Source organism: Artemia franciscana, chromosome 21, assembly GCF_032884065.1.
Source record: "Artemia franciscana chromosome 21, ASM3288406v1, whole genome shotgun sequence".
Taxonomy (NCBI): Eukaryota; Metazoa; Arthropoda; class Branchiopoda; order Anostraca; family Artemiidae; genus Artemia; species Artemia franciscana.
This window is the reverse complement of record NC_088883.1, coordinates 10,037,451-10,144,894: the sequence shown is the minus strand read 5'-3', so window position 1 is coordinate 10,144,894 and position 107,444 is coordinate 10,037,451. Positions and strand designations below refer to the sequence as shown.

Genomic DNA, 107,444 nt, shown 5'->3' with positions numbered 1-107,444 from the left:
CAACTATACGAGCGATAAAACATATATACCACAACCATAACTACTGCTAAGAGATAACACAACTATAAAGCGAAAACAGGTGAAAACTAACGGGAAAATAAACGAACTAAGAGGTGGAAGGGGCCCAGAGAAAAACTATAATCCTTTTTCAATTTTGAGCCTAACTTCCGCAAAGGAGTAATAATGTCAGAAGCCCCGAAATACCGAATTATTTTCTTTTCAAACAGTTCGTGGTAAGGAACTGTAGTAAGGGGCGACCCGGCTCAATAGTAAACGAAACTCTAAAAAACGGAATTTTGATGCTAAAAGATACATCAAAAGATTCGAATTTTTACGCTGATTCTAAATATTAAGTTTCAATTAATTTAGTCTTTGTCATCAAAAGTTACGAGCCTGAGAAAATTTGCCCTATTTTGGAAAAAAGGGGGAAACATCCATTAAAAGTCATAGAATCTTAACGAAAATCACACTATCGGATTCGGTATATCAGAGAACTCTATAGCAAAAATTTCAAGCTCCTATCTAAAAAATGTGGAATTTTGTATTTTTTGCCAGAAGACAAATCACGGGTGCGTGTTTATTTATTTGTTTTTTTTTTTTTTGTTTTTTTCCCAGGGGTCATCTTATCGACCAAGTGGTCCTAGGATGTCGCGAGAGGGCTCATTCTAACGGAAATGAAAAGTTCTAGTGCCCTTTTTAAGTGACCAAAAAATTGGAGGGCAAATAGGCCCCCTCCCATGCTCATTTTTTTCCAAAAGTCAACATATTAAAATTTTAAGATAGCCATTTTGTTCAACATAGTCGAAAACCATAATAACTATGTCTTTGGGAATGACTTACTCCCCCACAATCCCTGAGGGAGGGGCTGCAAGTTACAAACTTTGACCAGTGTTTACATATAGTAATGGTTATTGGGAAGTGTACAGACGTTTTCATGGGGATTTTTTGGTTTGGGGGGTGGGGTTGATGGGAGAGGGCTTTGTGGGAGGATCTTTCCTTTGAGGAATATGTCACGGGGGAAGAAAAATTCAATGAAAAGGGCGCAGGATTTTCTAGCATTACTATAAAAAAAAAACAATGAAAAAATAAACATGAAAACGTTTTTTCAAATGAAAGTAAGGAACAGCATTGAAATTTAAAACGAACAGAGATTATTACGCATATGAAGGGCTCTAAAAATACTTTAGCATAAAGAGCGAGGTATTTAGGAGGAGATAGATACCTCGCTCTTGATGCTAAAATATTTTTAGTGATTTCAACTATTTATTCTACGGCCTTTTTGATTCAGGGGTCATTCTTAAAGAATTGGGACAAAACTTACGATTTAGTGTAAAGAGCGAGGTATTAACGAGGGTACAAACCCCCTCGTACACATAATAAAAATATAAGAATATAAAAGTTTGTTACGTAAGTTAATTCTTAAGTTACGTATATTTTTTACTAATAAAAACGTTCGTTGAATATTAAAAGTTCTAGTAGCCTTTTTAAGTAACCGAAAAATTGGAGGGCAGCAAAGCCTCCTTCCCCACCCCTTATTTCTCAAAATCGTCTGATCAAAACTAAGAGAAAGCCATTTAGCCAAAAAAAAATTAATATACTAATTTCATTTCAATAATTTATGTGCGGAGAGCCAAAATCAAACATGCATTAATTCAAAAACGTTCAGAAATTAAATAAAAAAAATAGTTTTTTTAACTGAAAGTAAGGAGCGACATTAAAACTTAAAACGAACAGAAATTACTCCGTATATGAAATGGGTTGTCCCCTCCGCAGTCCCACGCTCTTTACGCTAAAGTTTTTCATTGTTTTAAAAAGTAGAATTGTGGCAAAGAGTCAAACTTTAGCGTAAAGAGCGAGGGACTGCGGAAGGGACAACCCATTTCATATACGGAGTAATTTCTGTTCGTTTTAAGTTTTAATGTCGCTCCTTACTTTCAGTTAAAAAAACTAGTTTTTTTTATTTAATCAAAATCCCAAACCCAATCATCATCGCTATCATTTTCAGTTTTGATATGTTTTGACTCTCGCCGTCCAGGTGGATCTTCATCTAACTGCGCGGTTTTGCGTTCTTTAGCCTCAAGCCTGTTTCCTTGCTGTTCTTTTAATTCCTCGGCACGCTTTCTTTTCTGACTTTCTCTATCAGCAGCAAGTTTTTTGGCATAGACTCTTTGAGCATCTTCATCGGCTTTTGCCATTGTAAGTTCATCAGTCATTTTAAACTTAAACATTAATAGATTTCTACGTGAACATATATGTCTTTAATATCTTTAATGACGTCACCGTCATAGCAAAAATGACGATAACTAACTTCATGACGTCAGTCGACACAGAAACATGACGTCACCTGACAGACAGACAGACACACAGACAGACAACTTATTTTTATATATATAGATATATATATATATATATATATATATATATATATATATATATATATATATATATATATATATATATATATATATATATATATATATAATAAAAACTATAGAACACAAACTAAATGGACTTAATATACAAAAATCAATTAAGTATATATTATATTGAATAGACTCCGATAAAATAATAAAAAAGGAAAAATAAATAAATAATTGGATAAAAAGGCTTCTGGGAAGCCATAGAATTTTTAACAATTTGTGAACAAACTGAATGAATGACATCTTCGAGCTTATTTAGACAACTTATTCTATACAATATGACTCGCCATTAAAGGATTAAGATCTGACCTTACACAAGGAGTAAAAGGAACTTGAATATACTTATTTGTATTACGAAGATTATAATTATTCTGATCTGAGTTAAAAGACGGTGGAACACTTAGGGGCTGAGAGAGTTCACCATGAAGCTGAGCAAAAGTAAATCATGCGCACAGAAAAATATGCAGTGATTCGAGACCGAGTAAAGGAATATTTCCTGAACGACTAGTTTCCTGAATGAAGTTTCTAGCTTTATTGTAAACCCTAGAAAGTGGTTTTAATAGAAAAATAAAGGTTAACATCCATACTTATTGGACTAAGATCCATACATCCATTCTTATTGGACTAAGAAACGTGAGATTGGATCAAGCAGTAATAAATAATTCTAAAAAAAATTGAGAAAAAGTATTTTCAAGCTTCCTTAAAATACCAAGACAATTACAAATCTTCATTTTAATCAAATCAATGTGACGCTTGAAAGACAGGTTTTCATCAACAACAAAGCCCAAAAAACAAACATATCGATCTTTACATATATGAATTATCTCATATGGATGGTGAATTTCAGATAACCGGGGATAAACCTGAGAAGCACGCGGAAAAAAACTGGACTTAGCAAAATTAGGGTAAGACTTTAACCATCAAGACATAAAATTCCTCTCTCAAATAAATTTTCCAGCTTTAATGGAATCTATGATTCGCGATTCCTCGAAGGGCCAAGTTAGCAATGCAACCGAGGACATCAGAAGAAGGCGGCCCCAGGAATGGTCCTGCAACATTTCCAGCCAATCGGACCTCCAAGAAAAAACCTACCCCCCTCCTCTTACCTCACTTCATGAATCGCCAGTATAAATTATACTTCTAACTAAATCCTTTTTCATGTCAAGTCTTTGCCTGTGTGTTATTGCGTAAGTGAGTGCCGAGATACTGAACTCGGACTGCAATGAACTTTTATTTGATTCATCTGGTTAGTTGCAATTTGTCTGTTTAAGAATATAGAAGGGATTTTTTCGTATTTGGATACTTTATTGGAATAGGGAGAAATTAGTGCCAACAAATTGGTGTCAGAAGTGGGATACTAAAACACGTTGCATTTGTGACAAGGTAAATTTTTATTCGAGATTGATGAACTTTACCGTGTGAAAAAGTTAAAATAAGTGAAAATTCAGTTAGTTTATTTATGGTTTTTTCTTAACACTCAATGTGAATTTCTATTGAAATTGGATTAATGAAAAGATTAATTACTTTATTTTAATAATAATAAAATATCAATGTGCGATAATTATATTCAATGGTCACGAAATGTAAAAAATGGAAAAATACAAAAAGCAGTATTACTACAACATTGAACTTGAGTTAAAAGTAATATTAGAAAATGAAATCAAAGAAAAGAATAAAATTATTTCTGATTTAAAACTTCAATTTAAAAGTGTACAAATAAAGATTTTACTGAACTTAATTTTTTTTTTAAATCAACAGATATTAAGTGCTGGAAATTACAATCAAGTGAAGAATAAAGTAAAAAGTTATTTTAATAGTCATATAGAAATAAATAAAAAGGATGTTACTTAAAATTGACAATTCATTCGAGAGGTAGGGGTTTCCTGAGGAGAACTTCCGCGGGTAAATTTCAACTGGGGATATTTGACAGAATTCCTATGCGAAATTCTTTATTTTTCATACTTTCTCATTGCCTACTCAGTTTTGCATGTGGAAAAGTTCCGAGAGAATTAGCCAGATAAATTTTTCAAAATGTTTGGACTTCCTGACTTTAAGAATTTTTCAAATAAAAGTATGCCAAGAAGAATTATTCACACCGAAGCTTCTGCAAAAAAAAATTGCGGAAGGGAGAGGGAATTTTCAGCGAGGAAGAATTACCCGGAAGGTATTTTACGGGGAGCTACATTTTACATGGGAGATATGTTTTACATTATTTTTATTATTATTTTTTTTACATATTTTACATTTTAAATATTACATTTTTTTACTATATTTTACATTATTTTCAGCTGAAAAAACTTGTTTTCTTATTCAAGTTAGGGGAAAGTCCATTCACAACTTTCCATGACGGAGTTTTTGTAAGCGGAAGCAATGTTTCATGGAGGATGAGTCAGATTTACCAACATTATTTAAAAAACAACCAGAAATTAAATTAAAAAATAAAATTTCAACTAAAAGTGAGGAGTAGCATTAAAACTCAAAATGAACCAATTTTTTTCCGTATATGAAGGGGCTGCCTCCCTCCTCAATACCTTGCTTTTTGCACTAACATTTGAGTGTTTGTCCGATTAAGATGGACTCCTGAAACACGAAGACGTTTAATTAGACTAGGAAGCTTTTATTTAAGTGCCAAGAAGGTTACCGCGAAGAGCAGGGTATTGACAGGTGGGGGAGCCCCTTCATACACGAAATTATTTCTGTTCATTTCGAGTTTTGATGCTGCTTCTTATTTTCAGCTGAAAAAACTTGTTTTCTTATTCAATTTAGGGGAAAGTCCATTCACAACCATTATTAACAACTTTGAAAGACACAATACGACTTTAAACAGCAAACCTGATCCTCGACACGTTCGATAAGTTTGAGCTCGAATAGTTCGAGCTTTCCAACACCCAAGCCGGTATAAAGCAATGAGGAACTTTATTATACTACCCGACAATTGGGCCCGTTTTCCCCTTATATCTTAGGGTTCTTTTATTTTCCACATCATTTTCTATGTGTTTAATACAATTAGTCTGTGTTTTTTTTTTACCCCTTTCACTCCAAGAACTTTATTTCCAACTATTAAAGAGATGTTTATCTAGATATCTTTATCTCCAAAATGCGTTCAAAGAATATGGGAAGAGGGAAAGGGTGTACCTTCAGATCCCTTTGACTTTGTGGATTTTTTGGAGGTATGAATGTATTTTTACAGGTTTTTCAAGAAATTGAGAAAAAAAATTTTAATCATGTTTCACCGGCAAACCAATTGCAACTAAAAACAAAATGATATATTACATAATATATTACTGTAATACACACAATCACTCTCTTTTATTCGGAAAGCAAACGTGATTTCTGTTGAGTACTCGAATACTCTCCAAAATGAATATTCAGGCTTGTCAGAGTTCGGCTCCAGCCTCTTTCATCTTATTTACCACTAATCTTAAGGAAAACATAAGAAATTGAAAATACCATAAAATGAAATATTTTATAACATAAGAATAAATTGACACATGACTAATAAAATGCAAATTTGATACACACGCCTATTAAAGGGGAAAGTCAATGCTCCTTTTTTAAGTCCTCGCTACTGGAATGTACACTCATTGATTCGTTGATGATACCTTTTTCTTGGGGTTCATTAATATTTCTTATTTCACTGTCTTCTTCCGGAATTTTATTCCAGGGCTGTTCGGTGGCCGACCCGAAGAATAAGAAGAAAATTGCGTCAGCTCCCAACACTACAGCAGCCATTAAAAACACTAAACGCCATGCTTCGATTGTTTGCTACAAAAAAAAAAATAAAGATTATTGTACGAAAATACTTAGTTTCTATTTCAAATTATATGATTGATGCCAAAGTTTGTTGTTTCCAACTCACTTAGGAAGCGAAATTCTGACTTAGCTTCTGAATTTTACAAAAATTGTCATATGATATTTTCTAAGTGTAATCATAAGCTTGAGAAAACTAGAAAAACAGCTTTTTGGCATTATTAAAACTTTTATATTCAACCTTTTCCTCTTTGCCAAAAACCTTTACAATGGTGGAGATTTAAAATGGTGGGTTTTAGGCAATTGCCAAGTACCTATGTAGAGGTTTGCTGTCTCTCTTGTCCTAAATGCTACAAACTGTAGTTTTTCAGGTTTTTCTTTTGTATCCAAGTTTCGTCCTCAACTATGTGAAATTTATTTGTCCAAAGGTTTTATTAGTAGACCACAGGATCGCCATATTTGTTTTTAGGCATGCAATCCGATGAAAAATTTTCTTTTTAGCATTGTATTCATTTTCAAAGCAATACGAATAGCATTGCTTACAGTAAAGAGCCATAAGACTTCAAAGTATTTTTTTTCGTTCAAGTACCCTTCATATGGAAGGGGTTGTCGTATAAACTTAGGAAGCAGTTTAGTTCAAAATAGTCCAAGGGTTAAATATTTAAGCCCCTAGGGTTGACGGCCCTTACAACCACGAGAAAAGGGCTGTAAGTTATACTAAATGGCCATTGTCGATATTTAAGGATTTATATTTGAAAAAGAGGGCATATTTGATCCTAGGTTTGTAGAAAAGTTTATTGTAGTAAGGTGAAATTTTAAGAAAAAGTTGAGAGGAATGCCGAAAACAATAAAGTCACAAAATGTTCTTACTGGTTGTCAAAATTGAATAACAACAATATCTAAAGACTAAATCAGGCTGTTAATATGAAACTTCGGAAAAAGTTAAGGGGTATGTAAAATTAAATCAATATGTACTATATAACCTTTGTTTATCAAAAGGGGGGATGTACTATGTCTGAAGAACGTTTGAGGTGTATTAAATGGAACTTTCCAGAACATATTGAGAAGGAAGTTTAAAAGTGGTTGGAGAGACCTCAGCTCCCTCCCCATGTCCTTTTTAGTAATATTCACCAAAGAAGATTCAATCAAATTTTTGAAATAGCCATCTTGTTTAAAATAATCTGAAAGTCAAAGTGCTATGCCTATGGAAATGACATAACCACCCAAAGCTTTTGAGGGGGGTTCTAAACACAATCAAAATACACTACATAGGCTACTTATTGGTTGTCAAAATGAAATAACATCAGTATCTAAGTAACAGCTGACGGTATTAAGTTGAAACTTTCAAAGTAGGTTGAGGAAACCTTGAAGACGGATTTGAGGGGAGCCACCTCCCCTACCCCTTGTTTTTTCCCAGGTGCTCCCTCTGCTTAATACTGATCGAAATTAAAAAAAAAAATTTGATTCAAACTAGTCAAAAAGTCTAATAGCTATGTCTGCAGGGATACCACGACCACCTCAGTCCCAGGGAAAAGATTTTAAAGCATTGAGCTTGCCCATTGTTATAAATGCAGAAATTATCATTTAAGAAAGGGGAAATATTTGATTCCGTTTTCATCCAAAAAGGATAAAGTTATTAAGGTGAAATTTTGGAGAATGTTCAGGGGTGTGCTAAACTAAAAGACACTATGTGTGTCCAATTTAGCAAAAAGGAGGATCTGTAATATCTTAATAACAGCCGTGGGTGTTAAGTTGAAAATTTCAGGACATGCTGAGGGGGTGTTGAAAAGTGGGTGAAGGGCCACCTTCAATGCCCTTTGTAGCTGCGATTTCTCTAAAAACATTTGGTGAAAATCCTAAAACAGCCAGACCGTTGAAAACAGACTAAAGGTCTAGTATATATGCCTATACATAATCAAAACCCACGGTATGTATGCATGTTGTCAAAACGGCTTATCAACAATCTCTAAGAGACACCTGAGGGGACTGTTCGATCGGAAACTGGAAGTTCTAGTCGTCCATTTAAGGGTTAAAATTATCAGAGGGAAACTAGCCCCCTTGTTCTCTTTTTCCCCTAAATGCAGACTGCCAAAATTTTAGGATAGCCATTTTGCTCAAAAATGGTCCAAAGTCAGAATAACAATGTCTCTGGGATTGAAACCCCCCACAAACAAAAACACAGGCCCTGGAGCAGTGGCTGGTATAACCTGCCCATTGTTAATGCATCAGGTTTTATGCGGAATGGAGGGATGTTTGATCCTGGGTTTCCAAAAAAAGTTTGGATATTAAGGTGAACCTTGGGAACTGTTGAGAGGGATGCCAAACACAATCAAAACACACTGTGTGCTTACTGGTTCTCAAAAGGGATTATCAGCAATATCTAAGGAACGGCTGAGGATATTAAGTTAAAATTTTAAGGTATGTTGGATGGATATTGAAAAGTAGCTGGAGGGTAAAGATAAAAAAGACTGTTTATGTCAAAAGGGCGTGTCAGTATTATCGGAAGAACGTTTGAGGGTGTCTGTCGATTGGAAATAAGAGGTTCTAGTGCTCTTTTAGATTCAAGGTCATTGAAGGGAACCTAGTCCCCCTTTTATCATTTCCCCCAAAAACATATCCCATCAAAATTTAAGGTTACCATTTTCTTTAAAATGGTCCCAAGGTCCAGTAGCTGTGTCTCCACATTTGACAAAAACCTCTAGGCCCCAGGGCAAGTTTTGTAAGTTTTGCAAGCTCCCCAGTGTTAAAATATCAATGTTTGATCTTGGATCTCCCAAAGAACTCTGGATATTAAGGTAAGACCTCAAAGAAGCGTTGACAGGGATGCAAAATGCAACCAGAACACACTATGTGCTTGCGAGATCTCAAAAAGGAACATCAGTAATATCTAAGGAATGTCTGAGGGCAATAAGTTGAACTTTCAAGGTACCCTGATGAAATATTGAAGAGTGATTAAGGAGTACCACGTCCCCGTCATTCTCCTTTTTAAGTCACCCCTCTCCTCAACACTGATTAAAAATCCCAAATTTTCATTTTGTTCAAACTAGTCAAAAGGTCATCTAAAGGATTCCATCCCCCTACAACTCTAGGGCAAGGACTGTATATTATAAAAGTTTTTCATTGTTCACATGCAGAAGTTATCATTAGATAAACGGGAAATTTTTTGTAGGAAAAGGATTGGCAATTTTGTACATATGATGACAGATGCCAAATGAATGCCACGTGGGTGGGGGGGGGGGAGCCGCATAATGTCATGGTGGCTTGAAGTGTGTTTTGGGCACCATGAAGGGGTGTGCTTACCAAAACCACGAGCTAACGAAGTTAAAGCATAATTTATTATTAAGAAAATATGTAAAAATAGTTTAGAAATGATTAAGGGTGCAAGAGGGTGCAGTATTTCAGCCATTCAGTGTTATAGCTGGGAATTGGCATGGAACGTCGCAATATGAACAATGAAATGACTTTATTTTTCAAATAAAGACAATAGTCATTTTTAGTTTGTAAATTTATTTTTCTGAGGAAAAGGTTGAAAAAAAATAAGGTGTAATAATATGCTCCAAGTGGGTGTCATAGGGGCTGGTATATTATGCCACGCTGGCCTGAATTGTTAGGAGTCACCAGAAGAAACACTAATGAGGATTTTTGGATTAAGTTTAAACGATTGATTCTAAGAGAAACGAATATTTGTGAGGAAAAATGCCCAAGAAATACCATATTTGTGATAATACCTGCTAGAGGGTGCCACATGTTGGCCATTAAGTGTCAAAGGCTGGGGATTGTCAAGGATCATCACAACCTAAGAATGAAATGGCAGGTTTCCTCTGTTCAAATAAAAACAATGGTCATTTTTTAGTTTATGAATTTGAAAGAACATGTTAAAAAACCCTCAGGTGTGATAATGTGCCCCCCGAGGGTTTCATCGAGGCTGGTACATTATGCTGCACTGGCAATTAATAAAATTATTTATTTTAAAAAATCTTCACTCTTCATGAGCTTAAAGTTAAGACGTTAATGTTTGAACATCAATGAAAATATGCAATCAATGTTTCAAACTGCGGTTTTGTTTGTTCAAGATCAGCCTCTAATATAACTGTTAAATTCTGTGTAGTGAAGAGGAACAGAAAAACTTTTGATCATGTATGAAGGTTTACCATATTCTAACCATAACGGTACTCTCAATTTTATTTTATTTCTGATACCACATTCAGGTTTCAATAGAGTAAGAGACTCTATTACTAAAAAATGCGCTATAAAGCATTAGATAGCACTCTATAAAGCATTACTTAACAAACAGGTGAATATGAAATTTAAACGATTTCTAGAAATCGATTTTCGCCTCTGCATGTCAATTATTGCAGGCATATGGGAACACACAATTCATTTAATCATTCTAGAATTCGCAGACAGAAAATTCTCCTGTAGTGCAATAACTTATTTTGTGGAATAGATTAGCCGAATCAAAATTTTATAAAGAATTTCATGGTCCTACTGGTTAGCACCCTATTCCATTGAGGGGGAATCCTAACTTTGACACAAAATCTTTGGAATATAAAGGTTCCCGCAGAAAAATGCCGTGAAATTAAATGAAACCTCAAAAAAGAAAAAAAATTTCGTGTAAGAGATTTAAATCAATCAAAGTATTGTTTAATGTCCCACAGGTGTATCCTCCTCATTTACAAGTGGGGATTCCCCACCGGTCCTGAAGAGACAAGTCCCATTAGAATGCGCCATCCTTAACACTAGTAACCATTCCCTATTACGTAACAACCAAAAATAAACAAACCCTGTTAACAAGCACCAGTGTTTTGAAGAAGTTAAAAAAAAAACTGTCTGAATCTGGAAGGTATAGGCTCCTTGTTAAACTCATTATGCTGTCACTACTGTTACTCAATACTAAAACCGGCTAATTTTAAAACAGCATTAAACCACAGCCAAAAGAGAACTCGTTAGACTGACTTTATTAAAACAGTATGTTTTACCAAAAATGTGGTTTTGATCCTGCATTTTAGTGCTACAAAGAAACAAAATCTGGCTTGACCATGTTCTACGCATGACATCACAAAGATTGTAAGTTATTCTATGCGGGGTAAAAATAAGCAATAAGAAAGGATCCAAACGTGGTTAAAACATCATGGAAGAGGTGAAAAAATAAGCTTTAAATATATTGAAGTGAATGAGGAATACCCAAAGCTGTCTTTTCCTCTGGTGACTCGGTGCTGCAGTAATTTGCTAGGAGTAGTGGTAGCAGTAATAGTAGTAGTAAGAGCACCATTGTACCAAATTTGTTTATTTAACAGTTATCTACTATTTTAGAGTAATAAATAGGCATATTAGCTCTCTTGGTGCAATCCAGTAACTGTGACCTCTTGGAAAAATATTGAATAAAATACTACCTGTCTTGGGTGTTTGCATGGGTGGATAAATTCGATTAACAGCTTTATAGAGCAAAAATTAATGTGGCTAATAAAAAATCATATTCAATGAGAAACAGAAACACAGACACAGAATACGGAAACAAGTCTGAAGGGCATTTAGTCAAAAGTTTCAGTCAGTCAAGCAAGATAAATGTTGCAAAAAAATCTTTATGTTGCAACACTTTTTGATTTTTTAAAAACTAAATAAAAACTAACTATTGATTTTCAACTTGAACATTCTTATTAATCTAAAGGAAAGTCTAACCTTTATAAGGGCCCAAATCCTTGAACTAGGCGTAGAGGAAAATTTTCTTCATTCTGATGTTCAGTTTTAAATTATAGGAGCAAGTTGTTTTCTTTGGATTAGACTATTGGAAAGAATACTGAAGTGGGGTGGGGAGGGTCCTTCGTACTCCCCCTACTATAAGATACGATTACAGGTGATACTTCTGTTAATGTTGCACCCCTTCTAACATTTTCAAAAAATTAAATAAAGCTACAATTTCCATCGGGAGCCTTCTTATTAACTTATAGGAAAGTTTAACCTTTCTAGGGGCCGGAATCCTCAAATTAGGAGTAGAGGTAAATTTGCTTCAATTTGATTCAGATGTTAAGTTTAGAATTACATGGTCACGTTAGTTTCTTTGGATTAGACTATTGGGACGAATACTAGGGGGGCTCCGTGGTATTCCCCTTAGTGTAAGAAACGATGAGAGTTGATACTTACATTATCTTGAACTATTACTCCAACCAGAGGGGGTCCAAACCATGAGGGTATTATTCCCAATCCATTTGTTATTCCAAAGAGTAATCCTAGAAGATGTTTTTTCATATATGAAAAAGTAGAAAAACAATGATCAGTCAATTAAATGTGTATTTAACAAGAGAGATTTCATAATTTTCTATCTAATTATATTAATTGTGTTCGAAAGTTGGTTTAAGTAAAACTATGTCATTGTCACAAATTAAAGTAGGCTTTTGGCTTGGTTATAAAGACAGCTGTTTTGTTTTGGTTTAAAAGGTTTAAAAAGAGATAAAAAAAGAAAGTATTTATTTGAATTTAAATTAGTATTGGGACCAATGGTTACATAGCTAGTATATAAAGGTGAATTTGCTTGTATTTTTATTTTTGAAGTGTTTAGATTTCTTCAGTAAGCAGGATGCGCAGATTTTTCCAGAAGCAAGTATAAGCGAAATACTTATACTAGCTTAATCTGCTTGGCAATGAGAAGCACCCGGAACGATTCCTGCTGCAGCAAGGTTGGGGGGGCAAGCTTGCTACTTGTCCCTGTAAAAAAAACACCCAGCTACTGAAACGTTGATTCGACGCCCTTTGTGCTAGCAATGGCTCAGGAGGGTCTTTATCCTTATTCTTTAGTATAAGTAAAACTCCCTCAATATTACATATTAAAGTTAGTCGTTTACTTGGTAATTAGCGTCGAAGATCGATTAGAGCATAAACAAACGATTCATTCAGTTCTCTTCGGTAGGACAAAAAGAAATAGAAAAGAAGAAAAGAGGTATAGAGAGCATTAGCATGCGCATAAGTATAACACTTTATTCAGTTTTCTTTTGAAGGACAAAAAGAAATAGAAAAGAAGAAAAGAGATATAGAGAGCATTAGCATGCGCATAAGTATAACACTTTATTCAGTTTTCTTTTGAAGGACAAAAAGAAAAAAAAGAAGAAAAGCTATATAGAGAGCTGAGAGAGAATTAGCATACACATAAGCAAGATCTATACAAACCATGAGCGTAATTCTTTACTCAATTTTCTTTTGTAGGACAAAAAGAATTATGAGGTTCCGATAAAGATATACCTGTTAGGCAAAAAATTTTAAAACAGAAAATAATTGATAATATAAATAATAATTAAATAATAATTAAAAATAATTAATAAAAAAAAAGTAAAACAAAAAACAAAAAATATTTCTTGTAAAACGAAAATATATCCTCAGATTTCACAAATTCTAAATACAAAACAATTATAATTCTTACAAAACAAAAAATAATTCTAACAAATCAAAAATACATCCTAAATAATTCTCTTTTTTATATTTTGAAGGTTTTATGTTTTTTTTTATTATTTTCCTTCTATTCAAAAGCTGAGGCATGTAAAACTACCTAACTAACAATCATTCAACTTTTGGTCTAGTGATTAGCTTTTGGATTATGTGGAGACCATACACAGAACTATTCAATTTTTTTTGTTAAAAAGGAATTGAGAAAAAAAAAGAAAAGTTCCAACATGTATGTATGCTTGTTTCTTTTTTCAGATTTGGAATTTCGAAAATTCTTGCTGAAAAGGCCCTCAGAGCTAAAATTATATTATTATTGCACCTTAGTGAACATTCTGGCTTATTATGTTGCATCATGACTAGAAATAAAGTTGGAACAAAAATTGAGCTCGATCTTTTTGTGGAACTTTGGAATAGAGAGAGAGAAAGAAAGAGAGAGAGAGAGAGAGAGAGAGAGAGAGAGAGGGAGAAAGAAAACAAACCTAGGGAATGAGGACGGGAGTTTGGGAAGAAAAATTGCTCTCGTACTGATCCTTTTCATGAGGAGTTTTTATCTACATAATTTATTTTTCTTAAACTAAATGATTAATACAGAAGACTAACACAAAAATAAAATGCATTTATGGAAACCGTCACATAGAGCAATTCCCAACCTCTTGGAAATGAGAATGTAGTAAAAACAGCATCAAAAGAGTAAGTTGATAGAAACTCCCAAGTCAATCCTGGTAAGACAAAACTACTCCTGGCCTTACTTCCTGGCCCCCTAGGACACTCCCTGGCGGGGCTTTTCATGGCATATAGTTCTTATACCCCAATTATAAAATTCCACTATGCTGAGAGTTTCCTATTTAGGTATATCTTGTTAAGCTTTCTGAGTTGCCAGGCTTTACTGGCTACGAACAACTAACGCACAACTGAATATAATTGACAATCAAAGGTATAAAACTTGACTTGAACTTTTGTTACCATCTGCAATCGAACTCTGCACAAGATGACTGTGAACAAATTAATGTGAGTGATACAATGACGTGTCAACGTAATATTCTTTTTCTTAAGATTCTCATTTTCCGTGTTAAGGTAAAGTTGATAAGGCAGACATTTGAAAGACACGTCGCCGGTGCGAGACCGTGCGATCGGCTATAGTTATTCAGAGTCACCAAGATACGAGCCGAAGCCCGATTGGTGTTGATCTAATAAAAGCACCCCTTCTGTGACGATGAAGATGACTGTGAACAAATTAATGTGAGTGATACAATGACGTGTCAACGTAATATTCTTTTTCTTAAGATTCTCATTTTCCGTGTTAAGGTAAAGTTGATAAGGCAGACATTTGAAAGACAAGTCGCCGGTGCGAGACCGTGCGATCGGCTATAGTTATTCAGAGTCACCAAGATACGAGCCGAATCCCGATTGGTGTTGATCTAATAAAAGCACCCCTTCTGTGACGATGAAGATGACTGTGAACAAATTAATGTGAGTGATACAATGACGTGTCAACGTAATATTCTTTTTCTTAAGATTCTCATTTTCCGTGTTAAGGTAAAGTTGATAAGGCAGACATTTGAAAGACAAGTCGCCGGTGCGAGACCGTGCGATCGGCTATAGTTATTCAGAGTCACCAAGATACGAGGCGAATCCCGATTGGTGTTGATCTAATAAAAGCACCCCTTCTGTGACGATGAAGATGACTGTGAACAAATTAATGTGAGTGATACAATGACGTGTCAACGTAATATTCTTTTTCTTAAGATTCTCATTTTCCGTGTTAAGGTACTGGTATTTTTTGAAAGAATAGAAATAAATAAATAACGACGAAGACCACACTGCCTTTCCATCACAAACACCACAAACAAGAAGAACAATAGGGAATATCTCAAGACATTGGGAAACAAATTAGAATGAATATTTCGGCCCTGTGTCCAAGGGCCGTCCTCAGCAATGCAAAAATATATAAGAAGACAAAACTTACAACAGGATAAAATCAATAAAACTAAAATGACACTTAAATACCCAAAAAGAAAAGGGATTTGCTCATACATTACAATTAAAAACATTAATACAAATTATTAAAGACAAAAAACAAAAAGGATACATTATTTCCTCTGAAAGAAAATATCTAGAAAGGCTTTAATTTGAAAATTTGTTTTTGCTGATTTTAACCATGTTGCTAGATTGGAAAGAATAGTCATGACTTCCGCTTATCAAGGGAACGATATATTAAAAAACTGGAAAACCTACGAAATGAATCTTCAATCAATAACCCTATTTATGCTCCAAGATTCACTCTTGGACCGGCTTGAACCATTGAGATTTCAAACTCTCGGAAAAGGTCCAAAATTCTCCTTTCTTCCAAAACAAATTCCTGGGGCGGATTTGATGTCCTCTCTAGAGTCTTCTATGCACAAATTTTGTTCATCTATTTCCGACCCGGACAAAGTTAGGGTTAGTCTTATTGTTACCCTTTATAATAATAAAAAAGGCTAATTCTTTCGCCAATATAAAACCAGATATTTTGTATGACCTAAGAATTCTATCTAGACTCCGCAAAGACCCATCCTTGTAACTAAAGCAGATAAAAGCAATTCTTTGGTTGTCATGGATAAGACAGATTACGACAAAAAAAAAATTCATGCACATCTAAATGACAAAACTACATATAAAACTATGACCCAGGATCATACTGATCAGTTTGCTAAAAAAAATTATAAATGAATTAAAAGATCTAAAACAAAATGGTATAATTACTCCACAGTTATATAATAAATTTTTCCCCCAGGTCAGCTTTTGTCCAAAATTTTATGGTCTACCAAAAATTATATCTGCAAGGCATTCCTTTAAGGCCCATTGTAGCTTGTATGAAAGCCCCCGCATCCAATATTGGAAAATGGTTATGCACAGCCTTCAAACCTTTGCTTTTTCCTCAAAAGTCTTATATATGTAATTCGGTTGATTTACTTGAAAAACTCAAAAACGTAAATATCTCAGAAAATACAATTATCAGTAGCTTTGACATCGTGTCTATGTATACAAATATCGATGCAACAGTATCTGAGCAATTATTAGAAAATAAAATCAAAGAAAATTATGACTCAATAGGATTTTCAACAGGATTAGATTGAGACGTTTTAATGATCTTGGCTAAACTTTGTAGCAATTACTCAATGTATTTGTAATTCCTTAATTCTTTCTACCAACAAACAAATGGTTTACCCATGTGTGCGCCTCTCTTTGGGTTACTGGCGAATATTCATGTAGAGCATATCGAAAATTGAGCATTAAATTCGTATTTTTTTAAACATATCTTTTCGGGATGTTAGAAGGATGACGTAATCTCACTTTGGAACTATGGGTAAAATGAACCTAGGGGGTTTTTAGATCACCTTAATACGTAAGATAGGAATTTACAGTTTACCATAGAAATTGAAATTGCAAATAAAATCTCATTTCTAAATATGCTAATTATTCATAGCTTAGATAAACTCAATTATACTTTTTACAGAAAACCAAAACAAAACAATAGATATCAAACAGTTCGTGGTAACGAACTGTAGTAAAGAGCGACCCGGCTCAATAGTAATCGAAACTCTAAAAACGGAATTTTGATGCTAAAATATACATCAAAAGAATCAGATTTTCATGCTGATTTTAAATATATAAGTTTCATCAAATTTAGTCATTATTATCAAAAGTTACGAGCCTGAAAAAATTTGCCTTATTTTAGAAAATAGGAGAAAACACCCCCTAAAAGTCACATAATCTTAACGAAAATCACACCATCGCATTCGGCGTATCAGAGAACCCTATAGCAAAGTTTTCAAGCTCCTATCTACAAAAATGTGGAATTTGTATTTTTTGCCAGAAGACAAATCACGGGTGCGTGTTTATTTGTTTGTTTGTTTTTTGTTTTTTTTTTCTTTTCCCCAGGGGTCATCGTATCGACCAAGTGGTCCTAGAATATCGCAAGAGGGCTCATTTTAACGGAAATGAAAAGTTCTAGTGCCCTTTTTAATTGACCAAAAAAATTGGAGGGCATCTAGGCCCCCTCCCACGCTCATTTTTCTCCAAAGTCAACAGATTAAAATTTTGAGATAGCCGTTTTGTTCCACATAGTCGAAAACCATAATAACTATGTCTTTGGGAATGATTTACTCCCCCACAGTCCCTGGGGGAGGGGCTGCAAGTTACAAACTTCGACCAGTGTTTACATATAATAATGGTTATTGGGAAGTGTACAGTCGTTTTTAGGGGATTGTTTTGGTTGTGGGGGTGGGTTTGAGGGGAGGGGGCTATGTGGGAGGATCTTTCCTTGGAGAAATGTGTCATGGAGGAACAGAAATTCAATGAAAAGGGCGCAAGATATTCTAAAATTACTATAAAAAATACAATGAAAAAATAAAGATGGAAAAGTTTTTTCAATTGAAAGTAAAGAGTAGCATTGAAACTTAAACGAACAGAGATTATTACGCATATGAGGGGTTCTAAAAATATTTTAGCATAAAGAGCGAGGTATTTAGGAGGAGATAAATACCTCGCTCTTTATGCTATAGTATTTTTAGTAATTTCAACTATTTATTCTACGGCCTTTCTGATTCAGGGGTCATTCTTAAAGAATTAGGACAAAACTTACGATTTAGTGTAAAGAACGAGGTATTAACGAGGGTACAAACCCCCTCATATACATAATAAAAATTAATGAATATAAAAGTTTGTTACGTAAGTTAATTCTTAAGTTATGTATATTTTTTACTAATAAAAAAATTCGTTAAAAATTAAAATTTATAGTTGCCTTTTTATGTAACCGAAAAATTGTATGGCAACTAGGCCTCCTTCCCCATCCCTTATTTCTCAAAAACGTCTGATCAAAACTAAGAGGAAGCCATTTAGCCAAAAAAGGAATATATATGCAAATTTCATTTTAATAATTCATGTGTGGAGAGCCAAAATCAAACATGCATTAATTCAAAAACGCTCAGAAATTACATAAAAAAAAACTAGTTTTTTTAACTGAAAGTAAGGAGCGACATTAAAACTTAAAACGAACAGAAATTACTCCATATATGAAATGGGTTGTCCCCTCCGCAATCTCTCGCTCTTTACGCTAAAGTATGACTCTTTGCCACAATTCTGCTTTTTAAAACAATTAAAAGCTTTAGTGTAAAGAGCGAGGGATTGCGGAGGGGACAACCCATTTCATATATAGAGTAATTTCTGTTCGTTTTAAGTTTTAATGTCGCTCCTTACTTTCAGTTAAAAAAAACTAGTTTTTTTATGTAATTTACATTTTAAATCGAACCACCCCCACAAGTTAAAAGAGCTGTCGTAATATCTCGTCGACGTTCTCTAGACATTTGTTCTGATTCCTACATCACAGTAGAACTAGTCTTTATCAGGGACTTACTTTTTGGAAATGGGTAACCTCTTTTACTTATTAATAATAGAATTAACCGTAGACTGAAAAGACACTCCCGTAATATCGACGATAATTTACCATTTGATAATCCCGATAAGCCCCAAAACGTAATTTACGTCCCTTATATCCCAAAAATCGCTAGGAATCTTAAAAAATTTGCACACAAAATAATGTGTATGCTGTATTTACCAATAATTTGAAAATCATAAATCTCCTAAATTGTGGTACAGGTAAAACTCCAGTTACTCACCAAAGAGGTGTCTATCAAATACCATGCGACTGTGACAAACTTTATGTAGGGAGAACTCACCAGAACTTAGAGAAACACCTCAACAGCATAAAGATGATATCACCAAAGATCTAAATTGTAATATTGCTTCTGTTTCTTTTGTTTCTGCTTTAAGCAGAATCAATTCTAGCCACAAAATACTTTTGAAGAATCCGCCCTTATTAGCAATGACCTAGGCATAAAGCAAGTAGTTCGAGAAGCAATTGAAATCAGACTTAAAATTAATAATAATATTTCCTTAAATAGAGACTTGGGAGAATATTCACTAAATGCTTCAAACACAAATTTGATTAAAAATGACCTTACAAAATATTATAAGAAACCAATAGATATTATCACAGAGCCTGTCACCAATAGATCTATGAGATCAGCAGCCAAAAAACACAAGATTGGCATTAAGAAAGTGTTTTTAAATCATTCTCTTTCATTTCAATGAATTACCTCGTTTCATCACAATTCATTTGTCAGTCGTGGTTGAATTTCGCTGAGGTAAGGACGCTGGGAATGATTGATTTTTTTTTTTTTTAGTTTTATTGATTTTATTCTGATGTAAGTTTTTTCTTCTTATATATTTTGGTATTGCTGAGGACGGCCCTTGGACACAGGGCTGAAATATTCATTTTAATTTGTTTCCCACTGTCTTGAGAAATTCTCTATTTTTCTTCTTGTTTTTGGTGTTTAAGAAATAAATAGTGTTAGAAAAAGAGTGAAAAAAAGTATTTAAGTTATTTATTCTGCCCATATAGCACGTGCATAGGAATTATTTTGAATTATGATGTTTGGAGGGGAGAGGGAGAATGTAACTTCAAAACAATAGCTTCAATGGACGAACTATGCACTTAACACACTTTAGCGCACCACAGCTAAAGGAACATTTTCGAAAACTCGTAAAAAGACTTTGACTTCCTGGAGAACGGTTTACTTTGTAAGAGTACCCAAAGTATTTTTGCAAATTATAATATAAATTTGAAATTTTCACAAACGCTACGATTAGCTTCACTATACCTTATAATTTTTCTTATAGACAATGAAGCCTAAGTGGAAGGGGAACAGTAGGAAAATTATATTATCATTGTCAAAGTAGTCTATTACATGAAATGAAATGAAAAAGCTTCTAACTTCTGACATAAACGAACACAAAATATGAGAACAGTACCTGAGTAGTTGGGAGCAAGATCAATATGGTTGATAAACCATCCACCATAAACTGCTGCTTGTAAAGATTGTCCCAGTGCCAACATTGCAATGACCAATGCTAAGTTACAACCAGAGAATGCAACAACCACAAGGGTAAGAGCTGGTCCAAAGTGCCCTGAAAAAGGATAGATGTAAATTACGTAACAAATGAAGCAAAGATTTTAACTATGACGTGCAAAAATTTGAACTTAGAACCGAGGTAGGTCAAGCAGCTCTTTAGATTTTATCGATAAATAAGCTTTTAAAACAGTTTCAATTTTTTGTAACATGGTTCAGTTTGGACTTTAAACCACTAGAAAATATTAGCTCGATGCTCAGGATTCGAAGCTCATTTCTAAAGGATAGTTAGGCATAATTGGGGTAAAAGTTCTGGGCAGCTTGTGCCTGAAAAGTTTGGTTCTCATCAACATCTAAAGTTTTATGTCCAGGCCACATTATAGCCAAACATGTCGGTGAAATCAAAATTACGCATGATTACAGTGCCAATTATGTTCTCGAATAGAACATTTTTCAATTTTCAAGCATAAAATTATTGACCGAATCAGAAACTTGATTTGAATCTTGATTAAATCATTGAATCAGAGTTGAGTTTTAAGACATAATCATTAAAACTGAAAAGATGGGAACAGTGGTATTTTATCTTTGATAATAAAATAACAAATGTTAAGAAAATATAGTATTAGTAGAAAGAAGTAGGGAACAAACGAGCGTGCAAACTCTGTAAATTAATTTCCTGCAATTTTAATTTTCCATTTCTGAAATACAAGTGTAGCACTAAAATCAAGAAAAATGCCATGGCATAAGTAAAATTTGGCTTTTTTTAATCGACAGATGTGACTATGATATGGATTGGGCATCAGTCTAAGTTTAATTAATTAATTTAAAAAAAAAAAATCGGAAAAATATTTCAAGCAAAAGTAAAAACCTACATTAAGCCAAACATGAGTAGATCATTTAAGTAGATCAGTATTTAAGTAGATCAGATATATAAGTAGATCAGTATTTAAGTAGATCAGATATATAAGTAGATCAGTAGCATCATTTTACAAGGATAGAACTACCTACCATAAATGACAATCATAAGCAAATGGAATGCAAAAGGAAAGGAATTATATACTCAAACGTCAGACTCAAAATGAGCAGACACCACCACAAAGAAGAGCAGGGCCCGTGACCCTATTCTACAGGCCAGAAAATAATTTGTCCTTTACTGAAATCAAAAGTCGAAAAAAAAATCGTGGAATAAGTTTTAAAAATTTATTTCTGCTTGTTTTTAATTAATATTGTATTTTTAATTGGCTATGTAAATAATATTTCAATTTTTTTTGGCTTATCATTAGCAGCGCAATAGCGCTGCCTGAGTAAAGAATGATGTGGGTACAATGCTTTTTTCTTGTTTTTCTTTTGGTTTTGGACCAGGGCACTTCGTATCGAACTATTCGTCGTAGAAACAAAAGAGCTCATTCGATTTAAATTTGCAAGGGCTAGTGCCCTTTTTAATAGTTGAAAGTGATTTGAGGCCAACTAACACCTCTCCCACGCCCACCATTTCCCCAAACACATCCATTCAAAATTTTGAAATAGTAATTTTGTTCAACGTAGTTGAAAAATCTAGAAATTATGTATTTGAGGATGAGAACTCCCCTACAGCCTTTAGGGCATCTAAAGTTCAATATAGAAAATGTGATCGTATTCACTTCGAAAGGTGCTCACAGGATTGATCATCAGAAGTTTTAGTGCCTTTATTAAGATTCAGAGTGATGAGAGGTGCCCCCCACAGCTTGTACTTTCCCGAAATGTGTAAAATAGAAATTTTGAGGTGGCCTTTTTGAGGTGGATTTTGTTGTCGTAAAAACTTCGAACAGGGCTCATTCGACTAGAAATTGAAAGGACTAGTGCCCTTTTTAATAGTGGAAAGTGACTGGAGGGCAGCCAGCTCCTCTTCCAAGCCCACTATTTTCTCAAACACATTAAAAAACATTGAGATAGCCATCTTGTTAAACTTAAATGAAAGGTTCGGAAATTATGTCTTTGAGACCCCCCTCGAGCCCTCTGGGCAAGGGTTGAAAGCTACGCTCTGGCATATAAGGTATACATATATATGTATACATATATATTTGTATATATATATATATATATATATATATATATATATATATATATATATATATATATATATATATATATATATATATATATATATATATATATATATATATATATATATATATATATATATATATATATATATATATATATATATATATATATATATGGAAAGGGCGATCGTATAAACTTCGGAGAGGGCTTGGTGGATTAGTAATAAGAAGTTCTAGTGCCCTTTTTAAGATCTAGAAAGGCAGAGAGGGCAGATACCTTTTATTTTTTCCAAAATGCATCTGATAGGTTTGCTGTCTTAAAGACTTCGAAAAAAGCATCTGATAAAGACTTCGAAATACATCTGATAAATTTCTTTTAGAAGGCCTTTGGTGCCGTAGATACTTCAAAAAAACTAATTCGATTGGAAACTGGGGACAACCAACACCTCCCTCACACCCCCTCCTTTCCTGAAATAAATCCCATCAAAATTTGGAGATAGTCATTTGTTCAACGTAGTTGAAAGGTTTGGAAATTGTGTCATTGAGTATGACAACCACCCCAAAGCCATCAGAAAAAGGGTCGTAGGCTATGCCCTGGAGACATGCAAAGTATATACAGAAAGGGTGATCGTCTAAACTTTGGAAAGGGCCCATTGGACTAATAATGTCACCGTCCGTTTCCCCGAACACATCCAATCAAAATTTTGAAATGGCCTTATTCCCCAACTCAATTGAAAGATCCTGATATTATGTCTTTAAGGATGACAATCCCATCACAGGCGTCATGCTAAGGGTCGTAAGTTACGCTCTGGGGGCATATAAGGTTTTTATAGAAAGGGTTGTCATATAAACTTTGGTGGGGGATCATTCGATTGGAAATCGGAAGGACTAATGCCCTTTTTATTGGTCAAAAGTAATTGACCCCCCCCCCCCTATATCACATCAACTTCCAAAACACACCTAATAAAAAATTTTGAGATAGTAATTTTGTTCAGCGAAGTTGGGAAGTCTGGAAATTATGTCTTTGAAGATGACAGCCACCCCATAGCCTTCAACGCAAGGATGATTGTAGGTTATGCCCTGAGGGCATATTTGTTTTTATGGAAAGGGTGGTGGTAAAAACTCTAGAATGGACTCATTTGATTGGAAATCAGATGTTCAAGTGTCATTTTAATGAGTCAAAGTTATCACAGGGCAGTCATTCTCCCATGACGTATTTTCCACAAATGCATCCAATAGAAATTTTGAGATTATCATTTGTTCCAAAATAATCCGAAAATCACATAAAAAGTTTTTTGGGGTTGACAAGACCTCCAAGAGTCTTGGGGTAAGGGTTGTAAGTTAAGCTTTGGGGTATATAAAGTTTTTATGAAAGAGAGGGGGTTCGTTTGAACTTTAGAATAGGCTCATTTGATGGATGTGTGTAGTTCTAGTTGTCTTGCAAGAATCTAAAGTCATTGAGGACAACTAGCTCCTCCCTGACATCCTTTTTCCTGAAACGTATTCAGTTGAAATTGAAAGATAGTCATTTTGTTACCAATAGTCTAAAATTATGCAACTATGTCTTTAGGGTGGACACAATCCCTAGACCCCATGGGCAAGGGGTCTAAGTTATATTCTGGGGGATATAAGACTTTTACGGAACGGTTGGTTGTATAAGGTTTTGATCGGATGGAGCTCATTTGATTGGAAGTCAGAACTTTCAGTGCCCCTTTTAAAATTCAAAATGAATGGAGGGCCATCCGTCCCCCCTCCCAAGCCTACCATTCTCCAAAATATATCCAACTGAAGTTTTAACAGGTCTATTTTGTTCAGCCTTGTTGAAAGGTCCAGTGATTCTTTGGGGACGTCAACCTTCCTAAAGTCCTCAGGACAAGGGCTGTAAGCTAGGTAAAACGTTCATTGTTTACATATGGTATATTTAAAAAGGTATAACTTTAATTTCCAAGAAGTCAAAGAGTATTGAAGTGAGCCTTTCAGAGAGTGTTGATGGGAGTTTTGAACTAAGTCAAAACACGTTATGTGTAGGCTATAAGGATTGTCACAAGTGTGTAACACAAAAATAACTGAGTATATTTAATTTGGAAATTTTAGGAAATGATAAGGCATGTAATCAAAAAGACAATATTTGCATGCTACTGATGATACTACAACTACCGCCACTACTATTACAAGACAGTCTTTTAATTACTGTATTGAAGGTAAATTCAAACTAAATCAAAAGACACTATGTGCAATTGTCAAAATAGCGCATCTCAAGAATTGAGTTGGGTATTAAATTGGAACTTACATAGAATGCTTAAAGAGAAACTTCGTCTCACCAAAAGGCAATAATTGCACACTACTGGTAATATTACTGTTACTGCTATATATACTACAACTGCTACTACTCCTTGTATTGCAACTACTTGTAAGGTTAAGAGCATTGAGACAAAAATTTCAAGAAGTATACGAAGATCAGGTTACCAAAATGACATACCAGCAATGTCATAGCGATGGCTATTTCTAATAGATTGAGACTTCAAGGACTGAATGTGAGGGATGTTCTACAGACCAAAAGACAATAAACTCCTAATGCTAGTAGTACTACCGTTATTCAATAATTTTACTAGTAAAATCAATACTACTACTGTGACTACTATTACGATTATACCTAAGCTTATGAAGGTGAAATTTTCAAGGAATTTTGAGGGGGAACGTAAACTGAATCACAACATGCCATCTGTGCCCTTAGTTTACTTGCCTAAGTGCGCCCTAGCCTGCGCAGTTGCAATAGTTATAGCAGTATTAGTAGCAGTATACGCAACACTGGTTTCTTCAACATCCCCATCAATACACGCTGAAAGTTTCATCTAAATCTATCAACCGTTCCTGAAGCATTTTTGATGCGTCTGCTCGACAACTTGTGTGGGCATAGTGTGTCTTGATTTAGTTCCCAAACTTTTTGCCTTAATATCCTTAGTTTTAAGAGCAGTAGTAGCAGTAATAGCTGTAGCATTAATTGCAGTAGCCTCAGCTTTAGTGGCAGTAATAGCAATGAAAGTAGTAGTATTATGATGCAAATATTTTCTTTTGTTTAGTTCAACATCTCTCACAATAAACTCCAATTTTTTAAATTCACGCAGCAGACTGATCCTAAGATATTGCTGTTACATCCTTTTGGCATCCTGCATACAGACGACATGTTGTGATTCAGTTCACCTTCACCCCCAAAATTCCTTGGAAATTTAACCTTCATACCCTTAGGCACAGTTTTAACAGTAGTCACAGTGGTAGTATTGATGTTACTAGTATAGTTACTGAACTGCGGCAGAACTACTAGCATTGCTAGTATTAAATTATTGCCTTTTGGTCAGTAAAACATCCCTCTCATTCAGTCCTTGAAGTTTCAACTTAATAGAACTAGCCATTACTATGGCATTGCTGGTATGTCCTTTTGATAACCTGTATTTTCGTATAATTCTTGAAATTTTTGTCTCAGTGCTCTTAAACTTACAAGTAGTTGCAATACCAGTAGCAGTAGCAGTTTTAGTAAATATTGTAGTAACAATAGTATTAACAGATGTGTGCAATTATTGCCTTTTGGTGAGACGATCTTCCCCTTTCAGCATTCTTTGTAAGTTCCAATTTAATACTCAAATCAATTCTTGAGATACGCTATTTTGAAAATTGCAAATGCATATCTTTCTAAATAACATGCCATGCCATACCATGTGTAAACAGTGAACGAATTGCCTAGCTTACAGCCCTAGTCCTGATGACTGTGGGGAGGTTGACATCCCCAAAGATATAATTACTGGACTTTTCAACAAAGCCGAGCAAAATACATCTCTTAAAATTTTAATTGGATATATTTTTGGAGAATGATAGGCTTGGGAGGGGGTGCTGATGGTCCTGAATTCATTTTCGACTATAAAAAGGGCACTAAAGCTTCCGCATTCCAATCAAATGAGATCCATCCGATCCAAAGCTTATGCAACCAACCGTTCGGTAAAACTCTTATGCCCTGAGGAATAACTTACAACCCTTGCCCATGCGGTCTGGGGGATTGTGTCCAACCTAAAGATATAGTTGCATAATTTTTGACTATTGGTAACAAATTGACTATCTTTCAATTTCAACTGAATGCGTTTCGGGAAGAGAGTATGTCAAGGGGGGCTAGTTGCTCTCAATCACTTTAAACTCTTGAAAAACAACTAGAACTATACATTTCCAGTCAAATAAGCCTCTTCTAAAGTTCAAACGACCTCTCTCTCTTCCATAGAAACCTTATATGCCCCTGGGGCATAACTTACAACCCTTACCCCCAGACTCTGGGGGGTCTTGTCAACCCCAAGAACTTTTTATGTGACCTTTGGAGTAGGTTGTAATAAATGATCATATCAAAACTTTTATTGGATGCATTTGTGGAAAATACGACACTGGGGGAGCAACTACCCTCTGATCAGTTTGACTCATAAAAAGGACACTAGAACATCTAATTTTCAATCAAACAAGTCAATCCTGGAGTTTTCACCACCACCCTTTCCATTAAAATATATATGCCCTCGGGGCATAACTTACAGCCCTTGTGTTGAAGGCTGGAGGGGAGGGAGAGGGCTGTCATCATCAAAGACATAATTTCCAGACTTCCCAACTTCGCTGAACAAAATGGATATCTCAAGATTTTTGATTATATATATTTGGGAGTTGATGTGCGTGGGGGGGACTCGTTACCTTCCCATCCTTTTGACTAATAAAAGGGGCACTAGCCCTTCCAATCTCTAATCGAATGAGTCCCCACTAAATTTTATTTCATCACCCTTTCTATATAAACCTTATATGCCCCCAGGGCGTAACTTACAACCCTTATCCTGACGTCTGTGGTGGATTTGTCATCCTTAAAGACAAAATTCCCTGACCTATCAGTTATGTTGAAGAAAATGGCCATCTCAAAATTCTTATAGGATATGTATTGGGAAATGGGTGGCTAGATCACCAATCCAATGGGCCCTCTCCGAAGTTTATACGATCACCCTTTCTGTATATACCTTACATGTCCCAAATGCATAATAAAAACCCTTTTCCACAAAACATATTTTCAATGAAAAGTAAAGAGCCCTATCTAGCAAAAACGAGCAGAAATAAAGTTAAATAATCTACAAAGCGTAAAACTACCATAAACCACTGTCAATAAATAAATAAAACTCAAAACAAACAAGAACTTTAATGAATGGCCGAGTCAAACTAAAAAATAGCAGAATTTAACATGAGTAGGGCTGTTAGCCCCAACGCCTTCTCATGACCAGAACATGATTTGCATTTTGCTAAAAACAAAATGCATTTTAATTGTTTTCACTTTTTTTACTTTCATAAATAAAAATTTTTCAAACTTTTAAGGAACAAATATCTGTATATGTCAATTAAACTGTCAATCCATGGTTATTTGTTCTTTTGTTTTTCAGTAAAGTGTAAATTATAATCTTTTCTTGAGAAGGCATGAGGATTATCAGCGCTAGTCATGTTAATTTCTGCTCATTTTGAGTTTAACTCGGCTATTTATTTTAATAATAGTATTATTAAATATGATTGTTTAATAATATTTTAATCATATTTTAATTTAATTTTAATAAATTAGTAGAAGTTGTGGACTAACAATAGAAGTAGTAGCAGTTCAACACTCCCGCTTATGAATGGAAGAAAAAAAAATTAAATTCTCTAGAACATATAAAGAAAAAGAAAAATAGAAAAAAGCAGCACAAAGAAAAATCCAAAGAATTCAGAGCATCTTAATATTGTCCAATATGTCATGTTCGGCAAATCATTACTTTGCTTTTATGCGACATATCCCTATAACACTGTCTCGAGTAAACTGGCTCGTAATATCTTCTTACATTTGAGGACTTCAAAAAAACTAGTTTCTGGAAAACCATTCTTGAAAACTAAACTTTCTTTAGTTGTTTTAGAGAATCAAAATCGTGTGTAAAATTTATTGATTTCATGGCCGTTAAAATTGTATTGAGAACTTTAACAACTATTTTCTAAGTTTTTACTAACTTTTTCTGTCTATAATCTTCTATTGTTACATATATTTTGTACTTCGAGTTAAGGACTAGTTTTCCAGAATTCTTCGAATATAGGGAATTATCACATGCCACTTTGTTCGAAAACGAATTTTAAAAATATATTGCATAAATGTTTTGTTCATTTTAAGTTTCACCTTTGCTCTTTACTTTCATTGGAAAAATGTCTTTCTTTAAAAATTTATATGTGTATAAACTAAAATGGATATCGATGGGACGGATGCAAAAAAAAGAAGAAATGAGTGTAGATAAAGGCGCCGTCCCTTAAAATTTCTTATCAAAGTTTCTTTGCTTAAATGAAATAAAATTGTAGTTTTTAAAACTTTGACACAAACTAAGACAAAGATAGTTTAGACAAAGATGCATCATTCCTTGTATCTTTTTATTTTTTATCCCAGCCTCGTCACATCGAATGGATGATGGAGAAAATCTTGGAGAACTCTTGGAGTGGAGGAATCGGGATGAAGCTTGGTGGGTAGAATAAGCAAATGTCCTTGATACGTGATTGACATAACCATACTGGATTCACTCTCTTTGGGGGAGTTGGGGGGAGGGGTTCAGTGATTTGGTGATTTTGCTTCTGGACGTGCTAGGACGATGAAAATTGGTAGGCGTGTCAGGGAGCTGCACAAATTGACTTGATAAAGTCGTTTTCCCAGATTTAACCATCTGGGGAGCGAAAGGGAGAGGAAAAATTAGAAAAAAATAGGTATTTAAAACTTACGAGTGGTTGATCGGATCTTAATGAATTTTGATATTTAGAAGGACATCTTGACTCAGAGCTCTTATTTTAAATCCTGACCGGCATTAAACCTCTGATTTTTCTTTTAAATCAATCTTTTGATTCTTAGAATTTTGTTAGAGCTCATACCATATGAGCTCTTGGCTCTTAGCTCTTCTTGCCTCGTCACAAGTGCCATATGAGCTCTTAGCTCTTGTTCTATATAGATGTTTGTTTTTGTTTGAAATAATTAATATAAATGGAAATTATAGGAATTTTCAGCTTTTTTGCCACAGCCACCTCACATAGAACAATTGATCGCAGCAGGTTAAGTAGTAACTCATTCTATAGAAAAAGTGCCCTTTTTAAACCAAATTGATAAGAGTGTACCCTTAATTTTGTTTTCAGCCACTCTGTTTCCCAGCATTGATTTCGGTCAATATATCAAGATAGTTGCCTTAACCAAAACGGTCAAATTGCATTGAAAAATACATAAAAGGGAACATGAAGCGTGCAGTTCCGGGAGTAAGGGCATCAAATTACACATATAGCTAATTTAAAATAGGCTCTACTGTCGCTATTCCATTCAGTTCCATTTACAAGACTACTCCCACCAAAACTTTTTACTACAACTGCTCCTTTTAAGGACAGGTAGATATGTCACCCCTAGCTGAAATCAGAACCATGAAATCGGTTTTAGTCTGTATAAACAGTGGACCAAAGATGGCCTGTTTTGACTCAAGTGGAGCCCTAATATTTTTGGTGATGTCTGTAATAATTAGTTTTAATTTCATCAGTCATTTTGAGCTCTTTTCGTTTGAGGTTTGAAAAATTTATGCTTGTAAGAATGCAAGTTGACCATATATAATTTAAATTGTAAAAGTTTTCAGGTTTGAATTTTTGTGTGATTTAACTGGTGCTCATTTTGAGTCTTAATATAGCTCTTTACTTTTCTTTGAAGAATGTAGTTCTATATCTTGAAACGAGGGAACAGTAAAATAGCGCCTAGTTAAAATGTGCTTGGTGTCTTTGGTTAATCACTTCAATATTTCTATGTGAGACATGATTTCTTGATTTTAGCCATCATTTTTTGAAAACGTTTTCGTCTTTCGCTGACAAAACTTTGGTATCTGCTCATCAACAGATACTTCTAAAATAACAATAAATCATACGTAGTTTATAAAATATCTTTTGACTGAAAAAAAATCCAGAAATATCAGCAAAAACAAAAAGAACTTGTACATACCAAACATAGTGAAGACTTTACGCACCCAAATAGTTTTCATCCATCCTTTTCGCTTGCAAAGGTCGGCCAGTGGACTTGCAGCCAAACTTGCAAACCATGATAATAGATAAGGGAATGAAGTAATCAAAGAATTCTGAAATAAAACAGATTAAAATTTATGGTTATCACTAAAATTAGGTCTTTGGTAGTTGATCCAGTGCTTTTTTGAATGCTTTTTGGAATATAAATTTACCGAAATTTATACCGCATAATACCAACAAATAAAAGTGAGCATTATATTATCAGGCTGAATATAAGAGGTAAAGGAGCTCTTTGTGATATTTGGTAATTTCAGCAATTAAATCACTTCTTAGCCATAAAAAGTTCCTAGTTTGGGTCCAAAAAGAGACTCCTAGGAATTTTTTTTTTCTGTGTATCTCTTGGTTATAACAGCCATGGATATTTTATGTAAAGATAAATATAGTTTTGATTCTTATGATTTCAAGTATTTGGTTCCCAGTCAACTCGGGTTGAGGTTATAGATGATAAAAGATTTGTTTTCAGATTTATGCTATTAAATAATTAATGGCTTAAGTCTTCCTATCCTAACCATTTTAGAAAGTAATAACCCCACTGGTGCCCTCTCTGATGTGCTAACATGCAATCATCGGTCTGTATTTTCCCCCTAACACTGGAATCAGAAACGAACAACCCCGATTTCAGATACTAAGCACATCTTCTCTGTCTTTCTAAATGCAGCTATCTCCCCATTTCTTTCTAGCTATATCTTTCCCTCTTTTTTATTAAGTCATAGCAAATTTATTCTGCATCTCCATTCAAAAGTACAGTAATTGCCGCATTCAAAATTATGGAAGTGCAAACTGGAAATATGCAATTATGGAAAAATCATGGAAACAGGCAAACTGGACATTTTGATGGAATAAAAGTTCACAAAAAGAACATCAGTGACTTGCTAAAATACCTGCTGAACAAATCCAAAAACCGTCCCATTCTGTGATAGTGAACCAAATAAACTAACTAAAATGGAATTAAGGAAAATTTTCAAGATCAAGTGCGGTAGTGCCAGCTGAAGAACTGTTGATTTGGAGGGTACCCAAAGTAACCGAAAAATAATTACTGTTTCCAAACCTGACACTTCTGCAACCGAGAATGCGCTTAGTAGCTGTAACAGCTCCATCTCCACTAAAGTTAATAGTCGCGCTCATTTTGTAATCAATGAACGTATTCCAAATGGTAGGGTGTCTGATGATGTCAAAGGTCTTGTGCCAAACTGCAGCAAAATATAACAAATTGGCAAAATCAAATCTTACCGACTGAAAATTGAAACATGAATTTTTACTGGGAATGAGTCTCTAAAAGTAATTTAAAGGTAAAGGTAAAGGATACGGCATTAGACTTTACAGTCCGTACCGGCGGTGCTGATCTCCGTTTCTTGTCCTTCAGCCAAGAAGTGCAATGGGGGGTTGGGGGCCAGCCAACCTCTGCTTTTGCACACCCATCCTGTTTAACTTCCCCAGATTTTTCCAGGTACCCATTTAGAGCTGGGTCGACTCTGACTAAGCTTACAGAGTCACGCCACTGACCCCTGTCCCAAACCGAAAAATTGGGTACACCGGGATTCGAACCCGCGTCCTCTCAGACAAGGGGTCCCGAATCCAGCGCAAAGTAATTTAACCAATAAAAAAAAACTTTTTTTTAACTAAAAGTAAGGAGCAACATCAAAAACCAAAACGAAAAGAAATTATTCTCTATACACAAAGATTGACTCTTTCCTCAATACCTTTCTCTTTACGCTAGGACTTTTAGAACTTTCACAAAACCTTTATATTCTAATTAAATGACCCCTATGTTTCAAGAGTCGTTTCTAAAAAACTGGCACAAACAGTCAAACTTAGTGTAAAGAGCAAGGCATTGACGAGCGGGACAACCGCTTCACATATAGAATAATTTCTGGTATTTTTGAGATTTAATGTTGCTCCTTACTTTCACTTCAAAAACTTGTATTTTTAAATTTAGGTTCTGGCCGTTTCTTATAAAATCAGGCTTATCCTCCATGAAAAATCTCCCTCCTTACGGGAAACTCCCCCGTGGATATTTCCTCTCACGTAAAATACAACCAACTGTCTAAAATTCCTTCCTGGAAGTTCTATCGTTGCTGGAAATCCCTTCCCCCTCCCCCTTCAATTTCTTGCCAACGATTTAGCCTGAAAAAAATTTCTTGGCCTGCTTTCGCTTGAAGAATACTTTTATTCTTAATCATTTTCTTGGTCACTCCGGAAACCCTGCATTCGCCGGAAATCGCATCACGATAAAATTGCTATGAAAAAAAAAATGTATACTGATTGGTGGTAAAGTCTGACTTCTTCAGTTTTCTTGCTTAAGAATTAGTATTTACGATTTTAGTTATGATTTAGGACAAAATTAGAACATATAGTCAAAAGTAGAATTGCTTAATGAGTTTTTAATAATATTTCTACAACAGAATTTGGATGGACGAAAGGGGTATCATTATTTATATGGATGGAAATTCTGCTTGACTTTTTACCTTATTTGCGGAAGTGAGTCTTTTCTTGATGTCATGGCGTCCAAGTGGACCTTAAATTAGAAGTAGTGCCTTTGTAAAATTACGTTTTTTTCATTGGACCTTTAACTTTTTCCACCTCTGTTTCCTTTAATTGTTCAGGTGATGGGACTAAACATTCTCTTTCTTCAAACGATTTATCTAGTACAGGTTTTTATTTTTTAAAGATGGGGTAGGCATTGATAACCACCTTTGTTTAGTTTAATTGTTTAGGTGCTGGGAGAAAAACTTCTTTTTCTTCCAACGACTTATCTAGTCTAGGTGCAAACTGTTCAAATAGGTTCAATGTTCAAAGGTATGAATACAAATTGCCGGGCTTAGGTTTTCTCTAATAAAGGTATGGTATACATTGATGATCTTATCCATGTCAAAATACCAAACCAAATCCTCATCAAAACATGAAGGACATGTTTTGATTGCAGATGTCCAGGTTGAATGTCACTTACTCGTTCACATGTTCGGTCTTGCATGTGTACTAATCACGTGTGTCTTTGCTCTTCATTTTTCATTTTTACATGCTGCCACTGTTCTTCTAATTGCGTGTGTATTTGCTCTTTATTTACATTTTTGACTCGATCACATAATCGGTGTCGCATGTCTTCTAACCACGAGTATCTTTGCTCTTCATTTTTCATTTTGACACGTTTATAAATATATATATATATATATATATATATATATATATATATATATATATATGAAAAGAGAAATCACCAATGCTACAGCACAAACACACACACACAAAAAAAAAAAAAAAAAAAAAAAAAAAAAAAAAAAAAAAAAAAAAAAAAAAAAAAGAGACAGAAGGAGAAAAGGAAGACTGTTTTCCTAAATTAGTGATTAATATAGACCAGCACTTGAATGAGGCCTTAACCCTACTCATCCATACAATCACATAGGTCATTTTTTTAATTTAATTACATATTAGCTCAAGTGTCATTATATATATCAAAGTAAAAACTTTCATTAGTGCTTACTTAGGTCAATAGCTTTACCATAGAGAAGGTTCAACTTGTATCCTTCTTCTTAAATGGAGAGTCTTATAACCGCTACACTGTGATTTCTGAAGGAGGGTATCCTAGCTATCGTTATGATACTTAAAAACATTTCTTTGTGACAAACGCATATTGAACACATATCGTATTATGAATTACATATTCGAAACTTCTCTCTTATCCTTAGCATAGCGTGGTCTGAATCTTTCTTATTAAAATGAGACTGTCATCGCTGTTGTGCCGTAAGACCTAAAAGTTTTGCTTTGTAAATAGCGATCCTCACTGCAGAGAAGACAACACTCAATCGTCTGTTTCTAAAGAAGAGTACCATTACCACCGTACTGCGATAGCTAATAAGCAGCCATAGTAATGAGGCACAGATGTTTTAACTACACCAACCTAGACTTAAAGGTTAAACCTTGTTAGTAGAAGGCAATCAGTGGAACCCCACAGTAGCTGAAGATTGATCGAGGCAGTCTTGGGCCTCTGTTCAGGGACCTCTGGAACTTCGGCCCTCATAAACAAGGGCCGAACCTTTACAAGGTCAATGCTCAAGCCTTGGACCCGTGAATGCCTGTTATCATAGCATAACTTCAATTTTTTTTTGGTTTTAGTTTTTTTTAAGCATATATATATATATATATATATATATATATATATATATATATATATATATATATATATATATATATATATATATATATATATATATATATATATATATATATATATATATATATATATATATATAGTTGGATATTGAAATTTTCAACTTTCAAGTTCAACAAATTATAAATTTCTTCAATTCAAATGATTGCATAGACACGCAAACAAAAATTCAAAACCTGACAGACAATCCCAGCCCTGAAAAATTTACAGGGCTTATAAAGTGTGACGGTCTCTTTCAATCGTAACTCTAGTAATTTTCGTTTCGTGGAGTAAAAATAATACGAATTTCTGATCCAAGACAAATTTGAAGTATTGATTTGGATTTTCCTTCGAATTTCTTAGAAAAAAATCTTGAAAGTATTAACCAAATACTTACACTCTTGATGTCAAATCCAAAAATATTTTTCATGTAAATGGGGAGCTCAGTAAGCAGGATCAGAAATCCCCAATTATGACCAATATTGCAAAACAGAATAGCATAAAATGGTAGCGAAGTAAATATTGACTTCCATGGCACAGATGCAGACTATAAGAAAGTAAATATTTATAAAACAAAAATATAAGATAATCCGACTCTATATACAAGTATCTAAATAAAAAAAAATTAACTGGACAAAAATTAAAATAATATTTTCGTTATTAAAGGTTATATAAATGCCAAGTCTATACTTCATAATCATATTAACAGAAATATAAATCTACGACATGAGAGGCTGACAGTTAAGCTACTATAAAGGAAAACATATGAACACAGATAAAGTGATAATAAAACAGAGCAGTGATAATTTTCAAACTGACGGTCTTTCTCTATAATAGAAAGACAAAACCTTACGTATCTCTTCAGCGAAGTATTGATTTGGATTTGCCTTGGTATTTTCTGGTGGATTGTCGTGTCAAACAAGCGGCTATAGATGTCAGTATTGTACTAGTTTGAGTGTAAATTTAAGGCCGCGATTAAGTGAACTGATGGAACTGGAACTGATGTCAAATCCAAAAATATTTTTCATGTAAATGGGGAGCTCAGTAAGCAGGATCAGAAATCCCCAATTATGACCAATATTGCAAAACAGAATAGCATAAAATGGTAGCGAAGTAAATATTGACTTCCATGGCACAGATGCAGACTATAAGAAAGTAAATATTTATAAAACAAAAATATAAGATAATCCGACTCTATATACAAGTATCTAAATAAAAAAAAATTAACTGGACAAAAATTAAAATAATATTTTCGTTATTAAAGGTTATATAAATGCCAAGTCTATACTTCATAATCATATTAACAGAAATATAAATCTACGACATGAGAGGCTGACAGTTAAGCTACTATAAAGGAAAACATATGAACACAGATAAAGTGATAATAAAACAGAGCAGTGATAATTTTATACTTCAGCGAAGTATTGATTTGGATTTGCCTTGGTATTTTCTGGTGGATTGTCGTGTCAAACAAGCGGCTATAGATGTCAGTATTGTACTAGTTTGAGTGTAAATTTAAGGCCGCGATTAAGTGAACTGATGGAACTGGAAAATCACATGTTAAAATTGAAAATTTATATTTAAAAAGTACTAAAGTATTCATAGGCAGAAGATACGCTTTTAATATCAGGCCGTAGCTTCTTGAAAATGCTAAAAAATGTTTGCTAGGATTTTGCTCTATTTCCTCTAATTGCTTAGAAATCTTAGAAAATGTCTAGCTCTTTTTCACTAGTGTACTCTATGAAGGATATTGATTTTAGAACAAAATCGGTACTATCATGAGCAGAAGACAATAACCTGTAAGATGATTGCAACCATTTTTCGATGTATTTTCCTGTTTTCGAACAGTCCCATAGAATATTTTCAGCTACCTGAAATTTTTACAAGTTTCTTTGCCGGAAAGAATCGTTTCAGATCGCCCTAGAGACCAGATTGACAAGCTGATATAATTAACCTGCTATTTCCGCCAATGAATAAGTGTTATTTGAAGGGTTTTTGACAATCTACGGTCTCTAGAGAATCGAGAGACAGAAGGCTATCCTAGCTTCAATTTTGAAGCTCGATATTTTCAGGTTCATTTAATCACGGCCTTAAAGTTCTGACTTTAGAACAGGTAAGGAAGAAGATTATGCATTTGACAACTGATGTTGTTTTGGGTTTGATTGGGGTCATAGTAATAGGCCTACTAAGGTTTAAGCTCCACTCCTAATGTGAAATAGAACCTATACAAACTATCTCTTGCACGCTAACTCCTTATAATCTCCAGAAAATCAGTCCTTGAGAAATGCATTTGAAATCCCCCTAAAGGGTTATTTATCAGTCGCCCCCTCAAGTTACCAAGCTCCAATCTTGGCTTGGGGAGAGGTGTCACACAGGTGCAACCGAACGGATATATCTTATTAGTGCTCCAAAGAAAACAGGCTTAGTTGCTGGAGAAGATATCCTGGATAACTTCCCTTGAGTGATGTCCCAACAATAACACAGGAAAAGTGACCCCCCCAAGCAAAAAATTATTGCAGCGAAATTTTTAACACTTAAGCCTAGGCCGAAAAAAAACATACATGCGCAGTAAACAGAAAAAACAAACTTGTACCAGATGTAAGGAAATTTGTTTCACCGAAACAGCGCACCAAGAAAAAATGTAGCTTTTTAGTGGAGAACGTTCCTTTGACATTTTAAGCAATTCCTACAATTCAGGGAAGGTCATAACCGTAATGGTAAAGGTCAGACAAAGGTCATAACAATGAAAGATTAGTTAGCAAAAAATGCCTAAGGACCAAACAACACTGTCTGGCCTGCTTTTTGGACTGCTGAACGACTATTAGTCTAGCTGAAATTTCTACCTTAACTTAAAGCAAAATTACTTTTGAGAAAAGAACATATATCTGATAAGTAGGTCCAATAGCCCAATATCTCCCACATAACATAAATGGCCGCTACTGTGCCCCATTAGTCAGAATCTCGAAGGGCAAATAAACTCAATATAAGAAACATAAACAGAAAACAATAAAACAGCAGCTTCAAAATTCCTGAAAAAAACCTCCAATCTTCCATCTCAGACCAATGTCTATCTCGGGCAACAAATCAGCTTTGCTTAGAACTCACTGTCATCCATCCTTTTTGTACAACAATTAAAATATTGGCTGTATAGGGCTACAGATAGATTTTGGATTTTGAGGAAGGGAATCTATCAAATTACAAGAAAATAATCGAGCTAATTTAGTGAGGAAATTGTCGGGTTTGGCCTGAAGGAATGCATTGATGTAATCAGCAGTCCATCAGCAAAATTGAAAACCCAAAAAGAAGTCAAATTTTAAAGGCTCTGGGACATCACTTATGGGACACCCTTTCGTTAAAAGAAACGAAGAAGGAGGATTTGTTACATGGGACGATGCCAGGCGTTATGTGGGGTTGACTGCGATAGCCTCGAATGGTGGAAACCCAGTCACATCTGAATCAGCCCAAAACTCGGCACATGGTTTAGTTTAAAATTGCCAATGGTAAAAGATATTAATTATGGTGCATATGATTTCAGTATAGGAGCACGGGGGACAAATCTCAAGGAAAAAAATAATTGACTCTTCAGGATCTGAACAAACGGGAGGTAATAATTAACAAATGTCAATGCCAACTGAGAGTAAAAATGGCATATAAAAAAGTTTGGAGCTGAGAATAGGCACTAACTAGTAATGAGAAAGAGTACCTCCTCGGTAACATAGTTTGGAAAGGCTAGGCCTTGGCAAGATAATCACAACTGGACAAAGAGTTGTTGGCTAAAGGAACTGACTTATCATCTCTAGCCTCCCGATGGGACACCTTCTTCCATCAATTTGGGACCAAGTACCTAAGAAAGTAGATAGAAAGACCTCAGACGCAATCCTAGGCTTTATTCATCCAGAATAATCTCGGAACTGGTAGATCATTCTTAACAGACATGTTCTCCCGCTTCTTTCATAATTCACAGCAAACTCTCAATAATTTACCAAAATTAATTTTGTAGCTGCATTCTATGAAGAATAGTCGGTCCATTTCACGTATTTCAACTGAGGGAGCAGTTTTCTTCAAAACATATTGCTTTTTATGTCTCCTTTCAATTCTGTAGCATTGACCAGACGTGTGACTCTGCTTTTAGTATTAAAACAAAAATTCTTTCAGCATTCAAAGCACATTTTTTGACGGATATTCACTCACTTTCCTGGGGCATAGGATCCATATAGGTTATACGTATAAGCATTTCTATCTAGAAGGAAGATAATTTATACTGAAAATAAGAAATAACAAGAAATGAAAATTATTCTTATAATTAGAGCCATGAACCCCACCAGAAAGCATTTTCTGTTACACAACAGTAGTGGCCAAAATAGGCCCATCAGTTTAGAGTTATCAAAAATCTATTTGTGATGCACAACCCCTTCATTTCAGATGTTGCACGGCTGCATGATGGTGCGTTATATCTTAAAAAACAGAATTAATAGCCATTAGTTCATCGGAAGCAAAAAAACACATATAGGCTTCACGAAGTAAACGACCATTATAGAGGATCTATTTCTAACATTAACGGTAACAAATTATTGTGCAGTCATACATTAGCTATCAAGAAATAGATCTGTGTCGTTATCAAGAGGAGGGCACTGAACCTTTTATTTTATTTAGATAAAAACACATCTGGGCCATTTATATATATATATATATATATATATATATATATATATATATATATATATATATATATATATATATATATATATATATATATAACTTTTCAAGGACTCGCATTACAAAACGCTTAGAAAGATTGGAGACAAATTCACTCCTTCTTCTGTTCCTTTTTTTTAAATAAAAAAAGAGGGTCCAATTAGCCCCTCCAACAATCTTTAAAATTTAAACTTGATCCTTTAAAATATTTGACTATCTAAAGAACTCAATTATCTAAAGTAGTTAACTTCTCGGAAAATGCTATTTAACAAATAAACCAAACAGTGAAGAAAAGTTAGCATAACGCTTATATTTAGTAGGAATGAAAAAAGACAATATTATATACTATCTGAGACAATAGCATCTGAATGGCAGTAGTTTAGACTCTTTTCTAAAGTAGCTTTGTAAACTGATAATTTGTGGCTTTTAATGATCATAAACAGACATGTTAATCCTTGACTAATCTTCCTTGAATAAACATTTGTCAGATTTTACTCAATCGTTTCTATGTAGAGATTCTAGTTCACTCTTATAGATGAAAAAAGAAAATGATAATACTGTCTATTTTCTAGTCAAAAAGATTGTTTATCCTTGGTGTCACCTTTACTGTGATAAAAGTATTAAAACGCCACTCAAACATTTGATAAGGATTCGAATTTTTGACAGCTACCTGACCTGATGTTTGAAAATTTGTCACTATTATATTCCTCGTTATTAGAAACTAAAATTTTCTTTTATAAAAATTAATGATTGAGATTAGCAAATTAAAGTAGTGACTAAAAATTAATAGGGCTATAGCGGTAAAGTGACGAGCATACTTTTTCTATGGGTATCTACAGAAATTGACCTATTCTCTCTCTAAGAAAAAAGTGAAACACAGGGTAAGGTAACAGCTACTCCCAAAACTAAGATAAAAAATATAATAGCCCAATGTTTGAACTGATTGTAAAATTTAAGCCTTCACTCTAGCGTGCTTAAGAACATAAGCTTTTTTCAAAAGGTTTCCATGAAACATAATTAATGTTTTTTAATTATCATGAAATTAAAAAACATATATTTGCTAATATTTCAATAAATAGAGACACAGGGAATTTAGATATTGACCCAATTTGAAAAATGAACCAATAGTCGATGGGGGAATTAAAATTTTACACAGTCACCAGGGGACGAGATTACCCACTAGACCAAAAAGAGTTGCTTCAATATTAGCTTACAAGAGGATTATTTCACAACAGAATAATTAACCAAGTTTCAATTTTCATAACTTTTCCTCAGTTGCTCTTTGTTTCTCATTGAAGTAACTCAAATAGCTGCTTTTCCCTACGTGGATATGTAGCGACAATTGTATTTATTATTATTGGTGGTGGTTTTTATTTGTTTTTAGTTTAGTTTTCTTTTAATTTTCTATCTTGTGCTGAAGACGCCTTGTTTGAATACAGGCGAAATATCCGCGTTGTTTTAGTCTTTCAATTCGTCTCGTTTGAAGTTTTCTTTTTGAAGAGTTTTATCCCTCTTGGTTGTTTAGTGAAATCAGGCATTGTCTTGCCGTGCGAAATCAAAACCAATTTTCTGCAACAATCAATTTATGAGGAATTAGCTGTTTGAAGTTACATGGTTGCATGGGAAATGGTGGTAAATTGCCCTTTTCAGACAAGAAAACACAAAAAAGGACAAGCAGTTCGGCATTAAGAAGACACCAACAATCGTTAAAGTAGCCTGCCCTCCAAATAAAGTGCATCACAACGAAAATAAGTTGTTTGGTAGTGATATGTCTTAGCTTAAAATATCGATTTTACTACTAGGCCAATTTTGAACTTGATTCTTAGCTCTATAGCCCCCTAAACTTAGCAGATGATCAAATGTGTCCATCGAAAGATACATGCTGCTTCAATTAGCCACAAAGAAAAAATATCGTCGGGGTCCAATCTCATGAAGTCAGATGTAAGCAGATATTAAAGATTTTCTTAAATTTATAGGCTTTTGAAAAAATTTACATTAACTATTTGCTATAAATAGGCGTATTTTATTGAGGTTTTAGTATCATTTGATTGATTGAAATTTTGCTGAAGTAGTGCACTACTGTCTATAATCCGATGATCCGATGATCAATCCGATGATATAATCCAAGGATCAGGCGTCTTTGTTATTTTATTTTATTTAAATTTCAAAACCAGGGTTCATATAACTGTCCCATATTACAAATTCTTAGTAATGTGCAGATTTAGAAAATAGTTCGTTTCTTTAAAATAACCCTTCGAATTTCAAAAGTAAAATGCTACCATGCTTATCTGTTTTTTATTTTTAAGGACGAATATATTCCCTCATACTACAGCCTTGTTTATTTCCGCTTGACACATTTTTAGTTTAATCTAAAGAATACGAATCATGCATTACAATTTGGATTTAAGAATGGCAATTTTTATGGAGAAACTTGAGTTCCAACGACTATCTAGATAAACGAACGACGGTTCAAGCAAATATCAAGGTTGAACTTTGACCATTCCAATTGTATTTTCTAAACTAATATATTTGTTTTATGACGGAAGATCCATAAGATTAAACCTTTTCCTTTCGTAAACCAATGGTCAAACCAGGGTTCATATAACCAAAAAAGGGTTCGTAAACCAAATTTCAAAACCAGGGTTCATATAACTGTCCCATATTACAAATTCTTAGTAATGTGCAGATTTACAAAATAGTTCGTTTCTTTAAAATAACCCTTCGAATTTCAAAAGTAAAATGCTACCATGCTTATCTGTTTTTTTATTTTTAAAGATGAATATATTCCCTCATACTACAACCTTATTTATTTCCGCTTGACACATTTTCAGTTTAATCTAAAGAATAAGAATCATGCATTACAATTTGGATTTAAGAATGGCAATTTTTATGGAGAAACTTGAGTTCCAACGACTATCTAGATAAACGAACGACGGTTCAAGCAATATTATCAAGGTTGAACTTTGACCATTCCAATTGTATTTTCTAAACTAATATATTTGTTTTATGACGGAAGATCCATAAGATTAAACCTTTTCCTTTCGTAAACCAATGGTCAAACCCTTCTCAAAAGCCTGGGTATTCACCGGAAAAACCCTTATGCATTTTGAAGTTGCTATTCCAGCTATGTAAGCTTGCTTCTAGTTAGTAAAATAACTCATTCTGCCATCTTTGAGATCTTGACCTGAAAGGGCTTTCAACTAACCCCTATTTTGCAATATTATAAATGAAATTTCTTGTTTTTTTTGAGTAGTTCAATACGAGGAAGGAATATGTTGTAATGGGAACTGATTTGAATTAGTCATACCTTCTTTGATATTTGTGCTTCTTTTGCAATGGATTTATTGATGAAGTCTCTTTCCTTTTCACTTATCCTTGGATGTTGGTCCGGGCTATCATATACCAACATTAGCCACAAGGCTGCCCACACGAAACCAACGCAACCCTCTATGTAAAATACTGCTTCCCATCCTAAGCTATCAACAATCAGTCCGCTTAATATGAGACTGAGCACAGTACCAGGTTGAGATCCTAAAAAAAAGAGAAAAAAAAAGAAAAAAAAGAAAAAAAGAATAAAAATGGAAAATAAAAACTTTTATGTTTCTTAAGTTAGGAATTGGATTGGCCTATCCTAGCACCAGCACAAGAGATTAAATTCTAGTATTAGTAGTTTTACATACTTCTCATCCTACCTCGCCAATTTTTCTCTTTTCTTCGAAGAACGTAGCAAACTAAGGTGGAAACAATTGCACCGAACATTCAGTCAATTTTTTTTACGAAAAGGCCTTTGAGACAGGCTGCTAAACAAGCAAGATTAGCTTTAAGAAATTGCATCTAATCATTTTATTCTCTTCAGTTTGAATGAGCTTATATTCTCATTTCATTCTTTTCGCCAGTCCTGGTTGAACTTCGTTGAAGTAAGGATGTTAGGACTATTTTTAAAAAAAGTTTTAAAAAGTGTTTTTAATTATTCAGTTTTTAATCCTCACAATTTGATGTAAGTTCTTTTATACATATGTATAGTTTCTCTCTTATTCTTGTATTGTGCTGAAGACGGCCCTTGGACCGAAATATCTACAGAAATAATTTCCACTGTCTTGAAATTTTCCCTATTGGCTCTACGTTGTATTTGTTTGTTATGGAAAGGCAGTATGGTCTTCGTCGCTTTTTTTGTCTAGCTTATGGGGAGCAGTTGACCTATGATATCTTTTATTTTATTAGTCTAGGTAAAAAACATGCTAATATTATCAATCAACAAAATTTTTTAGAATCCTGTAGAAATGAAAACCTTATTCCCAAGTCTTTAAGATATAAATTACATTTAAATATCCGGAAAGAAGCGCAATTTGCCCATACACTACAGTTAAAAACCCTAGTCCATATTATTAAGGACAAAAAACAGAAACGACATATTATTTCTTCAGAGAGAAAATCGTTGGAAACTTTTTTGCTGGAAAACCTGTCCACCGTTGATTTTGCTCAAGTTGTTAGATTAGAAAGGAATTTGTTTAGCCGCGATTTTCGCTTGTCCAAGGAACGCCTCTATAAAAAATTGGAAGGCTTACGAAATGAATCTTCGATGAGAAACCGTATTTATTCTCCAAGATTCACTCCTGGACCTGCTATCGTTTACCTCTCTTCTAAAACATTGGAACCCCAGGAAATCGAAACACTAGAAAAAGGTCCAAAATTTTCCTTTCTACCGAAACAGGTTCCTGTGGCAGATATAGTTCCCTCTCTAGAGTCCGCTTTGCATAAACACTATCCTTCTGTCTCTAACCCGGATGAAGTTAGGTCTGGTCTTATAAATATCCTCTATAACAGCCAAAAAAAGTTTAACCCTCCTACCAATTCCACACCGGAAAATTTGCATGACATAAAAATACTATCTAATCTCCGAAAAGATCCTTCTATTATAATAACTAAAGCAGACAAAAGCAATTCACTTGTTGTCATGAATACGACAGACTATAACAACAAAATTCTTTCGCATTTAAATGACACAATTACATATCAAACAATAACTCATGATCCTACTGATCAGTTCACTAATAATATTATAAATGAATTAAAGCAGCTAAAACAAAATGGTAAAATCACCCCACAACTATACAATAAATTTTTTCCCCGTGGTAGTTTCTGTCCTAAACTCTACGGTTTACCAAAAATACATAAACAGGGTATTCCCTTAAGACCTATCGTAGCTTGTACTAAAGCCCCCGCTGCCAATATTGGAAAATGGCTTTGTACAGCTTTCAAACCTTTATTGTATTCTCAAAATTCCTATATTCGTAACTCTGCAGATTTGGTTAAAAAACTTAGCAACACAAGTATTTCAGAAAACACAATAGTTAGTAGTTTCGACATTGTTTCAATGTTTACAAATATAGATGTAACTATTTCAGAGGAATTATTAAAAAACAAAATAGAAAAAAATTACCACGTGATCGAGACTTCAGCGACAGGAATTGATTGTGAAGTTTTAATGACTCTTGTTAAAATTTGTAATAAGTTTTCTATGTATTTTCAATTTCGCGATTCTTTTTATCAGCAAAAAAATGGGTTACCCATGGGAGCACCTTTATCCGGGCTACTAGCAAATATTTACGTCGAGAATCTTGAGAATTGGGCATTGAATTCTTATTTTTTAAAACACGTCTATTGGGGTCGTTACATGGATGACTTAATTTCACTTTGGAATTATGGGGAAGCTGAGCTTCGGGGCTTCTTAGATCATCTTAACACTTATGACCGAAATTTGCAGTTCACCCTAGAAGTTGAAATTGAAAATAAACTTCCGTTTTTAGATGTATTAATAATTCGCAATGCTGATCAACTGGATTTTACTATATATCGAAAGCCAACACAAAACAATAGATATCTTCACTTTAATTCAAATCACCCCCCACAAGTTAAAAGAGCAGTTGTAACTTCCCTCATTGATCGTGCCCTGAATATTTGCTCCAATTCATATATAAATAAAGAAATAAACTTTATCAGAGATATTCTTTTTGGTAATGGATACCCCATTCCTTTTGTCAATAAAATAATTAACCGTAGAATAAAAAGACATTCTTGTAAAATCGAAGAAGATACTTCACAATGTGAGGCTACTGATAAGCCCTCAAATATTGTCTATCTTCCGTATATCCCAAAGATCACAACAAAATTAAAAAATATTTGCACAAAAAATAATCTGTACGTAGTTTTTACTAATAATTTTAAAATCATCAATTTCTTAAATTCGGGTAAAGATAAGACCCCAGTTACTTGCCAAAGAGGGGTCTATCAAATACCATGTGATTGCGGAAAATACTATGTCGGCAGGACCCATCAGAATCTAGACAAACGGTTACAACAGCATAAAAATGACATAGACAAGGCCTTAATTTCAAATAGTTCCAACAACTCCTTTGATTCTGCTTTAGGTTGGCATATATTTAATAATCCGTCCCACATGATACATTTTGAAAACTCTTCACTCATTAGTAATGATTTGGGAATAAAACAGGTGGTTCGAGAATCAATCGAAATTAATCTCAAAATAAATAATAATATTTCTTTGAACAGGGACTTGGGAGAATACTCACTAAATTCTTTATACTCAAATTTAATTAAAAATGATCTAACAAAATATTTTACTAAACCGATTTATAATAGTACTGAACCAACTACGAAAAGGCCTTTGAGACAGGCTGCTAAACAAGCAAGATTAGCTTTAAGAAATTGCATCTAATCATTTTATTCTCTTCAGTTTGAATGAGCTTATATTCTCATTTCATTCTTTTCGCCAGTCCTGGTTGAACTTCGTTGAAGTAAGGATGCTAGGGCTATTTTTAAAAAAAGTTTTAAAAAGTGTTTTTAATTATTCAGTTTTTCATCCTCACAATTTGATGTAAGTTCTTTTATATATATGTATAGTTTCTCTCTTATTCTTGTATTGTGCTGAAGACGGCCCTTGGACATAGGGCCGAAATATCTACAGAAATAATTTCCACTGTCTTGAAATTTTCCCTATTGTCTCTACGTTGTATTTGTTTGTAAGGAGCGACATTATTCCATATATGAAAGGGGCTGTCCCCTCCTTAACGCCCTGTTCCTTACGCGAAAATTTCTTATTGTTTTAAAAAGTAGACTTGCAAGAAAGAGTCAAACATTAGCGTAAAGAATGGGGTGTAGAGGAGGGGACACCTCTTTTCATATGAGGAATAATTTCTGTTCGTATTAAGTTTTAATTCTGGTTCTTACATTCAGTTAAAAAAACTTGTTTTTTTATTTAATTTTTGTACGTTTTTCAACTAATACAGGCTCAAATTTATGTCCCCTATATGAAAAATTAAAACAAAATTTGCCTATAAATTTTGGTAGATTTATTCTGAATACCTAATGTCTACTGTGAATACCTATTGTGAATAATGTAATGTCGCTCCTTACTTTCAGTTAAAAAAACTTCGTTTTTTGTTGATTTTCAGAAAGTTTTTCAACTAATGCAGATTCAATTTTGGCTTACATGAAATACAGGAAAATCATGCATGAAAAAATTAAAACAAAATTTGCGTGTTAATTTTGGCAGGTTTATTCCGAATTTGAGGGTTGGCCCGCTCCTCAATACCTTGCTCTTTACGCACAAGCTTTTAGCCCTTTTAAAAATGCTTCCTAATCTACTTAAACGTTCCCCGTGTTTCAATTATAGTAAACAGTCAAACTTTAGCGTAAAAATTAAGGTACTTAGGAGGGGAGAACCCTTCATATATACCATAATCTCTGTTCATTTTTCAAATAATGCCGGTAAATTTGGCTCACTCTCTATGAAATATACCCCTCCCCCTCATGGGAAACTCCTCTGTGAAAATTTTATCCAAGGTAAAGTGCTCCCCCCCTCAAGTTTCCTCCAGACACTTCCATTCTCTCTGAGAATCTCCCTCCCTGCAAAATTATCTTGTGGATGATTCACCCTGAAAATTCTCCTTAGAATTCTTTCATTTGAATAAGACTTTAATCTCTAATCGGTTTCTTGGTCACTCCAGAAATACCCCCTTCCGTTGAAATTATTTCCCAGAAAACAAAACACTCGAAGAAAAAGCCCCTGGATAACTCCTCGGAACATCTCCACATAAAAAATTTGGCAAAGAGGATGTAAGACAATTAAATGGAGTGTCGTATAGCAATTCTGTCAAAACCCTCACTGTAATATTTCCCCTGGAATATTCACTTCCCAGAAATTTTCCTCCCTAAGAAACATTATCACAATAGAAATCCACCCAAAGCCCCCCCACCCCGAAGAAACGGCTGTATAATTTCCAATGACAAATAGTACATCTAAACAATGGGTAAAGTTCACAACTTGCAGCCCTTCCCTGGGGGACTGTGGGGGGTCATTTTACACCTAAAGACATAATTATTAGATTTTTTGACTTTGAGCAAAACGGCTATCTTAAAATTTTCATCGGGTGACTTTGGGAAAAATGAGCATGGAAGGTGGCCTATTTGCCCTCCAATTTTTTGGTCACTAAACAGGGCACTGGAACATTTAATTTCTGTTATAATGAGCTCTCTTTCGATATTCTAGGACCAGTGGGTCAATATAATCACCCTGGGAAGAAAAAAAAATAAATAAGCATCCGTGATCTTTCTTGTGGAAAAATAGACTGTCAGTTAATGCGTCTAAATGCGAGTTTATTTGTTTTAATAGTTCTTATGCGGTCGCTCCACTCGTTGCTGGGACTGCAGTTCTACCATGTTCTTCTTTAGTTAGTTGGCTTGGTCTGTGTTTCGGCCCAGCACTTTCCACTACCTGTTCATCGCTAGTGAATCAAGTCGTGAAAAACCTACGTGTCGCTTACGGGAAAACATCTCCAAATAAAAGCCGTTACCATCGCAACGGTGTGTGCATGATTTATAACACTTATTGCGCCCCTGTGCTTTTGTTTTTATAAGGCATGACTCATCTGTTTCGTAAGAAAGATGGCCAGAATCTACGTGCGGCTTATTTCAGATATTGCGAATTCCTCCTCCGGCTTCCTAGATGATACCGAAACAGAAAAATCATTGCTCACTTGGTTTATTTAACGTGCCTTCTCGGATTCGGTCTCCCAGTGATGATTTATGGAAAAGATTATCAGCTTTATTCACGTTTACGAACCTCTGCAGCCTTTTTCGGTATTGCTACTAGTTAATTAGTTCATGTTGTCTTTGTTAGTTTGAATTTTTTTTCGCTGCTTATCGTTTTTGTTTTTGTTTATTTATAGTACTCCGTACTTTGTGTTTTTAAAATTTTTACGGTTAATAAAGTTCATTCATTCATTCATTCATATTAGATAAAGCCCGACTATGATGAATGTAACTGTAATTAAGGTCTTTATCCAAGATTTGATAATTATTTGGGAGGGAATCTAAGACTAGGTCAGTACGCGTGTACTAGTTCAGCACATCACAGTTGAAATCACCAGTAAAAAGACACTTTCAGCTACGCTTTTCTATGTATTTGACAATATTCTTCACAGAGGAGCACGCGCTGGAAAATCGAGTGACGAAAGCAATGCGTTTTCGGTCACATGGCAGGTAAACATTGATGAGCACACAATCTCTGATTTTTATACAATGAAATTGTCGTTAGATTTATAGAGGGACGGTGAAAGATCCGACAAACTTTGCCTAATGATGCAAGCTAGACTAGCAGAGAGTCTCCCTCTGGTGCGCCGGCCATTGTTAGTGAACAAAAAATGCGCACTGCTCCTTAGCAGAAAATTGTCACTGACAGCAGGAAGAACTTGCTCTCGGAGAAATAAAATGCCGTAGTCTGACATTTTCTGGTTACTTGTGTGATCCTTATCTTTGGTCCCATTAATATTAAAGGAGCATAAACTGAAGTCTCTGGATTCAATAATTTAGGGATGTTATTCTTCTTAGACAGGTCTTCACGAAGGATACGGCATTTGAGACTAAAGGGCACTTGGGGGCTACTGCAGTTAGCACATTTCGGATTCACTGCTTGACAAGGGGAAGAACTGGAGGATTCGGGCTGCCCAGCACATTGAGAACAGCGGACAGACCTATAACAGTTGGACATAATGTGATTAGGAGACTGGCATTTGTAGCGACAACGTGGTGGTCTCACAAACATATAAGCTTGCAACACTTCATATCCCACTTTTATGCCGAGCCGCAGAGCATTTGAGAGTGTGATTCCATCTGTTGTAGTTATATCAATCTGCTTATAACCAAAAAAGTATTTTTTCATTAAATGACCCATAAGTTAACATGGTATTCACGTAATGGTAAGACAGCTAACCTTTTTTGTTTTTGTTATATGTTAGTACAATCAAAGATGAAAATTTGAGAGAAACTTTCCAGGAACAGTGAAATACTAAACTAGAGAGTTGAAAATTGACAGCAGAAATGTTGGACTGAAATTAGAGAAGTTGGATGGAAATCTTAGATAAGAAAGTTACACATGCAGCTAGGAATAGCAATGAAAATGCTTTATGTTTGAAAGAGAGGAGGAGGAGCCTGTATAAGAATTGTTTGAGTGACAGATCATATGAAAATAAGAAGAATGTAAAGAAATTTTAGAAAGCATTTGCAGCCAGATGCCATAATGGTAAAATATTATACGGGCATATTAATAAATTGAAAGAAAATCACCAAACCGCACTCCCAGCTAAAAATTGGAAGGCCGCAATTAGTACGAAGGAAAAAGTTAAACAGAAATGGGAAGGACATTTTGAGAATGTGCAAAGCCGTTATACAGTTTAAGGAAAAAATATAGAAAGAAATTGGAGAAGTTTGTAACACTTTGGGTGTGAAGAAAGATGTATCTTTGATGCTGGATTAGTGGCGGAACTAAAAGTTTCAAAAATTAATAAGGCCCAGGTGCCAATAATGTGGTGAACTTTTTGAAGTGTGGTCATTGTGAGGTTACTGATTAGAGATAAGCTATTGAAGATTAGGAATATAGTTTTTGAAAAAGAGAAACCATCTAGCGATTTCAGGAAAAGTCTAACTACCTAACACCCCCCCCCCCTTAATAAGGAGTTGGAGGTAGAAAGACGTCTTCCTTTCTTAGATATCCTGGTTCACCGAAATGATACATGCTTCGAGTTTGTAGTCTATAGAAAGCCCATGCATAGTGACCGTTACTTAAATTATTCCTCTAATAATTCTCCAGCTGTGAAAAGAGGAGTGGTCACTTCTCTAGTTGATAGAGCTTTGCAAGTTTGTTCTCCTCGTTTCCTAGATTCAGAGCTTGACCACCTTAGAGATATTTTATTTGGGAATGGTTATCCAATTAGTTTAATAGATTCTGTAATTAAAAAACGTACTAGAAAATTATCAGATAGTGAAACAGTAACCGCAAATTGAAGGGAAAATATTGTTTATCTTTGTCTCCCGTACGTCAAAGATATTTCAGACCATATTTCCAAAAATCTAAGGAAAAATCGTATTTTCACTCACTATAGACCCAGAAAAATTATCAGTTCCCAAATCTACCAAGGTAAAGACCCAATCCCGATAGGTGAAAACTCCGGTGTCAACAGAGCTCCTTGCTCTTGTGGTATAACTATGTCTTTGGAGACGATTTACTCCCCCACAGTCCCCGTGGGAAAAGCTGCAAGTTACAAACTTTGACCAGTATTTGCATATAGTTATGGTTATTGGGAAGTGTACAGGCCCTTTCAGGGGGATGTTTTGGTTGGGAGGAGGGGTTGAGAAGAGGGGGTTATGTGGGGGAGATTTTCCAAGGAGGAATTTGTCATGGGGGAAGAAGATTTCCATGAAGGGGGCGCAGCATTTTCTAGCATTATTTAAAAAAACAATGAAAAAATAAATATGAAAATTTTTTCAACTGAAAGTAAGGAGTAGCAATAAAACTTAAAACGAACAGAAAATATTACGCATATAAGGGGTTCACCTCCTCCTAATACCTCACTCTTTACGCTAAAGTATTTTTAGCAATTTCAACTATTTATTCTACGGCCTTTGTGATTCAGGGGACAAAGTTTAAGCTTTATTGTAAAGAGTGAGGTATTGACGAGTTGGCGAATCCTCTCATATACGTAATAAAACATACGAATATAGAAGTTTGTTACTCAAGCTAATTCGTAAGTTACGTATGTCTTTTACTAATGAAAACGTTCGTAAAAAACTAAAAGTTCTTGTTACCTAATTAAGTACACAAAAAATTGGAGGGCAACTGGGCCTCCTCCCCCCTTTTTTCCCATAATCATTTGATCAAAGCTATGGGAAAGCCATTTAGCCAAATAAATAAATATGCAAATCTCGCTTTGATTATTCATCTGCGGAGAGCCTAAATCAAAACATGGATTAACAAAAAAACGTTCAGAAGTTAAATAAAAAAAAACAACTTTTTTTTAAACTGGAAGTAAGAAGCAACATTAAAACTTAAAACGAATAGAAAATACCCGTATATGAAAGAGGCTGTTCCCTTTTCACCACCCTGCTCTTTACACTAAAGCTTTCACTGTTTTCAAACAGTTCGTGGTAGCGACCTGTAGTAAGGAGCGCAATAGTAAAAACCCGGCTCAATAGTAAACAAAACTCTAGAAAATGGAAATTTGATACCAAGAGCTACATCAAAAGAATCGCATTTTAATGCTGATTCTAAATTCACCATCAGATCAATAATAATAATAATAATAATTTATTTATAACCCACAAAGTACATTAAACTGTGGAGTAAACACACAAAAAAAGAAAAAACAAGACAAAAAACATAATAACATAAATAACATAGCAGCATAACGACATACAACATAAATAAATTACCTCCAATCAAAAAATGGCCAAAGAGGGTCAAAAACACCGACCATTTGCCGAGTTTTAAAACATATTTCTTTAGATAAATGTTTCAGTCGCGAGGGCGCATCAACGATGTCAAATTTAGAGTCGACTGTATGATTCCGATACCACCGAGGCAGACGCAGCAAATACTTGCAATACTTAAAATATCCAGAGCGTATTTTCTTTGTATCCTTCTTGCGAAGGAGGAAAGCAAAACCAGAAAGATAAAAAACAGCAGGGGCACAAAAACTAGAATAAAGACGGCATAGTCCATTTCGGTTATACCGACCACGATTTGGTGAAATTTTCGCGTATCCAACCCGCATGCTTTTCAGCACGCTGGACGTAATAGCGGAGCAAGTAGACGAAAGTGACGTGGAAAAAGAGAGACCCAACCATTTAATACTTGCTGAACATGGTATAGTTGAAGAACCCAAGCAAAGAGGTGATGCTGGTGGAGGACTCCCAAAACACAAAAACTCACATTTGGAGGCATTAACTGAAAGGCCTACTGTGGATAGTGCGGCTGAAATCCGGTAGAAGTTGGTAATTAGGCTATTTTTGTCCGGCTAAGAAGCAGAACATCATCAGCATATGCAACGTGACTAATGCCTAAATTATCATTGTAAAAAATTGACGGTTGAAGACGTTGGAGACACGAAGCTAAAACACATTTAAAAATGCTCGGGGATAACACGGCACCTTGCCTAACGCCTTTTTTAACAGGAATATACTCCCCTACCGTACCATTCCACTTCACCCTAACTGAAGAATTAGCATACCAATACTTAAGCACGGAAACAATAGAAAGGTTAGCACCTGAGGCTGCTAGAGAAAACAAAGCATTTGAATGAATTAAATTATCAAAAGCACTAGATATGTCAACAGTCAGGGGACAATACAGGGGACTTTTTTGAGCAACAGCTTGTTTCATTAGCCGACCCACAATATGGTGAGCTTGAAAACAGCCCATACCTTTTCTAAAACCAAGCTGGAAGGGTGTAAAATTGCACTTGGAGTTAATGGCCGGTAGCAATACATATTCAAATAGCTTACTAACAAAACAAGACACAGTGATAGGACGATAATTAGAGCAAGCACTGGGGTCCTTACACCTCTTGACTATGGGAGATATACAACCGGACAAAAAACTATCTGGCACAACTGACTGTGCCAAACACATCTGAAACAATAATTGCAAATGCTTCAGCAGTTCAGGACAATCATAAGCAAAAAACTTGAAGCAAAGACAATCACTATCGAGAGACTCAGACTTATTCACTTGCATAAGAGCTCGGAGTATAACACCAGATTCCACCGACAACACTTGAGATTGGTTGATACGAATTGGGAGGATTGAGTTTACAAGCTTTGTAAAATGATTTTGGAGATTAATATTAAACGAAAGCAAAATATTTTTATAATGAGAAACGAAGTCACATAGCCGAAGAGATGAATTAATTGGAGGTGAACACTTAACACTGTTTATAACACGATCCCAGGATTTCTTGTCACAAGGACCATCCCAGGCATTCATTCTCGCTCTACGCAGGGAATATTTGTACTCTCGTTTGGTTTTCTGTTTTATTTGATGTACTGAACCAGAAGAAGGACGATTACAGGCTATCCACATACGGAGCCAGAACTTAGCTTTTTGTTTAGCTATCTTCACTTTAGGATCAACTTTCCAAAAGGGATTGCTAGTACCCGTTCGCACGCACTCGGAGGGTACAGCTGTTTTAGTGGCAGACTTTAGACAGAACACTATTTGCTGATAATACGAGTTGATATCTATCCGCGTTGAAGTTGTAGATACAGATGTTTGCAATAAGTGGAAAGGCACTTTAATAGATGATAATAACTGGGACAATGTCAATACATAAAGTGGAACATTGGTATTTTCCTAATTTAACTTTGAGAACCACTTGGGAGAGTTACGTTGCACAGAGGTTGTCATGGAGCAAGATAGTTGGCACGTGATTGGTAAATGATCGTCGTCGATTTTAGAGTCTTCCACATGAACTATTGATGAAAGTAGAGTTGAATCTGACACAATTACATGATCCAGGTTGGAAGTAAGACCACCACGATTGTGAATATAAGTAAGTAGAAGATCTTTATCAGCAAGATGGAATCCTCCAGGTAGTGAATCGAGAAAGATTTCAGATCGGTCGGAATTAGATAATAAGTCAGTGTTCATGTCACCGGCGAGAACCCATTTGGTATTTTTTTTTGAAAGGTCGCTAAGTAGTGTTCGTAGGCGATTACATGCTTGTGAAAAACTAGACAATGACTGCACAGTCTTTTTATTACAGGGGAAATAAATGTTTACAAATGCGGTATCACCACATTTTATCGCTAAGATGTTAGCGTCGCTTTCCAATAATATCGGCTGAGTCTTGTGTCTGAAATAGATGGCCAGACCTCCTGATGGTCTTCCACGGGTTTTTTGGGCGGCTCTCAAGAAGGTATAATGGGTCCGAGAACGCTTTAGGCTATCAACATTCACTTTAGAGAGAAGGTGCTCCTGTAGAAACACGATATCATTTTCAAGTAGCTCACTTATCAGTAGATCCTTATCTTTTGTACCATTAATATTAAGGGAAACAAAGCTAAACGGAGACTGAGCATTCATTTATTAGCATTGTTGAGAGCCGATCGGAGAACTTTGCATTTCAGGCTAAAACTTACGTGTTCCATAGTGCAATTTGTACATTTTGGTGAGGCTTGGCAAGGGTTTTCCTTGGAATTCACATGAGGGCCAGAACATCTGGAACACTTGGGATGTGCTTGTGAGCTGGGACAAGCTCCAATCAGGTGATCAGTACTTTGACAGCGAAAGCATCGACGCGGAATGGATTGAAAGGGCTTAGCGCAAAAAATTTCATATCCGATACGGATTCCCGACTCCAGAACCGCATTCAGAGCGGTTTTGTCGACAAACTCGAGGCGAAAAGTACGAGAGTCGCCGATTTGACTAGCACTAATAAGTCCTGCCACTGAGGCCTCCAAATCAGCTCTTGAATAATTATGGGGTATATCCCGGACCACAGCTAAAGGCTTTTTATCAATCACTCTGGCTCCAACGTTAGGGATGGAGCTAGTAACAGCTTCAGCAAGCGAGTCGGCTGAGCGCTTATCGCGTACCATCACAACCCAGCTTTTGCTATGTGGCTTAGATTTTAGACTTATGATTCCGTCGTGACCATCCAACGTTTCGAGCTTCTTCATGTGAAGGATAGGGTTGCTGAGCTCCGGGGGTGGGTTTCTTACAACGACAGCGTAGGATGGTTTTTTCGTATTTTGAGTAGGGGCTACAAGCTTAGACTGTCCCTCTGTAACCTTGGACGCAATATCACGCAGCTGTTCAAGGCAAGAATTCACCTTGGCACTGAGGGTACTGAAGGCATCGACAGGGATCATTGGCACTTCGCTGGGACATTTGATAACAAAGTCCGGAAGCTTTATGTTCTGGGAATCGCACTTTACAAGCGAAGATATAATGTCCGAAGCACAGTTTAATGCAGCATTGGCTCCTGCGCGCTTCGATGGGACTTCATTCGGAAAAAGATTTAAAAAAAGCAATTTACGGGTCTCACCAAGAGAAGAAGACTCGAAGAAATCGGCCAAGTACTCTTTTATCGTATCGGGCGAAACTCCTTTTGCAAGATTTTTCTGTACAAAGCACAGGATAGGATTGTAGAAAAGTTCATTTTCGCACCAATTGCCAATTCCCATTTTCTCTAGATTGAAGGTTCACTTGCGAGAGAAGTAAGGGAAGCGTTGGAGGCTGCCTACCTTGTCCCCGCAATTTAAGGGACAAGCCCGGCGGGTACCACGGCTCTTGCAAACAGCTCTCCCCCACCCTTCTGCTTACTTTTCTCCTCTCACCTTTGTCGTAACGCAATCGTCTATAATATCGGAAATTATAATTATTTTTGCAACTGCTTAATCCTGACCTATATCATATATAGTTCATGAAAAAATCGATAAGAGAAATCACTGTTCCCAAGGGAATTTTCACTCAAGTCTGAAAATAATCCGCTTATTTATAATTCTTTGGACACTGAATTAATTATTATGAAAAAATTGACTATATGTCAGGTAGAGACGATAATCCTGTACCAAATATTAGTGATAGGTTCAATCCAAATATAGGTCCTCACACCTTGAACTCTGAATCAATACATCAATTCAGCGTATCAGAAAACCTCGCTGTAGAAGTTTCAAGCTCCCATCTACAAAATGTGGAATTTTGTTTTTTTTTTGCCAGAAGGCAGATCACGGATGCTTGTTTAGTTGTTTGTTTGTTTTATTGTTAATTTTTTTCCAGGGGTGATCGTATCGACCCAGTGGTCCTAGAATTTTGTGAGAGGGCTCATTCTAACGGAAATGAAAAGTTCTAGTGCCCTTTTTAAGTCACCTAAAAAATTGGAAGGCACCTAGGCCCCCTCCCACACTCATTTTTTCCCAAAAGTCAGACATAATTATGCCTTTGAGGACGACTTTCTCCCCCACAGTCCCCGTGGGAGGGGCTACAAGTTACAAACTTTGACCAGTGCTTACATATAGTTATGGTTATTGGGATGTGTACAGACGCTTTCAGGGGGATGTCTTGGTTGGGGAAGGGGTTGAGCAGAGGGGATATGTTGGGGGAACTTTCCATGGAGGATTTTGTCATAGGGGAAGAAAATTTCTAGGAACGAAGATCAGGATTTTCTAGCATTACTTTAAAAAAAAATGAAAAATAAGTATGAAAAAGTTTTTCAGCTGGAAGTAAGGAGCAGCATTGAAGCTTAAAACAAACAGAAATTATTACGCACATGAGGTTCTCACCTCCTCCTAATACATCGCTCTTTACGCTAAAGTATTTTTAGTAATTTCAATTATTTATTCTACGGCTTTTGTGATCCAGGGGTCATTCTTATTGAATTGGGACAAAATTGAAGCTTTAGCGTAGAAAGCGAGGTACTGACGAAGGGATGAACCCCATCATATACATAATAAAAACATGAGAATACAAAATTTTGCTGCGTAAGCTAATTAGTAAGTTAGGTATATCTATAAAAAATTAAAAGTTCTAGTTGCCTTTTTAAGTAGCCAAAAAATCTAAGGGCAACTAGGCTTCCTCCCCCGTTGATTTTTTTCTCAAAATCATTCAATCAAAACTATGAGAAAGCCATTTATCAAAAAAACAATATTTATATTATAAAGTTAAATATAAAAACAAGTTTTTTTAACTGGAAGTAAGGAGCGACATTAAAACTTCAAACGAACAGAAATTACTTCGTATATGAAAGGGGCTGCTTCCTCATCAACGTCCCGCTCTTTACGCTAAAGTTTTTTACTGTTTTAAAAAGTAGAGTTGAGAGAAAGAGTCAAACTTTAGCGTGAAGAGCGGGGCGTTGATGAGAAAGCAGCCCCTTTCATTTACGAAGTTATTTCTGTTCGTTTTAAGTTTTAATGTCGCTCCTTACTTTCAGTTAAAAAAAATTGTTTTTTTATTTTTATAAAAAGTAGAGTTTAGAGAAAGAGTCATACTTTAGCGCAAAGAGTGAGGCGTTGAAGAGGGAACAGTCTCTTTCATATTCGGGGTAATTTCTGTTCTTTTTAAGGCTTAATCTCGCTTCTTACTTCCAGTTAAAAAACCTTTTCTTTTATTTAAGTTTAATAATCTACTGTTTTATTTAACCAAGCTAGCCTAATTTCGCATGACAAAAGGTATTGTGCAGCACTACAGAGAATGACCCCTTAATCACAAATTCCCTTTAATTAGAATAAATATCTCTTTAGAAAGTACTAAAAAAAATTTAGCTTAAACAGTAAAGTATTGATGAAGGGGTGAACACCCTCTTATCCGTAATAGTTTCTGTTCGTTTTAAGTTTTAATGCTGCTTTTTTTTAATAAGTTTTAAATTTGTTTTTTATTTAATTTCTGACAGTTTTTAAAAAACGCAGGGATATCCGGTGCCCCCTTCATGGAAAATTCCCTTCCCCACGAGAAATTCCTCCATGAAAATATCCTCCCATATAAATTTTTTGCTTCTAGCAAAAAGATACAAAATTCTACATTTTGTCAGATAGAACATTGAAAACTCTACAATAAGGCCCTCTAATACGCTGAATCTGATGGTGCGATTTTCATTAAGATTCTATGACTTTTAGGGGTTGTTTTCCCCTTTTCTTAGAAAATAACGCAAATTTTCTCAGGCTTGTAACGTTTGCTGGGTAAAATTAAACTTGATGAAACTTACGAATTTTAAAACAGCATAAAAAATTAATTCTGTTAATGCATCTATTGGTATCAAAATTCTGTTTTTTTTAGTTTCGGTTACTATCGAGCCGAGGGGCTCCTTACTCACAGTTTGTTACCATGAACTGTTTGAAATATTGTTTTTTATCTGCTTGTTATTTTAGCCAATAAGACACTGAAATAAATTTTCAGAGCCAAGAGAACCTCAGCTGGGAGCCAATCTGGTTTCATTGCTTTTTGACGTCCATCTTCATGTTTATTAAAAAAAAATTAAGTTGTTTTTAATCGTTGAGCTCAAATGTATATATTTAAAAAGAAAGGAATTTAAAACAAATTATAACTAAATAAGATTTTTATATGAAATGATAGATCAATATTTGTCTGTGTTCAAGGTTACAACACGATAGGGGTTAGAATGACTTCAGGCGTATAGAATATCAACCGGCTGTTCTATTTATTAAAATCAAATAAGAATTTCCATACCCATCCACCCCAATTTTTACTCTGGAACTATTATTGAAATTTGTTGCCAATTTTGTCAAAAAAGAAATGAATAGCCAGCCAAACTGTTAATTCTTAAGCTGAAACCGAAGAAAAAATTTACAAATATTTCTTGTTACTCACTCACTAATAAAAAAAAATACGAATTAAGTTAATGTCAAATATAGTAAAAAAGAATTCCAAAAAAGGATGTTTGTCAAATAAAGCTTTTTAAAACAAATGCAGGAAACTTCATACAAAGTTAGAGCTATCAAGGAGGCACACTCGTGCCTCTATAAAGAGGCGACACACGACAATGTTAAGCGATCTTCGGTTCCAGTGGTCGCAGAGGGATGGGGAGGGATGCATTTCGTAGCCCGAGCACCAATTAAGAAACCTGCAAAATTTCATCCCCCTCCAACTTTTCCTTCATGGGGAAAATCTGGCCGAAAGTTTCGACCCGTCAACCCCAGCCCCCCTTTAACGTTGTCCGATCGGGCTGAAATTCACAAGTTAAGGTCCCCTAGGGTCCCCTAGGGCCCAGGAGCTTATCCGCGAAATTTCAGCTTGATCCGATAACTCCTTCCCTGTTTTCCAGAAACCACGCATAGCCACTTAAAATTCATTTACTTTTTTTTCCTAGACACCTACAGGTCACTTCCGACATCGGATCTGGGTGTACGAAGACTCATTCGATGCGGAATTCTCCGAGTAATTTTCCTGGAAAGTTTCGTAGGAAAATGTTAACCCCCCGAAAGTTTCGACCCTCCAACCCCCCCCCCCTTTAGCGTTGTCCGATCGGGCTGAAATTCACAAGTTAAGGTCCCCTACGGCCCAGGAGCTTATCCGCGAAATTTCAGCTCAATCCGATAACTCCTTCCCAGAAACCGTGGTTTTCCAGAAACCACGCATTTGCTATTTAATTAACGGATTTCTCTCCATAAGAGCCCATGTTAATTTGAAATTTTTAAAAGTTATTGAGAAGTTATATTTACACACATGTAAGTTATTAGCTCAGATGGTAGAGCGTGAGACTTTTAATCCTCGGGTCAAGGGTTCAAGTCCCTTACGGGCGGTTTTTTTTCACAACATCAAAAAAATTTTGATAACACCTGGACAGCTTATCATTTGAGAGATAACAGAATATTAGCTTCTTATGAGCAAAAGAAACATTTCGGTCATTCTATCTATTTTTTTTCTATTTTATACAATTATTTAAAAGCGGGGGGGAGCGGGGGTTCCTCTCCTAATTCTTGTACGAGGAGTACTCCTGTACGAGGAGTACAGGAACTATTAAATTACATCCACCATGGATTGTAGAAAAACGTACAGAATTAATATGAAAAAAAATTAAACCTGTACAAAATAGTCTTTAAAAGCGGGGGGTTTGCCTCTCCTAATAGTCTTCTTATAGTCCTATTTTTTTCTATTTTATACAATGATTTAAAAGCGGGGGGGGGGCGGCAGCCACCCAAGTTCCTCTCCTAATTCCTGTACGAGGAGTACAGGAATTATTAAATTACATCCACCATGGATTGTAGAAAAACGTACAGAAATAATATGAAAAAAACTTCGTTTTCTTAAAGAGTTAAAGAGGCTGCGTCCCAAAGTCGAACCTTAAAACGTACAGGAATTAGAAGAGGCAGTTGGGGGGCTGCCGCCCCCCAAACCCCCAGCTTTTAAAGACTCTTTTGTACAGGTTTTTTTTTGTGGGGGGACTTCATTGTTACTATTTACTAGTTTCGGCGCAATGGTTCTCCTGTCCTCTTGTGTTTAACATTTTTCGAAGTTATTCCATTATTCATTCATTTCAATTTTTTGTTAATTAAAAGAGGGCCTTTCCGAAGCCAAGAGCGGGGGGTTAGCAAAAAAACAAAAAACCTGTACAAAAGAGTCTTTAAAAGCTGGGGGTTTGGGGGGCGGCAGCCCCCCAACTGCCTCTTCTAATTCCTGTACGTTTTAAGGTTCGACTTTGGGACGCAGCCTCTTTAACTCTTTAAGAAAACGAAGTTTTTTTCATATTATATAAACAAAAGACGAGCAAAAATAAAGTCAAATATTAGTTCAATTTAAAATGAACATAAACAATTACCAATGAATGAATGAAACCCCAAACAAAGAGAAAACTGCACTGAATAATAAAGTCACACTTTAAAAAAAATTACCTTGATCGAGAGTAGAGCTAATACCCCCCTAAGCCATCTCCAGGCTAGAGTATTATTTAAGCTTTACTAAAAACGAATTAAATTTCAAACACTATTTCTTCTGTAACGTTAATAAATCAAAAATTGTTGAGATTGGAAAAAATGAATAGTGTTATATCTTAAACAGTCAGTCCTACTTTCATTAGCTATTTTCAGTAATTTTAGCTATGACGGTAATTTTTTTTTGTCGATCTTCTGACAAATAATAAGCACCGCTGCAAAAAAAACTTTTCATTAAAACCCAAATGACGATCTGGGCTTTAGAAGGCTTAGGGAGTATGAGCTCTACTCCTGCTTGTTGTAATCTCTTTTTGTTTCAAGTTCGGATTGATCATTTATTGTAATTTCTTTTTTTTTTCCTTTTAGGTTTTACTTACTATTTTATTATTTGAATTTATTTCTGGTTGTCATTAGTTTTGAAAAATGTGTTTTTTTCCCACTTTTTTTAATGAATACTGTAAAATAGAGACATGAATGGAGAAGTTTTGATTTATTTTATGCAAGATGTCTGAAAGGCTTACGAAGGTCTGAGCATCAGTTTTAAAAATCACAATTTGCAAATACCTGCATAGATAATGGCTGACAGTGTACTTCTTTCCTCGGGGGGAGCCCATTTTGCAAGTAGTGGATGCATGCAAGGCAGAGATGGGCCCTGGAATAGAAATCGGTATTTACTTTTAGTAAATAGTTCAGGAAATACTTGCAACCTAGCAAAGAGTGAGCCACAGCCCATAGTAACCAAAGTTTAAACGGCTGTTTTGGAAAAAAATGGCTTGCAAAAAAAATTTTTTGATTTAAAAAGCAATTTTTAATTAATGAGGCGGACTAAATTGAGAAGCGTAAGATTGGAATCACCAACGTTCAAAACCCTAAGCCGATTATTTATTACCGATTATAAACCGATTCTACGTTAAACAACAAGTAAAATTGCCTTCTTGCTTGGGTGGCACCGATGTGTCCTTCTTTTCCTTTCCAGGGGTGATTGTATCAAGCCTGTGGTCATAGAATATTCACTAGTGTTAATTTTCAAGGCTAATCATCTTAATTTGCGTCCAATGCTATTTTTACCATGATAGAAAATCATGAATAACTTCTGCGATTTATTTGCGCATTCATCTTAATTTCTTCCCCAATGTAGATTTTTGAGGATAATGGATACCCTGAGACTTTATGGCTTGAAAAAAAAGATCTACATAGGACACAAGTTTGAGAAATTTAGCTTAGAGCTATAATTTTGGAAACAAATTTTTCATGTAAGTGACGTCTCGGGGACGACCCGAAAAAAATCCATAATTGCTAAAAATGAACAACCAAGACTATCAAACGGTACAAGACCGATCCGAACAGCCAAATCAAAGGGCATGGGAAAAATGTTTTAGGTAATAATGAACGAAAACAAAACAGGGAAAACAAGCATAAGTTAGAATCACAGAGAACGAAAAATCGAAATTAATAAAAATGAAACAAAAAAAATCAATGAAACACATGCGGTTAAAGGACAAGTAAAAGCAAGAATCAAAACGAAGCAAAAACAGAGATGAAGCATAAAGATATTTTCGATTAGAGGACATTGACACCAGTGATCACAAAGACCCAGAACGAAAATGAAAGACGAAAGAATCTTCAACTAGATGACAAATGAAAGTGACGATTGCAACAAATAGAAAATGAAGCACAATAAATCTGTAGTTAGAAGAAAAGCAAAAGCAAGAATTACAATGACTCGAAAACAAAACCCAAGGAATACCCGGTTCGAAGATTAAAGCCATCCCAATGTCCGACGGCAACAGGCTATGGCACAAAACCCAGTACTAGCCTTACAAAAATGCCATAAACTGCGCAAGTGTTGATTTCAAATCATTGGGGCCCTTCAACGTTGTACGTATTGACTGACGAGTCCTTTATTTCCCCGAAAAAAGAATAGCAAATAGAGGTGATTCATTGGGAATTTCAGCTTGCATGGTTAAATTGTATTACCACCTCAATTGTCTCCAAATCAATTTATATGGCTTTTTTTTTTACGACGTTACACAGTTTCTAATGAGTTCCACAAAAGAATCTGAAACTTAAACCAAGGTTTCGCTCTAACTTCAGCAATCAAGTAATCTTCGAACCATCAATAATCGTAACGTTTGTAGCTTCAATCTATACGGAAAAATTTATCCCAAAATTAATTAATTGATTAATTAATTACTTAAAATAATTAATTAATTAATTAATTAATTAATAATAATTTATAATTAATTAACAAAAATTAATTTGGAGACACCCAGATAATTTTGTCAAAAAACACTTGCACATCTTTTAAAGTATAGGGTTTTTCGCATATTAATAAATCTGTTGGAAAAATTATGCGAGAAGTACGTCTATTTACTCTCTTCACCAAGGAATAAAATTGTGTATTTATTTGTGTATTTTCTTTTTATTTGTGGCACTTTTTTCTTGAAAACAACTGCATAATTTTTTTTAATTAGTCCAAAGAGGTTTTCCAGCCTGAAAAAAAAAACTAGATAAATAAGTGAGGACTTTGGGAAAACTCGTTTAGAAGCTGAATTTTAAGAAAAACATTTTTCATTTAAGTGGTGTCTAACCCATACGTATTTAAAGGGCTAATTATATAATTTTCCCCAGGTATTGTCATATCGTTTTAGGTATCTAAGATGAGTTTGAAACTACACAAAATGACACAGGTCTCCGAACAGCTAGAGGAAAAGATATGGAGGAAGCGACAAAGAGAATTATTTTGAATTTAAAACGAAAACGTTGCCAAACAAAATCTGCGGATAAAAGACAAATCAAAATTATAATTAAATGAAAAAATACGTTATTTTAGCATCTATGAAGGATAAACATGAAGGAAGAATTGAATTCGCACAAGAATTCTTTAACTTAATTTAAAATCCTGATTTGAAAAGAATCAGTGGGGAGCAAGGATATATTTTCCAGGGTATATTTTTCAAAGGGGGTGCTTTCTGGGGGGTATTTTCTATGGGGAGGGATAGACACTTAGAACCCTAAGAATCGAAACTAACACTAAGGTCAGCAGAGTGGTGCTGGCTTCTGCTAAATCGAAAAAATAAAAACTAAATGTGATGGAATGAAAGAACGTGTAATTTTAGAGTATGTAAAGGATATACAGAAAGGATACCCCATAATGTCTTAATTCAACTTAAATTATTGATTTGCCACCCTGTGAGTTAAAACTTAAGAATAAAACGAAAATTTTGCTAATTCATAATTTAGATATCTCAAAGGATATATGCAATTGAACATGCCTGGTTGTTAATTAATAATTACTGGTGGCTGCAACGTAGTTAAAGGGCAAAGTAGGCAGCATGGGTTTTGAAAGTATATTGGCCTCCTAATTTGAAAGTCATAGGCTAATTAGAAAACTTAATTTTTTTTTTTAATTCTCTAAATGAGCCTCCTTTTTCAAGGTGCTATTATGCAAACCTAAAACAATCAAGTTTTGATGCGCTTAGTAAAGATTTTCCTTTTAACCAAACCCAGAACAAAAATTACCCCCCCCCCCTCCAAACAAAGATCTTGGATTTGTCCTTTCCAAACTCTGAATATGAAGTATTTTGTAATTCTGCCGGCTGATGCAAATGTAGAAACGGTGCTTTAATCTGTTGGGTTTTATTGTTTGCGTCACCATTAAAGACAGATGTGTCGTTTTTACGACCGAGATTACAACCTTTTGCACATATAAAAAGTTCAATCTTGAGTGATTGTTTTTGGAAATAAATACTTTAAAGACCATTTTTTATGAGACCTGGAATGTCAAAGACATTACGGAAAAACCACTATGACGTACTCGATATTGTTCAGGGAAAGGCTGTCGACCCCATAGGAAAGTTAAATGGAGAAATGGACTTGGAAATGTCAAATTTCGAAAATGACATAAAATCTCGAATCTTTTTTGAAAGTTTTGTAATCCGAAACGGGACCTTCTAGGTGACGAGAAACTTTTTTAACATTATGTGGAACATTTAATATATCTTTACTGAAATATGGCAAGTTATAGGGAATACACTTACTGAAATATATTCCAGTTACCTCCTCGCTTGAAATTCACTACCCAGAATAAAAGCTGTTTGCTTTTGGTGGTTTATGTTAGAGAACCAATTTTGTCCAATTGATAGTTTTTACAGTTTGTGTGATTTTACAGACTTTAGTGAGAGCAATGTAAACACTGGCCTAAAGTGATTTCTTATCTTTCGGACGGCTTCTCCAGAGCAAACGTACGTTATTTTTAAGAAACTAGCGCTTTCTCTAGAGGAAATTTTGTCAATTTCAAATTATAGTTAATGTAGCAATAAAACTAATTTGTAATACTTCATATTAGGCTATTAAATACTATTCCCTAAATGACCATGGAAATGTCATTAATAAAAAAAAAGTGCAGGTGTAAATTAAGGGGAGGATGAGGCTTAACGTCCCAGAGCACACTTTGACCTTCCATTCAAATAAGCTAAAGCTGTTCGTAGGATTTGGGTTTCGATGAGACGTGACATACCTTCATTTCAACGAAAAAAGCTGCATATGAGTAGGAAGCTTCCGTTTTAAAACCGACTATTTGCCTACTTTGTAGGCAAATAGTGCTGTATTTATACTAAATACAGTATAAAATACAATATCTTATACTGCTGTATAAATACTACTGACTAGTGTTTTTTGCCTTGGAACTGTTTAAATCAGGGAAGGCCATCGCTAGATTTTTTTTGTTGAAATAGCTATTTTGAAATAATTATCCAGTTCCATGTAGTCAAAAAGGCAAATTGGTGTCCTGTTATCTACCCCACTGCTTAAAACTGCCACTCGATATTGGGGTAGTAAATACAGAGTTATAGGCTAGGCTGCAAAACTCCGTGTTTAGGCTGATATATACAAACTATACATGGGTGTTGTTTCAAATCCAAATGAAGAAAGGAACTTTTTTCTAGTTTTCTTTCATTCTTAGAATCATATTTGGACTAAATACACAGTATGACTGCTTGGATTTGGCAAATATTACTCCAAAATTGACTGTTTATACAGAAACAACCGTTTTAAAAGCTCAGAGCATCACAATGCAAAATACAAACTTTGGCATGAAGATTGATGCGGAAAAGTGCTAACATTGTGGCATGGACGGGAAGAAATGTTCAAGTTAATGATGTACTTGCCACCCAAATTTGTACTGACTTGAACTGAAATTGTGAAAATTGTGACTCTGCTATTTGCTTTAATTTAGGCTTGTTTTAATGCACAGGAAAACAAATTACTATGAAAACCTCTAAACCCAGTATGAAATAGCTAAAATCATAAAGATGACTGCAGGCAGTGAGACCTGACAAGATACAATTAAAAACTACTTCGCTCCAATGCGCTCAATAAGTTAGTAATCCATGAAAATGGAGTTTGAAGTAGCTTATGATTCCTGACTTACCAATTCCTAAGGAAAAGGTGTGTCATTGAACATCCTATCCGATGTTAATAGAAAGCTCTACGACCAATTTGCATCTACGACAAATTTTCTACAATTCATTTCATCGAAGACTAATTTTCAGACACTGATTCGACCAGTGACCAATTTTTCAACGGCTAATTTCATCTACGACTAGTTTTCAACAATTAATTCGACCAACACCTATTTTTCAACGACTAATTTCATCTACGGTTAATTTTCAACGCACTATATAAGGACAGAGCGTGATATGGCATATCTTTCTTACTTACCGACTTTAATCATGACTTTTAAATTCTCACTTCTTACCTGACAGAAACCCATAAGAACACGAATCACTATGACTACTTCCCATCCCCCATATGCAGCAACTGGAATCAACAAGGTGAGTATTGACACTAAGACCTGACAGGCAGCAAACAAATATTTTGTGCCAATAACATCTGCCAGGCGGCCACCAGGGATGTTTGTTAGCACGTATCCCCATAGAAAACTTGTGCTTATTAAGGCTTGAATGGGCTCCGTCCATGCAAATGGTCCGTCTTCGTCGTTTGTTGCTGGAAAAGTTCAAGTTTAGGTGGCAGAAGTGTCTTTAGTGGGGTTTCAAATACTTTTAAAAAATGATTAAATTTTGTCTTTCCAAAATAAAAATAAAAAAACTACAAGAGCGGATACTGTAATATTTGCACAAGACTAATTTCTTTAAGCACAAGCTAGTAACTTAGTCAGAAAAACAGTGAAAAAAGATGATACCAGAGCTTCTAAATGTTCTATGCTTGCATTGATTTATTCAATATAAATCTAAAAAAAGGTTACGACAAAAAAAATGTATAGCTGAATAAGATCAATTTCCAACAAAATGAAGCGGTCAATACGTTAAAGTTTACTTAATATTGGCATTAAGGTTTCAAATTAAAAATGAACCGATGGTTTATTAACACTAATGTTATACCTTAAGGCTACTTAGGACCATTGAAAAAAGAGACAAAAGAGATATAATTTCAGAATTTTATATTCAAAAGTTTAGCTTATTTTAATCCAAAGATTCATGTATAAAAATATTTTTTTTTCGACGGGATATGCTCTACCCCGTCGGACAAAAGAGGCTCCAGAATGTCATAAAGTGTAGGGTTTGCTTGATTCATTGCATTTAAGTTTTGGGAGTCTATAGAGATATGATGACTGTAACGCTAATATTTTATCCTCTATATCACGATCCTCGATGCCATAGATATGCTAGCTCCCCGCATCAAAGTTTTCAGCATCGGAACGAGAAATTAAAATTCAATCTAAACAAGATTTGCCTTATAATTCCCAATAGTACAAGTGAAACGGCTCACTTGATGGACCAATAATAGTTGATGCACCACAAATGGTAATCCAATTTCTTGTACCCTATATAAATATTACATTTTTGATCGGAATTTTCATATTTACCTCTGGGAAAATAAATAAATAAATAATAATACATTGAATCCTAATCACTATTTACTATAGGCACCACTAGAGCCTTGTCAACTGATTAGTAAAGGGGGTTACAAAAAACTTTGTAAACGAACCAAAAGTTTGTTAATAGGCATTTTAACTATGTTTTCACGAGTAAGGCAAACATTTCGAGGAGAGGGGGGGTCAAAAATCCTATCAAAAGCCCCCTTGGATACTGCCTTGGTTCTGAGAATTAAAACTCTGATTAAATCCTTCCATCAATTATAAAGAATGGAGATAGAATAATGTAAAATATGATTTAAAAGCTGCTGTACAACACCCAAAAGATTTAAAAGAAAACATTTGGTATGAACTCACTCATTTTTTTCGTGATAACCCTAATTGATAGTTATTGTCGTACCAGAAAATTGATTGAAAATCCCCTAAAAGGAGCTTAAGGATGGAATTCTGAATATTTTATTTACAAAGATATTATTTTCTATGACGATTGATTTTAACTGACAAAGAGTTTTTCTAATTGAAATTAGATTTTATGAAATAAAAAATTGAGAACGAAGCCATATTCTTGTTCTTCACTTTGGCATGCGATTCAAGAAAGAATATATTAAGCCTTTTTGGGGTTAATTCTTTAATCTAACCTTAACTTATATAATGTTATCAAAGTTAAAGGCTATGAAATTTAAAAAAAGAAATGAAAGAGTTAAGGGCTATATACATATACAAAGTTAAGGGCTATGAAATTTAAAAAAAGAAATGAAAGAGCCAATAAAGTAGAGCTTGAGCAGAGGCGAGATAACGACCTCTCGGTTTTGAGAGATTGAAACCAAAGAAAGCGGAGAAATCTCTTTTAAATAGGAAAAAGAGTAAAAATATAGACCTACCAGTCGAGTTCGGTGATTGTGATCCACACTGACCTTCTCCAGGATTTGATGAATTTGCTAGACCACCACCATCACCCCGAATAGCTGTATAATTTACCATAGCAACAATAGCTAGATTTATGTTATTCCTTACCAGGAAGACGTTGATATAGCCAAGAAAGGCCATGAAGGCCATAACATACCTTGCCGGTACTAAATCTGTAACATAGAAATATACATATTGATATAGGGGTATCTTAGATATTGAATAATAGCTAAATTCTTACTTTTCATTTTAAAACAGCAGAAGAGTAGAAAAGTAAAATACCAAAAGTTCACATGGAGAACCAGCCTTTAGACTTTTAGACATAGATCAGGTATATAAATTCAGCATTTAAAAATGAAATGAAAAGAAATATAAATGTATAATTTCAAACTCAGTCCCTGAATAGAGATTTTAGATAAAAATAACTATTTTTCATTTTTTTAATGTCTAATGTTTTGAACTATAAGTCTAACAAAATCCCAAAAGACAAAACACTTTGGAGTTCCAGAAGTTGGTGTCTGTAAATTGTCTATGGAAATACAAAATTTAGAGAATCTGAGGGATAGGCCTGTAAACATTTTAGTAAATATTGATAATATAGAAGAAAAAAATAACTGTTGAAGTTGAAATACTTTAAAAAAAAATTTAATAGTTTGAAAAGGTTGGCCAACATAACATGATTAGTAATCTTAGAAAAAGCTGACTATTATTCTTTACGGTAGTTAAACCTAGCGATATTATTGATCAATTTTATTGGAAAATAATAGCCAAGATTAGGAAAATATTTAGTATTGATAATCTTAAAGAACAAACACTCCTCTTCCTAGAGGTAACGCAAACAAGTGTTTTCCCGGCTCTTGAGAAGCTAGGTTATATATTCTCGATTATTTATATGTAAAATTGTCGTCAAAAGAGGTTTGCCACCCATGGAGTGGTTTACTTTTTTGAAAAGTCTAGTTTTTCGTGTTTCTATTTTGTATATATTTGTTCCTATTTTTAAATATGTCTTTCTTTTTTTTTCTTTTTGATATTCCATCGCCATGCCTTTTTGTTATTGATGGGCTATAAAATACATTCATTCATTCATTAATAACTTTTTTCAGATTGCCGGTATAGAAAGTAAAAAAAAAAACCAGAAACTAAGACAATGATTCCAAGTCTCTGACTCCTCTTTTTCATCGCCTTCCAGCTACTAATGCTTTCACAAGTGCAATGTAACAACACACATGAATATTTTGGCCTTGGTTCCTAAATGATACGCAAAGCATTGCAAAAAATTCTCAGTTTCTAATGTCCACCTTCTTTTAATCTCCTACTTTAACTAACATAGCAATAATTCTGCTTTAATTCATTCAGCCGAAAAATCAACTGCAGCTTAATTTTCCTCAATTCCTGCAAACAATAATAAATAGAATCTGGAGCTCCAAAAGCTTTAGTTTAAGCTTTATAGCTAATATTGGTCTTAACCATTTAGGAGCATTATCCACCTTTACTACTACTACGTAACCGTGGCAATGCTATTTTGCACATAGCACTAATCACCTTAATGTGTTTAACTTGTGAGTGACACAAGGACGGAAGCTTCACTAGAGCTCTTGTATAGACTTAAACACTTGCTCATCTATATATATAAAAATAAGTTGTCTGTCCGTTATGTCTGTTACACTTTGTTAGCCTACGCCAGATTATATCTTCTATATATATAAAAGAAAACAAACTAGAATGTAAAACTGGAAATTGCATAAATATTTCGAAATATTTTGACAATAGATTAAAGTAATTCGAAAAAAGAAAAATGGTAAAAAACTAAAAAAAAAACTAAAAAAAAACGAAAAAAAAAATTAAAAATTAAAAAAATTAAAAAAAGAAAAAACCTAAAAAGAAAAAACGTAAAAAATAAAAAAGATAAAAAACTAAAAAGAAAAAAAAAACTAAAAAAGCTAAAAAACTAAAAAAAAGAAAAAACTAAAAAAAATTGGGAATTGCACAAATATTTCAATATATTTTGACAATAGATTAAAGTAATTCGAAAACCTTTAAACAGATACCCCAAATTTGAGGTTTAATATAGATTGTTGGAGCTTTAGCATGCTTGGCACGTAAAGATTTTTCCAAGTGTCAATGTTAGAATGAACATTGAGAAATTGAAGAAAACAAATCAATAGAAAGAAGAAACTAAAAAAAAAAACTAAAAAAGAAAAAAAAACTAAAGAAGAAACTGTATCTATATATATAAAAATAAGTTGTATATATGCATGTTTGTTTGTTTGTGGGTTTGCATTTGACGTCATTATAAGTATATAAGGCTTTGTATATGACGTCATTATAAGATGACACTACAGACCGGGACACCGGGACACAAATGACGACCGAGACACAGGGAATATAAATGACGACCGGGATATATATATATATATATATATATATATATATATATATATATATATATATATATATATATATATATATATATATATATATATATATATATATATATATATATATATATACTAACTGTGCTAACTGTACTAACTATAAACTGTACTAACTATATATACTAACTGTGTTGGGGTGGCGCTTCGCGCCACCCCAACACCTAGTTGGTGGGGCGCTTCGCGCCCCCCCAAGCCTCCCCGCGCGCGTAAGTCGTTACGCGCCATATTAGTTACGCGCCATTGTAGTTGTGTCCCTGTGTCCCACCTGTGAATATAGATAGATTTATATATGTGTTTCAAACTACGTAAAAATTGCAAATATACAACATTCTTGGCTTTCCCATTGTCTGTCCATATACAAAGCCGTATGTACTAATAATGACGTCATATGCAAACGCTCTTTTTACAAACAAACAAACATGCATACACACAACTCGTTTTTATATAGATAGGTAGATAGATAGATACAATACAAATTAACTACGTAAAACTTGTGAATATACAACAGTCTTCGCTGTCCCATTGTCTGTGCGTATAAATAGATTGTCAGGTTTACCAACCCTCAAAGATGCAACATACAATTGTACATTGGTAAAGCAATCTGTATTAAGATCTATACCGCATTTTTCTAGTGATTGCCCTTGAGCTTTGTTGATGGTGGTTGCAAATGCTAATCGAATTGGGAATTGCAATCTTTTAAATTGAAAAAGCAGATCCGTTGGAATCATGGGAATGCGAGGAATAAGAACGGCCTCACCCTCATAAGGCCCTGTCAAGATTGTGGCCTCTATTAGATTTTCCATTGTTTTTTTTACGGCAAGTCGCGTGCCATTGCAAAGCTTTGGTGGGTTGATATTTCTTAAAAGTATTATTGGTACGCCTATTTTTAGTTGTAGCACGTGTGGTGGAAACCCTGAAGGATCTATGGAATTTAAAAATTCAGATGGATAATTAACCGCTTCATTTGGTTCCAAAATACAAATTAACTGCGTAAAACTTGCGAATATACAACATTCTTCGCTGTCCAATTGTCGCTGCATATAAATAGATTGTCGGGTTTACCGACCCTCGAACATGCAACGTACAATTGTCCATGGGAAAAACAATCAGTATTAAGATCTATACCACATTTTTCTAATGATTGACCTTGAGCTTTGTTAATGGTGATTGCAAATGCTAATCGAATTGGGAATTGCAATCTTTTAAATTGAAAAGGCAGATCCGTTGGAATCATGGGAATGCGAGGAATAAGAACAGCCTCACCCTCAAAAGGCCCTGTCAAGATTGTGGCCTCTATTAGGTTTTCCATTGTTTTTTTTTTTTTACGGCAAGTCGAGTGCCAATGCAAAGCTTTGGTGGGTTTATATTTCTTAAAAGGATTATTGGTACGCCTATTTTTAGTTGTAGCACGTGTGGTCGAAACCCTGAAAGATCTATGGAATTTAAAAATTCAGATGGATAATTAACCGCTTCATTTGGTTCCAAAACTGTGTCGACTGACTTGTAAAGGACTGCCTGGTCTCGAATCTTGGTCAAAACAATATTGTTGATTTCGTGGACGTCTATATTTTTGGGTGCGAGAATCGCTCTTTCACTTAGCCATTTATAATTTTTATAATTTTTTCGAATATTCGGAAATACTTTTTCAATCAATTCATTTTTGGACGTCACTAAATTACAGAAATCAGCAGGTAGTTGTATACGTCCTGAAATTGAGTCTACTGGGAGCTTTCCGTTTCCCATTGCCAGCAATTGATCTGAAAATGTTTGACCAGAGTCATCGTTTTGCAATCGGACACGCACATTTGTAGTTAATTTTAATGTTTTTACGTGTGCCCATAAATTAGAATTTTTCAGGCAAGCATTCATTTCGTCTGCAGGAGTTGATCTAGGTATTATAGGTAATGTTTGCCTGAAATCTCCCGCAAGCAATATTAATGTGCTGCCAAAGGGTTTCGACTTCCCTCGCAAATCTTTCAAGCATTGATCCAGAGCCTCGAGCGATTTTTTGTGTGCCATTGTGCACTCATCCCAAATAATAAGTTTGCATTGCTGCAATACTTTACCCATCCCAGATGATTTGGAAATATTGCACGTGGGAGTTTCTGTAGAATGCAAGTTCAGAGGCAATTTCAAAGCGGAATGAGCAGTTCTTCCACCAGGCAGCAATGTTGCGGCTATTCCGGACGACGCAATTGCCAACGCTATATCATTTTTTGATCGAATTGATGCCAGAATCAGTTTTATCACAAACGTTTTACCAGTTCCTCCTGGCGCATCCAAAAAGAAAATTTCTCCAACGTTGTTATCGACACAATGCATTATCGTATCATAAATGTCTTTTTGTTCCGACGTTAACTTGGAAATGTTATTTTGTACATACGACAATAGATCACTCGTACTGTAACTTTGTTCACGATCCAATTCTACACATGTCGAAACAGCAGTGATACGGTTAGGTGAAGGCATTCCCAAATCCTGAAGAGGTTTGTTTGCCATTCGTACGCACAAATCTTCTATAACAACTAAAGTGTAGTTATAAATTTCTGATGTAAAATCAAAAGTCATATCTGACGTCTCTAACTGTTTTCGATGGAGTATATCTTCGGACATTTTTGACTTATATTTTTCCCATAACTCTGTAGGAGCTGATGGAGAGCAAGTTGTTAAAATGATGCCAAACAATGCACGAATTTGACTTGGGGTTTACGTTTCGCACGCGTCATTGATGCAGTTATCCCAGTGTTGGTCATTCTCCAATAAATTCAGAGCTTGGCATGCACTACGGTAAGTGTCATGTATAGTACCATTTACAGTCCTCAAATACTCAAAGGATGTCAGACCGGGTACATTCACCAAAAGCAGGCGTAGAAAGAAGCATTCATGTTGATTGGGGTGAACGGTGTAGAGTCTTCCTATCGTGGTATCTTTGAAGATGGTAGGTTGACCGTCGACTGACTTACCCTGTTTTCGACGTTCAAATACTTTATTTTTAGTATTCCACGTGTAATACGAAGGCACTTCAGTATACAGCAGTTTTTTTGCAAAAGAATCATTTTTGCAAAGCGAAAAAAAGCTGTTAAGGTTGTATCCGGTGGATTCAGGACTCTTTGTTGCACGTTGGTTTCCGTGAAATAAACACGTTGACCATTCTGTAAATGTACCGCTAAGTGAACAACAGCTGGACTACGTTCATGTATCGGAAATGAAAGAATTCGCCAAACAGCTTCATTACTGCTTATGTATCTTCCAGCCTGATATTGTACGATTTCATCGAAATCTTTGATTTCGGGCTGCAAGCCAAAAACTGCCATGTCACTGCCTTTGTTGACGTATTTACATATGTATTTGATTGCCTTTACGGAGTTACAGTATTCAACGCTTATGTGTGCATTAAATGTTTTTGATAATAATGGGGAATATGGAACAACCCACTGGTTATCTACTTCGATGGTGGTACCGTTACGCTTCTTTATTATTGCTGTTTTACCGCCATCTTCAGTAGATCTTCTTCTATATTGTGGGTAACCATCATTGCCAGTAATTGTGTTTGATACTAAAAGTCGAGGATATTGCTTTGTGCACCTTCCTTTGGCCATGCATGGTGAATTTTCGTTCAGTGCACCGCAAGGTCCATGTATCATATTTTTTACAATAATATCATGTAACCCCTCATCGACATTTTTATCAGGTATTTCAGCGGAAATCACATCATCAATTTCGTTCGAAGTAATTTTTTTATGTAGCCAGATTAGTATATAAGCGTGTGGCAAACCTCGTTTTTGCCATTCCACTGAGTACATCCAGCATCGCACTGACCCAAACACTTCAAGTTTTACAATGTAGTTTATCAGTTATTTCAACTTTTGCCGGAAGACACGGGCCGTAATGTCATGCCTATGAACCGCCGATTGTCCTTGAAGTAAAAGCTGCAGTATCTCGTCCCAAGATTGATTACATGTAAATGTAATAAATAAATCTGGACGACCATAGAGACGAACATACGCAATAGCATCTTGAGCATATTCATGCATATGACGGGGACTGCCAGCATATGACGAAGGTAAAATTGTTAATCTTCCAACGTTTGTGGTATTACCGTCATTTATAACTGCATCTCGCAAATGAATGTATTGTTCAGAGCGGAGCTTGGTCTGATTCAGGCGGATATATAGCAAACGTTCTGATTCAATTTTAGCATACATATCAACGACGAATTGGTGAAACAATTCACGGCATTTTAAAATATAATTTTCTTCATCCTGCCGAATCATTAGTCTATAGGAATAATAATGCATTGCACTGCATTTCTTATTCATTTCTTTGTTAGTGGCTGGATTCATCAATTTAATATTAAAGTGATAGCCGTCGGCTCCATCCCAAAAAATGATAGGATATTGTAGGGCATCGTAGCATCGATGAGTTTCAGCAATTCTTAACAACTGAACGTTTCGCTTATGAAGAATAATATCTCGAGGTAAAAACTGATCACCGACCATAACGATTGCCACTTCGTCGATAGTTGGAGCATTGTATCTACGCACATGTTGGCCAGGAGGCGTTTTGTCAGCGGAAATAACAATTTTATGCGTATCAGTAGGCATCAAATCGATGGCTGTTTTGAACAGACGCACTAAATTATTATTTTCGTGGAAAAGATGTTGCAATTGGGAAACGATTGTCCTTTCAACGTTGGGAGAAATTTCGCAACGTGCATTCAATTCAGAATTTCTATCACTGATGAAGTACAATTGTAAAAATTTATGATTCTCGCCTGAGAATGGTAGAAGAGACCCTGCTCTATGATAAATTTGCCCTTTTACTTTGAAAGTAGACATAAATTGATCTGGATTTTCGATTTGGGCTCCAAACGACGTCATTTGGAAACATGAGTTGTATTTTCTGATTTTTGACAAAAAACGCTTAGATTCTGACGTAGTTCCAGTAAGGAAAGTCTTCAATGGCTCTGGTGGTGCAGCCAATAGAGGAAGTTTAACTTTTCCTGAGGCGCAACACATTCCCATTGTTTCACCATTGAATTTCAAGGCCTTGCAATAGGGACAAATTTTAGACATTGTCCCGATTTGAACACATCTACTCAAGATATAATCATCGACTGGGTTGTACCTGAATGCCAGGCGATAACTTTCAGGTTGCTCTGATTCCTCGGCACGCTTTCTTTTCTTACTTTCTCTATCAGCAGCAAGCCTGATTTCTTGCTGTTCTTGTGATTCCTCGGCACGCTTTCTTTTCTTACTTTCTCTATCAGCAGCAAGCCTGATTTCTTGCTGTTCTTGTAATTCCTCGGCACGCCTTCTTTTTTCACTTTCTCTTTTAGCAGCAAGTCTGCTTCCGCGTTGCTCTGGTAGTTCCTCGGCACGCTTTCTGTTCTTTCTTTCTCTATCAGCCTCAAGCCTGTTTCCTTGCTGTTCTTTTGATTCCTCGGCACGCTTTCTGTTCTTTCTTTCTCTATCAGCCTCAAGCCTGTTTCCTTGCTGTTCTTTTGATTCCTCGGCACGCCTTCTTTTTTCACTTTCTCTTTTAGCAGCAAGTCTGCTTTCGCGTTGCTCTGGTAGTTCCTCGGCACGCTTTCTTTTCTGACTTTCTCTATCAGCAGCAAGTTTTTTGGCATAGACTCTTTGAGCATCTTCATCGGCTTTTGCCATGGTAAGTTCATCAGTCATTGTAAACTTAAACATTAATAGATTTCTACGTGAACATATGTCTTAAATATCTTGAATGACGTCACCGTCAAAGCAAAAATGACGACAACTAATTTCATGACGTCAGTCAACACAGAAACATGACGTCACCTGATCCACAGACAGACACACAGACAGACAACTTATTTTTATATATATAGATATATATATTTATATATATATATATATATATATATATATATATATATATATATATATATATATATATATATATATATATATATATATATATATCACAGGTAGGACACAGGGACACAACTACAATGGCACGTAACTAATATGGCGCGTAATGACTTAAGCACGCGGGGGCTTGGGGGGTGCGCAAAGCGCCCCCACCAACTAGGTGTTGGGGTGGCGCGAAGCGCCACCCAAACAGCTAGTAATCTATAAAATTAAGGAATAAAGGGTCTTGAAAACACAGGTACTTCTCAATTATCTAATCTAAGAGTGAAAATTGGGTCGAAAGTAGTGGTAGCTCCTTAGATGCGGCCGCAACCCTCCATAACAACCAGCTCTGGATCCCTAGCAGCCAGCCGATGTTCTTATGTAAACCTAGTTGTTACGTAATACTTTAGGGGGTATTTCTTCATCGAGATTTTTTTAAGGTTGTTACGTAATAGAATTACCTATACCACTGTTTTTTTCAAGATTTCTTCAAGACTTGTTTCGCCAGAGCCCATAAATTAAATGGAAAGCCCCTGGTTCTAAGAAATTCATCTTAGAAAAATGTTTACTTATGTAGATGACGTTATTTTGCCCTGTCTTTATAGTCGATGGACTAGCATTAAAATGATAATCCTATCCCTAGCGTTATGAATATGTTCAAGGAAACCCAAGGGTATGCTATAGGTTTTTTATTTGGGCATGTACGGATCCAAATTAAATACATTGATTATTTGATTTTTTTCTCCTTGTTCATGTTATTTGTGTTCATGGCAGTGTTCTAAAAGAACACTTCCATCGGGGGGTAATTTCTCAATAGGTTTCAAATTGATTTAGTGAGATTGATCCTATGCTCTCCATCAGCGGTTCGGCAAAGGTTTACTCTAACCGTACAGTGCCGGTTAAGATAACACTCATATCTTGAGTACCAGACAAGTATAATACAACTACAACATAAGTTTTTACAAACACTGTATCTTTTATGCCATTTTTGAATAGTTACGAATCTTGATCTAGAGATTGCATCGTCAATTCATATAGGATCCTTTAGGATTAATTAAATGATAAATTATTGATCAGAATTCTTTTTTACTTTACACACAAGAGATCAAAGTCCAAATACTTAAAATTTCTGTGGTTAATTTGTCAATGGTCCAATTGCACTCGAATTTTTTTACAGAAGCCAAAGAAAGTTTTAAAGGAATTTCACCATTGATAAATGACGAATCGGCTTAGGTACGTGAACCCGTAGCATTATGTTGTTGATTCGTGATTGTGCGTGGAACGAGCAGTTTGATATTATTTTCACTGGCTCTTAAATTTTCAATCCCTAAACCAAAAGAACTCATAACCTTTTGCTTTCGTACAAAAAGTATTGCCAAGGTGAGAGATACTATTGCATCAGGCGCAGTGTCAAGTAACTTTCCCAAAATAGAATCGGACGAGGCAAGCTCTAACCTTATATTAATCTTAATATAGGGAGGTATCAATTGGGATATACCGAATATTCATGATCTATTCTCCCAACCAAGTATAAATCACTAGTTTTTGTCTCTCTGATTGCATTCCTGGTGTCAGTGTCCGTTTAATATGCATATCCAATGGTGAAACCCTTCAATTTTGAACGGGACTTAGAGTCATCAAGATTAATTAGATGTAATTTGCACGGTTTGAAAGATTGTTCCTTGTGTTCACAGCTTTCTATTTATGTAGGCACTTATTAATCTAAACAAATTAAGTAGTTCACATTTTTCGTAGGATAACCCCTCAAAAGCACTTGGTTTTTGATTGTTAGATTTTTCGACAACAACATGCAAATCTATAAATGTGGAAGTCAAATCTATGAAACAGACTTCACTGGAAAAAATTTGAAAATAATTTTTTTTTTCAGATAGATTTTCAGAGAGTGGTTGTTGCGGATAGAATTGTTCATAGCAACCATGTTTTACGCTCATATCTGCAAAGCAATTTTTGCATTGAAAAGAATCAATGATGAGATGACTCAAGGATCAGACTCAGAGTGGTTAATATGCCATTTCTAGGAAAAGAAATCCTTTTTTGATCTAATAATTTTCTCTTGGTTTCTTTTTCTTCTTTGACAAGAGTGACGTCTTTCACTTATGACCTAAGTAGAGACTGATGAGTAATGAGGTATTTCGTGACATTTTAAAACTTTTCCACTTTCTGTGATTTCAATTGCTCACCGGGGGATCGTGGCCTAGACCCAATGTTTTTTAATGCACTTTCATGAAGAAACTCAACCCCCTTTTTTAGGGGAGGATCGATAGTGTAATTATAAGCTTACCTGTTGCTTTGCTCGGATAATATCCTTTTTAAGAACCTTCTTCCACTATCCGTCCCGAAACTTAGGCTGATGAATTTGCATGTTTGCATGTGGGTTTTATAGGCCCAAGGTAGCAAAGGGAGTTAACTGGTCCAATAACCGCTATGGGAATAAACAAACAGGGGAAAAATCCGGTGTTTGTTTCATAAGGGTATCCCTTTGTTGCCTTTGAAAGTCAATACATGACTGGGCACCTTTGTGTGTTAGTACCAACGAAAAAGAGTATGAAACTCAATAAATGTACCTACCACGTAACGGGACACCTTTGTATCTTAGCAGCAAAGAAAATAAATTTGAGGATCCTAATAAAGGCTTGTATAAGCCCCCAGCAAATAAACCTATGTCATCTACATAATTAAACATTGGACTAAAATCCTTTTTTTACAACCTGGGCTCCCAACTTGATTGGTGGGCCCTGATGAAACAAGTATTAAAGAAATTTTGAAGAAAACATTTGCATAAGAAATTCTATTATGTAACAGCCTTGAAAAAAAAAATTCCTCGAAGAAAAGACATCCCCTTAAATATGACGTGACCACAAGTGTAGATAATAGAGCCTACTGGTTGCTAGGGGCCCGAGACGGGTTGCTACAGAGTACGACGGCTGAATAGATTGAGCCTGCACTTCTCTCAGCACATCCTCCACTTCCTTAAACCATACTGTTCTTCTCTAAAACTTTAGTTACAACATCTCTGAGTCTAAAAAGCATCATCATACAAGTTCATTTCCTTCCTAGGAAACCAGGCTAATTCCTCTATAATTACCAAATTCACTCTTATTACCTGGGAAAGGGGCCTTAGACCCAACCTAAGGCTCTACAAGACTCATAAAAGTCCATGCTAAGAACCTTCCAATATGTTTAAACTCCATATTGTCAACCCAATTCGCCTCTAAGCAGTACAAACTCTGAGCTTAGGCTGATTTCCAGCATTGAGAACTTTAATGAAAGATAATGAACACCTAGACACGTTTTCCACATTTTTTTTTTGTTGTCTCCATGTTGTTCCAAAATGTTACATTTATTGTCACAAAATATCCAAATTCAGGCAAATATTTACAAATGAGCAATTATCACTTATATTGAACATGCATATTTGTCAATTTTTTGTCTATTTGTGTTTAATCTTATTTTTTGTTATCTCTTTCCGTGTATAACTCTTGGAAGCAAGATGAGCTCGTTTATCATTCATTAGGTAAATAGAATGGAAAATCAACATAGAAAAACATTTGTACTATTCAAATATTGATAAAAAAAAATAAAAAAAAACGTGGAAGAATCCAAAATGCAAAATATATGGGAAAAATATTCATAAAACAAAAACAAAATCAATTTTAATTGTTAGTAGAACTTTTTATGATTTTGCGCTTTTTCAATTTTGTTATTTATAGTAAAGTTGACACTGTACAATTTTTTTTTTTGAGTTAGGGGAAGGAGGACAAAATATACGGCCTAGATTGACTTTTTTCACCTTTTCTACCAATAAAGATCTGTACACATATTTACGAAAATCTACACACCTAATGGTGAGTGTTTACGAGCCTACCAAAAGACAAAGTATAATAAAAGGGCTTTTAAATTTAATATTAAATTTAAGGCTATTTGCACTAAAAGAAACTTGAAGCCTCAGTAAAACCCTAGCTATTTCAAAACCTACTGGAGGGAGTCCATAAGTTCCAAAGCGAGCTGAAGTAGAACCGAGTGAGCAAGAGGGGGAAGTATGGGTATATGAGCCATAAACATAAATATCTGAAGACTACTACTATTAACTATTAATATATGGACAAATAAGATAAGACCTTCTATTTCTGAAAGATTTTGAAGTTGTGGAGGGTGATGGAAAAAAGTAGCAAGAATTTATATAGCTTTATTTTGTATCACATGGAGAGGTTAAAAATCGATATGTAGTGTATTCAAGTTAGTAATAGGATATTTTCTAAAGTATTTTTTCTGTTATTGAGTGATTAAAAAAACTTTAATAACTGAAAATTATTCGATATTATTCGACAATATTTTACTCGATTTAAAAAACCTAGAGTTTGGGGTTAAAAAACCTAGAGTTTTATACGCAGATAATAAAAACGACTACGGAAAGACAAAAACTCAACAAGAATAATTCCGAAATATCGTAAGGTTTTAACCCTACTTATTCCATTTCCAAAAAAAAACTAGCTCATTAATTCCAATTCTAAAAATTCTTTGCTTAGTTTTGACGAAAAACTTGGAACTCAAAAATTAGGAGAAATCCACTGGATAAATGAATTAATTTTTGTCACTAAATCATATGCAGAGCCATTACCCTGCCTAAGTAAATAGCCAAGTAGTTTCTATTTGTAATTTATTTTTTTATTCCTCTTTTATTCATCAAAGCACTTCGTACGGATGGGTTTGTCGTGGAAAACTTCGGAAGACGTATTTTTGATTGGGAATCGAAAGTTCTAGTGTCCTTCTAATGAGTCAAATGTGATTGGAGTGTAACTAGTTCCACTCCTATGCCATATTCTCTCAGCAAAATGCGATCAAAATGTTGAGACTGCAATTTTTTCAGAATAGTTGAAAGGTCCAATAACTATGCCTTTGGAGAAGACGGACATACAGAGCCGTTGAGGCAAGCAGTATCATTCATGCACTTACCTCACAGTTTTCATATACTATTTTTTATTAGGAAAAAGTGCATTTTGTGACCCTATGGGGCCAAAAGGCCAAGGATAATCAGTTAATGATTTCAAGGAATCTTGAACGGACTGTTCAACTAGATCAAAACACAATATTTGTATTCAGGTTGTAAAAAGGGTGTAACTCAGGAATCACTTAGGCTGTTAAATTAAAACTTTCAGTGACTGAAGAGGAAGATCGTCAAGTGATCAAAAGGCAATATTTGGACGCTACTGCTAGTACTATTACTATCACTACTGCAACTACTGCTAGTGCTACTAGTGTTACTACTACTACTATTATTACTACCACTACTACTACTATTACTGCTCCTACTGCTGCTATTGCTACTACTACTGCTACTAGTTGTAGCAGGTGTAGTACCACTACTAGTACTATTGTTACTGCAACTTCTACTACTATTACTACTACTGCTGTTACTTCTACTAGTACACCACCACTACTACTACTATTACTACAACTAACACCACTACTACTACTAGTAGTACCACTAATACCATTACTAATAATACTACTACTACTGCTACTGCTTCTGCTACAGCTGCTATTACTGCTACTACTGCCATTAGTTGTAGTAGTACAACTACCACTACTACTGCTACTACGACTGCTTCTATTGTTACTATTATTAAGGTCAAGGCATTCAAGGACATTATGAGAGGCTGTTGAACTGACAAATAGGCAAAATATGCATACTGTTACTGCTAATGCTATAACCTTGCTACTAGTACTATTGCTGCTGTTACCACCATTACTACTGGTGCCGCGATCATTTCTACTCCTACTGTTACTGCCACTAAAGCTAAGTGTATTAGGGTGTGACACAGGGGCTGTTGAGCGATTGGTGAACTAAGTAAAGAACACAATGTCCATGCAGGATTTCAAAAGGAGGTATCAGCAATCTCTCGGGAATTGTTAGCGTGCTAAGGTGAAGCTTTCAGCCATATTGAAGGGGATATTGAATCGATCAAAAAGTAGCTATTTGTATGCTACTGATATTGTTACTACTGATGCTAAGGTGGCTGTGTCAGGGAAAGTTAAAGGGGTGGTGAACCAAATAAAAACACACAAAGTGCTTGTGGCATGCAAAAAGGGCGTGTCAGCAATTTCTTGGGAACAGTTAAAGTATTAAGCTGATCCTTCCCGGGCAAGTTGAGCGGGATGTTAAACAAATCAAAAGGCACTTTGTGCATACTACTATTACTAATATTACTGCTGCTACTTCTGATACTGTTGCAACTATTACTATTACTTCTGATTCTAAGAGTCATGAGATGAAACTTTCAGACAATTCTATAGGGATGTGGAACTAAACCGAAAGACACTTTGTGCACACAAGTTGTCAAGGGACGGTTCTATGTGCATGCTTCTCTTACTACTATGACTACTAATATTACTAAGAGTTAAGCTAGGGGTATTAAAATGAAACCTGTTAGGTAAAGGGATGCTTCCAAAAGGGCATATCAGCAATATCGCACAAGCAGCTTAGAGCATTAAATTGAAACTTTCATGGCATGTTTATTGGGGAGGTTTAACAAATAAAAAGGTACAATATGCATACTATTACTGCTACTTCTGCAAGTAGTAGTACTACTAAGACTACTTTTACTTGTGCAACCATCATTTAGGCTAAAAACGTTAAGGTGAAACTTTCAGGGATTTTGGAGGGGAATTTTAGATTAAATGAAGTCACAATATATACATCCATTTCATCCAATCATCAATATATCAGAAACCACTTAAGTATAAAGTTGAAACTGTCAGGTCATATCGAAAGGATGTCACAATAATATTAAGAGGATTTTCAAGCTAAGTGATGAAACAGAAGACTTCGTCATCTTTCAGCCCGATGACATCCCAATGATCCCTGAAAAAATAACAGCGTCTCTATCTAGAATGGTAAATGAGCTTTGTGCTAGGTTTGATAACTTTGTAGCTTCTGATCGCCACTCAATTCCTGTTAGTGAATGGGAAGTTCCTTTTCCTAGACTACAAGGCCTTCTTATGCAGTTATCCTGAAAAACCCTCTTAAGGAATTGCTGAACGCTTGAGCCCTACAAGTTTTTCTTGATACCATCTGCGGTACTTAACGTCTAGCATACTTGACCTAAAGCCCCGTAAGAAAGATTTGAAAGTAGTGGCTAATGATAAGCAGGCTGCAAACTCCCTTGTTGATGCTACGAAAAATAATGATAAACCTGTCGAAGCCTCTGTGAAATGCCCTTTATTCTTTGGGATTGTATGCCACGTCCCTCCCGAAACTATCGTAGAAGAGGTCTGTAATATGGTTACAGTTTGTCTAGCAGCGTCCCGTATAGGAGCAACCCAGCCATTTAAGTTAATGTTTTAGTCAAAGGAGAGCCTATTGAGGGCAATTTACTCACCTCCCTGTTTCGATTATGAAAAATTGTCATCGTCAGAGTACAAGTTCCTACCTATGCGTTGCCATAAATACCAGTCTTTTGGCCACACAGCTAAGTCGTGCAAAAACCCAGGAGAAATGCTCCAGATGTTCTGCTGCTCACGTGAGTACCAAAAAAGTCCCTTGCCAGAATACTATGATTTGCACCCTCTGTGGTTCTCTAAATAGCCCAGGCTAAAGTTTTAAATATGCTGAAGCACAAAAGCTACTACTGAAATGAATTTTTCCCCTCTCCGCGTAGTATCTTGGAATCTTAATGGTGGTGCCGTTGAAAAAATTCACTTATTAGAGAGTTTCATGTGTTGTAGTGACTATTTACCCTTTATGAACACTTTCTATCAGCAGAAAAACTTAGGCCTCTCAAAATTCAGGGAAGTAAGGCTTTTCGGTCCCCTGCAATCCACTATGGTAGGGGACGACCTTCTGATGGAGTGGTGGTTCTTGTAAGCATTAGAATAAATCTAGTCCCATACAAGATGACTGACTTTTCCGTTTCATTGAAATGATACTATAGTTATCATTTCAGTTTATATGCCAACTGATTACACAGATAGAGTTTCCAAAGAAAAGTTTGCTATACTTTAACTGTGATCTCTGTAACTCTGGTTCTCCTAGGTTCAAGATATTTCTAGCCGCTTGCAGTGATCTACATGTTTTCCAAAGCAATTTGCCTTTTACATATGTCTATACTTCAGACTCCACTTCCAAACTCGACTTTATTTTATGCACCAGTGATATGGCGCATAAAACCAGTCATCTCATGTTAATATTGGTGTGTGCACATCTGATAATTTCCCTATTTTGAACAGTATTAAATTAAATGGTATTCTCTCTAAGCCTCACCTAAGAAATGAACTGTTAAGGCAACTTGGAATGATATCGATGAGTCTACTCACCGATTTGTCTTAGATGATAGTCTTAAGAAGATCAAAATTCTCTATCAGCTCCTCATCCAGAAATCAGCCCTACCAGTGAGTGAAAAACAAATTATATTGTACATATACTGCGCAGAAATCACTCATGCACCGCGCTTTACTAGATTTTCGGCAGTCCCTTCTTGTAAGGTCCGAATTAGCACTGAAATTCCTAAATAATCTGAATAAAGTGCACTATCTGAAGCGTTTAATCGGTCAAAATTCTAGCATAATCTTTGGAGATAGTACGGCCGACTTAGAAATTCTACAGTCAACGATGTGCGACTGTTTACTAGGCGCAAATTCATTAAGTTGCTTCTAAAACATAAGTCTGATATAGTAGAGAAGTTTAGCCAGTCAGTTGAAATTGACATTAGTGCTGCGTGGAAATTTGTAAAATCAAAAGGTGCAACTAGAATTGACATGGTTACTTGTGATCTTCCCAGTGAGCCTGGGTGGGTATCACATTTTGCAACTGAATTTTCTCTGCCCGATGCAAATCTGGATCTTCTACATGAACATGAGTTGGATGTGAATCTCATTACTTCATATGGTATCGGTTTTGTAGTGTCAATTCCTAAAATATGCTCTGCGATTTTACAGCTCAAGAAAAAGCGTTCAAGTGGTGTCGGTGGTTTATGTAGTATCCATTTAAAGCATGAGAGTATTAGTCTATTGACACATTTAGAAATTCTATATCAGATTATCTTTAATTCGAGTCTGGTTCCTGATTACTTTTTTACTGGTATTTTGACACCTGTTTTTAAAAAAGATAAAGATCCTCTGTATGTGGTTCTTACCGTCCAATTACCGTATCTTCTGTCTTATGTAAATTAATGGAGTTGCTTGTGATTAACTATGTAAATGTATGTTGTTATTCCCCGGATTTTCAGTTTAGATTTAAAAAGGGTGTAAGCAGAGATCCTATCCATAGCCTTATTGCAAATCTTTTAATTTCATCGAGGGAGCTTGGGGAGCCCCGAGTTCTTAATAGTCATCATGTGCGTCGAGCTTTCGACTCTAGTATAAACTCGCATTTGCTACTTTTGGCTCTGGCTCGAGGTCTTGATTATTCCATTGTAACGTGTTTAGAAGTTTTTATAGAAAGCTCCATGTTAAAATTAAGATACCAGTTGATGGTGGTTTTGTTTTGTCTGAGAGTTTGATTCCTATAAGAAAAGGGATTAAACAAGGCGTTATTACCTCTCTTCCACTATGTAATAATAGTGTCCTTGAGGCATAGTAGCATACGATCACTAGTTGTATTTTTCGGGGACTTCATGTTCCAGTATTTAATTGTGCTGCTGTTGTGTCAAACTTAAGCCGCTCTGTGCAACCAATTGAGGAAAATTTTAACATTTTAAATGCTATTTATGCTAAAATTGGCCTATCATTTAATGCTAGTGAAAGTGTTCTACTTGTTTTTGACCCTAAAGATAATGATGATGTTTCCTTTGAGGTGAAGTTCGCTGATGAGGTGATTTCTTCTTCCAAATCTCTGACATATTTTCGGCTCCCTATTAGCCATAATATAAAGACAACACGTGAAGGCTTGATTGAAAATTTCTCTGAAAAGGCTCAGAAGGTTTATAGTGCTTTGATATTTGTAGACCACGTTATAACCGCAGTGTTTCCTCGATTTTGCTTGCTAGCGGTTTTGGATTATTTTTACAGATACTGATAAGAAGCTGTGCTTACTACTATTTGCTGACGACATCGTATTACTGGCTGAATCAAAGGAGAAACTGCAACAATTATTAGAGATTACGGAGGTTTATTTGGAAGAGAAGAAGTTACTCCTGAACACATCAAAGACAGTGGTGATGGTATTTGGTCGTAAAGCCATGGAAAGTGAAGATGTGAATTTTTCCTTTAAAGGTGAAACTATACCAGTGAAGAATGAATTTATTTATCTTGGGGTAAAGTTTACTAGTAATGGGAAATTCAGTGGGCATCTGGATCTAGCGAATGCAAGGGGGAGGTATATTAACTGTGAAATAGCGAGGAGTAGTCTTAGACGGGTGAGAGATATTAGAGTACATAACAGGATTTGGACAAGTAAGATAGTACCGGCGATGCATTATGGAGCAGAGGTCTGGGGCTATCGGGAAGGTCCGAAACTTGAGGTGGTTATGATGAGATATTATAAGAGGATGTTAGGACTATGGGATTCGTTTAGTAATTTGGTAATCCAGGGTGATTTAGGGCTAGCATCGCTGCGATCTATGAGGCTAGTGACCATGGTGAGATATTGGGTTAGGATACTGGGTATGCAGAGATTTACGGTAGCAAAGGCAGCATACTTAGAGGCGTTGAAACAGAAAAGTAAAGCAGGGTGGCCGGCGGAGATTAAGGATATCTTAGATAAGTGTGGATTAGGGGAATGGTCGAATGAAGGAAAGGGGATTATGGGTTTGGAGGAAATAGTAATAAGGGAGGTACAAGAGAGGTTGAAGAACCTCTCTTGAAGTTTGACTCTATGTCAAACTTTGAAGTTTGACTCTATGTCAAAGTTCTACTTTTTAAAACAATAAAAAGACTTTAGCGTAAAGAGAGGGACGTGGAGGAGGGGACAGCCTCTTTTATATACGGAATAATTTCTGTTCGTTTTAAGTTTTAACGTCGCTCCTTACTTTCAGTTGAAAAAACTTGTTTTTTTTTAATTTCTGAACGTTTTTGAATTAATGTATGTTTTGATTTTGCCTCACCGCACATGAATTGGGTATTGAGGTATTGAGGAGGAGACGAACGCCCTTATATATGTAATTAAAGAAGAAAACAAGTTTTTTCAACTGAAAGTAAGGAGCGACATTAAAACTTAAAACAAAGAGAAATTATTCCGTATATGAAAGAGGCAATCCCCTCTTCAACGTCCCGCTTTTTACGCTAAAGTTTGACTATTTATCACAGTAAAACAATAAAAAACTTTAGCGTAAAGAGTGGGACGTTGAGGATGGGACAGCCCCTTTCATATACGGAATAATTTCTATTCGTTTAAAGTTAATATCACTTCTTACTTTCAGTTGACAAAACTTGTTTTTTATTTAATTTCTGAACGTTTTTCAATTAATCAATGTTTTTATTTTGGCTCAACGCGCATGATTAATTACAGCAAAATTTGCATAAATTTTTTTGGCTAATGGCTTTCTCATAGTTTTAATCGGACGATTTTGATAAAAAAAAGGAAATGGGGGAGGAGGCCAAGTTGCCCTCCAATTTTTGGCTACTTAAAAATGCAACTAAAACTTTTTATTTTTCTTACGAACCTTTTTATTAGTAAAAACTTACGTAACATACTTCTATATTTGTATATATTTATTACGTATATGAGGAGACTCAACCCCTCCTCAATACTTCGCTCTTTTCACTAAAGCTTGAATTTTTTCCCAATTCTTTAATAACGATCCTTGAATCACAAAGACCCTAGAATAAATAGTTGAAATTATTAAAAATACTTAAAGAGCGTAAAGACCTAGGTATTGAGGAGGAGATGAATGCCCTTATATATGTAATAATTTCTGTTCGTTTTAAGTTTTAATGCTGCTCCTTACTTCCAGTTGAAACAACTTTTTTGATGTACTTTCTCATTGTTTTTTTTTTTTTTAATAATGCTAGAAAATCCTGGAAATCATGGAAATTCTCTTCCCTCATTATAAATTCCTCCATTGAAAGATCATCCCACGTAGCCCCATCCCCTCGACCCCCCTCCCAACGCAAAAAGTCCCCCTGAAAATGTATGTGCACTTCCCATTAACCATTACAATATGTAAACAATGGTCAAAGTTTGTGACTTACAGCTCCTCCCCCGGGGACTGTGGGAGATTAAGTACTCCCCAAAGACGTAGTTATTAGGTATTTCGACTATTTTAAACAAAATGGATATCTCAAAATTTTGATCCAGCAACTTTGGGAAAAAAGAGCATGGGAGGGGGACTAGGTGCCCTCCAAATATTGGTCACTTAAAAAGGGCACTAGAACTTTTAAATTTCCCATTAGAATGAGCCCTCTTGCGCTATTATAGGACTACTGGGTCAATACGATCACCCCTGGGGAAAAAAACAGATTAACACGCATCCGTGATCTGTCTTCTGGCAAAAAATACAAAATTCTACATTTTGTAGATAGGAGCTAGAAACTACTACAGTAGTGTTCTCTGATGCGCTGAAACTGATAGTGTGATTTTCGTTAAGAGTCTATGACTTTTAGGGTGTGGTTCCCCCTATTTTCTAAAATAAGGCAAATTTTCTCAGGTTCGTAACTTTTGACGGGTAAGACTGAGCTTGATGATATTCCGTTTTTTAGAGTTTCGGTTACTATTGAGCCGGGTCGCTCCTTACTACAGTTCGTTACCATGAAATGTTTGACTCGCAAGATTTTTGACAACACACAACATTACGCCTTATATTTTAACATAATGTTCCTGGAAAATTTGCAGAACATAAAACAAAATGAATGAAAACTATTTTGTAGTTTGTAGCTTATAGGATGAAAGGATTTAAAGAATAATTTAAGGTCTTATGGAAAAGAGTTTTGTTTTCCTTTTTGTTGCTTGACGAAAAAAAAACTGACGACATTTTTAGTGTTTAGTTTTAAATCTAGCCCATCTCCTTTATTCAATCTAAATTTCAACATACAAGAAGACTTTTTTCTGAAAACACTTAGTGGCGACAACGAGCAAAAGAAGTGGTGGTTTTAATTTCTCTCAGGATCAATATCACCAAATCTTCTTTATTTAGAAGAATACCTTTAATTTGGTTTTCTAATTAACAAACGGCTTTTATAGAGTCTACATTGATGACAAAAATGAAAAAAAACACAGCTGCACCACCCTCCATCGCATATTTTGAAAAATACATTCCCCATCCCCTCCCATCTTTTATTTTTCTTGAATTTACGCACTTCAAAGGCTAGACTTACAATGAGCTAAGTTACAAAATCAAAAGGCTTTGCGAAGATGAAAAAGCGAGGATATTACCAGTCACTGAAAAAAAAAGATAAATAGCCAAAGAAAAGAAAGACCAAGTAAGTCAGTATCACAAAAAAAGCTTAGAGCTAGGATTTAAAAACGCAAAAAAATATATAGCCAATGTAGGCTGTTTTTCCTTGAATCTGGGGGGAATACCTTGGAACCTAGATTAAAGAATTTAAAGGGAGTTTGCTCTGAAGAAGATGTTGAAACACTACCAATTGAAAAGTTGCAGCGAACTATAGATTTGAACTAACTGCAATCATGATGTATCTATGGTTTGCTCTATTTGTAATTCTAACTAATAGTAAACATTGTAATACATATTTAAATAGGTTGGAAGCAAAAAATAATCTCCAAACTAAGAAAAAATGACCCAAGTTTCTAAGAGTCTAACAAAAATTTTAATTAAAATGTATAACACAACACTCATAACCTGCCAATTTAGCACAAGCAGTTTAGTTTTTAAATTTGGTGGTCCAAAAATAGACGACAATAAGCGCATATTGCAATACCTGATAGAGCGTATATGCATAGTATTCTCCAAATACAGCTCGTCGCTTTAAATTTGCATGGATTTTTTTTTGTAGTTGAATAGCCTGCCTTGCATTCGCGTACCCACATGAGGGGACAAAGGAACTATACCCCCCTCCCTCCTGAAGAAAAAAAGTACATTCGGTTTTTAAATCTTATTTAATCTGCTCGAATTTATTATTCTTAGTCACTCAAAACTTGCATTCAAAGAGCTAAATTAAACCTAAGAGTAATGCCTTAAAGTCCCATTTTTTCCAATGAATTTTTAAGGTTTTCTGTTGGTCAGGGACACACGGTCAGCCCCCCCCCCCCATAATTATTTTCTGAGTGTGCCACTGCTTCCTTGGCATGATTCCTTAAATACCATCTTGTACAAACCGTTATATAAAACTAGTGACATTTTTTTTTCAATGAAACAAAATTAAATTCCGAAAGGAGAAAAAATTCCCCTTATAAACTCTTTTTTTCAGCACCCATGAGTATGCATAAAATGTGGGTACAAAATATGAATCTACTTGGATGAGACAGGTAAAATTTATGAGAATTCATTGCATATAATAAAACCTAAGTTATTCAAAGAGGTGATTGGGCTCAAATAGATCACTAGGAAATGTCGTTTTAAAATAAAGTTAATCAAACAAGACAGGAAAGAGGCTTTATCAAACAGTTCGTGGTAACGAACTGTAGTAAGGAGCGACCCGGCTCAATAGTAACCAAAACTCTAAAAAATTGAATTTTGATATCAATAGCTACATCAAAAGAATCGCATTTTAATGTTGATTTTAAATATATAAGTTTCATCAATTTTAGTCTTACCCATCAAAAGTTCCGAATCTGAGAAAATTTGCCTTATTTAGGAAAATAGGGGGAAACACCCCCTAAAACTCATCGAATCTTAACAAAAATGACACCATCAGATTCAGCGTATCAGAGAGCCCTACTGTAGAATTTTCAAGCTCCTATCTACAAAATGTGGAATTTTGTATTTTTTGCCAGAAGACAAATCACGGGTGCGTGTTTATTTGTTTTTTTTTCCAGGGGTTATCGTATAGACCAAGTGGTCCTAGAATGTCGCAAGAGGGCTCATTCTAACGGAAATGAAAAGTTCTAGTTCCCTTTTTAAGTGACCAAAAAAATTGGAGGGCATCTAGGCCCCCTCCCTCGCTCATTTTTTTCCCAAAGTCAACGGATCAAAATTTTGAGACAGCCATTTTGTTCAACATAGTCGAAAACCATAATAACTATGTATTTGGGGATGACTTACTCCCCCACAATCCCTGGGGGAGGGGCTGCAAGTTACAAACTTTGACCAGTGTTTACATATAGTAATGGTTATTGGGAAGTGTACAGACGTTTTCAGGGGGATTTTATTTTGTTTGGGGGTGGGGCTGAGGAGAGGGGGCTATGTTGGAGGATCTTTCCTTGGAGGAATCTGTCATGGGGGAAGAAAAATTCAATGAAAAGGGCGCAAGATTTTCTAGCATTACTATGAGAAAACAATGAAAAATAAACATGAGAACGTTTTTTTCAAATGAAAGGAAGAAGTAGCATAGAAACTTAAAACGAACAGAGATTATTACGCATATGAGGGGTTCTAAAAATACTTTAGCATAAAGAGCGAGGTATTTAGGAGGAGATAAATACCTTGCTCTTTATGCTAAAGTATTTTTAGTTATTTCAACTATTTATTCTACGGCCTTTCTGATTCAGGGGTCATTCTTAAAGAATTGGGACAAAACTTACGATTTAGTGTAAAGAGCGAGGTATTAACGAGGGTACAAACCCCCTCGTATACATAATAAAAATATAAGGTTATGAAAGTTTGTTACGTAAGTTAATTCTTAAGTTACGTATATTTTTTACTAATAAAAGCGTTCGTTAAAAATTAAAAGTTCTAGTTGCCTTTTTAAGTAACCGAAAAATTGGAGGGCAACTAGGCCTCCTTCTCCACCCCTTATTTCTCAGAATCGGTTGATCAAAACTAAGAGAAAGCCATTTAGCCAAAAAAAGAATTAATATACAAATTTAATTTTAATAATTTATGTGCGGAGAGCCAAAACCAAACATGAATTATTTCAAAAACGTTCAGAAATTAAATAAAAAAAAACTAATTTTTTTAGCTGAAAGTAAGGAGCGACATTAAAACTTAAAACGAACAGAAACTACTCCGTATATGAAATGGGTTGTCCCCTCCGCAATCCCTCGCTCTTTACGCTAAAGTTTGACTCTTTGCCACAATTCTACTTTTTAAAACAATTAAAAGCTTTAGCGTAAAGAGCGAGGAATTGCGAAGGGGACAACCCATTTCATATACGGAGTAATTTCTGTTCGTTTTAAGTTTTAATGTCGCTCCTTACTTTCAGCTAAAAAAATTAGTTTTTTTTATTTAATTTAGCAAAGAGAACGAAATTAAATAATGAAAAGAAGAGATCGCGGTACATAGGATGATGTAAAGGGAATTTAGTTGGTATTTGAAGATTGCATAACTTACATGTCTTTTGAACTACACATGATTTGAAGTGCACATTGCATATGATAAAATGCACATGTTTGTGCAATGCACATGAACTGCACATGTTCTAAGTTATATAAGTTCTAAGTAAAATTCTAAGTTATTCAAAGATGTGATTGGGCTTAAATAGATCACTAGGAAATGTCGTTTTAAAATAAAGTTAATTAAACAAGACAGGAAAGTGGCTTTATTTAGCAAAGAGAACGAAATTAAATAATGAAAAGAAGAGACCGCGGTACATAGTATGACACAAAGGGAATTTAGTTTGTATTTGAAGATTACATAACTTACATGTCTTGTGAAACTATTGGTTAAATGTATTTAAGACTTATTTTCATTTGTCCATTCATCTAAAGGCAGAAAAAAGTAAATAATATGAACCCAGACTTTAGAGTTCCTACCGCAGGTGCTGATATCCGTTTCATGGCCCAAAATCTAGAATTAAATTAAAAAAATGTTTTTTAACTGAAAGTAAGCAGCAACATTAAAACTTAAAACGAACAGAAATTAATTCTCCCCACTCCTTACGCTAAAGTTTTACTCTTTCTCTCAACTCTACTTTTTAAAATAGTAAAAAACTTTAGCGTAAAGAGCGAAGCGTTGAAAAGGGACCAGCCCCTTTCATATACGAAGTAATTTCTGTTCGTTTTAAGTTTTAATGTCGCTCCTGACTTTCCGTTAAAAAACTTGTTTTTTTATTTAATTTTGAACGTTTTTGAATCAATGCATGTTTTGATTTTGGCTCTCCGCAGATGAATAATTAAAACAAAATTTGGATATTTATATTTTTGGCTAAATGGCTTTCTCATAGTTTTGATCGAATGAGTTTGAGGGAAAAAGGAGCGGGGGAGGAGGCCTAGATGCCCTGCAATTTTATGGTTACGTAAAAAGGCAACTAGAACTTTTGATTTTTTTACGAACGTTTTTATAAGTAAAAGATATACGTGACTTCACAAATTAGTTTATGTAACGAGCTTCTGTATTCACCTGTTTTTATTACGTATGTGAGGGGGTTCACCCCCTCGTCTCTTTACACTAAACCTAAAATTTTGTCCCAATTCCTTAAGAATGATCCCTGAATCACAAAGGCCGTAGAAAAAATGAATTAAACTACTAAAAATACTTTAGAGTAAAGAGCGAGGTATAAGGAGGGGGTTAGCTCCTCATATACATAATAATTTCTGTTCGTTTTAAGTTTTAGTGCTGCTCCTTACTTTCAGTTGAAAAAACTATTTCATATTTATTGTTTCATTGTTTTGTTTTAATAATGCTAGAAAATCATGCCCTCCCTTCAAGGAAATTTTCTCCCCCTATGACACATTCCTCCATGGAAAGTTCTCCCAACATATCCCCCTCTTCTCAACCCCTCCCCCAACCAAAAAATCTCCCTGATTCGTCTCTACACTTCGCAATAACCATTACTATATGTAAGCACTGGTCAAAGTTTGTAACTTGTTGCCCCTCCCACGGGGACTGTGGGGGAGTAAGCCGTCCCCAAAGACATAGTTATTAGGTTTTTCGACTATGCTGAATAAGATAGACATCTCAGAGTTTAGATCTGGTGACTTTGGGAATATAATTAGCGTGGGAGGGGGCCTAGGTACCCTCCAATTTTTGGTCACTTAAAAAGGGCACTAGAACTTTTCATTCCGTTAGATGAGCCCTCTCGCAACATTCTAGGACCACTGGGTCGATACGATCACCCCTGGTAGAAAAAAAAACAAATATACACGCAACCGCGGTCTGCCTTCTGGCAAAAAATACAAAATTCCACATTTTATAGATAGGAGCTTGAAACTTCTACAGTAGGGTTCTCTGATACGCTGAATGCGATGGTGTGATTTTCGTTAAGATTCTCAGACTTTTAAGGGGCGTTTACCCCTATTTTCTAAAATAAGGCAAATTTTCTCAGGCTCGTAATTTTTGATTGGGTAAGACTAAACTCGATGAAACTTATATATTTAAAATCAGCATTAAAATGTGATTCTTTTGACGCAGCTCTTGGTATCAAAATTCCGGTTTTTAGAGTTTCGTTTACTATTGAGCCGGGTCGCTCCTTACTACAGTTCGTTACCACGAACTGTATGAAATCCAATAGGACTGGGGGTAGTGATCCTGCGCTTTCTTACAACCTTCCTAAATTTATCTGGTGGGCATTAATTTCAATTTCTCCTAATTGCTTTAAAGTCGCTTATTACATCCAATCTCAAAAAACGCTTTTCTACTACTACAAGAATTGTTAAAGATAATTACATTAAAACTATTGTGAGACAAACAATCCGTTTAAACAGTGGTCATTGTTAAGCTCAAAATGAGCAGGGACTTAAAGAAAACACTTCTTAATATTACATTTATGGTCCCATATAGTATATATGCAACCAAGTATAGTGAGAATACTAATAGTTACTAGACTATACATTTTGCCGTCAATATCAGTGATAAATGAAAATTTAGGCAAATAAAGAGCAATATACTATGAACGATTCAAATCGCTATAAGTATTTTCTATACACAGTATGCATAAATAGGTAAAAAAAAAAGCAAAAAAAATCAACCTGTATTAACTTTAGATACTATTATGGTCTTCCTAAGGTGACCCCAACCCCCTGATGATACTTATTAATAGTTACTAGACTATACATTTTGCCGTCAATATCAGTGAAAAATGAAAATTTAGCCAAGTAAAGAGCTAAATACTGTAAACGATTCAAATCGCTATAAGCATTTTCTATACACAGTATGCATAAATAGATATAAAAAAGCACGAAAAATCAACCTGTATTAACTTTAGATACTATTATGGTCTTCCTGAGGTAACCCCACCCCCGGTAAATTTTATGGAGACGACTGTTCTTTTATTTTATTGCCCAGTTCAAAAGCTATTTACTTTTTCATGTGGCGTATGAATAAAAACGGATAATGGTAGTAAATCATTTGAATTTGCTGATAATAAAAACTTTTTAGTTTCAAATCTGATATTCTAAAAACAAACCAACAACAAGAGAATTTCACAATCCTAAACATTTTACATATACATGATTTTTTCACGGAATTATTTGTTACTATAAATATGTGTACAAATTTTTCATTTTTTATTTTAGTCAATTATATTAGAACCTGCCTTGGCATCTTTCCTTAAATCCCATCTTGCACAAGCAATTAATTTAGAACTAGTGATATGTTTTCTTGGATGAAACTAACTTATAATCAAAAAATAGATAAAATGATGTCTATACTCCTGATAATTTTATTCGTATTTCGTGAGCATACATAAAATAGAAACACGACGAAGTATTACAATTTAATGAATAACGTATGATATTAATTAAACCAGAGCGGTGAATGCATCAGATTGAACATTAGACAACGATGTTAGGAATAAATATTTAGAATACATAAAGCTTGAACTGGGGAGTGATTTTTATCTAGAAAAGGGAGAATGCATAGTTATACAAGAAAATATAGTTAATATAAATTTACTTGAATAATGGTCATTGAACTAGATTAGCATATATTGATTAAAGTTTGGTATCAATTGAACTAAAATGATGAACAAATACCAATAATGAATAAATAAAAAAAATAAATGTATCATTGTCTAATTTATTGGAAAATTTGGCACTGAGAATGTGACAGGTTACGTAATACGTATGAGTTTCTCCTGAGTAAATGAGTTTCTCCTGAGTCCATGAGTTTCTCCTGAGTAAATAGATTATTTTGCCGTGATATTCTGTGCATATATTTTATGAGGGTTGTGCTACAATAAAACTCTACTTGCAGCCTTGTTAAATAAAATTACTTTGTATTATCAACCAGCCACATTTCTTGATACTGACAAAAAGAAGTTTGGTAGGGAGAGTTCAATACTTCCTTCCGCACAACATTTTGTGTTCTTCGTTTGTTTCAGATCGTAGCAGAATTTTTTAGCCACGCTGTAATTTAAAATGAGAAAATTCCACATACTAAGTGAAGCCCGGGTCCTGGCACTCGGCAAGCTGCATACATGTAAATATGTAATTCCCACTATCGCTTGTCTTCTAACCGCAGATGATGTGAGCTTCTTCTTCTTGGGGTTATGGCGTCGTCATAGGTTCGATAGAACCAGTGCGAAAAAATATGAACTGTTTCTTAAAGCTATGACATATTTAAATTTTTTCTTGAGGCCAGAAATGTCAGTATCCCACTTTTCAGAAGAAAAAAATATGCAGCCGATTTCGAGGAAAAATAAACACATCTATACACAATTATTACTCGTCTAGGGCTCTAATGGGGAAAAGGTTGAGAGGGTTAGGCCTGTTCTGTGGATGAAGCATGACAGATAGCTGAAGATATTCCTTTTTGGCAAATCACCAAAGGCTAAGCGGAAAGTAGGCCATCTGCGGTTGGGTTGGGAAGATGTCATAAAGAAAGATTTAAGGAAAATGGGAGCTTCCTGTGAGGATTTAAAAAGGGGCACATCGAATGGATTATGATGAAGAAAGAGCATGTGTAGCTGTGTTGGCCTCAGCCGGCATGACGCTGCAGTGAGTTGTTAGTAGTAGTAGCACCAATTAATAAAAAGGCATATAACAGTAACAAAACAGGTCTCGCTGGGTATGTTCAATGCTTCCTTCGAAACAATTATATCTTCGCTGTTCATTTTTAAGGGGTACAAGAACTTTTTAGTAGGGAGGCATAACGTAGCTATATTTGCCTTTATTATGTTATTACATAACTCAGTAACAACCACTTGTGTTCCATTAAAAATACCCTCTGAAACACAAAATTCAGGTTGTCTTGTGGAGCTCGTCAGAGAGTGATGAGCTTCACCTAAAAAAGGCAAACCAATAAATATGACAATTATGGAGGTGGCAAACGATTAGACCACGCAAGCAGTAATAATACACTAAAGTTTGTACGCTAAAGTTTGACTGTTCGTCCCAATTTTTAAGAACGGCTACTGAAACACAGTTTAATTAGAATAGCTTTTCTAAAAGTGCTAACAGCTTTAGCGTAAAGAGAAAGGTATTGAGGAGGGGGCAACCCTTAATATACGGAATAGTTTATGTTTGCTTTGAGTTTTAATGTTGCTCCTTACTTTCAGTTTAAAAAAAAAAAACGAGTTTTTTTTCTTTAACCCCCAAATGAATCAGCCTTATCTGTAACCCTTTCTTACAGAAATAGATGGCTCTGCTGTGAATATATACAATATTGAAGGGTCCCCACGAATTGTAATTAAAATTTGTACGGTTCATCGCATCTTTGTAGATTAAGATTTTTATTTTTATCGTTTTTATCACCTTAATCTACATCATCTTTATAGACCATAGATTATAACACCAACAAATTAATTAGTTTGCCCTTGCAACTCGTATATAGTTACGGCAAATGCAGGTCGAAGTGAAAATTGATGTCGTTGAACAGTACATCCTAGTTCACTTTTACTAGAGCCCGCTGTAACTCGAGATATGTGAGCTTCTTTTCCTATTTTTTCTCCAGTAATGATATTCACCTTAATAATATTGCTGCAAAATTCACTAACAATAAAGCAGGTCCAGTCACACATCTCTTCTGAAATATTTAAGTTACGTCCTTTTCAAAAAATTTGAAAAATTAAGTTACTTTACGACCTTTTAAAAAAAAATTTCAGGTTCGTAGCCTTTGGGAGGAAACACTAAACTACATGAATCTATATATATAAAATAAGTTGTTTGTTTGTGTGTCTGTCGACTCACGTCATGTTTGTGTTTCGACCGACGTCATGTTTGTCGACTGACGTCATTATAAGGATTGAGCTGTATGTCGTCATGAAGTGGTTTGTCGACTGACGTCATGTTTGTCAACTGATGAAATTACAGACCGGGACACCGGGACACAGGGAATATAAATGACGACCAGGACACTCAAAGAGAAATTATAGACTGGGACACCGGGACGCAAATCATGACCGGGACACAGGGAATACAAATGAGGACCGGGACACAGGGACACAACTACAACGGGGACGCCGGGGGCAAAGGGGGATATATAAATGACGACCGGGACACAGGGAATGTTCGAAGAGAAATTACAGACCGGGACACAGGGAATATAAGTGACGACCGGGATACTCAAAGAGAAATTACAGACTGGGACACCGGGACACAAATGACGACCGGGACACAGGGAATATAAATGACGATCGGGTCACAGGGACACAAATACAACGAGGACGCCGGGGGGCACGGGGGATACATAAATGACGACGGGGACACAGGGAATGTTCGATTAGCAATCACCATCAACAAAGCTCAAGGGCAATCATTAGAATAATAAGGTATAGATCTGAATACGGATTGTTTTTCCCATGGACAATTATGTGTTGCATGTTCAAGAGTCAGTAAACCTGACAATCTATTTATATGCGCAGACAATGGGACAACGAAGAATGTTGTATATTCGCAAGTTTTGCGTAGTTAAAAACACATATATATATATATATATATATATATATATATATATATATATATATATATATATATATATATATATATATATATATATATATATATATATATATATATATATATATATATCTTGTCATCTTATTTATCTCTTGTCATCTCCAAAGATAAAGTTATTGTACCTTTAAACTATACTGAATAAAATTGCTATTTTAAAATCTTTATCAATCGACCTTTGGGAAAAAGGGCGTGGGAGGGACGTTAGTCACCCTTCAAGTTTTTTGACGCTTAACAAGGGCAGTAGAACTTTTAGTTTTCGTTCGAACGAAAACCTAGAACACTTTTGCAGTGTTCTAGGACCATTGGCTCAAAGAAATTTATAAGAGCTAAAATCAAATTAAGTTTCATATCAAAATCGAATTTAAATAATTACTTTTCTTTGTAATATTTTAAAACCTCAAAAATTATTATTATTTTTACCTATAAAAATTTGTCCAATCCATTAAAATATTACATCTAGGTTTTAAACAAAATCAACTCTTAGGGTTTACATATTCTCGAAAAAAAAAATCCACAAACCAAAGGCATCAATGAAAATCCTGGTCACAATCCATTGGTCACCTGGCATCAATGAAAATCCCCCTTTTTTTCAAAATCTTGTAAATTTTCTCAGACTCGTATCCTTTGATGGGTAACACTAAATCTTGTATATGTTTTATATTTTGAATAAGTATAATAAGCAAATTCTTTTGATATATTTATTGATATAAAGCTCGCGTTTTTTAGAGTATGGTTTCTACTGATCCCCATTACTCCTTGCTTATACTTCGTTACATTTCTATTTCGGAAGGGCCACAAGCTGTGAAAATTTCCCGTTGTTTACATATACTACTTGTTTTAAGGATGCATTTTGACATTTTTTAAAGGGGGAGGGGATTTCTTATGAATTGACTTTATACAGAACGATCTTCCCCCTAGGATTGGAATTTCTGGAGGTAAACTTTCCATGAGAAATGCTAGGGGAACTTAGCAGAACTCGTATATGAAGTTTATTTTATTTGTCTTACTTTCTCGTCGGTGATCCCATTTTACATATGGAGATGCTTTGGAGGTAGTTTCGGGGGAAATTTTCAGTGGAGTTAGAATTCTCTGCGGGATTGTTACGCAGGGTGAATTCCCGCGAGAAGTATTCTTCGTAAGGTAAATGTCGAAAGGAGAAATTCTCCACGGGAAAATTTTCCGTCAGATAAACTTTACTTTGGGGGGGGGGTGTCAAAGAAACATTTTCCACGCAGGGGGATTCCCTCTGGAAGTTAAAAAGGATCAGAAATTAAGGAACAACAAATAAGTCCTCAAATAAAAATAGGCTAAGGAATATTTTTCAGGTGGAATCGTAAGCAAAAACTTTCTGGGGGGTATTTAAATCGAGAACGGAATTGTCCAGGGGCAATTTACATGCGGAAAAATTTTATTTCAGAGGAATTCTATGTGGAGGAATTTTTCGGGGAGGAAAAACGATCAGAATTTAAATAAAAAACAAGCTTATTCTACTGAAAGCATAGAGCAACATTAAAACTTGGAAAAAAAGAAATGATTAAGTATATAAGGGGGAGGTACCCCCCCCCCCTCAAAACCCCGCTCTTTACGCTAAAGTTTGACCTTTCGTCTCAATTCCTTAAGAACAATTTTGGAAACAGAAGGGCCTTGTAATTAGAATCATTACCGTCTTTAAAAGTTCTTAAAACAGTTTTTCTTGAAGAGTATTGAGGGCCCCCCCCCCCACTTATATAGGGATGATAGTCTATTCTTCTTATGCTTCAATGTTTCTCCATAAAATCTGCCACGAATTAAAACAAGGTAAATCTCTAGTTGGGGGGGGGGGGTCACCCAGTGCTGAGCCATGTGACTTTGTAATTGGAAAGAAATGTCTACCAGTAAATGTTATATAGCTTTATGCATTCTTTGAAATCATTAAAAATAAATGAATCCTCCTAGATCGTGGTTTTAAGCACTATGTAGTCAACATATCTAGATGGCATCCAAATTCAGTGAACGATCAAAATGCTTTATATAGCTTTATGTACAGCATGTATTTATGTATAGGTTTTTTTTGGCAAATGTTAAGTTTAAGTACAACTTTGAGTTGTACTTGAATCATTCAAAAAAAGGAAGAAAGATTCTTCCTAAATTGTGGTTTTAAACAATTGTAGTCGAAGTATCTAGATGGCAATCAAATACAGTGAATGGTCAAAACGAAGGAAACCCTTCAAGCAACAGGGGTTTCAAGGGGTTTCCTGGACTTTTTTTTAGAGAATACAGAATTGCCAACGATGCATAATTGCGCTCTTTCGTGAGCATAATTCAAAACCCCTTTTAACTACATATTTCATGTATTTGAGAGCAAAAGAGACCATTTACAGATTTCTGATATATGTAATCATATTTATAAATATTCATATCAAATAAATACTTGATGTGCGATTTGTGTCATACAAATTAGTCTTTTCATGCTGCTACATTAAAATAATCCAAAAAAGCATTCTGGTTAATTATTTATAACCTTCAGGATGAATCTTTCCTAGATTGATACCGTATATTCGAGGATAAAATGCCAGTTTTTATCGGCTTTGCTAAGATCCTACTTAGGAATATATAATTCATGAAGGAGGAAAAATATGAAGAAAAGCTCTATCTTAACTTTGTATTAAATCAGGAGTTAAGCATGATTTTGTTTTATCCCCCTTTACATGGATTATTTTGATGGACTTTGCCTTAAGGAGCACAAGAAAGGAAATGGAAGACTGCGGAATCAAATGTGGATTTAGATTATGCTGATGATTTAAGCATCCTAGATGAAAGAGTGAGCAAAATGAATGAACTCTTAGAGGTTTTGCGAGTTCAGGGTGCAAGATTAGGTTTGATTATTAATGTTAAGGAGACTAAATCACTATACTAGGAATAAATGAAGACATAAAGGTGACGTTGGGTAACGAAAACATTGATCAGGTGTGCAGCTTCAATTACCTTGGTAGCATTATTAGTAAAGACAGTGGGAGCAGTGAAGATATTAAAAGCAGAATAGCGAAGGCTCTGGGTGTTTTTTCACAGTTAAAAAAAAGTTTGGAAGAATTGGAAGAAATGTGTGCAAACCAAGATTAGAATATTGGATGGTATGGTGATGATAGTGGTTAAATATGGCTCTTAAACATGGGTACTCTAAAAAGTAGATAAAGATTGACAAGACGTTTTTGAGAGAAATTGCCTACGGATTGTTTTGGGTACCAGGCTGACTGATCGTATTTCAAACAGTAGGCTCTAATAAAAATGTGTTTCCACCCCACTTTCTAGGGCTATAAAGAAAGAAAGGTTGAAATGGCTAGGGCACATATTTCGGATGAAGGATTACAGATTGCCGAAGATTGTCCTTTTCGGCCAACCGTGTAGGGCTAAATGGAAAGCAAGTCGTCCTCGCCTGGGGAAGGAAGTCATAAAGAAAGATTTAAAGGGAATGGGAAGTTCTTGGGGGAGTAAAATGGAGGCTTCGGATAGATTGGGATGGAGGAGGAGTGTGCGTAGCTACGTTGGCCTCTTGCGGCTTGGTGCTGCACTGAATTGTTAGTAGTACTAGTTGTGGTATGGAGCATTAATATGCAAAATTGCTCTAACAATAGTGTAGCCTAATTAAAAATGAATTCTAGCCGATTTTAACTGAAATCTTAAATTAAACATTCATATTCATGATGATTATACACTTTGCTGATAATTGTAAATCAACTTTTGATTAATTTTTGGCTTTTGCTTTAGTTTAGTAAAAACCAGAGATTTGGCGAAATGTTCTTTAAAGAGCGAAAAACTGGTAATTGCAAAAATCTATATATATAAAAATAAGTTGTAAGTTTTGTGTGTTTGTCCATGCTTTGTGTTTCAAAGAGTTAATTTTAAGAGAGAAATTTTTGTATAAATCCTACAATGGCAGAAGAAACAGCCGAGGAAGCGGCTAAAAGAGTAATGCCAAAAGACTTGCGGCTAAAAGAGAAAGTAAGAAAAGAATCACAAGAACAACATGAAAACAGGCTCGCAGCTCAAAGAGATAGTACCAAAAGAAACCGTTCCGAGGAATCACAAGAACAACGTGAAAACAGGCTTGAGGCTCAAAGAGAAATTAAACAGGCTTCCGGCTCAAAGAGATAATGCCAAAAGAAAGTGTGTCGAGGAATCACAAGAACAACGTGAAAACAGGCTTGCGGATCAAAGAGATAATGCCAAAAGAAAGCGTGCCGAGGAATCACAAGAGTGACAATCTATTTATATGCACAGACAATGGGACAGCGAAGAATGTTGTATATTCGCAAGTTTTACGTAGTTAAAAACATCTATATATCTATCTATATTCACAGGTGGGACACAGTGACACGACTACAATGGCACGTAACGACTTACACGCGCGGGGGGAGGGGCTTGGGGAGCGCGAAGTAGTAACAAGTTACTACAAGAAATCAAAAACCTTAAAAATAAAAACAAAAGTTTGTAGCTTAGTAAAACGTTAATGTTATATATTAGATAGCTTCAATAATGAGATATCTTTGAAAGAATACTGTATTTAAGTAAGTACGTGTGCGGGCACTAGACTCTTAAGGTCCGGACTGGTGGAGCTGTTACTGAGAGAAAGAGTTATACCCAATAATACCTATTTAAATAGATAGTATAATAATAATAATAATTAAAAAAAATTAATAAAAATTAATTTGTTTCATAATATACCATTTAAACACCAGTTTCAATACGTCGGAGTAGTCACTCTTTGAGAGAAGCTGTTTGACTTGAGAATGAAGGTCCCAGGTTCGATCCCTGGTTAGACTTCGGCAACATTTTGTTAGTATTTGTATTAGTTTAACAAAAAACAGAAATGTGGTGAAATGTTTCTTAAAGAGCAAAAAACTGGTATTTACAAAAATCTTTGTATATATTTTAACAAGGTATTACAGCAATTATAAAACCTTAAAAAGTGAATCGAAAGTTTGAAGCTTAGTAAAACATCGATGTTATACATTAGATTTCTTTAAGAATACTTATTTCTTCATATTCCTTTATTAATTTATTTATACATTAAAATACTTTTTTTTCTTTTAATATGAATCAGTCAATTTGTATTTGTACACGGATTACTGAGACTTCTGTGACGTTGATTGATAATATTTATGTAAACTGTAATTATAAAGAGTCGTGTATTATCCCTAATGATGTTTCTGACCATTGTAAGATAATGACAGCTTTTTAAGTTAACGGATTTACGTGTAGGTCTCCAAGAGTTGATAAGAAATTTTGTATTAGTAAGACTTCTTTGATTTTTTTTTTTTTTTTTTTTTTTTTTTTTTTTTTTTTTTTTTTTTTTTTTTTAAGGCTAAAGAATTTGGATTTGTCATTTTTGAGTAGTTATTGTACGTATTCTGAAAATTTCACTTATTTTCTGATACCAATGATCTAACTTTTCAGAAGACGTACAATAAATACTCATTAAATATGCATAGGGCGTAAAATCGACGTTTTTGTTGCGGGGTATTTTACAGGTATTTTACAAGGACAGCACACTGAGAAGTTCTTTGGTTTGGGACTGGGTTTAATGGCGTGACTCTGCAATCTCAGCCAATTCAAGCCATCTCTTAATGTGTACCTGGAGAAGTCTGGAGAAAGTAAGTAAAAAGGGTGTGTGAAAGCCCAGGACGGCTGAATCCCAGGTCCTCATTGGATTTCCTGGCGGAAGGGCCACAAAATGGAGATCAGCACCACCAGTTTGGACCTTAAGGGTCTAGTGCCGTCATACTTACTTAAATACAGAAATCTTTCAAAGAAATATCATTATTGAAGCAGTGTTATATGTAACATTGGATTTTTACTAAGATTCAAACTTTTTGTTTTCCTTTTAAGGGTTTTGAATCTTTGTAATACCTTGTTAAAATATAGACAAATAATTTTGCAATTAGGGCCTACCAGTTTTTCGCTCTTTAAGAATTATTTTGCCATATTTCTGGTTTTTGCTATGCTAAACTAAAGCAAATACCTAAAAAAAATCATTAATTGATTTTTAATAATAAATTTGGCCCGTTGCATCATCAGCCAAATGTCTTATACGAGTATGAAGATTTAATTAAAATTTCAATTAATATTTGCCAGAATTCATTTTTTAACTATTGTTAGAACAATATTATGTTCTAACAATTAAAGCTCTATGGTATATTAAAGTATATTAAAAGGTATATTAAAGGTATATTAAAGCTCTATGGTGTAATGATTAGCAGCAAGGACTTTAAATCCTATGATTCGAGGTTAAATCTGGGAGGGGTCTTTTAAAACTTGTAGATTACATCTACTACAAAGGAAGTCTCTACTGCAATTCCTTCTTTTCAAGATCAAATTATTTACTACTAGCTGTTGGGGTGGCGCTTTGCACCCCCCCAAGCCCCCCCCCCGCGCGTAAGTCGTTACGTGCCATATTAGTTACGCGCCATTGTAGTTGTGTCCCTGTGTCCCACCTGTGAATATAGATAGATATATATATGTTTTTAACTACGTAAAACTTGCGAATATACAACATTCTTCGCTGTCCCATTGTCTGTGCATATAAATAGATTGCCGGGCTTAGCGAATTTTGAACATGTAATATATAATTGTCCATGGGAAAAACAATCCGTATTCAGATCTATACGTCATTATTCTAATGATTGCCCTTAAGCTTTGTTGATGGTGATTGCTAATCGAACATTCCCTGTGTCCCCGTCGACCTTTATATATCCCCCTGTGCCCCCGGTGTCCCCGTTGTAGTTGTGTCCCTAAGTCCTGGTCGTCATTTATATTCCCTGTGTCCCGGTCGTCATTTGTGTCCCGGTGTTTTTTTCTTTTTAATTTTTTACCTTTTTTATGTTTTTTTCTTTTTATTTTTTTATTTTTTTAGCTTTTTTCGCGGCGTATTAGTTACGCACCATTGTAGTTGTGTCCCTGTGTTCCACCTGTGAATATGGATAGATATATATATGTTTGTAAAACTTGCGAATATACAACATTCTTCGCTGTCCCATTGTCTGTGCATATTGTCTGTGTCCCGGTCGTCATTTATATTCCCTGTGTCCCGGTGTCCCGGTCTGTAATTTCGTCAGTCGACAAACATGACGTCAGTTGACAAACAACTTCATGACGATATACAGCTCAATCCTTATAATGACGTCAGTCGACAAACATGACGTCAGTCGACACACAA

General features: G+C 35.1%; 1 protein-coding gene across 1 annotated transcript; it reads right to left on the bottom strand.

Annotated features, from left to right (window-relative positions):
- Window positions 1-5,867: 5,867 nt before the first annotated feature.
- On the bottom strand, window positions 5,868-96,977 carry LOC136040677 (putative inorganic phosphate cotransporter). The gene is made up of 11 exons (XM_065724976.1): window positions 96,892-96,977; window positions 69,059-69,256; window positions 67,041-67,288; window positions 61,847-61,934; window positions 42,852-43,075; window positions 35,788-35,994; window positions 35,247-35,396; window positions 30,626-30,758; window positions 20,457-20,612; window positions 12,312-12,397; window positions 5,868-6,185 (listed from the first exon to the last, which is right to left on the bottom strand). The coding sequence occupies exons 1-11, from the start codon at window positions 96,914-96,916 to the stop codon at window positions 5,961-5,963; spliced, it is 1,740 nt and encodes a 579-aa protein (XP_065581048.1). The 5' UTR covers window positions 96,917-96,977; the 3' UTR covers window positions 5,868-5,960.
- Between the last annotated feature and the right edge of the window lie 10,467 nt (window positions 96,978-107,444).

Bases quoted from the DNA above. Each gene is read 5' to 3' on its own strand.
- LOC136040677 (XM_065724976.1), bottom strand. From the start codon at position 96,916: ATGGGATTTAAGGAAAGATGCCAAG. The intron at 69,257-96,891 runs GCAGGTTCTAAT...TCTATGTTACAG, and splicing joins ATTTAAGGAAAGATGCCAAG to ATTTAGTACCGGCAAGGTAT. The intron at 35,397-35,787 runs TGACATCTATAG...ACTTTCTTATAG, and splicing joins CACTCAAACTAGTACAATAC to TCTGCATCTGTGCCATGGAA.